We start from the raw sequence: 144,179 nt of genomic DNA on the forward strand, positions 1-144,179 counted from the left end.
CTTAGTTATAGCATCAGTTCAATTCAGTTCAGTCACTCAGTAGTGTTCAACTCTTTGCAACCCCATGGACTGCAGCATGCCAGGCTTCCCAGTCCATGACCAACTCCCAGAGTTTACACAAACACAGGTCCATTGAGTCAGTATGCCATCCAACCATCTCATCCTCTGTCGTCCCCTTCTCCTCCTGCCTTCAATCTTTCCTAGAATCAGGGTCTTTTCAAATGAGTCAGTTCTTTGCATCAGGTGGCCAAAGTATTGGAGTTTCAGCTTCAGCATTAGTCCTTTAAATGAATATTCAGGACTGATTTCCTTTAGGATGGACTGGCTGGATCTCCTTGGAGTCCAAGGGACTCTTAAGAGTCTTCTCCAACATCACAGTTCAAAGGCACCAATTCTTCAGTGCTCAACTTTTTTTATATTCCAACTCTCACATCCATACATGACTGCTGGAAAAACCGCAGCTTTGACTACATGGACCATTGTTGGCGAAGTAATGTCTCTGTTTTTTAATATGCTGTCTACATTGGTCATAACTTTTATTCTGAAGAGCAAGCGTCTTTTAGCTTCATGGCTGCAGTCACCATCTGCAGTGATTTTAGAGCCCCTAAAAATAAAGTCTGTCACTCTTTCCATTGTTTCCCCATCTATTTGCCATGAAATGATGGGACCAGATGCCATGATCTTAGTTATTTGAATGTTGAGTTTTAAGCCAATGTTTTCACTCCCTGCTTTCACTTTCATCAAGAGGTTCTTTAGTTCTTCTTCACTTTCTGCCATAAGTGTGGTGTCATCTGCATATCTGACATTATTGATATTTCTCCCGGCAATCTTGATTCCAGCTTGTGCTTCATCCAGCCCAGCATTTCTCATGATGTACTCTTCATATAAGTTAAATAAGCAAGGTGACAATATACAACCTTGACGTACTCCTTTCCCGATTTGGAACCAGTGTGTTGTTCCATGTCCAGTTCTAACTGTTGCTTCTTGACCTGCATACAGATTCCTCAGGAGACAGGTCAGGTGGTATGACATTCCCATCTGTTTAAGAATTTTCAACAGTTTGTTGTGATCCACACAGTCATATGCTTTGGCTATTCAATATGTTGCAGCATATGTTATCCTTAATTGTGGCATGCAAGCTCTTAGTTGATGTGAGATCTAGTTCCCTGGGCAAGGATCAAACCCTGCATTGGGAGAATGGAATTTTAACCATGAACCACCAGGGAAGTTCCCTGTAGATGTTTTAGACTGTGGAAATTATAGTTCCATGTTTACTGTTACTACTGGAACAGAGTTATAAGACTAAATAAGGGAGAAAATAACCAGAGGTTTAAAAAAAATCTTGTGGAATATCTTAATTCTTAGACATTGGTAGCACATTTCAGAGTCCTTACCTTTAATTCCTGTAATTGATTTTATTATTTCTTATAGAGAAGATGGGGGGAGGTAGGAGCTCAGGAGACGGACTGTTTATGGAATCTCATCGAACGTTTTCTTTTCCTTTTGATTTCCTTCTAATTGAGAAGGTCATGCTCTGCCTTTCCCATTGAATAATTGGTTCAGACAGAATAGCAGGGGTATCATTGTCTCTAGTTAGCAGTTAAAATTTAAGATGAAAAAAACATTGGCAAATGTTTTTCACTTTCTACTTCAACTTTATTTTGTTGTTAATGGCTGTCCAGAGGACTCCATCGAAAGGTTAAGCACGGGCTCATGGGAAAGAGCATTGAAATTGATTTGTGATGTCTGCCACTAAGCTCAGTGTGAAAAAGCGTTGAGATTGATTAGTGATGTCTGTCACTGGTGAAAGAGTGGTGCACTTTGACTGCTGTTGTCACTTCATCTGAGCCCTCCAACCCGGATGACAGCTTTTCTCTAGAGTCCCAGGAATCATGTCCCTTTGGAGAACATCCTTTCAAGAAGCATTCAAAAGGTAATGATCATTCATTTTCTGAGAGCACTGCAAGGTTTAAATGCAGATGCAATTTGAGGGGCACCTTGGAGGAAAGCACATCCTAATGTTAGGCAGGTGTGACATTAGTTTGATGTCTTGTGCTCCCTTTCACTGCTGGAGATATTTTTACTTCTCTCTCATGTGCCACAAGAGCAACAACGGTATTTGGTTCAAACAGAACCTTTTTATTCAAAGGCCTCACACTGTAATGGGTAAAAACTTGGAAAATGCCTGTGGGAAATTAGCAGTGCAAGTAGCGTACTCACTTTCAGCCTATTAAAATCATCGCGAACCTTATAAACTGAAGGATGTTTTGCTCCCAAGGGTCTTCCTCTTTGTTGCTTCAGTTTTTAGAAGTAACCCAAGAAAAGTCAACACAGAACCTGGAAAGATTCCAGAAAAGTTTCATCCAACAGATAAAATTCAGTTACCTTCTTTTATTATTTTGTTTCCTTCCAAAGCCCATGGATCATACCTCACTGTTCTTTGTGCAAAACAGTTGAGAATTACCAGTAATTGGAACTATTTACATTCAATGCCATTGTGACAGAAGCAGCTTTATTATATTACAAGGGAATGATTAATATGTGACAGAGATTAAAGATTGCATCACAGTGGGTAGGCCTCTTGTCTGATCTGTCATTTTGCTGATTACAAAGGCATGCAAATTATATAAAGAGAAAAATTATTTTCTTTTATGCTAATTTTAGTTCAGCCCACCTGCACATTAACTCATTTTCAATTAACTGGTGGAAGGTGGCTTATAATAGTTTCTCTAAGGTAGATTTCTACCCCCCTGACATCAAATATAGTTGTATCATATCCTTATTTCAACCTTAGTTTCAGTTCCTTCCTTATTTTTTTTAATACCTGTTCATTTTTAACTGCTGAAAGGAGAAAATTCAACCAGCTTACATGAGCTATGGAGATTTAAAGGGTGTTGTGACATGATATGGATAAGGTAGAAGGCTTGTCTTCCCTGAGAAACTTAAGCGAGTGAAAGCAACCTTCTTGGCTGCTTGACTGTTGTAGTATTTCTGTTTCCTAGGCTTGTGTCTATTTTCAGAGAATTTTGAATCCCTAATGTTGTGAATTGCACATAATATTAGTACCCTGTTTTGCCTCTATCATAGGCCAGGTCTAGATGCAGTAAAGATAAATAGTTTTAAATTTATTTCCACTGGAGAAAGACTGGAAGATCACATCCAATGTCAAATTCAAGCAATTGGTGGTTGGTTTCTATGTGACTAAGTGCTATATGACCAAGTCAAGATTCAATGGAAGACTAGGATCAATTAATGATGTCTGCTGTGGGAAAGTAGAAAGCAGTGGTGACTTGTGGTAGGGGTTACCATCCTGGCATTAGTAGTCTTCTGTTAGGTCACAAACCTCTGAGGGCAAAAACTATCTGTAATTCTTTTTCATAGACTCATTTCCAAGCACACAGTAGCTCCCCCATCAGATTGCTAAAGACATTGGGCCTGGAGTTAGGTGGTGGCTGTCTGTCACCTAGTATCTCAGTGAGTGGGCAAGATATCAACTTACATGTAGTTCAGTTTCTTCTGCCATAGAATGGCTGTAATATGAGTTTTTAATTCATAGGATTATAATGAGTGTTAAAGGAAATAATGAAATAATGATGCATACACAAAGCTTAGTGTGGCACCTGGGACATAAGAAGTGCTCAAGTAATGGGTGCTTGAAATAATACAGGAAAGAAAAATGTTGCAGCATCTCTAGTTCAGTGTTGATTTTTTTGTTCAAAGCAAGGAAACTAAAAGAAAGATCAAAAACAGGCATGCTGTTTATAATTCAAAACTCATCAACCATTAAGATTTGGGTTTGAACCTTACTATTCCAGGTTTTAGTAAATGTGAGGAAATTTCAAAGTTGTGAGAGCAATAAAGGGATGGGACAAGAGAGCTGCAAATAAATGTTGGCTTCTGTGGGAAAGGTGTTTTCTGTGATCATGCCTATCTTTCATCCATTTAGGCATATTCACAAATATGATATCAGTGTGAAACAATTATTTGTGTTTCCTTCTTTGACAGTCTTAAGACAGGACAGTCAGGCAGGATAGTTTTAACTAGAGTTTCGGGACATATTAATACTGCCAACCCTCCTAGCTTCCTGACTGCCTTTCACCCATAGAACACTGCCTCGTGCCACTCCCTGAGGTTGGATTTTACAGGCATCATCTTGATCCTCTCTGTAGACCTGTGAAGTGAGCACCACCAGCCTCCTTTTACAGATAGGGGAACCAAAGCGCAGTATGAGAAACCACTTCCCTTACTCGAGGCTCTGTTATTGCCAAGTTCCAAATGGCTGCTGATTCTGCTGTAGACATCCCAAACCAATCAGCTGGTTTTGGGAATACAGAGCAAACACAGATCACCTGACCATGCCGGCCTCCACTTCCAAGACAGACAACTATTTACCTGTTTAAGTTTTCTGTGTGTTATCATCATCATCATTATCATCTAGAGATAGGGATTCAGTGGGTCAGGTGACACCTTAAATCAAGTTTTGGACATTTTTGTGCAGAACAGTTTTCATAAGCTTGGTTCTGTGGTTCAGTGTTGGTCTTAGGTCAGTGTTTCGCAAACCATTATGTAGATGAGGATCACCTGGGCATCGTACTAACTGGCATCAATTCCTAGGAGGCGGAGCCTAGGATCTGTGCAGAGTAGGAAGCTTCCAGACAGTGTTGGTCCTGGTGAGCGAGCATTGCACCGTGAATGTCAGGGGCTTAAGCGAGGCTTCCTCTAAATGCTTCCCACTGGAAACTTATGTCAGAATATGCAGACGGGAAGAGAGTCTGTGTCACTGAGTTTGAGAAGCAACCCAGGGATCAGCCTGTTTAACAACCATCCAGGTGATCTGACTCAAACTTTGCTGTGGACAAAGTAGCTTTTGCCTCACTCACACCACCATTAGAATCACCTGGTGACTAATATCCTCAGCCTGTGAGGACCCTCCTTCTAAGGTTCAGATCTTGAAGAACATTCAGTTCTGTGGCTCGGGGAGGGAATGCGTCTTGTTCGGAACCAAACACAGTGGAGAAGAGTTTTGAGCATATTTGGAGACTTCTGGAGAAGAGATGGGGAGAAGAAACAGACAGTGAGTGAAAGGATGGAAGAGGAACCTGAGCATCATCACCAGGAGGGACCCGTGAGCTGCCCAGTACACTGGGCCTGCTGTGGACAGCTTGATCCCCTGAGAGGAGTGCAGAGGCCTCTCCACTGGGTGTCCTGGATTCAGGAAGACAAACGGCCCCTCTCGTGCTCAGACAGGTAAGGTGTAAGCTCCAGTGGGACAGTGGTGTGGACTGCTAACTGGCTGGCGAACTTCACTGAGGGCTCACAGACTTCTAGTTTCTAGTGTTCCCCACACTGGGACCGCCTGCCTTGGGTTCTTCTTGGCCACAAACTAATTGACAACATGCACAAACATAATTGGAAATTGTGTTCTGAAAACGGAACTATCATAACAATCCCCTGCACTTGTGTGTCAACCTTTTTTAGTCACTTATTTTCTTTTTCCCAGCTTTTACACACATGCCACGTGTTTTTTTCTAACTTTGGTTAAGACATTTCAGGGAAGAGTTAGACTTACTAAGCGCAGTTTAAAGTTTCAGTAGATTAAAAAAATAATGGAAGAGAGATTTGTGTGGACAGATTTAAAGGATAATGGTTTAAAATAACAGCATGAGAATTAATTAGATGAGAGATAGTAAAAACACTTCATCTTTTCTGCTAATCCCGAGTCAGTTACTGGTTTGCATGGAGAACTGTGGGGAGGATTCTGAGCTGACATCTGCACTTAAAGGAAAAAGTGCTGTGATTGTTTTGTGACATCTGTCCTGGAATTCTGAAGCCTGGTGACATGTTTGCTGTGTCTAACTCACTGCATTTAGCATCCAGCATCGCATTAACAGATAACACGCACTACCTATTTGTGCATTGGGAGGGCAGCAGGTAGAATGAAAATGCAAAACTGTTCTGAGGAACATCTAGTTCTCTACAGCCTGTGAGTGTAAGGCAGGGTGGAAAAACTTACTTCTGGAGGCATCCTGATAGTGGATCTTTTAGGCAGATGGGGCCAATGGTCTCTACTGCAGCAACTTAACTAACTTTGTAGAAGGAAAAGTTACCATAGGCAATGTGACATAGAGAGTGGTGGTCATAGCTGTGCTCCAATAACAACTGATGTCCAAAAAACTCGTGGTGGCCCAGATATGACTCATGGGTCATAGTTTGCTGACCCCTGGTACAAAGAGTTCTTAGGGAATTGCTGTATTATGGACCATTTAGTTGCTGGGATTAGGGTAATAAGGCACAGCTGATTAAGGAGGTTTTAAATGCCAGGGGAGCCTCCTCAGTCTCACCCATCCTGCCTACAGTGCATGGTGCATATGTTGCCCAAGATTTATATTTCATTATGAGAATTGCTGTGTAGTTTCTGGATCAGGTATATTGTAAAAAGGCAGCAATAGTCAAGAGTGTTCCGGCCTTTGGCTGTACTGATGGAGTTTCTGCAGCAGACAACGTCAGCGGTATCTGATGGGCACGGAGTGAAAATAGCAAATGGTTTAGCTGACTGTTATCTCATGCACTGTTAAAATATTCAGCTTGTCAGTCAACTTCGCTTTTGAGATTGCCTTATTATGGATTTTTTTCTCTCCATAGCATTCTTGCTTGAGTCTGAATATTTGCAAATACCCAAAACAGAATGGAATTCCTATTAATTTTTTATTCTTTTTGGCTTTGTTTCCTAAGGCAGTTTAGAACTGCTGGGCTTTCAAGTGTTTTGGGGCTTTTGGAAGGTGGAGGTGTGATTGACTGTGGTGGCTATTTTTATTGCTTTTAAGTTCTTCAAACTGACATTAAATGAAGAATGTTTAAATATTATAATAATGCGTACTAAGAATTGTTTCAGATTTGTTTTCTAATCGCAGTCTGAGTGAATATGCAGTAGATTCTGTGTCAGTGTGCTTTAGTATGCCTGGGGATTGGGTGAGGAGGGGCCAGTCTTCCCCACTTTGTAATTAATACCCTAAATAAACCCTGGGGTTATGTTTAGGGCCTGGCTCTAGTGAGGTGATGTTATGGAGTTTAAGAACTAGAACAGAGAACAGGATTCTAGCATAGATACTCTTCTAGAGGGAGAAGGGATGCTCAAGGTCAAGGTCATGCTTCTTGGCTAGTCTTATCCTTCATTCTCCATAGAACCCAAGGTATGCCTGTAAAATGCAGATATCATTGAAAGCTCTATATGTTGTCTTCTGGAAACCAGAGCACCTCAGTATCTGGAAGAAGGCAGTTGTCAGCTAATATCCATGCCCTTCATTATCCTTATTTTCTTGCCGTTTAACCTCCTGCCTCCTCTCTCCCTGAAGGAAATGGCAACCCACTCCAGTATTCTTGCATGGGAAGTCCCAAGGACAGAGAAGCCTGGCAGGTTACAGTCCATGGGGTTGCAAAGAGTCAGATATGGTTTAGTGACTAGACAACAGCAACTCCTCTCTCCCTACACCCCCACAGGCTCACCTTCCGATGGTCCTCCCTACTGCATCTGTCTATTGAACTAGCTTACCCCCAAGGACGATTCAGTTCTTGGTGCAAATCAACCCCCCTAATTCCCATTCTTCCCCTTCTCTTTCACCTTCAACTCCATCCATGAGATTCTGGAACCCATTGTATTCTTAAATTTGACATGTTCCTATATTCTTATTTTCATGAAATCTAATGTTAATCAAAAATCTTTATTTCATTCTTGGGCAATGTAGAGACCTTAAAATGTTTAAATCCTACTCACTTCTGCTTGGCTTATGAACTTCTGTTGTTCAGTATTTGCATTTTACCTTATCTTTTTAACTCCAAAGCAGTTTTTACTAACTTACAGAGTGAAAGCTTGTTTGAATTCACCCACATGTTCACTGACTTCCCTTGCTCACCATTCATCATTTGCATTTCACATATTTCTGATTTATTTGTTCTTCCCCAAGTATGCGTTTTAGAAATTCCTTTAAGGAAGGTGTGTTGTGGTGAACTCTGTATTGGTTTATCTGAAAATAACATTGTATTTTTTTCTTGAGAGAGATTTTCGCTGGAGATACAGTTCTGGTTGCAAGCTATTTTCTCTCATACCTTTGAACAAGATATTTTAGTGTACTCTGGCTTCCATTCTTGTAAAAGAGTCTTCTGTCAGTCTAATTATTAATCCTTTATAGGCTGTTTTTTTTTTTAAGCAAAAGTGAGTAGGATTTAAACATTCTAAGGTCTCTACTTTTATTAGTACCTTTTTTCCTTCAGTATTCTGTAGTTTTATTACAAAATGTCTAGCTGCGAGTTTGTGATTCATTTTCTCAGATGCCTTGTCCTTTAATCTGCAGATCCATGCTTAATTGTGAAAAATTGTTAGCCGTTATCAATCTATCATGGGGAATGGTCCATGTGCATTTAGATAATGTTCTCCAGAATGTGTGGTATTTTATATATGTCAGTCGGGTGAAGTTGGTTATAGTTCTGGTCAGTTCTTTTTCTCTCTCTTATTACTTACAAAGCTTTACAGAAAGAACACATCTGGGTATCATTCTGTTGGTGATGACAGTTGATCAGTACTCATAAAGCATAACTGTTCTTGAGTAGCTAATAATTATCAAAGATGATTGTAATTGTATAATACTGAGAAGTATAGAACAAAATATGGTTCCTGGAGGACAATTGCTATACAGTATTGTGTTGGTCTCTGCCACATATCAACACGAATCAGCTACAGGTAGACATGTGTCCCCTCCCTCCTGAACCCCCTTCCACCCCCTCCCTATTTCACCCCTCTAGGTTGTCACTTAACACTGGGTTGAAGTCCCGTTTCACATAGCAAATTCTCACTTGCTAACTATTTTACATGTTGTATTTGTTTCCTTGCTATTCTCTCAATCCTGTTCAGTTTTTTTGATGCATGTTTTACGTTACTTTGATTTTTGATTTTATATTGGAGTAGAGTTGACTCACAGTGTTGTGTTAGTTTCAGGTGTATGGCAAAATGATTTATTTATACATATTCATATATCATTTTTCACATTCTTTTCCCAAATAGGTTATTATAGAGCTTGGAGTATAATCCTGAGAAAGACAAATATCATATGATATCACTTAGGTTGATACGTGGAATCTGAAAAAATGATACAGGTGAACTTCTATGTTACCACTGCTTTTTCTGTCTGCTTTGTCTATCATTCATTGAGAGAGAAGTGTTAGCCGCCAACTGTAATTGTATCTTTTTCTCCTTTTAGTTCTGTCAGTTTTTCATATATTTTGAAATTCTGTAATGTGCATACACATCTATTTATGTCCTTTTTATGTACTGATCCTTTTTATCGTTATGAAATACCTTTTTATCCAGAAATCTACCTTAATCCAATGTCTAATATGTTTATCTCTCGTATAGGTAATCCAGTTGTCTCATCTTTAGTGCTTGCATGCTTAATCTTTTTCCATCTGTTTACTTTTAACCTCTTTGTATCTTTATACTTCAGCTACATTTCTGGTAGACAGCATTTGTTGTAGTTGTGATTTAATACTAATTGAGACAATTTATCTACTACTGACTGTTGGCCCAAAAGGTATAACCAGCCTGATATAATCTCTTTATCTTGGAGATAAGAAAAAGTGTCTCACTTGGAGAAAAAAGTGACCTGGTCAGGATCATATACCTAGTAGCTGTATATATGAGCATAGAATTTAGGTACCCAATGCTTAAGGCAACACTTATCTCATGGATAAGCAGACCTTGTTTCATCATTTGTACTGGAATTAGGGGTTCCTCAGATATCCTACTTTTGGTTTTATTTCCAAGGATTATTTTCAAGTAAAGGTCAGTAGGATAAGAGCCGTTGTTCTAGATTAGTTGAAAACCTTTGGCTTTGGGTGCTTTTGTGGCTTACTCACAGGGTCCAGTTTTTCATGCCAAGAAACCCCTCTCACCACTTCAAAGATTTTAGATAACTCCAAAACCTTTGAGATTGAAACTAGGCAGTTCCAAAGCCAAATGTTTTTCTAAAGAAAGGGAGAAAAGTCAGCTCATGTGCACACTCAGTCTTTGACCCCTTTTGATGTTTCCTCTTTGAGAATGCAGATATTCTTGCATTTCAACCTCTCAGTACCCATAGGGTACAGCAATTTCCCATGAAGCCTCCATCTCTCATCACATTTATTTAAAACAGTAAAACACTTTACAAATTCTTCCCACACATGAAGGGTCTGCTCTTTGGCTTGTTAGAAAAATAGGGATGGAAATTAAAAAAAAAAAATCCTGAAATGGCGTCCGAATTAATGAAGTATTCAGAATCAAGGAAGTTCACTTAATATTTTACTTAAGTCTGCATTACTACAACTGAGTTACAAATGAATATCATCCCTTATGCATATATTTAGGTTTCAGTTGATGTACCATAAATTCTTAGAAAAAGCTCAATCATAGAATAAAAGACACCTGATTTTTGCTTTTCTTCCTTAACTACTAAATGGTCATTTGATCTCAGGTAGGAAACTTAACCTCTCTGGGTCTCAGTGTCCATATTTGTTAAACATGATGTTTGGAATTTTCAGCCTCTGATATTTCTTCTATTAACACTATTTCAAGACTGTTTAAACAAGACCAGTGGTACTTTGTTTTTGTATAATAATTTCTGTACAACATATAGAAATAACTACATTTTGTCCCAAACTGAGATTATGATTCCTAGAATTTCCTCTAATTTTTTTTCCTTTCGGTGTAGCAGGTTTTTCTCTCCTAAATTCAATGCATTGCTTTCATGATTTTATACTACTGCTCAACTCTCTTTACTTGCAGATTTTTGTTTTCTGTGATATGATATACATATTAGTCTGAATCATGTTCAGAAAAAAATATTTTCTACTAATTTCCTTGGTCCTGTCATTGACTTTTCCTAATCAAGTTGACAAGTTAGGCAATTATCTGTGCATCACATGGGGCAGAGGATGGTGAGTGCCACAGATAAAGTCTATTGATGGAACATTGCCCAATGATGTGTGATGTGCTGAGGGAAAAAAAAAAGAAAAAAATATATATATACACATATATATGTGTGTGTATATATATATATATATATATATATATATATGTATATATATATATATCATGTAGTTTGAAATAATGATCTCACATTATTTTGAAGGCAAATCATGGTGATCAATGTGGACTTTAGAAGTAAGCTTTGGTTTCAAACTTCACTGCTACAAATTAGTTTGAAATCCAAGCCATAGAGAACTGGTTAACCTTGCTGTGCTATTGCTTCTCTATGCAAACAGAAATAACAAATCTAATTTTGCATGGTGTTCTTGTTCTTGTTCAGTTGCTCAGTCATGTCTGACTCTTTGCGACCCCATGGATTGCAGCACACCAGGCTTCCCTGTCCTTCACCATCTCCCAGAGCTTTATCAGACTCACATACATTGAGGACATGATGCCATCCAGCCATCTTGTACTCTGTCATCCCCTTCTCCTCCTGCCTTCAGTCTTTCCCAGCATCAGGGTCTTTTCTAATGAGTCAGCTCTTTGCATCAGGTGGCCAAAGTATTGAAGCTTCAGCTCCAGAACTAGTCCTTCCAATGAGTAGTCTGAATTGATTTCCTTTAGGGTAGACTGGTTTGATCTCCTTGCAGTCCGAGGGACTCTCAAGAGTCTTCTCTAACACCACAGTTCCAAAGCACCAGTCCTATTTGTCACTTCCAGTGTATAATCATAAGGGATTTGATTTAGGTCATGCCTGAATGGTCTAGTGGTTTTCCCTCCTTTCTTTAATTTAAGTCTGAATTTGGCAATAAGGAGTTCATGATCTGTGCCACAGTCAGCTCCCAGTCTTGTTTTTGCTGACTGTATAGAGTTTCTCCATCTTTGGCTACAAAGAATATAATTAATCTGATTTCAGTATTGACCATCTGGTGATGTACATGTGTAGAGTCATCTCTTGTGTTGTTGAAAGAGGGTGATTGCTATGACCAGTGTGTTTTCTTGTCAAAACTCTGTTAGCCTTTGCCCTGCTTAATTTTGTACTCCAAGACCAAACTTGTCTGTTACTCCAGGTATCTCTTGACTTCCTACTTTTGCATTCCAGTCCCCTATAATGAAAATGATGTCATTTTTCAATGTTAATTCTAGAAGGTATTGTAGGTCTTCACAGAACCGTTCAGCTTCTTTGGCATTAGTGGTTGGGTCATAGACACTCACACTGAATCATTTGCCTTGGAAATGAACAGAGCTCATTCGTTTTTGAGATTACACCCAAGTACTGAATGTTCACATGTACTAAATTCTTTGGTGTGGCCCCTTTTATTCTTGAACACACAGCTTTCCTAGAAGGTTCAATCTTGTGCTCTGTGCTTTGCCTGTCAAATTGTTCTCTGCAACTTCCAGTTCCTGAGGTCTTGACCAATTTGTCCAGCCTCCTACTTGATGCTGTGTACTTGAAAGTTGAACAGGTCCCTCAGATCTCACATGGATAAAATAAAAATCTTGGTCCCTCAAACCTGTTTCTCTGTGGAGGTATTTCAGAGAATCTAGCTTCTCAAGTCACATTTCTAGGGATCATCCTTATATTTCCTTCCCTTCACCATTCACATGTAACTCATGAGCAACTCCTGTTTTGCTGTAATAATGTAATCTGAAGCCTTCTCTTCCTTTGTATCTAGGCTTTAGTCACTTATCTGGACAAAATTAGCATTACCTGTAACTTAGACTTCTCTGTGACCTGCCATTTTTTCTCCACTTCTATTCTTGTCCTCTTAGCAGTCCAGTCTTCTTATTCTATTTATCAGAGTGATAGTTTAAGAATGAAAACCTTATCCTATCACTTCAGTGCTTAGAACTCTTCAGTTACCTCCTATTGCACTGAGGATAATAACTAAGTTTCTTCTTCTAGCACACAAGACCCCACTTGATAAGATTTCTGCTGACGACTGCTACCTGAAATAAATGCTTTCTCTCCTTTCTGCACTCTCATACTCTGGCTGTACTGTGGGCTTTCCCTTTGCTCTTTTTTCCTTTTTCAGTAAGCCATGCTCTTTAAGGCATCAGAGCATTTGTACTTTACAGTATCTTAGCCTTAAATGCCATCTCCAGGATCTTTGCAGAGCTGTCTTCTTCTATAAAAGTATTCCAGAAAATTCTGAACACTGAAAGAATCCATCAGAAACTGATAAAATAGTTATCCAAAGGAGTGGCTGGAGAATAAAAGGGCCTAAATGTAACTGCTCTGAATTTATTTTTTAATATTTTTATTTGGAAACATGTAAATTTAAAACCAAAGTTTTGTCGGTGACAAATGTCATACCTAAAATTGAAAACAAGCAGACACTCACAATAAACATTTAGAAAATGAGGAGGTAAGCAATTGTACCCAAGACCAGGGAGCGAGCCACTGGTGAGCAGGAGGCTAGGTGACTGACTCTCAAAGCTCCTTACAAGCTAAGAATATTTTCTATTCTAGTAACTAGTTTGGAAAGCTGCCTAACGTATGGGGCCTTGATTTTTGAGTCCTCAGGATGGTATAGCCTTTTAATAGGCTGAATCAGTGAGATAAAGCAGGCCTACACCAAGGCTTTCTGGGACTTGCCCTAATAAAACTTTAAAGCAAGCCATAAGCTGTTTCAAGGTAACCTGAGTGCTTGAAAGTAATTCATTACTATTTGAAGGAATAAAACTAAGTCCAGCAACTAATGACATGAAATATCCAATGCTAAGCATTCAATCAAAAATTACCAGGCATCCAAAGTAACAGGAAAATATAACCCATAGCCATGACAAAAACCACTTAACACAAACATAACCAGGAGTAATAGGGGTGATAAAATACCTACCAGATGTTAAAATAGCTGCCAGAAAATGAGTTCCATATATTCAAGAAAGTCGGAAGAAAAAAAAATGAAAATGATGAGAGAAATGGAAGATATAAGTAGTTCATTAAGCTAAATACATAATCATCACATGACCTACTCATTATCCAAGAGAAATGAAAACTTCTGTTCATTTGAAAATCAGTACTCAAGTGTTTATAGTGGCTTCATTCCAATATCCAAAAACTGGAGACAGTGCAAATATCCATCTACTGTAAATGAATAGATAAAGTCCGGCACATCTATACAGTGACATACTATTCAAAAATAATACAGAATGGAATACGGACACATGCAACAACATGGATAGACTTCACATTGACAATTCCAAAAGCCATTTCAAAAGGCTGCATATTCTGTGATTTGATTTGGGGAAAATCAAGAGCTATAGGGATGTAAAAGAAAAAAAAAAAGGAGTTACCAGGAGCTGGGAGTGGGGGAGGGCTTGATCACAAAGAAGCACAGAGCAGTTTATTATGGTGATAGAACTGCTTGTATATTGATTTTGATGATGTTTTTAGGAATATGCATTGTCAAATCGAAATGAGATGCAAAAAGGTGAATTATAAGTTATGTAAATTATATATCCCTAAAGCTGATTTTAGAAAATAAACATATAAAGTTTGGGGGAAAAATGGGGAGCAAATGGAACTCTCACTCATTCTTGTTGAGAATGCGTTAGCTATACAGCCGCTTCAGAGAAAAGGGAGTTTCTTATAAAGCTTCACATAAATTTGCCTGGCAACCCAGTAATCTCACACCTATATATTCACCCAATTAAATAAAATCATAGACACACAAAAACTTATATGTAAGGACTTATCATCACTTTATACTATACAGCAAAATAAACACAAAAAAAGCAAGCAAAAACCCTGGAAAACCCCAGATGACCACTAACTGGTGAATAGATAAATTCTGTGTATGTAATATGTGCGTGCACACACACACAAATACACACACAATGAAATGCCATTCATTAATAAAGATAGACCATGTTGTGTAATTTTCATTATATAAATTTCCAAAAAAAAGAAAGCCATCTAAAATAAACCTTTGGAACTTGACAGCAAATCAGAAGACAAGGATGACAGTGGTATGCATGTTGCTTAAAAGAGCTAGCATATGAAAGCAATCCAGATGTCTGTCGGTAGACAAATGGATAAGAAAGTTGTGGTATATATGCACAATGGAATATTACACAGCTAATAAAAAGAACACATTTGAGTCAGTTCTAATGAGATGGATGAAGTTGGAGCCTATTATACAGCGTGAAGTAAATCAGAAAGAAAAACACCAATACAGTATATTAATGCATATATGTTCTTGCCTAGAGAATCCCATGGACAGAGGGGCCTGGTGGGCTGCTGTCCATGGAGTCGCACAGAGTTGGACGCTACTGAAGCGACTTAGCATGCAGGCATGCACTGGAGAAGGAAATGGCAACCCACTCCAGTGTTCTTGCCTGGAGAATCCCTGGAACAGAGGAGCCTGGTGGGCTGCCATCTATGGGGTCGCACAGAGACAGACACGACTGAAGCGACTTAGCAGCATGGAATTTAGAAAGATGGCAATGACAACACTATATGTCAGACAGCAAATGAGACACAGATATAAAGAACAGACTTTTGGACTCTGTGGGAGAAGGCAAGGGTGGGATGATTTGAGAGAATAGCATTGAGACATGTATATTACCATATGTGGAATAGATCACCAGTCCAAGTTCAATGCATGAAACAGGGCACTCAAAGCTGGTGCACTGGGACGACCCAGAGGGATGGGATGGGGAGGGAGGTGGGGGGGGTTAGGGCCCAGGGGACACATGTGCACCCGTGACTGATTCATGTCAATGTCTGGCAGAAACCACCACAACATGGTGAAGTAATTAGCCTCCAATTAAAATAAATAAATTAATTTAAAAAAAGAAAGTGGTATGCATGTTAAGTGAGCATGTACAACCTTGGGATAATGGAATTATTCTGTGATTTAATTGTGATGGTTTCTGAAGAATTTGAATGTTAAAATCCTGTCAAATGGATAAACTTCAAGTGGTTTGTTTTATTGTTTTTTAGTCGCTTCATTAATGTTGATTAGAAAATAGGAACAATAACAGCTAACTGTATAAAAGCCACACAGATTCAATGATTTCATGTAGATGACTTTTAAATAAATTAATTTGACTACACATTATTGGGTTTCCCAGGTGGCACTAGTGGTAAAGAACCCGCCTGCCAGTGCAGGAGACATAAGAGATGAGGCTTCAACCCCTGGATCAGGAAGATTCCCCCTGGAGGAGGGCATGGCAACCCACTCCAGTATTCTTGCCTGGAGAATCCCATGGACAGAGGAGCCTGACAGGCTATAGTCCATAGGTCGGAAAGAGTTGAACACAGCTGAAGTGACTGAGCATGCATGCACTCACACATTATTAATAAGAGAAGTTTTACTGTCTCTGAACTTGAAAACAAACTAGAATGTACAAGCCAATGAAACTAAGTGAATATAAATTGTTAACATATCCACAAAAATAGAACTGTTTCAAGTGATTTTTGAAAGACTAGTGACTGTATTATTTGTGAAATGTATTATTTTTATTTTTTACTTAGTTATTTTAATTGAGTCATTGATATATAACATTGTATTAGTTTCAGATATACAGCAATATAATTGGATAATTGGATATTTGTATATATTGTGAAATGATCACTGCAATAAGACTAGTTAATATCCATCATTACACGGAGTTACAGTTTTTTTTTTCTTGTGGTGATAACTTTCAGTGTTTACTCTGTAAGCAATTTTCAAATATGCAATACAGTATAACAAATTCTGGTCACCTTGCTATACCTTACATCCCCATGACTTACTTATAACTGGAATTTTGTATCTTTTGGTCATCTTAACCAATTTTTTAATCTACCTGGTCTGTATCTGTGAACTTGTGTTTCTTTGTTTTTTAATTTGTTTTCTGCTTCCATGTACAAGTGAGATCATGATAACAGACTTATTTCACTTAGCATAGTGCCCTCCAAGTCCACCCATGTTTTCTCAAATGGCAAAATTTCCTTTCTTTTATTGCTGAAAAGTATTCCATTGCATGATATGTATGTGTGTGTGTGTGTGTGTATATATATATATATATATATCTCACATCTTCCTTATCCATTTATCAAAGGATGTAGGTTGCATCCACATCTTGGCTACTATAAATAAAGATGCACTAAACATGGGGGTGTGTATATCTTTTTGATTTAGTGCCTCTGTGAGATATATGTCAAAACAGGGACACAATTTTCAACAGCACAGAATAATTTTGTTTTAGGAATTACGTTGGTTTTGCCATCTTGAAACCATAATATTTAAATTACAGGCTAAAGTAAGTAAACAGTTATGCAATTATAATTGGAAACAAATGGATTTCCAATGCAAGACAAAAGTACAATTATAAAATTTAAGAAAATATTAAGTAAATCTTTTAGGGCCTAATTTGAATTTGATGTCTCAGTATTAACTCATAACTTTTAAAAGATGATTTTGTCATTGTTACTTTGGAAAAGCTTGGAGGTGCTAACTTCTCAGGGCCAGTGATCATTCCTAGCATTTCTATTTTATTCCATAATAGCATATCTGATTCAAGGAATTTAGGTTTCTTTGGAGAAATGACTGATTTCACCTCTGGTGCAGAGAATGCTCTGGGTGTTCCTGGGATATCGTAGATGTACTTTCCAGTCCAGATGTACTGGAAAGCTGAGAATATTTAAAGACAAATGTGGTCACTAAAAAAGACATAGAGCCAGTTTAAGATGCTCCTATAGTCCACAGTTGATTTAACTCAAGTAACAGTAAGAATAATTTTAATTAATTGTACTGTAGCATTATTAACATATAAAATAAGTCCATAATCATTCTCAAAAAAGAAAAATCCAAAGTAAAGCCAAATAGTGACAGCAGTTTAAAAATAGGTTTTAAAATTATTATTTTATATTGGAATAATTAGTTCCACATGCAAATATCTATTCTGTTTTAGAGTTTTAAATAAAGAGATACTTATTCTGCCTCTCTTCTGTCAGCTTCATGTCAGGGTGATTGGATGAAAGCTCTATTTCTTCCTTTTTTTCTTTTATTTAATAGATGACTTCTTGAATAATACAAATAAAACCAAAGAGAAACAAAACAGACAGATGACGTTTTGAATTACCTAGTGAAATGTTAAGGTCATCAGGGAGCGTCACCTAAATCATTTTATCAGTGAATAATTGATAAGGACTCACGTGTGTGTGCTGTGTCGTGGGCTTCCCTAGTAACTCAGGTGTGCTGTCTCTGTGTACTCTGCCAGTAGCGCGTCAGGAAACGTCATTCTTCAAAGGCAAGGTCAGGCTGTCACTACCTTAACCTGGAAGGTTTGGGGCTGGGGGAGATCCAGATGTTATGTTCTTTTTGACATTATGTAATAGGAAAGTGAAGTTGCTCAGTCTTATCTGACTCTTTGTGACCCCATGGACTCTAGTCTTCCAAGTTCCTCCATCCATGGGATTTTCCAATCAAAAATACTGGGGCAGGTTGCCATTCCCTTCTCCAGGGAATCTTCCTGACCCAGGGATCGAACCCAGGTCTCCCACACTGTAGGCAGACTCTTCACTGTCTGAACCGCCAGGGAAGCCCATGTAATAAGAAGAGCACAGCGTTACCAGTCAAATACTTTTCCCAAAAATATCTAACTTGAATCCAGTCTGGGCTTTACCCCTTACCTCTGGTTTATATGAAATGCAGGAGAAAGGACACACAGACACACACACACCTTGAGGCAAATCCAGAACCTGCCCAGTATCTTTAACTAATTAATACAATATGGGGGGCAAAGAGGAAGAATGGGGTGGCAGGATCCTTATAAGATTAAAAATGATATAACCTATTGTAAAGATTGAACCTTATTTGAACAAAGCAGTTATAAAAGACTTTTGAGGGACAGCTAGGGCTTCCTGGTGGCTCAGATGGTAAAGAATCCACCTGTAATTCAAGAGACTTGGGTTCTATCCCTGGTTTGGGAATGTTCCCTGGAGAGGAGAATGGCAACCCACTCCAGTATTCTTGCTTGGAGAATCCCACAGACAGAGGAGCCTAGCGGGCTACAGTGCATGGAGTCGCAAAGAGTTGGATGTAAATGAGTGACTACACTTTTTCTTCTTCTTAGATTAATATGATGCAGGAATTTGATATTTAGAAAATGTCTCTTGTGTTCAGTATGTTTATAGTGTTGTGTTAGGTAAGAAAATGCCCTTGTTTTTCCAAGATTACTGAAGTATTTGAAAAATGAAGTATGTTTATAAATTACTTTAAAATATTTAGTCAGAAACATTTTGGAAGCATGTGTGGTAAATACTTTCTATACTTTGCTGAACCTTGAAAATTTTCTTAATAAAAATTTGTAAAAAGCCATTTATAATTTTCCATGGTCACCATATCCAATTACTTCACCCCATCACCTCATTATCTCCATGGCATTAACCAAAATTGCCCTATATTTTATTTTCTGAGGATTCTGACTTCCCCCCACCCCCACCATCAGAATGTTCATTTGGTTGGGATTGGGGGCCTCTTTGTTACTACTAACCAATATAGTTCTGAGAATGGTGCCTGAGACATAGCAGGGCAGATATTTTTTTTTAAAGTCAATTAAAATAGAACACATTATGAATGGATAGTTTGAGGAAGATTAGGAAATATAAAGAAGAGTGAGATATAAGAATTCAGCTGTAGTAATTAGGCAGTGAGATACCCCCTAAAGACTTTACAGGGGGGCAGTGATGTAACCCAAATTATATTATTTCTGCACACAGAGTGTTTGTGATCCTTGTGGATTCCTGATTCGCAGAGGAAGCAGGGAAGGAGGGCAGCAGGGCAGCAGGTCTCCTTGAATTCCCACCAAGGTTTCGTGACTTACAGGTAAAATTTTATGGGATGGCTTAGAGTGGTGTAATGATTCCTGTACCTATAACCTGTGTAAATGTTAAATTGAAAGAGACTTCTGAATTTTTCATGAAAAGTTGATGCAAGAAACTGATTTCATCCCAACTTAACCCAAGTAGAGTTTCTGATTATTGACATTTAATAATAGTCCCTTGAGACACACTGTTAATTTTCTATAGTTGTAACGTGTCGTATTTCATATCTCCCCAAAGATACCTTCCGTTCTCTTTCAATGTTTCTTGAGAGCATCTGTAACTAATTAGTTCTGCTTTATTCTTTTGATTCCTCCTCACACAATGAAGAATAGTATAAAAATGTGTTGTTTTAATGTCCCAGCTAACAAACTTTTCTAATTGTGTTTTATACATATAAATACCACAAATTCTGTAAAATCAGTGAGTTAAAGGATTACTGGGTCATTCATATAATGATCAACGGATAACGGTTCCTCCTAGCTCCAGTATTCCGTATCTCTAGACCCACTTTCTTTAGGACACATGTCCTAGTTAATTATATCAGACCATACAAGCTGGCACTTGTGTTATACATGGTCCAATCATGATAACTTCTGGGCCATTGGCCTCGAGAAGCCTGGACAGCAAGCAGGAACTTTTCAAATTGTACCGAGAGTTCGGCCTAGTAAATTAATTATTGAAGAGTCACTACCAAATGCTGTTGACTTGCGTGCAGTTTGACAGGCTTCTGTAACATCTAGTCCTTTCAGGAAAGTAATTCTGTAAGGAAATTGCTTGCAATAGAGGTTGTGGGACTCAGCTGGGTGACAGACATGTCATGACAATCAATATGGGGACAAAAAAATAAAATGTTAATGAAAGATAGATTTGTTCATGCACAGGATTGGTATTTTTTTTTTTTTTGTAAATGCTATTTTACTTCCATCAAGCACTTTCCAGCCAAAAGCTGGGTATAAGCTCACTGAAACTAAACTCAAGGTGACATTTCTCATTTCAATTATTTCCTAAAGTGTCTCCCTCCTCTTTTTCCCCCACCTCTTGTCGAGAACTGCAGGCAACATAATGAAATACTCTGTCAGCTACAGAGTCTAGGATCTGGAGAGGCAGGAAAGAATTTTGTTGAGTTTTCTGAATATAGAATCCATCCTACTTTGAAAGTCAGTGTGAGGCTTTGAGGAGGAGCTTGACCTCAGAAAAAGCCATTATCAAGATAATTTAAAAGAAGTCCAAAATATCATTTAGCAAATTAGCTGCTGGTGAATGGACATTTTCAAGTTAAGAATCATAATCAAGTTAAGAATTATTCCTAGAATAATTATCATAATATCTAATGCTTACTGATACTTTGCTAAATATTGTTAAAGAACACAACTTCTGAAGAATTGGTGCCCATTTGTAATCAATCGTGTTTATAGATCTAATACACTTTTTATTTTTTAATGCTTCTTTTGCATAATGTGAAAAATTATTTTCATAATATGAAAATAAAAATTCATAAGGGGGCAATAAGAATAATTACTTGGTGCTTCTCCAACCTGTTGAACTGTTTCTGAATTGGCCATTTTGACTGAGTTGAACAATTAATAAGAACTATCTTGAAGAGCTGTCTAAGGGAATTAAGCTGGTCACGTTCATTGAAACAGATAGATGGCACTTCTCTTCAGAAACATGAAATACTTGCCAGTTATTGCCACTTTGATCTATTTCCCAGAGACTCTTAACATTCTGATTTTTATCTTGGTTTTAAATGGATGAGAATTGCTCATTTTGCTGTGGAATGCACCAAACAGAATCCATTATTCATAGTCTTTAACAACTAAAGATGGCATATTTGATTAATAAGAATAAATACAGCTTTGGACTGATCATGGTATTTTGTTAACCTCAGTCTGAGCTCACAAAAACTCAGATGAGTGACCAGGAGGTGTGAGAGTAGAGAGTATTCCAATGGAAAGTTTCTTTGGGGACTCAGGTTCTAGGTGGTGGCCTGGGATAAGAGGAGTGAGAGATTAGGAGAGAATTTTCCCTCCTTTCCTGCCCTACCTCTCTTTCTCTCATTGCTCTTTCCTCCTCTTGGGTAGACAGAATAATGACCCATCAAAAATGTCCACATTCTAGCCCCAGACCTATGGATAAATAACCTTATGTGGCAAAAGGGATGTAGCAGGTGCAATTAAATTAAGGCTGTTGAAATGCTCTAGAGTTGCCTGGATCATCCAGGTAGGCCCAGTGTAATCCCAAAGCTCTTTATAAGTGGGTCCAAGTTGGAGGAGAGGTTGAAGTGATATCATCGCTGGAGAGAGGCCCCAAGTCAAGGAATGAGGGCAACTTCTAGAGGCTGGTAGAAGCAAGGACAGATTCTCCCCTGGAGTCTCCAGAAGGAACTTGGCCCTGCCACCATCTTGATTTTAGCTGTGGAAGACTGGTGTTTAGGCTTCTGACTTCTAGCTCATGCCATGTGGGATACATGTGAGGGGCCCGAGAGATGGGGCACAGACAGAAAACATTCACTACTTATGCAGTTGCTTCGAAGGGTATAAGCAGGGGTCAGAGGAAGTGGAGACTGTATTACCAGGCTGGTTTGTGAAGGTCTTATGCAGGAGGTGACATACACATGGAGATGCCAAGACTGGAAAGCGGCTCCATGCAGAGGAGCTGTGCATGGGTTGGGGTGAGTAGGGGGTGGTGACCATCTGTCTGGATGGAAGGGCCAGCAGGAGGCAGGAAAGAGTAGGAAAAGATGGTACAGGCTGCTTTCTAAGAATAAGACTTGTCCAACCATAATCATCCTTTTAACCTCTTCCAGTGAAACAAACAAACAAACAAAAAAGCAACTCTCATACACAAGATTTAAAGCTCTCCTCTAAAATTTAGCTTAAGCTGCCAAAATTCTCATTCTTCAAGAAATGGAGGTCTGATAATTGGCTTGGTTCCAAGTTCTGTTCTGTGTTGGGTAACACTACTGTCTGATGATATAAAGGGCTGAGAACCACAGAGGGCTGCCCGGGCTGGCTTGGCCTTAAACCCAGTAGTTAGAGTATAGCCGCTGTGCATAGCCTGTTATCTCACGTTGGCTGCATAATTAGAACCTCAGTGGATGATGCAGGTGCTTATTTTCTGTCCTCTTTCCACCTTTATATCTTAGCTCTCATTTGTATGTGAAGCCTGAAATAACAACACGGTCTCCAGAGACTTTACCTTCTCTTGATAAAAGTCTTTGACCCAATTATGGTACCAGGGAAGGGTACTGAGACCATGTCTTACCCTCTTCTCTCCCTCTGCTCTTAACCCCATGCTTCGCTAATAGAAAGTTGAAGATAGAGGGAGAATCTTAGATAATCCAAGTCACTGAATGCTCCCCTTTGTCTCATCCAGGTCTCTATGGCCAGTGGGTACTTTTTGACTTCATTGACCTGGAAAATAGCTTTTTTTTTTTTTTTTTTAAATACTGTTTTTGAGGTTTTGACTTATAATTACAACAGATAGTGAGGCAATGCATTCGTAGTAATAGGAAGAACTGGGATAACACTTGAGAGTGAATAAGATAAAATAATGAGTAATTGCTTTGTTTCTCGTATCACTACAATCTTAAAATTATCCTCTGATTTTTTTTTTTTAATTTTTATTTTTTTTTTTCCAGTGGGTTTTGTCATACATTGATATGAATCAGCCATGTATTTACATGTATTCCCAATCCCGATCCCCCCCCCCCCCCTCCCTCTCCACCCGATTCCTCTGGGTCTTCCCAGTGCACCAGGCCGGAGCACTTGTCTCATGCATCCCACCTGGGCTGGTGATCTGTTTCACCATAGATAGTATACATGCTGTTCTTTTGAAATATCCCACCCTCACATTCTCCCACAAAGTTCAAAAGTCTGTTCTGTATTTCTGTGTCTCTTTTTCTGTTTTGCATATAGGGTTATCGTTATCACCTTTCTGAATTCCATATATATGTGTTAGTATGCTGTAATGTTCTTTATCTTTCTGGCTTACTTCACTCTGTATAATGGGCTCCAGCTTCATCCATCTCATTAGGACTGGTTCAAATGAATTCTTTTTAATGGCTGAGTAATATTCCATGGTGTATATGTACCACAGCTTCCTTATCCATTCATCTGCTGATGGGCATCTAGGTTGTTTCCATGTCCTGGCTATTATAAACAGTGCTGCGATGAACATTGGGGTGCACGTGTCTCTTTCAGATCTGGTTTCCTCAGTGTGTATGCCCAGAAGTGGGATTGCTGGGTCATATGGCAGTTCTATTTCCAGTTTTTTAAGAAATCTCCACACTGTTTTCCATAGCGGCTGTACTAGTTTGCATTCCCACCAACAGTGTAAGAGGGTTCCCTTTTCTCCACACCCTCTCCAGCATTTATTGCTTGTAGACTTTTCGATAGCAGCCATCCTGACTGGCATGTAATGGTACCTCAAAGACCAGAAACTATAAAACTCCTAGAGGAGAACATAGGCAAAACACTCTCCGACATAAATCACAGCAAGATCCTCTATGACCCACCTCCCAGAATATTGGAAATAAAAGCAAAACTAAACAAATGGGACCTAATGAAACTTAAAAGCTTTTGCACTACAAAGGAAACTATAAGCAAGGTGAAAAGACAGCCCTCAGATTGGGAGAAAATAATAGCAAATGAAGCAACAGACAAAGGATTAATCTCAAAAATATACAAGCAACTCCTGCAGCTCAATTCCAGAAAAATAAATGACCCAATCAAAAAATGGGCCAAAGAACTAAACAGACATTTCTCCAAAGAAGACATACAGATGGCTAACAAACACATGAAAAGATGCTCAACATCACTCATTATTAGAGAAATGCAAATCCTCTGATTTTTTGATTGTCTGTCTCACCACCTATTTACTCCTTGACTTGTCCCGTTTATTCTACCTGCTTTCTCAAAGGTCCCTGATAACCCTCCTGGTAATTAAATTCAGTAACTTTCTGCTCCTCACTATTTTTCATGTGGACATCACTTCCTTCTTAAATTATATTTCACCAGTAGCGTCTCTGATATTTTATTGTTTTTTTTTTTTTTTTTGCTTATTTTTCTGGATTTCCTTCTTCCTTTCTAAATATTCCTCCTCTGGCTCTTATTTTACCCTTAAATGCAAGGATTCTATTAATACTGAGATCTTCTCTTGATAACAGTTTCTTTTTTTTTTTTTTTAATACTTTTGACCTGACTATGTCATATAACTGTCATGTCTTTGTTTACTTTCTTCTCTCTAAAGCTAAACTCTGTTGAGCTGAATTTCTAGCTGCCTATAATAGACATTTGCATCCAGCTCTCCTTCTGATACCTGTTAGTGTGTTGCAAAAACTCTCGGTAGATACAGCCTCTAAACCATTCTCTTCCATGACTCAGGCATTTAATTTCCTGTGTGTACATCAAGAGTGTCACATATCTTAAGTTCTAGGACTCCGAACAGTGGTCAGAGTCCTAGACCAGTGTTATGTGAGCCTAGTAGGTCAGAGTCCAGTGACCTAGTAGTCCACTGCAAGCTGCTAACACAACAGTCCTCTCTAGATTGATTTCTGGCAGGAGTTATATACAGTGTGAGTCACATAGAGACATATATTTGTTATAACACTGTGTCCACTCACAATGGATACATCATTGTACTTTCAAAAGAAGGGTCAACCCCACCGTGTCCATCCTTACTGGAGCGTGTCTTATTCATTCCTTTCCCTGCCTTCCCTTCCTCTGCTACTGCTGGCCAAAGGCTATCTAAGTAGACATGCAAGAAGTCATGAAGGCTTCCCCCACCTTTTATTGCCTTGTCTCTTGCAAATGAAGGTCATTGGAATTTGCAGAAAATGGAACACAGTAACTTGGACTTTGTAGACATGGTCAGATGAGGATTGTGGGGGTCAACCATCCAGGGGACCTGCAGCTATGCACTGCTTCTGTACCTCCCAGACAAGCTGGCCTTTTTCTTTCCCTAGGCTCTCTCAGTATGTTCTTTATTTTTGCCAATGGAATCACTGACCATCCAGTTACCCACACTTTGTACTCTGGAGCTGCCTTTGCTTCTGGTTAGGATGCTATTGAAATACTATAGCCACATGGTAATAAGGATCTGTCTAAACGGCACTGAAGTCATGGCTGTGGAAATGGAGAGGGAGGGACAAGTACAGAAAAGAAATTAAGTGATGAATTTAATGAGACTTGAGAGTTCATTATGAAGTCAGGGTGAAAGAGAAGGTGGAGTCAGATAGCAATAATAGTTAACATCCATGGAAACCTTACTTATGTGCTGGGCGTTATTCCAAGTTCTACACATATCATCTCCATTAAGCAGTTGTAAATAGGTTAATGTTGAAGTTTGATCTGAACCAGCTGGCGGTATAAGTCAATGCCACCCCAAAGAAAATCCATGGACCAGTGTCGGTCCACAAACTGTTGCTATTGATCCATGTTGCCCTGAGCATAAAAACTAAAAGTAAAGATTAGAAACTTTGATTACAAGATGATAGAGCAAGTTTATGTAATAGTACAATCCTGATTTATATGTTTTGTGCCTTTCCTATGTCATGCAATTCTTTTTTTTTTTTTTTTTTAATTTAGGAAGGGATCATCTAGAGGGTGTCTTGAGCCTTAATCACCAACCCCCACTAAATTCATTGTTTTGTTTGTTTACTCTAAGTAGTAGTTACTACTCTTAGTAATACTGTTGATTGGGTCTCATCTAAACAGTTTTTGTCTTTAAACCTTTTTTCATTGGTACTAAATGGTCCCACAGTTTTTAAGATAAATAATCCAAAGAGGTTTTATGGACACTCATAGTTGAGCTGGGTAAATGGGAAGAAAATATTGGAAGTTGGTTCAGTTTGTCTTTGAGGACAGGCTTAGTCTGGTCTATCCAGAACTGGGAAAGAGGGTGTTTTTTGTAAAGGTGGTGTGGGGTGTCTTATTACCACATTTGAGTCTGTTCATCTGAATTCAGTACAATTGAGTCCCCGCATGAGGATACAAATCCTGTTCCCTGATGACCTATAGATCTAACTCTTCTTGACTTTGTCCTGGATCAGCTGGAAGGGGCCAGGATGACCTTTATGAGAAAGAAGAGAGCCTTGGAGATGAAACTCATGGTCTGTCTGATGATAACAGATACTTTCTGTTGAGCACTTGGTATATGTGGGCTTGTGTCCATAGATGGAATTAGCTACATAATCCCCAACTCTCTCTCACTGGCCTTGAACCTGAATAGCAACTGTGAGCATCACTCTCTTTGTTTCCTCTGGCTGGCTTTAATTATTTACATGATTTGCCTGGCCCCTATAATGTCTAATATTTTTATAAGTTTTATTTTAGAAACAAATTTTGTATCTTAAAAACAAAAAAACAAACACAAAAACAGTGCTACTTCTTAACACAAAATTTGATCCAGCAGGGGGTATAAAGAGCTAACTTTCAGATCTCAGCTCAGTCATGTACTAGCTGTGGCAGAGAGGCGGCTGGTCTCTATTGCTGATGGCCTCTGCTCACAATGGTGTGTTCCTGCTGGGAAGTGGTTATCCAGCCAGACATTATTACATTTTTTAGTTCCTCTGCATCTAGGTGGAACCATGTGATTTGTGCCAAGAAATAAAATGTGAGAGGCAATGATGCGTGTCACATCCCGACCTAAGAAGTTTCTAAGAATAGGGTATGCTTTCTTCACACTTTGTTACCTCTGTGATGCTCTCCTCAGCCATGTGTTGAAGGCTTTTGTTTCCTAAGATGCTCTTAACCTGGATTCCTGAGTAATTGCATGAAAATGAGCCTTGCCTGACCGGAAGTATTTGAATTGGACTTTAATTGGAGGAAGAAATGCCCTTTTAACAAGTGGGTCACTGAGATTTTAGGACAGCCTGATACAGCTGTTAGCCTCTTGACTAAGATGTTGGCTGTGTGACCTTGGGTGGGTTACTTTGCATTTTCATGCCTCAGTTTCCTGATCTGTGTAGAATGGAGAGAAAAGTATAGTCTGCCTCATAGAGCTGTGAGATTTAAATGGGGGTTATTTGTATAAAAGAGCATCTGCCTGCCACATTGTAGGCATTCAGGAAATCTTAGCTGTTGTCCTTTGCTTCATGGTTATTTCATTAATGGAGCCAAGACTGGTCTTTGTGGAAATGGGACTCAGCCTATTTCATCCTCAAATATGGTCAGACCACAGAGCCAATGTGGTGAAATGTAATATCTCCCTCCTCAAATCCAAGTAACAGTAGAAAATTCACCAGAAAAGTAGAAAATTTTATTGATTGTATTTTAATTTGCTACAGTTAGTTAGATAATTGAATCGGACTTTCTTGAAATGGTTATCAGCTCAGTTGTATCCAGCTCTTTGTGACTCCATAGACTGTAGCCTGCCAGGCTCCTCTGTCCATGGGATTTTCCAGGTAAGAATGCTGGAGTGGCTTTCCATGCCCTTCTCTAGAGAATCTTCTCAACCCAGGAATCGAACCCGCGTCTCCCATACTGCAAGCAGATTTTTACTGTCTGAGCCATTAGGGAAGCCTGGGATAACTGAATAAGACTTCCTTGAAATAGCTGTCCTGTCAGTTTCTTATTTTTCTTGGGCTGAGCCTATCAGCCATCAAATGGATGGCTAATGAGGAAAAATATGTCAAATTCCACTGAAAACAGATACATCATATTATTCTTTTCACTGTTGAGCAGGCACAGTGCCGTGGTGGGGAGTAGCCTTCGATTGTGTTAACTGTCTCTGGCATCTGACCCTCCTGTGACTGCATTTTTGTGGCACAGAACCTCAGTACAGAGAATTTTCCATTGTGCAGCTTATCTAAGTGGTTGGAGCTCCTAGCTTCTGGGTCTCTTCACATTCCACCCTGCCCCCTCCTCTGTAGCTTCTTCGGTCCCCTCCGTGTTAGCTAGGTAGAGCCAGGAAGAAGCACTTGGGAAAGCATAGCCTGGCTGTTGTGATGGTGAAGACACAGGAAGAGGAGAGAGGAGGAAGTTTGGAGCAGTCAAACCCAGGAAACTCCAGCCATTTATAGCAATCTGTCCTATAGGGCAATGTGTACCAGTTTCTCCCTGTTGACACTGTGTGAAAACTGTGTCATCATTTCCGCTCAGACCCACCCAACCCCCCTTTGCCTGACTCACTCTTGCTTTTTTCCCTATTAAGTTGATTGGAGTCCATATGCCTTCTTCACTGAATATAGTTCTTGTCTTGACTTAATTTAGTTAAAAAATCAACTCTGGCTTTACGTAAACTCACACGACCCCCCAATCCATGAAGTATCTTTTAATTAAAGGACCACTGGGAGACCTGGGCCCTTCGTCAGGACCTAGGGCATATCCCTCGTGTCCCTTCCATCCACATGCTGATTTCTCCCCACATTCAGAAGGCAGCTCTGGAAGGAGCCTGTCAGCTTGGGGAAGGAAGCCAAGCAGATAATCAGGAAATCAAGTATTCCCCGGGAATGGGTATTTGGAGTGCAGCAAGTTCAATTTGCCAGATAATTTGCTTCCCACACTCAGCTTTACCTACAGCACAATGAAACACATTTCAATCTAAAATTGCCTCCTAACTCCAATCAGCATTAATTTAATAATACATATTCAACAGATATAAACACTTCCAATGACTGGAAAATGAGTACAGACCCACATATGTTTATGCTGATACTGGAGTTGAAATACAATTCCTTTCAGTGACAGCAATGGAAATGTTTCTCTGCTTTTCTCCCCCCTGCCAAAGGTGAAAATGCAATTTGCAAATTGCCGAGGGATTTACTTATTGGCAGGGTTGAGAGCCCTGGGATGCTTAGTTTTTTTGTTTGTTCACTAGGACTTTCTCTGCTGGACCTCACTGTGGTCCAACGACTTTCTTCTCTAGTTAGAAAGCAGTCTACCTCTTTTAGTTGGTCTCAGGAGGCTCAGCTTAATCATCAGTGGTGATTTTATTTTCTTCTTTATTGAAGAAGATGGGAAACTGAGAAAGCATTAGCATATTCTTGCCACCTTAGGCAAGCGGGCTATGCAAAAGCCTTTAGAACCAAGAGAACATCCAGAAATGGGGAGACTCCAAGGAGTCCTGCCTAAAAGATACACTGCCCCCCCACCCCCCCACAGGCCTCAGGACATCCCCAAGTGGAGCTTCCACTCTGGGAAAAATGTGAAAGACCTAAAACTCCCCAGCAACTCAGATGGCTTTTTGTTGTTGTTAAAAGAAAGAATTTAACAGTTGAAAAAATAATGAAAAAAAAAATGAGGCTTTAATACAAAAGCAAATGGTAATGATTGCAGCAGCAGGAGTTTTATACCTTTAACTCTTGTCATAGTTTCATTTTCACAGGTTAAACATGTGACCTTGATAGACATATAACGTGAACATGTGACAGTTTTACTTAACTCGTTCCTAAGGACATAGATGAGATGTTCAAGCTGATTATAAGAACAGTTGAGAAATTGGACATCTATATGAACTTAGAAATGTTAGCATGAGTTTGCCAGGTTTGAAACAAAAGCTGATTAATGTATATAGAATAATAAAAACCTTAATGTATGGGGATATCTTTTGTACTGGGCATAAATTAACAAATTAACACATAACTTTACAGTGTCTTGAGCTCCAATCAGATAGTAAACAGTTCTGTCCAACGCAACGACAGTCTTCCAGAGAGCTAAATAGTTCCTTGCAAGCTTGTTAAGAGTGCCTTGGGGTGTCAGTGATGCAAAATGCCACTGTTCCCTGTGCCTGCCCTCGTTACCAACTGTTGGGTAATGATCAAAGCGGATTCCCAAGCATTGGTCCATAGTCGCAATAGAACTTCGTAATCACTGTCTACATTTCTCTGACTACTTCTCATGCCAGAAGCTCCCCATCCCCCACATCACTGCATGTCCCCAGGTCTCTGGACTTGAAGGCTGCATGGACTTTTCTCCCGCCACTCCTCTCAGAGTCTTTTCTCTTCCTTCTTCCAACCTGGTGGTTCTTTCCATTTCCAATGTCAGTCTCACTAGATCTTCAGGCCTTTACGATTTTTTCTATCACAGACATCAGTCTTGTCTTTAAACCTACAAATGGTCTTAGTGAACAAAATTCCATGGCAAAGACAGACAGATGGGTCAGGCCTAGAAGGCAAAGACTGAATTTTCCTTGGAGAAGGAAAGAGTCAGAAAAAAATAAGAATCCTCAAGCATTAGAGGTCGTTACTCCTGCCACTGACACAGTTCCCATCCAGCAGCAGGTATCTCAGAGATTCATGGCTCTGGAGATGTGACAAGGATTTGACTTTCTTGGGCCATTGGACCCATTCTGGTAGCACCAATGTTTTCCCCTTTCCTGTCTACCAGACATGGACCTTCTTGATCAATCCTTGAACTTAAAACTGCTTTGAAAAGTCCCAGTTCTCAGTCAGAAACTTGGTTAGATGCATTGCTTTTTCTTTTCCCATCCTTTGTTTTTGTGGATATATAATTATTATTAACCATTTTGCCTATTTATACAGGCACATCCTTCCGTTGTAATACCAGGTTCTGATCAGTTAAGAAAAAAAAAAAAGATTTGAAGCTGACATTTCGTTGGGTTTCTCACAGGATCTAAGATGGAATGTGTTTGCTGGGTGTAAATAATTAAAGACATTCCCCGCCTTCAGTTGGAATCAGTAAGTGCAGAATTTGTTTACTTTTAAAATAGATCAGAAACATGGAAAGTGTGTGGGGCTCTAGGTTGGAAGTCCTGAGCTGTCCTCTGAGGATTCTTACAGGTTTCTGTACACCTTGGGTGAGTTCTGCAGACCCAGAGTGGGGAAGTCACCCTTAACCTTGAACCTTGAGTCATGCCAGGAGCTGGTGCTGGGAGGGGTGTGTGTGTGTGTGTGTGTGTGTGAGGGGTGAGGGTTGATGGATGATTGGGGCAGCATGAAAACTTATTCTCCTATTTCTTAGTACATGGCTTGTTTGACTAATTGCACCTTATACCTAGAATAGGACAATTGAGAGTCATCCTAAACATTATTTTTGTGCAATGCCTGAGGGATATAGTAGTGTTCATCACTGAGAAAGCTGCCTTTTTACAGATTTGCAAAGGTTCCTGGAGGGGGCTGTGAATGTTCCCTCTTAGCATGTGAACACTTGCTTCATTGTGGACAAGCTGCTGGAGGGAACTAGCCCACGCCCCTCCCCCATGAGTAGGGGGGTTGGGAAGAGGCCCATGGGCTCATTTCAAGAGTCCCTGAGGGTCCTGGACTAGATGCTTATTTACGTCTTTTATCAAGAGCTCTGACACTTGAGATTCCCAGCTTCCATACTGGATTCATTTCCCTTTAGAGAAGCTGTGAGCAAGGGATGTTAATGTGCTCACAGGATCACCCACTGTCTTTGTAACTCACATTTGCTGTCCTACGTAGCACTCACCACATGTGGCCTCTGGGTGCAGGTGTTACAAGCCAGGAGGCTTCTCCCTTTGAGTGCACTTTCATATATTTCATCAGAGGGCCTAGTTCATCCACCAGGTCGTGGATCCTAGCTCTTGCTGAGCTCAGGGACATGCAGCTCACATCTGGATTCTGTGACATTAGCCTCAGCCACCTCTGCCCTGCGTTTCCTGCTTTTTGATCACTTCTTTCATCCTGGAGATCCTGAGTTATGGCTCTTGACTAAATTTTGGCACACATAGCATGAGGTAACCTGCCATTTCTCTGCCATTTCTCTTACATGGTGTGTGGCATGCCCATATCCTGTACATGGAATGCATAAGCTTTTAGAATTTGTACAGATGGGCTCGTTACGCCTTAGGAATTCTATCATTTCTGACATTTCTCATGAGAAGTAAGTGCAAGCTGCCATGCAGAGCAATGCTTCTCAAATGATCTGTGATGAAGGACCAGTGTTGTTCTTAAAATTTCTAAGCCATTGCAGGTGAGACTAACTAAAACCTATTGTAATTTTTGTTTATAATAAAAATTAATGAAATTAAAAACATAAAAAATATGAGTTCACTTTTTAAATTCAAGATATAGTTGATGTAAAATATTATAGAATTTACTCATGTACAACATACTCCATTTATAGTTATTATAATATATTGGCTGTATGCCCTGTGTTGTACAATATATCCTTGTAGCTTATTTGTTATACCTAGCAGTCCGCACCTCTTAATTCCCTACCCCTGTCATGCCCTTCCCCCTCCCTCTACACACTGGTAACCACTAATTGTTCTCTGTATCTGTGATTTGGTTTCCTTTTTGTTAACATTCACTAGTTGGTTTTATTTTTTTAAGATTCCACATATAAATGATATCATGCAGTATTTGCCTTTCTCTACCTGATGTATTTCAGTTAACATGAATAACACCCTCAGTTCAGTTCAGTTCAGTCGCTCAGTGGTGTCCGACTCTTTGCGACCCCATGAACCGCAGCACGCCAGGCCTCCCTGTCTATCACCAACTCCCGGAGTCCACCCAAACTCATGTCCATTGAGTCAGTGATGCCATCCAGCCATCTCATCCTCTGTCGTCCCCTTCTCCTCCTGACCCCAATCCCTCCCAGCATTAGGGTCTTTTCCAATGAGTCAACTCTTCACACGAGGTGGCCAAAGTATTGAAGTTTCAGCTTCAGCGTCAGTCCTTCCAATGAACACTCAGGACTGATCTCCTTTAGGATGGACTGGTTGGATCTCCTTGCAGTCCAAGGGACTCTCAAGAGTCTTCTCCAACACCACAGTTCAAAGCATCAATTCTTTGGCACTCAGCTTTCTTTATAGTCCAACTCTCACATCCATACATGACTACTGGAAAAACCATAGCCTTAACTAAACAGACCTTTGTTGACAAAGTAATGTCTCTGCTTTTTAATATGCTGTCTAGGTTAGTCATATCTTTCCTTCCAAGGAGTAACCGTCTTTTAATTTCATGGCTGCAATCACCATCTGCAGTGATTTTGGAGCCCAGAAAAATAAAGTCAGTCCTATTAATAGCATAATACCCTCCAAGTCCATCCATGTTGTTGCATATGGCAAAATTTTATTCTTTTCTAATGGCTAAGTAAATAGGGGCTTCCCAGGTGACTCAGTGGTAAAGAATCCACCTGCTAAGCATGACACATGGATTTGATCCCTGGGTTGGGAAGATCCTCTAAAGAAGGAAGTGGTAACCCAGTCCAATATTCTTGCCTGGAGAATCCCGTGGATAGAGGAGCCTGATGGGCTACAGTCCATGGGGTTCCAAAGTCGCATACGAGCGGCTGACACTTCTGCACATAATGCATCTTCTTTATCTGTTCATTGGTTGATGAACACTAGGGCTTCCGTATCTTAGCAATTGTAAATAATGCTGTGATGAGCATTGGGGTACATGTATCTTTTAAAATTTTATTAATTTTTAATTGAAAGATACTTGCTTTAAATATTGTGTTGCTTTCTTCCATACATCAGTATGAGTCAGCCATAGATATGTGTATGTCCCCTCCCTGTTGAACCTGCATCCCACCTCTCTAGTTGGTTATAGAGTCCCGGGTTGAGTTAGGGGTATGTGTGTCTTTTTGAATTAGTGTTTTCATTTGGGGGGATATATACCCAGGAATTGCTGGAACATATGGTAGGTATTTCTATTTTTAGATTTTTGAGAAACCTTCATACTTTCCACGGTAGCTGCACCAATTTATTGTACATTTCCACCAGCAGTATATGAGAGTTTCCTTTTCTGCACATTCTCATCAGCACTTGTTATTTGTGGTCTTTTAGATGATAGCTATTCTGACAGGTATGAGATGATATCTCATTGTAGTTTTAATTTGCATATCTCTGATGTTGAACAACTTTTCATGTTCCTATTGACTATGTTTTCTATGGAAAACAAAAAAAATGTTCAGTTCTCCTGCACATTTTTTAATTGGATTTTTTTTTTTTTTAAGAAACGTTGAGTTCTATGAGTTCTATATATTTTGGATATTAACTCCTTATATTGGTCATATTATTAGTGTTTATTTTCTCCCATTCAGTAGGTTGTCTTTTTCTTTTGATGATGGTTTCATTTGCTGTGCAAAAGCTTTTTTTTTTTTTTTTTTTTTGCTGTGCAAAAGCTTTTAAGTCTAATCAGTTTACTTTTGTTTATTTTTACTTTTGTTTCCTTTGCTTTAGGAGACAAAAAGTACTATAGTGATTTATATCAAAGAGTCTTTTGCCTATGTTTTCTTCTAGGAGTTTTGTGTTTTCTGGTTTTACATTTAGGTCTTTAATCCATTTTGAGTTTTTTCTGTATATGATGTGAGAAAATGTTCTAATTTTATTCTTTTACATGTCACTGAACAGTTTTCCCAGCACTACTTACTGAAGAGACTGTTTTTTTTTTTTTTTTTTTTTTTGCAATTTTATATTCTTGCCTTTTTGTTCATAGATTAATTGACTAAAAGTATGTGGATATATTTCTGGGTTCTCTATTCTTTTCCACTGATCTGTGTGTCTGTTTTTGTACCAGTATCTTAATGTTTTGATTACTGTTGTTGTTCAGTTGCTAAGTTGTGTCTGACTTTTTGCAATCCCATGGACAGTACCCTGCCTGGCTCCTCTGTCCATGGGGTTCTCCAGGCAAGAATACTGGGGTGGGTTGCCATTTCCTTACCAAGGGATCTTCCTAGACCAAGGATCAAACCCACATCTCCTGCATTGGTAGGTGGATTCCTTACCCCTGAGCCATCTGGGAAACCCTTTGATTACTGAAGCTTTGCCATATAGTCTGAAGTTAGGGAGCTTGATTTCTCCAGCTCTGTTCTTCTTTCTCAAGGTTGTTTTGGCTACTTGTGGTCTTTTGTGGTTCCACACACATTTTAAAATTATTTGTTTTAGTTCTGTGAAGAATGCCTTTGATATTTTGGTAGGGATTGCATTGAATCTGTAGATTGACTTGGATAGCACTCATTTTAGCAGTATAAATTCTTTGCATCCTAGAACATAGTATATCTTTATATCTTTTTGTTTCATCTTCAGCCTCCTTCATCAGTTTCTCATAGTTTTCTGAGTACATGTCTTTTATCTCTGTTGGTTGGTTTATTCATAGGTATTTTATTCTTTTTGATGCAGTACTAAATGGGAATTTCTCTTTCTGGCAATTTGTTATTAGTGTGTAAAAGTGCAAGGTTTCTGTGTATTAGTTTTGTATCCTGCAACTTTACTGAATTTTTTGAGAATCTGTCCATTTCTTCTGGGTTGTCCATTTTATTGGCATATCGTTGTTCATAGTAGTCTCTTATAAGCTTTTATATTTCTGTGGTGTTGGTTGTAATTTCTCCATTTCTAATTTGATTGATTTGAGCTCTCCATTTTTCTTGATGAGTGTGGCTAAAGGTTTATCAGTTTTGTTTGTCTTTTCAAAAAACTACCTCTTAGTTTCCTTTATCTTTTCTTTTTAGTCTTGCTCATTCATTTCTACTCGGATCTTTATGATTTCTTCCCTTCCACTAACATTTTGGGGTTTGTTTGTCTTTTTTATAGTTCCTTTAAGTATAAGATTAGGTTGTTTGTTTGAGACTTTTCTTGTTCCCTGATGGTACAAGCTCCCTTTTTATATTATTAGATCCAGTAAGCATAAAGTTGTTCTGTCATTTCTCTATGAAGTTTCACAATGCTTTATTCTCAATTTTAGTGCTTGCTGTAGAGTAGGAACAAATAAGTCACAGACCAGCACTGTTGGTGGCCCGCGGTGTGAGTAGCTGTGACTGAAGACCTACGTGGGAACATTCCCAGCCCAGTGTGTGTATGTCCTGTTTATCCTGGAGGGTGAAGATGATCTGTAGCTTTGACCATGTTGTTAAAGTTGTACGTGCTTCTATCCTACTCATTCTTTCCCAAGTGGTTAGGACCCATGTTCAGAGAGTCCGTTTTGTGCAGTTAGCATATGGGAAGATATTCATGTATATAAAGATGAATCAAAACTTGAGGACTCTTGGGTTCCCTTGGAATGTTTTTGTAATATTAAAAATTAGAGACCTTCACCATCCAAGACAGTCTTGATTTTAAGCTGCCCATTATAACATTTTTGGTGAAACTGAGATTTTCCTAGCCTCATTGAAGTGACCCTAAATTACCTTACTTATAGCAAATGACTTCAACCTGTGCATTGAGGCGTCAGTTTAAGGGCCCCTAAAATGAAGGAGGCAGAAATGGAGATTCAGTAGATGATCTAAGTCATCCTGTATTTTCTCAACATGCCAGTTTGAGAAGCTTTGAAAAGTATAGATATTTAAATGTAAAGATAACTGTGTAAGGGCTGATTACCTTAAAAAGAAGGAAACTGGTGACCTCTGCCAAGCATCTCAGATAATAATCCAAATATGGCATTAAAGGGAGGGAAAAAAGGGAGGAGTGGGAGGGAAGGAGAGAAAAAAGGTGAAGCAGGAATCTGAAACTTTGCAACAGTGTATGTCCTTTGAAGGAGATATGTTTTATCAGTCAGTGCTAATGTTTAGGTTCAGAAGCATTTGCATTTTTAACTACATCAAAATGAATTAAATCCAGTTTTACTCTGAGGAGTACTTCTATAATGTTTAAAAAGTAATACATCATAGCATTAACTATGTTAAATGTATTTGCTCGTTGCCTGAAATTACCGCATCAGTCACAAAAATTGCAACTGGTTTGGTGTATAGACCAATTAAATGGAAGGATAATACCATTATCTGAAAAACTCACACAAAAGGAGCTACTACAAAGATTAAGTTGTTAAGTTGTACAGGGAATTTGGGAGTATCATTAGAGAGAATTACCTAGTTTGACACGTTGCAGAAGAGGTGATTTTCTCTAACTAGCCTTACCACTCAGTAATACTTAATACAGGAGTATGCAGTGCCTGCATGGTTAGTGCCCTTACTCAAATAATTGCCCATTTCTCACTTAGAAACATGTTATGATAGAACTAGGGTAATAGATTGAGATCATGGAATAAAAGGAGTTATGCATTGAAGTTGGCAGTTTTTACTGGGTATCAGAATTGCCTGGAGTGCTTGTTAATAATGTAGATTCCAGGGTCACAGACTCAGATCTGATTCATCAGATTCTGGACAATGTAACCTGACATTGCAAGCATACCAGTTGAGTCTAACACAGGTGGCTCTTAGAACACATTTTCAAAATTACTATGGCTTCTTATTGTGTGAATGTGGAAATGAAGATACCTTAGCTGTGTGACCTTCATGAGGTCATTTAAATTCAAACATGTTGAAACAAGGCTGAAAGCACAGGGGTCTGGTTCGATATACACATTGAGAACTGCCTGGGTCTCTGGCCGACTCATATCCTTGTACATATCTTGGAAGCAAGCACATCTTTGTCATAACATAGCTGGTAGGATTTTCTCAATGCCAGGGATGACTGTAATAAGAAAAGTTCCTAGTAGACCAATCAAGGTTGCTTCTAAGGTTCTATTGGACTGAAATAGAATCTTAACATCTTTTCCATAGCATCTTATGGAAAAACCTGAGTGAACATTTTGGGCAACCCAACAGTTTAGTTTCACCATATCCAGCGACTGCCTTGGATTTCCGTAACCACAAACATAGCCTGAGAAGCTCGGGGCAGACAGCCTCTCCTGCCACTCTAGAGAATGAACCTAGAAATCACAAGAGGAGATAGAAAAGTTAGAGCTCGTACCCAGTCCAGTTATCAATATGTGAAAGACTCAAGACCAAAGACATTCCCTTTTGCATCATCCCAACAACAATTCTCTGACACCAGCCAGGGGTCTAACATCTCTATTCAATTGTGACACTAACTACTCAGAGTTAGCACAGATCCTACAGGTTAAGGGTTCAGGCCTACAAGCCTGACCCTATTTCACATGGTAGCCCTAAGGCCTCAGTGCCCCCCAAGCCACCTACACTTTTACTAGGCCAGCTATAAATTCAAAAGTTTCCATGACCCCCCTCTGTTACGACAACTGACAGAACCCAGGAATGAGCTGTACTTATGATTAAGTTTTATTATAAAGGCTGTAAGTCAGGAACAGTCAAATAGAAGAGACACAGAGGATGATGTGTGGAGGTTCAGAGTTTCCATGCCCTTTCCAGGTACACCACCCACCTGGCATATCAATATGTTCATCATCCTCTAAGTTCTCTGAGCCTCAGTGTTGCCGAGTTTTCATTGAGGTTTCATTACAGAGGCATGGTTGAGAAATCACTGGTCACGTGATTGAACTCCACCTCCAGCCCTATCCTTTCCCCAGAGATTGAGGGGTGGGGTTAAAATTTCCCATTCATTAATCCTATTTGGTGTTTCTGTTGCCAGCCCCAAATCTGAGGCTACCTAGGGGCCTGGCTGTGAGTTATCTCATTAGCGTATGAGCTAAGAGGACTTTTACAAATAACTGAAGACATGCCTACCACTTAAGAAATCCCAAAGATTTTAGGTGCTCTGTATCAGGAACTCCAGACAAAGACCACAGATGTTTTTTCTTAGATCATATCTTTCAATTGTGTTTTGCATAAATTGTCAGAGAGGGCTGTTTGACTGATCTGGAGTGTTGTGAAAGTAGGCAGTTACTCTCTGGGTCTGGACTCTGGTATGGAAGAATATTAAAAATGATTATGTGTGCAGTTTACATTTATGACTATTAAAGAAGATGAGAAGCAAGATGATTTTATAGATTCTTTTGCAACTCCCTAAGTGCTGTTATGACGTATAAGGAAGAAAAGATTTATATACAATGGTACATTTCCCTGTTAGAAAAAAATAAGCTGTAATAACATCCAGTGGTACTTAACGGTTTATAATGTATTTTCAGAGACATCATAATAAGCTGATAACAATTATTCAACACAGCCTTGGATTGGGCTCCATGCTAATGTGCATGCTAACTCTGGCCTCTTTTCTGTCATCATAACTCTACTAGGTGGGCACTGTTATTAGCCCCATTGTGCTAATGAGGAAATCAAGGTGTATACAAATAGGTCAAGGTCACAAATCAGCATTAGCATCAGAACTTAAAACCTAGTTCATCTGAGTCCTGAGTCCTGCACTCTTCTTATAAGCCTTGCACTATAACCAGAAAGTAGAAGACAGTATCCTGATCTAATAACAAGGATGACCTGAATGTTTGTGCTTGTCCAGAAGGCTTGCTCTTTGACCTTGGGCAGTTGACTTTTTAACCACCATTTCTCTTTTTACCTTGTTTGGTGGGCGCTGAGTTAGGGTAGACGCTCTCTGACATGTTGAGTTTTGCCACTTGTGGTGTGATGCCCAAGTTTGGCTTCTGCTCTTATTTAATTCCTTGCATTCTGGGAGGTGTCATTTGTAAATCTGGAAGCTTGGAGGGTGAGGGGCATTTCCTTGAGAAATTTCCTCGAGAAATTCTAAGGCTAGTGCCTTCATATCCTTTAATGCTGTAATTTCTAGTTCCAGCATACTTAATGCCAGCCTATTTATTTTCTCTGCTTTTCTCTGAATATAAATGGGGACCATTTCACAGAGCCATATGCACAGTGTAAATGCGGATATCAAAATAAACAGCATCCTGAGAAAACACCTTAAAAATCCATAGACTTAATATTGCTTATACTTTTTCATGAATGATTGAAATCTAGGAGTATCTGGCTGGTGGTCGTTTTTTTTCCCCCTCCATTGCTTGTAGAGCATAAACTTGTTCACATAGGCCTGAGGTTTTGCTTTCTGGGTCTTACTTCCTAACAGGGCTCTTCTTAGTTAAGTGGTTTAAAAACTCTGCACCTCAGTTTCTTTATGTGTCCAATTACGTAACATCTGCCTTTTGGGATTACAGAAGAATACAATGAGAGCTTGCGGACTACTTGCTAAATGTTATTGACTTAAATCCGGTTTGAAGCTGCGTCTCCCTTTTTGCCCTTCCTCCTCCTCAGCCCTGCAGGCAGCCAGTGTGCAGGGAGGTCTTGGGTGGCCTGCTGGGCTTCCCTGGTGTCTCAGACAGTAAAGAGTTAGCCTGCAATGCAAGAGACCCAGGTTTGATCCCTGGGTCAGGAAGATCCCCTGGAGAAGGGCATGTCTACCCGCTCCAGTATTCTTGCCTGAGAAATCCCATGGACTGAGGAGCCTAGCAGGCTACAGTCCGTTGGGTCACAAATCGTCAGACACGACTGAGCGACTTAACACGTTTTGGGTAGTCTGTTGGATAGGAAGGTACCTCGCACTTGCTCTTGCTTGTTTCAGATCTTCCCCAATATGTCTCCTGTTTAGAGAGAAAATGAAACAGTCTTAAGGCTAGGTAGATAATTCCCCCCCCCTTAGTGTATATATAGACTTTATCTCCTTCTCAAAAGTTTTCCCTATAGACTTGCAATGGCTTCAGGAATATTACTGAGTTCTCAAGAGCTCTGATTAAAGATGACCCTACATCTTATGCCCTTAGGGTTAGAGTATCTTGAGGAGAGCCCTTATTATGGGACCAGAGACTGCAAGGACCTCCAGGCCCTCAGCTTCCTCGTAGTGTGTCTGTTAACCGTGGCAGGTATGAGACAGCCAGGAATATTCTTGGTGATGCTTTGTCGTGAGGGAGCGTGGTCTAGTAAGTATTTGGATTTTGAAGGTAGATTTCCTGGATTAAAGTGCTAGCTTTGCCACGACTGGCTTGATAATCTTTGGCCACTTACTTAATTTACCTCTGTCCCAGTTTCTTCATCTGTGCCTTGGAGTCAATAGTAGCTGTCTCATAGACAGCTAGAATGTCTATAGACAGGCCAGAATGTCTGACATATTTAAGACAACATGTATTTTGTATTACTCTTAATATTTGCACAGATATAATAAAGGAAATACATTTCCCTGTAACACTTTATACTTGATAATGAAGGAAACATCATTATCAGAAATCAGGAAGCTGTAATAACATTAAAGTTTGTAAAATGCTGTATTTAGACCAGAATTTCTCCAAGGGAGAGGGTTAAAAGAGATGTTCTTGGATTATATGAGGCCAAAGTTTATTTTTCTTGCTAATTTTGAATTTGTTTTTAACATAGTTGAGAAATAGAAATGACATATTGAATCTGCCAGTCTGTGGATTTGCTTGGGATGAGACCAAAGCCTGGGATAGCACAAGACTCACTCAATGTATGTGAGGGACCAGACAAGTCTCCTGTGGAGAATCTCAGAGTGTGAGATGTTCTTAATCTAATTATGCGGCTCTCTGAGTGTTTTGAGTAATACAGGAGCAAAGGAGCTATGAATTTTCATTGACTTGTAATGAGACGAGATTGTAGGCAAGACTTTTGGACTCTGTGGGAGAAGGCGAGGGTGGGATGTTCTGAGAGAACAGCATCAAAACATATATATTATCTAGGGTGAAACAGATCACCAGCCCAGGTTGGATGCATGAGACAAGTGCTCAGGCCTGGTACACTGGGAAGACCCAGAGGGATCGGGTAGAGAGGGAGGTGGGAGGGGGGATCGGGATGGGGAATACGTGTAAATCCATGGCTGATTCATGTCAGTGTATGACAGAAACCACTACAATATTGTAAAGTAATTAGGCTCCAACTAATAAAAATAAATGGAAAAAAAGTAATTTTGAAAAACACTTTGAGAAGAAAAATGCCGTATGACATAAATACTAATAAACTTAGGTTTTTTTTTAATTTTTTGCCTTGTGTCATGCTTCAGTGATGATTCTTCTCCCAAGCGTGGTTCTTGATTCACTTAATGGTGAACACGCTAAGAAGAATCACCTTTATTGATGCTAACAGCCTGCTCGAGGGTAGAACTTGCTATTTCTAAGGAGTTAATAGTGCATCCCTGACTGACTGATGGATAGAGAAGGGTTACAGTGCAAAGTGTTGTCTACATTTACTACTTGTCTTCAGTTTATTCCCCAGATTATGGCTCAGTTCTTGGCTTGCCATTATGTCCTAGAGGAACAGCGAACAAGAAAGCCTCATCCATTGTCTCTTTGAGGGCTGTGGCATAAACAGAGAGAGGGTGAGGGATGCTGGGTTCTATTTTAAAGCCTGTCTCTTTCTAAATGTCTGATTTTGAGTGAGTTATATGTTTTGCCTAAGCTTCAATGCTTAAGTAGGGTGACCTTGACCTAAAATAGACTGCCAGTTATTTCTCCAGCACAAGTGGGTTTATTCAAGGTCATCAAAGAGTTGTGGCTCAGGGTCTACAATGATAGTGACCCCTAGCAATTCCTTAGCAAAAATGGAGAAGGAGCACAGAGAGGGAGAACCCTTTTGTAGAGGGGAGACAGATGTTGGGAGAGTCATAGTAAACAAAAAGTGGGCGCCTTTTCATTGGCTGAACTGTGACAGTCTCTCACTGGCTGAGCCCTTGCCAGGAAAGAAAGGAAAGTCCTTCTCTTTCATGTTGGACTCTGCTCTCCTCGTAGGGCATGAGAAGTCAGTCTGGCCTCCTGGCTCTGTTTTAATTAAGGTTTCTGTTTATTTTTACAATAGTAGAAAGTAGCCAGGAGTTGGGCCACTTGTTGTTTTATCTTGGCTCCAGTTTGGATGTGGCGATGTTTTTTTTTTTTTTCCCTGTACCTTGCGATATTTTAAATATGAGGAAATTCCACACGGAACGTCTGGAAGTCCTTCTTATGTTTGAAACTTGGAAGAGGCTGTGACCTGGACCCCACACTCCTACGAGGCAGAAATCCACTGGAGCTGGGTAGCCGCTGCCCTCTTTAGATGCAGCATCCTCATGGTCCCCACCGGTCCTCCCTGGTCCAGCATCTGCCTCACCTCTGTAGGCAAGTGTGCTTGTGACTTACAGTGGACTCTTTCGGTTGCTCAAAACTTTTCATTTCTATCTTCTTCTTTACTTCAAGAATAGACTGTGTTTGCCAGGTAAGCTGTTGCTGCTTTAAGTGCTTAGAACTTTTTAGAATTTTCCATATGTATTGTATTGATTTTCATAATTAAGACCAGGAACTTTTAAGTTCAGTTAGATTTTGTGTTTACCATTTTATATCTGAAATTATTTCCCAAATATTAAAATTGATGTGCCATCTTACAAAGATTGGTTTGCTGTAACTTTGAAATAAGTGCAGGTGTTCTTTTTTCTCTTAAATTATCAAGGGAATCAGAGAAAACATAAAGAAAATGAGGAAAAAAGTCCTGGCACTCACTGTTATTTGCTATTGTGCTATCTACTACCTCTCCATTTTTAGGGAGTCAAGGAAATTGTAACTGATGGGGAAAAAGGCATCAGGTAGGAGAGGAACCTAACATAAGAGAAATAATATAAAAAAAACTGATTAATAATGGGGCATTATTATTGCATATAATAATGTAGAGAGACTTTAAAAAACTGCTATGAAGTAGATGTGGCACCCACCATACTCTCAATGTTAATTTCAAGATTCCCAAATTTAAGCAGTATGCCATAGTTTTAAGTATCTTTTTCCCTAGAAATTATTTAACTCTTTTAGGATTCACATAGGAAGAGTTTACTATCTGCCAAACCTCCTGTGAGATAACACGGTTTTCCTCATCTGAATATACGACTGCCCTAATCTGACTTTCTTAGGGAGTCTGTAGAGCTTGTGGGGAAATAATCATCAGATTGGATGTCAGGTAGAACCTAGCCCAAGTCCTTGCTCTGGTACTTGCTAGGATCACACACACAGAAGTCAGTTCCTGAGATGCTCAGAGGTTGTGTCTCTTCCTCTGTGAAAAGAGACAGTAATAGGACTTACTCATGAAGACCAAATAAAATAGTCTTTCTAAATCACATAGCACAGTGCTTCGCATAAGATAAACACACCATAAACATTTTGTGTTTTGTTTATGGCACAGAACACAATTAGTAGGATGTGAATATTCCTTCACTCCTGATAACTCTTGAGAAGTCATCATGTCTTACTGAAATGTTTTGACTATTGTTTGTTTTTAAAGAGTAGCCTGTCATATCTAATAAAAATGGGTTGATGCTGTGTTTCCTCATCCCTGGGACATAGTCAGAATTTAGGAGAAGATGTGTATTATGTTTATCCTTGCATCTGAACTATATTCTATCATGCAACAGTCCAGCCTATTCTAGAGTGAAATATTTAGCAGACACTCACTGCTCATACTTGCTTATTTTCTGTTTACAAGATGAGGTGTTGACTCCCCTGATCCCACACCACCCCTGGAGTATTGTGTGAGGTGCTTGTTTCGTTGAGGATGATGGGGAGGGTTCCCGTGATACCAGAAGTTCTTACGAACTTGTCTCATGTCATCATATAGGCAAAAGAGTTGCTTGGGTCTTCCACCTTTCACATGGTGGTTTTGGGGTCTGATAATTTTATCCCAATCTTTTGGGTTGCTACAAGACTTGAATACTTGGTAAATCACTATGCTGTAAGTTATTATGTAAGCTCTTAACATCTTAAACCCAAAGAGTCAGAAGTCCTTTAAGAAATGAAAATCAAGCATGTTGTTCCCTTTGAGACTCAGATCCAGGACTTTGGAGAAAAGGATACAGAGAAAGGAAACCCCCAACTCCACAGAGAAATACACCAAAGCCCATGAAATCTGCTTCAGTGCAAATCAACACTTTTAACTTCAGCCTTTTAAGTTGCTGCTTAGTAACTTACTCAGCTTGATTCCTAACTTGACTTAAGGAAGGAGGGAGGAAAGTGATTGAAACATCCAAAAAGGCAAAATCAAACCATTCCCTCTTGGCTTGGATTCAAAGGAAGGCTGCATATTTAAATAATTTCTGTTTTTGTAGAATTATTGAAGAGATTTCTTTTTACTTTCTTTGCTTCTTCCTTTACTGTTTAAAACTTTTCCCTCCCCTTTGCATTGCTGGTATTTATTATAGGTATCACATAGGTGGATATTTGTCTTTAGTAAAAGGTGCAGCCATCTATTGTGATATGTTGTCTTATTTCCTCCGTGTTTTTATGTTTGTTATCTATTAGTCTTTTTTATATTTTCTTTACTTACCTTGTCTTTTCACTTATAAGATGAATACTTTTTGTTCTGTGCTAATTTAAGATTTCGTCTGTGTATTTTTATTTTACTATTGGTTGCCTTCGTATTGTCACTGTCATGTTTAAACCTGTTTCAAACCTCCTACTTGAATTAACATTTTGTCTTGAAAATTTTGAGGCATATCTACTATGTGTATGTGTTAGTCATAGTCACTTGGCCGCATCCTGCTCTGTGACCCCATGGATTGTAGCCTGTAGTCTGGCAGGCTCCCCGAGTCCATGGAATTCCCCAGGCAAGAGCACTGGAGTGGGTCACCATTCCCTTCTCCAGGAGATCTTCCCAACCCAGGGATCGAACCCAGGTCTCCTGCATTGCAGGCAGATTCTTTACCACCTGAGCTGCCAGGGGACATAGACATATACTATAATGGAAATAATTATATGGTGCACATCTATATACGCTACCTAGATTCTACCATTCACTTTTTATTCAACCAAGTGCACAGTTAAGACATTTCCTTTTTGAAAATTTATTTGCTGTTTGCAGTAGTGCTTGAACATACCCATTAACTGAAAAAGTACTTTCAGGCTTTTTCAAGCCCTAACAAAAAGAGGTAGTTGAACTGTAGTGTGCCACAGTTACTAAATTTATGGGGGGAAACTTCCAAGGACCGTGAGATCCAGCCTCTCTATACAGCAACGTCACAGGTAATTCACTATCACAGTGCTGGGCCTTCTGAATCAATGTTGTGCTGCCTAGTGGAGAATTTTCAGTGTCTGGTGTGTGTCTTGAATTTTCAGTGTCTGATACTAAATTTGCTTATCATATGCAATTTGGATGTCATCTGTTACCATTTCCAGAAGAAAATGTAATTGATCTAGCTGTTTACTTTGATAAATTTCCCCAAAGTTGTTAATTTCTAAGTAAACTTCCAGATGGTTAAGTCTCAACCTATTTTTGTTGCTGCTGCTGTTGTTTGTTGCTTAGAAATCTCCCTTTTCTACTATGTTTGTACTGAGTTTAGTTCATTTAAGCTCTCTTAACAGCATCAACATTGGTGTAATAAATCAGTGAAACATATTTTAAATTATATTATTATTACATCCAAATTATTATTCCCCAAACCTGGAATTCATCACATTGTAAAATGAAAGCATCTGGTTTCAAGATTTTGAAACATACACATACAGGTACACAAATAGTAAAACAAAGTTCAAATATGAGAATCATGGAGAAAAATAATTCACTTATCAAATGTTATAAAAAGTGTCAAAATTAAATTATTTTATAATCAGGTACTATGGTATCCTATTGTCAAAAAGGTGACGAAAATATAAAAGGAATGTCAACTGAGGAAAGTTGTAGATGGCTGTCCTAATAAATCATCTGCACTAAAATAAATAAATGCTTCAGGAGCTTAAACATACTTCAGGATATACATAAATCTAAAACTCTTGGATCTTCAAGATTATGATGTTTTCCAGGTTATCATTCTGGGTCAAAGGTAGACTTGTTTTTTCTATGTGGCCTTCATACTGTGTTTTAATATAGCTTGTATAGCATCTTTGAATGATGGCTGGACTTAGCAGAAGTATATTCTTCATTGAAGTGAAAGAAACAGTTGTCAGAGAAAGGGTCCTAAAGCAAGTCTCTTCTATACTTCTTCCTTCAGATCCATCCTTCAACTACTCTAATATTACATCTTTCATATTCTTTAAAGGTAGAATGCTTAAAATTATTGTTTGTATTGTTTTTCTTACTTCCTTATCTTGCCTGTATTCCTCCTCAACCTGTTACTAGTCTGGCTTTTGCATCCTAAGACCACAGAAACTGGTTCTCATCACTGAAGTCAGTCTTCTAATTGGGCACCACTTTGTCAGTTGACAGTTTCCATTTATAACCTTGCTTGAACTTTTTACAGTGTTCTATGATGTTGATGACACTTCTTGCTGCAATTCCTCCTTTTTGGAGTCCATGTTGCTGCTTTTTCTTGGCTTGCTCCTAATTCCCTGCCTGCTCCCTTCCGTTCTTTCTCATAGCCTTTGACCAGACCCTTAAGTGATAGTTTTTCTTTCTGGATTCCATTCTAGGATATCTTCTCAGTCAACACATCATTCTTCAATGATGTCTTCAGTTCACTGCCACTGGCATTCATTTCTAAATCAGCAACTCAGACTTCTGTCCCTGAGCCCCACAGAAGCCTACTGGAATTACCTATCTAGGTATCCCCCGTGGCATCTGAAAGTCAATTTGCCCCCAGATAATTTACCTTCCCTCTTCCCTCACCCTGAATCTACTACTTCCTCTGGTTTCATATTCCATTAAAGGACACCACTTTCTATCTTATGGTCTGTGGGGGAAGCTGGGGTCTCATTTGATATTTCTCCCTTTCCTGTGCTTTTCTTACCTTGAATAGATTTCCAAGTTTTCTTTACTCTGCTCCTACATATGTATCTTAAGCACCTATCACTTCCCATCACCCAAATCCCCAGTACCCAGCCCCCCACCATGTCAGCTCCATTTGACATGGAAACACGGGTCTAAATGCTCTCCCCATGGGCTTCCAGTGTTTTCTTCAGACTGTGTCCATTGTATGTTGCCGATCACAACTCTCCTCTGCTCAAAGCTCTTCAGTGGATGCCCACTGGTCTTTAACATGAGTCGTCATGCTTCAGCTGCTGCTTACCTCTCCAGCTCCCATCACTCAGCATTCCCTCTCCCTTCCCCACCGCTCTGCTTGCCAAATGGCTTTTAACCATCCTGAATGTGGTTCATTTCTCTTAACCTCCTGTGCCCCCTTGATTCTCTGACCCTTTAGACATCCTGGTTCCTCCAGCTTTGCCCATTCCCACTCACACTCGATGGTTCCCGGACTCCCTTCAGGTCTTAGCTTAGGCATTACTTGTTTTGGATGGCTTGTCTAGGTTTTTCTTTTCAATGTGCATCTTTTTGGCATGCACTTTTCTGCATATCCTTGTTTACAACATTTTTCAAATGTATTATCTTTATCTGTTGCCTCTTCTGTATCTAAATTTCGTCAAATGCTACTACTGATAAAATTCAGAAAAGAAGTCACTCCAAACATATCAGATGCATCATTCATATGAGGGACTGTTCCACAAGTGTTGCAGTTTGAGGATGAAATAAATTAACAAAATAACTGTATGGGGTACTGCACTATCCGTATTTAATAAAGCCACTGAATGTGGTGGATGCTGTTAATACTACCATCCTGATGAGACTGGCATGGAGAGGTGAAGTCAACTGCCTAGGATCTCATAGCTGGAAGTGATAATACCAGTATTGCTGTGCAGGCAGCTGGATCTCAGGACCCACATTTCTGACCTGTGAGGGCTGGAGACTTTTGCATCTTACTGTCACATCTTTGGAATCTAGCATAGCTCCTGGCACACAGTAGGTACTAAATTAATAGTTGTGGGTGGAAGAATAAGTGAGTGATGTATCTGGACATTGTGTCAACGTCATCAGAGCTCATGAGTTGAAAATGCCACTGCCTCCATGTCTCATTCCTTCTCCGGTACCGGGCTGCTAGGGGAAGCTTTCCCAAGCACCTAACACAGTGGTTTTTCTTGCTTCCTCTCCAAGCATATAATACCTTATAGGAAACCGGGCAACTCTAATTGCCTACTGGCAGTATTTCCCCGAATGGAAGTTTATTCTTGTTTGCAAATGAATGAAACCAACTTTGGTTGACCCTGAAAAGGGGCTTCTTAGAAGGCTGTTGCATAGAATCAACAAGAGGAAGGGAGGTTTGCAAAACAGGCCAGAACCAAGATAACCTTAGAAAACAGATATGCGTATGATCCCTCTGCCTGAACAGTCTTCATTAATTCACTTTAAATACTGTTGCTGGGCATCTTCTCCACTGATCTTTGCCTCTCAGTAAATAGAAATGGCTGCGTCCTCACAAGACTTTCTTCCCTACTGTGAGCTGCCATCTTGGAAATATGTTTGTTGTCACTGGGTAATTTTTGTTGCTCTTTTAAGTCCTTTTCTTGAATCTCTAACTGGCTTCTCTAATTCTTGGGTCTTTACTGTGAGCTGGCTCATTCCTCTCATGTCCCACTTTCCACTATTTGAGGATTCTCTGAATATAACAATAATGCAATCTGGGTACCATGTAGTCACCTTTGTTCCCAGCAGAAGTACACAGGTAGGAACAGTGCATTCTCTAAAGTTGCAAGGAGAGAATGATGAGTTGAAAGAAATCTTAGTGCTGTTATCAATCATTACTCATTCTCTTTTTTAAGTTAATTTTTATTAGAGTATAGTTGCTTTACATTTTTTTTTACTTTATTTTTTCATTTATTTTTATTAGTTGGAGGCTAATTACTTTACAATATTGTAGTGGTTTTTGCCATACATTGACATGAATCAGCCATGGATTTACATGTGTTCCCCATTGTGTTAGTTTCTAGTGTAGAGTTAAGTAAATCAGCTATATATATATATCCCCTCTAACCCTCTTTTTAGATTTCCTCCCCATTTAGGTCACCACAGAGTGCTGAGTGGAGTTCCCTGTGCTGTACTGCACGTTTTCATAAGTTATATATTTTATACATAGTAGTGTATATATATATATATATATGTCAATCCCAATCTCCTGATTCATTCACCTGCTTTCCTCCTTGGTGTCCATATGTTTGATCACTACATCAATGTCTTTATTTCTGCTTCGCAAATAAGATCACCTATAACATCTTCCCAGGATTCCACATATGAATGTTAATGTATGGTATTGTTTTTCTCTTTCTGACTTACTTCACCCTGTATGTGTCTCAAGGTCCACATCCATATCTCTACAAATGACCCAATTTCTTTCCTTTTTATGGTCAAGTAATATTCCATTGTATATGTACCACATCTTCTTTATTCATTCCTCCATTTAAGGAATTCATTCCTCTGGTCATTTAGGTTGCTTCCATGTCTTGACTATTGTAAACAGTGCTGCAGTGAACATTGGGGTGCATGTGTCTTTTTGAAGTATGTTCTTTTTTCAAGTTAAGGACTTGAGTCTGAAGTATTGATGATTCAATGACATCAACTTTTGCTGTATTAAGGAATCATATTCTATATATTCACCTATCATAGTGTGTATCAAGTAGCTGCTGTGTGCTAAACACTACCCTGGGCACTTGATCAGTAGGAAAGATGGTGCCTCAGCTTTCACAGAGTTTATAGAGCACATTAACTCACTGTTGTTAGTTGTTCAGTCACTAAGTCATGTCTGACTCTTTGTGACCCTTTGGGCTGCAGCATGCCAGGCTTTCCTGTCCTTCACTATCTCTTGGAGTTTGCTCAAACTCATGTCTATTGAGTCGATAATGCCATCCAGCCATCTCATCCTCCGTTGTCCCCTTCTCCTCCTGCCCTCAATCTTTCCCAGCATCAGGGTCTTTTCCCATGAGTCGGCTGTTTGTATCAGGTGGCCAAAGTATTGGAGCTTCATCCTCAGTCCTTCCAATGAATATTCAGGGTTGATTTCCCTTAGGACTGACTGGTGTGATTCCTTGCTGTCCACGGAACTCTCGAGAGTCTTCTCCAGCACCATAGTTAACTCACTAGCAATCAGAAGTCAAGTGGGCTGATCAGAGAAAAACTCTCCGCAGAGGTTTCTAAAATCCAGAAGATTGATGTAGCAAAACATATTTCATTATTCTTTGTTTCAGAAGTTTGGGGGGAAAGTCACTGGATTCAGTTTGACAAAGACTTCACGAGCTCATTTTTAGTTTCTTTGCCTTGAGGGAACCCCCTCACTCTCTCCTCTGCAGGCCATCTCAGCAGATGGTCTGGAGCCACAAGTACAAGCCACAGGTATTTGCCAGGCGTGCTTACACAGAGAGTGGGTCTGTCCAGGCAGCTGGCCATCCGGACAATGCTCTCCGGTCCTCTCCGATGGAGGATGGGGAGGGAGGAGGAGGCCACCAGGAAAGATCCGGAAGTGGCTTTCTGTCTTTCTTTCATTTACGATCCTTTGCAAGCAAGCTCTGACCACTTGTCAGGGTCCAGAGGCAGAACCAAGGGACCAGCAGAATTCCTAGATGCTCAGAACAGTAGCTACCGGGCAGATCCACTGTCGGCCAAGTTTCTGGAGGTCCTTATTTCTCTAATACATCATTTCTCTTCCAGCAGAAGACACGCTGAATGTTTAAATCCAGAAACACTGGTCAGTCACTGCGTAGCTTCAGTTCCCATTTGCATCTCTTGCCTATTTCGATAGAAGGTAACTTCCTGACTGTGGTCATAGATTAAACTGCTGTTTTCCCCTACATAATGGGGGGTTTCAGTCATGACTATTACTATGTTCAGTAATAGTCTATTACTATGTGATTTGAGCTCTTCCTTTAACTACTCTGAACTTCAATGTCTACATCTCTGAAATTGGGAGGAAAAAACATCTCCCTCTTTAGCTGTTGATAAGATGGAAATTTAGTGTGCTTGAAAGCATTTGTAAACTACAGATTGCTTTTCAAATATTCATGCTGTAGCCACTCTTATGGTAATTAATCATATAATGAAGATGATAGTTAGAAACCTCAGGTATTACTAAAGGGAAAAAAAGATTAAAGGGTTGAAAGGAACACGACTTTAAATCAGGCATGAATTTAAACTATTTTTCTTATCTATAATATGAGGGCAGTGATATCTAGGTTACAAGGTATTATACCTGAGGATTAATGAGGTTAAATATAAGACAAAAAATAGATCTCTACTCCCATTTCAAGTCTGTGTAGCTCTGATTAAGTCACTTAACCTCTCTCAGCCCTCATTCCTTTATTTTTAAGAAGAGGATAATACCTATTTTTCATCACTGCCAAAAGTACACAATAAGATGATGTACAGAATGCATCTAGCCCAAAGTAGACTTTTTACAATGTAAGTGTGAGTTTTGTTTGTCTTCCCGTGTTATTTGAACAGGGATAGCATTTCTGGAATCTTGTGATTGTTTATGGGGAAGGGGTGGCCCCACAATCCCATCTTTATTCTTCTTCAATTTTATGGGGATGATCTGCCCCTAGGAAGTTGATTACGGAAAGAAGGAATAGTTCTCAACATTATTGATAGATTCTCTTTAGGTAAACACTATGAAGAGATAACAATTAGTTGTGAAAATATCAGTCAGTGGTCCATTTTGCTATTACTGTCCAAGTCTCCTATTTAACTCTTCCCAATTAACTAATAAATAATCTTGGTGTCTTTGACTATTAGTCTAAAAAGCTTGTGACTACAAGATCCCTCAGCAAGCATATTCAGTCCTCAGTTTTGACTTTTTCTGTAAGTTGCTATTGATATTTTTATTGTTTTATATAAACAAATTCAAGGCAGTTCAATGACCACTTCTCCCTATCACCTTAAAACAAGATAGAAGACACCAGGCTTCCAATGAAAATTTCCTTCTTATACCTAAGCTTCATTTACTTTCATGTTGCTCTTTTATGAAGAAGCTTCCCTAATAACTCACTTATTTTTCCCCTGTGTGTCTGTGTTATAACCATCTTCTTAAACACCCAGTATCATAATTTTGTTTCTTAATCATTTCCCCTTTCAAGTTGTATGTAATTTGTTTCTACAAGAATAATAGGGTTTGTGAATTTCATCATTTAAAGTACTTTTAGTTTAAGAAACAGAAAGAAAATGACAATTTTTTTTTTCTTTTGAACCATCTGAGAATACACAGGTAGTGTGCCTGAATACTTCAACACAGATTTCCTCCAAACAAAAACATTTTCCTTGTTTATAGAATAATCATAGAGTAGTCAATAAAATCAGGAAATTGATGTTGCTTCATTAGTAACATCCAATCCAAAGGTTCCATGCAAGTATTGTCAAATAACTCAATAACATCCTTGATAGCCAAAGGGTCAAATACAGGGTCACACATTTGTCCTATTCTTGTAGTCTCCATCAATCTGAAACAGTTCCTGAGTCTTTCCTTAAAACTTTTCAAGAGTTTAAGACAGTTATTTTGAAGAAAGTCTTGAAAATTAGGACTTGAAGCCTTTTGTTATAGATAGAACTAAGAAATAAATATATGTGTATGAATTTACATTTACAACTCTGTTTCACTCTCTCAAACCATGAGTTATTATGCTTCAATTCCAGTCTAACACCAGAGTGTCTTTTAAGTGTCTTCTTTTTTCTGGATATGTAACTCATTTCCCCAACAGTAAGAAACCTGGCTGCCCATATCTTCTCCTTTATTGGAATCCATCCTTTAAACCATCTAGGACACCATCTTTCTTGCTTTGCCCACCTTTCTTGCACAGGCTTTGGTCCTAATGGCTTCTAAGAAAAGAAAAGGGGCAGACAGGTGGACTCGCTTGCTTCTAACTTCTTTGTTCGTTGGCCTCTAACACACTATACTACCGTGGGTTCAATTACATGTGTATATCTGTCTCTTTCAGTCTCTTTTCACTTCCATGCTGTGATCAGCCTGGAGGTACCTGAAAATATCTTTTTCCTCTTCCCTTCCTGTGATTGATTTCTGGATTCATACCATGTGTGAGTCATCCCTTTGCAGTCGAGTGCTGTCCTCTTTGAACTGTGAGCATCACTGAGTATCACCTCCTCGATACACTGTGTAATTTTTCATGTCACAGATCTCATACCCTCCCTTTTAAAACACTCACTGACTTCTCACTTACAACAGTGTTTTCAAACTTTTCATTTTATGTTTTATATTTTATGTTGGAAGCAGATGTTCTTTTTAAATGACATCATAGGTGGTGGATCCATTTAAAACATATAAAAGGCCTCTTTCTCATAGCAATGCAGCCTTTGAAGACATTCTGTGAGAATCAGTAGTCCACAGCAGGGAATTTTCTGCTCTGAAGCTGGTCCTCAATTGCATGGAATCATTTTAACCTTCATCTTGGATTCATGATGTGCTCTTATCGTTAATCTAAGGATTGCCTGGTGTTTGTTTGTTTATTAGTTTAGTGATCTTTAATAATGTACTGAGTACAAACCCATAACCCCAAGCATATGTAGCACCTTAACTTACATTAACTGCATGACTTTCTACAATACCATGCCCCCACGGTATTTCCCAGCTGAAAAGCCATTATCCCGAATCTCATGTTTATCAATCCTTTTGCTTTATTTTTTAATAATTTCAATGGCTCTCTATATCTCTATAAAGTATATGTTTATATGTTTATAAAAGTAAGAAGCATGATTTTAACTGGCTTTAACTTGCTAAAGTACATTGGTTTTTTTTTTTCACTTAATAATGTATTGCTAAGATTCATCCAGCTTGTTTTATACCATTTTAGTTAATTCATTTTGACTGATGTCTAATATTCCTTTGGGTGAATATACCACAATGTATTCTACCAAAGATGTGCATTTAACCTAGTTCTAGCTTTTTTCTCCTGTGAGCAGTGCTGCTACAGTTTGCAATATCTCTTCTTGTTAAGTGTGGGTTGGTTATTTAATCTATGTATAAGACACGTACGATATATATGATACAGAGTTCACTCTAGTACAGAGTTTCTCATATGTGGTAATCTTGGCATTTTGGTCATGTTAATTCTTGTTTTGGAGGCTATCCTGCACACAGTAGGATGTTTAGCAGTATCCCTGGCCTCTCTCCACTAGATGCTGGAAAGCATGTGCAACCCAGTTGTGACAACTGAGAATAACCCCAGACATTGCCAGATATCCTTTCAGGGTTGAGGGGCAGCAAAATCACCCTGGCTGAGAAACACTGATTTTGCAGCTAAAGCCAAGGGAGTTTTTCAAAGAAGTTGTACTAATTGGTATGATCATCAGGAATGTTAGAGATCCTATGTATCTATATCCTCTGTGATGCTTGCTTTTGTTAGCCTTCTGAATTTTTGCTAATTTTTTTTGACATGGCAGCTTAGTTCAGTGACTCAGCCATGTCCAACTCTTTGACCCCATGGACTACAGCATGCCAGGCTTCCCTGTCCATCACCAACTACTGGAGCTTTTTCAAGCTCATGTCCATCGAGTTGGTGATGCCATCCAACCATCTCATCCTCTGTCGTCCCCTTCTCCTCCTGCCTTCAATCTTTCCCAGCATCAGGGTCTTTCCCAATGAGTCAGTTCTTCGCATCAGGCAACTTAACTGTAGCTATATCTCCAGCTACTCCCCTAGTCCTATGCTCTGATGACCAAGCTAGTCTCCATTGGTTAAGTTGGACCAATATACTCCTTTGTTTATTCATCCTGCAAATATTTGGACAGCAATTGCATGCCAAGATATGAAAATAGCATACTAGGCAAAAGCTACAGTGGTAGTAGAAATCGGTATGGTTCCCTCTCTCATGAAGCCTTCACACTGGTGGAGGAAACCAACGGTAATCAAATTGCCACCCTGTTTAATGAGACAGGATAGGAATGCAGTTCTGAAGACTCAAAATTGGATGATTTGGGTCAGTCAGAGACACAGAGAGGAACAGGAAGGACTGATATTTCTGGAGGGGAGAGAAGGAGAGGATTGTGGCATGAGGTGATGCAGGAGATACAGATGAGTGTCTGACCAGGCAGGGCCTCCTTCACCATGTACAGGAGTTTGGCTGGTAGCAAAAGAAATGTGAGAGGCTGACATAACAGAATGTCCCAGACTAGGTAACTTAAATGACGGTAGTTCATTTTCTCACAGTTCTGGAGACCAGAAGTCCAAGATCAGGAGGTTGTTAGGGCTGGTTTCCCTGGAGATCTTTCTTCTTGGTTTTCAGGTGGCGGCCTTCTGACTGTGTCCTTTCCTCTGGGCATGCACACTTCTGGTATCAATTCCTCCTTTTATATCTACACTGGTCATATTGGATTAGGACTTCACCTTTATGACCTCATTTAACCCTAACTAACATGATGAGCAACTGAACTGAACTGCTTAAAAACTGTCTCCAGACGTGGTCACATTCAAGCTTAATGTGAATTTGCCTCTGACTTTCTATGAATTTGAGAGGGACTCAATTCAGTCCATAATGCCATCGAATTATTTGAAATAGGGGAATACCTTGATCAGTTGGTTATTAAATAAAAACAAACAAAAAAACATATCACTGCTGGATGAAGGAAAATAGTAAATGAACAAACACTGTGGAAAGCCGCTTGAGGGGTTAGGGTAACAAGGATCGGGGTGGTGACAGAGATGGACAAAGAGAATGTGATGAGAGATTCATTTAGAGGCTAAAGTGGACCTGACATCATGGTGGAGAGAGACTGGCCAAGAAAGAGGTGACACTGACAGATAACTGACCTGGCTTTGGGCAGCTGACTGCATCACGGAGCCAGCTGATGAGACTGGAGGTGGTTGGGAGGAAGCGGCAGGGCTCCAGGTCAGGGACAGATATGTGCAGCATGTGTCTGGGCTTGGTTCAGGTGGCTTCCTCTGCCTAGAATGCCACCCCCCACCCCTACCTTATTTCTCTCTTGTTCATCTTTAAGACCCACACTCAATATTGCTTCTTCCCTCTGACCCTTTGATTTTGTCCTCTCTCCCCTCGCCTGCCTCATATCCTGCATTTATGGCTATCTGTGTTGATTCCTTGTTTATCCTAAACGGACTGAAGACGTAGTATTTCTTCCATCAGAATACAGATACTCTGTTTCTAGATCTCATCTGCTTTCCAAATGGGAACTTCCTCTAGACCAGGAAAATGTTTGGATTACCCTTTTATTGATATTTCTAGAATTTATCAGTATCTTATAAGGAAGTGAATAGAATGAGTTTTTCAGATTGTTTTCACTGCCAAGGGAGAACACTGTTCATCAGAAGGGAAGTGGGTTTGCCATTTGGGGAAATCAGTCCCCAGTCACGATCTACTCTGCTGATTTCTGGTCAGCCCTGGTCTGGCCACTGGCCATCTCCCTTCTATTGGCGGTGGGCAGGCTTGGCTTCCTTTGTGAATTTTTTTGCTCCTATCCTAGACTGTCTGCCTCTGCTTCATTAATTCACTCATCCATTTACTCCTTGATTTATTCATTCATTCAATAATTCAGTCCTTCATTCAGTATTTAAGTCATAGGCCCACATCTAGGTTCTGAGAATATAGCAGAGGGGAAAAAATGATTACAATATCGGCCTTATTGGGGAAAATTATACCCAAAGCCTGAGCAGAGTTTTGTCAGTGATTCCCAGTCCCGTGAAGAGTGGGGTCACTGGCTTTGTCATTCTCCTTAGCAGAATTATGGAATATATAAAGATACAAAGAGTTGATGGTGGAAGCTCTGAAAGGAAAAGAGCCTTTCCATCTCCATTTCTGGGGTGGAGCAGTGGGGAAAGCTGCATGTTTATCTTTAGGAGTCATTATCCAGCACCCAGGACATGTTCCCTGCCAGTCATGTGACTTCAGTTAGGCAATATTTCCCACTTCTCTGGTATCTGAGATGCTAATCTGTGCAAAGTGCAGGTCAGTCAAGGTCATCTCTAAGGTGCTTCATCTTTTATAACTGCTCATATCACACCTATGGACACATTGCGAAGTGAAAAAGAGGATGAGCTTTCTGTGTGTATAAATCCATACATTCAGACATCCCCAGATATTCATCATTTACATTAACTTCCATATTCCCTTCCAAATAGCTTAACAGCCACCTTGGTTTCTTGATCAGTCCTCATTCCTACTTCTTCTCATTGAGAGTAAAAGTCTGGTGAAAAGTAATCAAATATCTAATGATAAAACCGTTAAGCTTTTTTTAAAAAAATAAATTCTGCAGCAGTGATGCAATAAAAAGTAAGAGAGGATGTGTTTGCAATTCATTGAAGCATAAAACTGAATTAAATATCACAGGGTCTATTTTTTTTTTAAATTTTACACAATGGAAAGACTGTTTAAGGCATTAATCCTTAAACAAAGGGGTACTGTCATGGTCCTGAAATAAAATCATGTATGTTCAAAGGTAAAAGGAAGCTCCAAATTAGAAAAAAATTTAAATTATCTGGAATCCTTAAAGAAGATATACATATACATTTGCCCGGATTCTCTGAGAAGTAAGATGAATGCCTCTGAGCTCTGAATCCACAGTGTTGCCATTTTCTATCCATTCCTGTTAATTCAGATGGAAGTTAATACTTTGCTCCTCATAGTATAAATCTCCCCATCTGTTGATTTTTGAAATCAACATTACTGAGTAAAAGAATTTCCTCCAAAAACAAATAGAGCATGAAGCATACTTGATAATAATATAGTGGGAAAAAACCTTTCAGTTAGGAAAATATAACAGAAATAATACAACCTATAAATCTTTTTCTTGGTGGTATATAACTTGTGATGGGACCCTTTACCCTCACACCTCATTACAATAGTCTTTTTCCTCACATGACTTAATGTGTCTTGGTACAAATAGCTGACAAAAGAAGAGAAGCAATAAACAAAGGAGAAAAGGAAAGATATACCCATATGAATGCAGAGTTCCAAAAAATAGCAAGGAAAGATAAGACAGCCTTCCTAAGTGATCATTGCAAAGAAATAGATGAAAATAAGAATGGAAAAGACTAGAGATCTCTTCAAGAAAATCAGAGATACCAAGGGAACATTTCATGCAAAAATCAGCACAAGAAAGGACAGAAATGGTATGGACCTGACAAAGCAGTAGATATTAAGAAGACATGGCAAGAATACACAGAAGATCTATACCAAAAATATCTTAATGATCTGGATAACCATGATGGCGAGATCACTAACCTAGAGCCAGACATCCTGGAATGTGAAGTGAAGTAGGCTTTAGGAAGCATCACTGCAAACAAAGCTAGTGGAGCTGATGGAATTCCAGTTAAGCTATTTCAAATCCTAAAAGATGATGCTGTAAAAGTGCTGCACTCAAAATGTCAACAAATTTGGAAACCTCACCAGTGGCCACAGGACTGGAAAAGGTCAATTTTCATCCCAGTCCCAAAAAGGCAATGCCACAGAATGTTCATACTACCACACAATTGTACTCATTTCACATGCTAGCAAGGTCATGCTCAAAATCCTCCAAGCTAGGCTTCAAGAGTACATGGACCAAGAACTTCTAGATGTACAAGCTGGATTTAGAAATGTCAGAGGAACCAGAGATCAAGTTACCAACATATGTTGGATCATAGGAAAAACAGAAAATTCCAGAGAAACATCTATTTTTGCTTCATTGACTATTTTAAACCCTTTGACTATGTGGATCACAACAAACTGGAACAATGTTCAAAAGATGAGGATTCCAGACCACCTTACATGCCTCCCGAGAAAGCTGTATGCAGGTCAAGAGGCAACAGTTAGAACTGGACATGGAACAACAAACTGATTCCAAATTGGAAAAGGAGTATGTCAAGGCTGTATATTGTCACCCTGCTTATTTAACTTATATGCAGAGTACATTATGCAAAATGCCAGGTTGGATAAATCACAAGCTGGAATCAAGATTGCCAGGAGAAATATCAATAACCTCAGATGTACAGGTGACACCACCCTATGGTAGAAATCCAAGAGGAACTGATGAGCCTCTTGATGAAGGTGAAAGAGGAGAGTGAAGAAGCTGGCTTAAAGTCCAACATTCAGAAAATGAAGATCCTGGCATCCGGTCCCATCGCTTCATGGCAAGTAGATGGGGAAACAGTGGAAATAGTGAGAGACTTTATTTTCTTGGCCTCCAAAATCACTGCAGATGGTGACCTCAGCCATGAAATTAAAAGATGTTTCCTCCTTCGAAGAAAAGCTATGACACACCTAGACAGCATACTAAAAAGCAAAGACATTCCTTTGTCAACAACGTTTTGTAGAGTCAAAGCTATGTGTTTTCTAGTAGTCATGTACGGATGTAAGAGTTGGACCATAGATAATGTTGATTGCCAAAGAATTGATGCTTTAGAACTGTGGTGCTGGAGAAGACTCTTGAGAGTCCCTTGGACTGGAAGGAGATCAAACCAGTCACTCCTAAAGGAAATCAGTCCTGAATATTCATTGGTAGGACTGATGCTAAAGCTGAAGCTCTAATACTTTGGCCACCTGATGTGAAGAGCTGACTCATTAGAAAAGACCCAGATGCTGGAGGCAGGAGGAGAAGGGGATGGCAGAGGATGAGATGGTGGGATGGCAGAGGATGAGATGGTTGGATGGCATCATGGACTCATTGGATATGAGTTTGAGCAAGCTCCAGGAGTTGGTGAAGGACAGGGAAGCCTGGCATGCTACAGTCCATGGGGTCACAAAGAGGTTGGCATGACTGAGGGACTAAACAACAACAACGGTTCCCCAAACCCTGATTTTCTCATCTCTAGAAGCACTATTCAATGCAGATTATATTACCTCACAGATGAACTGTGTGGGTAGTGAGGTTAAGGCTATTTCATGAGAAGTGATGAGGACGATCAAGGTTATTGCAGATTTTGGAGTTTACTCCTGCTGGCTGAGCAGGAAGAAAGTAATCACAGAGCATTAGGTAACTTACAGAATTTCCAGGAGGACTAGAACCTTAACTTAGACCTACATGATCAAGATCATGTGGCTGGGAGAGATGCCCTACCACAGCATGGACTGTTCTCAGTGAAACCCTACTCTTGTCCTTCATGTCACTTGGTAACAGCAATTTTGGGGACTCAGAAGAACGGTACACTTTCCCCATCATGCTTGGCAAAAGACCCACCCTCTCTGCATTCTGCCACCTCCCCGTACTGGTCATAATTAGATTCCAGTATAATGGAACTGTGCAGTCTGACTGAACCTAGATCACCTACACGGCTTACTGCAAGTGCATCTCGGAATGTAGTTCTCCATTGACAGGATGTCCTCCCAACAGGGGGCTAGAGTGGGACCTGCAGGAGCCTACCTGCTGTAGGCGACTACCTTTATCATGATATTTACCTATTTTCCAAACTCCCCCCAAATTCAGGTCCCTTTTAAAAATTAAAGAAAAAATGGCCCATTGGAAAGAATGCCATTCAGCAATGTTAAACTTTACTTAATATACTTTGCAGGTATCTGTAAATATATTGATATGAAGAAGTGTTGGGGAAAGTATTTGCTTCTTAGAACTCATGGGTTCTAGATCCAGATACATATTTTTCCCTATCTAGTGATATTGGAAATTCATGTATTAAGCAAATATTTGAGGTCTTTTTTCAGGCACCATTATTAGATAAATACAGATGGGCATACCACAGCCTTGTTTATTGGCTGTGAAGTAATGCATAAGTACAGATCAGTGTGATAGGTGCTAATATCTGGGGTAAGGATGATAGCATGGGAGCTTGCAGGAAGAAAAGCTCGTGCAGTCTTGGGTGTCAGGGCTGACTTCCTGGTCCTGTTGGAAGTTCAATCTAAGCTGAAACCCAAATGCCAAGGTTGGATAAAAGTTAGGCAAAGATAGCTTTTGTCTGCTATTTCTTCTCTCCAGAACATTCTCCCAAGGAACAGAAGTATCTCAAAGGATAGGAAGTGTATATATAAATGTCCAGTGTTGAGACGAAGTAGAAAGTGTTTGGGAAAAAGCCAGCACTTCTACTGGGTGGTATGAAGTGGGCTAGAAGTCAGAAGATTAGTCTGAGAAGGCAGTAGGACCAGTTCAAGATGGACATTGTATGTCAGCTCATAAAGCATGTACTATACTAGCGATGAAAGAGTGGGAATACCAGACCACCTGACCTGCCTCTTGAGAAAACTGTATGCAGGTCAGGAAGCAACAGTTAGAACTGGACATGGAACAACAGACTGGTTCCAAATAGGAAAAGGAGTACGTCAAGGCTGTGTATTGTCACCCTGCTTATTTAATTTATATGCAGAGTACATAATGATAAATGCTGGGCTGGAAGAAACACAGGCTGGAATTAAGATTGCCAGGAGAAATATCAATAACCTCAGATATGCAGATGACACCACCCTTATGGCAGAAAGTGAAGAGGAACTAAAGAGACTCTTGATGAAAGTGAAAGAGGAGAGTGAAAAAGTTGGCTTAAAGCTTAACATTCAGAAAACTAAGATCATGGCATCTGGTCCCATCACTTCATGGCAAATAGATGGGGAAACAGTGGCTGACTTTGTTTTTGGGGGCTCCAAAATCACTGCAGATGGTGACTGCAGCCATGAAATTAAAAGACACTTACTCCTTGGAAGGAAAGTTATGACCAACCTAGACAGCACATTAAAAAGCAGAGACATTATTTTGTCAACAAAGGTCTGTCTAGTCAAAGCTATGGTTTTTCCTGTGGTCATGTATGGATGTGAGAGTTGGACTATAAAGAAAGCTGAGTGCAGGTGAATTGATGCTTTTGAACTGTGGTGTTGGAAAAGACTCTTGAGAGTCCCTTGGACTGCATGGAGATCCAACCAGTCCATCCTAAAGGAGATCAGTCCTGGGTGTTCATTGGAAGGACTGATGTTGAAGCTGAAATTCCAATACTTGTGGCCACCTGATGCAAAGAGCTGACTCATTAGAAAAGACCCTGATGCTGGGAAAGATTGAGGAGAAGGGGACAACAGAGAATGACATGGTTGGATGGCATCACCGACTCAATGGACATGAGTTTGGGTAAACTCCGGGAGTTGGTGATGGACAGGGAGGCCTGGTGAGCTGCGGTTCATGGGGTCGCAAAGAGTCGGACATGACTGAGTGACTGAACTGAACTGAACTGATACTAGCTTTTAACCTCTCCCAGACCAAATATTTTATATTAGCTGTAGCTCTCTCAAATTAACCAGGAAACTACTCCCACTTTCACCACCACCGCCCCACCCCCCAAAAAACAAACAAACAAACAAACAAAAAAAACCAAAATGGAGAATAAGAATTTATTAACTTGGGAAAGATAACTCACCAGATCCCAGGAGAATATTTAGTAAACAGTTGTAAGCAAGCCCAGGAAACTGCAACTGGGATATGGATTCATTACTGTTTGTCTCTGCCTGTCTCTCTATTCCTCTTTATGTTTCACTTTTATTTGTTCCTATTTGGCTTCACTCTAATGACAGACCTTCCTGATATGACAGATTAGGGGGCATCCAACATCCTGAAAATCACATCTTCTAGCCAATAAATCCTGTAGGAAAGGAATCTGGTTCTGTTATCTGTTAGTCAGTCTTAGGGAAGGACTCTAGTTGTCCCTACTTGTTCTATGACTTTCCATTTGGATTACTGTTAACAAAGGGGATGGCCAGCCCTGATTGGCTATAGCTAGGTCACGTGTTTTCCCTGGGGATAGGTGGATGTTTTGTGATTACTCCATTAAAATCTTACTTGATAGTTTCTTTTCCAGTGGGCCACATGGCTTCTAATAACATTCTTGTAGCTTATTTTTCCCAACAGACATTAATAAAATACACCCAAGATACATTAATATTCAGTGTATTTGTTGTGGGAGTAATATACATTCCTGACCCATTGATAACAATTTTGGCAAAATGATTTTGTAGTACTTCTCTCTGTGGGAAATGTATACCTCTTTACTGTGTTGGTATCATATCTGGAGCAAGAAAGAAACCTTGGTTGTTGAAAACTATTGAAATTTAGGAGTTTGTTACAGCAGCACTGCTGAACTTAAGCCAACCAATGAAACAAAATTCTTCCCTCAAAATATTTGCATATTAAACCTATGGAAGGATGCTACTCGCTGTGTGGTCCAGACTTGGAGCCAGTTACCATCATTGGAGGGGTCAGGAATATGATTGGCCAGCTTATGAGGTCACATGAGTAATTCTTGGACCAGTTAGGGACAGTTTAGTGATGGTGGGTCGGATGTGGGAAGTGCTCTTTTGACACCATCAGAACTTTATTGTATAGCAGTGGGGAAGGTAGAAGGTGGAGGGAGCAGAAAGTTTGGGGAAATACAAGAAGAAAGGAAGAATAAGTTGCTAAACACAGTGTATTCACTAGGATTTCCTCCTTCCTCCTCATTAAATGTCCAAGAAAAATCCCTACTTACCTCTCAGAGTTGCTAGTTCCTTTCCCCGTATGTATAGAAATTTGTGGATAGGTGTCACTGAAAAGGTTCCTGGGAATAGATGATTTCATTTGGCCATTGGTCTTTCCTGAGTTAAGAGGCAGAAGTTAATTTCATACTTCTCTTCCTGGAGGCTGGGGCCACTGTGTGCTTTATTTTTTTTTATTTTTATCAAAGACTAAGTGAGCGTTTCATCTTCTTTTATAAACATCATTCAACCATTTTAGTTCCCAGAAGACTTGATAAAAGCAAAATCTGAACCTGAAAGAGAAGAAAGTCGTAGGTCCATCCTTTCACCTGCATAAATATACCCCTGCCCTGTTTCCTGTCCCAGACCTGCCTTTACCTCCAGACTGGACACACCTGGGATAGGGTGTGTCATCCACACATTTATGGCCATCTTACCTTGATGGCAAGCATTTCCTTTAACAATTGTGCCTTTCAGAAATCTGCTGGACTGACTGAGGGCCAGCCACTGGTTTGTGCTGACATTTGTAATCAGGAAGAAATTGTACACTAATCTTATTGAAAACACCATTTAAAAAAAATTAAAATCTGGGCCTTTGTATTGTTCAGTCGCTCAGTTGTGTCCAACTCTTTGCGACTCCATAGACTGCAGCACACCTGGCTTTCCTGTCCTTCACTATCTCCGGGAGCTTGCCCAAACTCATGTCCGTTGAGTCTGCGATGTCATCCAAACATCTCATCCTCTGTCATCCCCATCTCCTCAGTTCAGTTCAGTTCAGTCGCTCAGTCATGTCCGACTCTTTGCACCCCATGAACCACAGCACACCAGGCCTCCCTGTCCATCACCAACCCCTGGAGTTTACCCAAACCCATGTCCATTGAGTTGGTGATGCCATACAACCATCTCATCCTCTGTCGTTCCCTTCTCCTCCTGCACCCAATCTTTCCCAGCTTCAGGGTCTTTTCCTCCTACCCTCAATTTTTCCTTTGTGACAGAGGACTAGATGAACATCTTCCATTGTCTTGTGTTATTGAGATTTAGTGTCTAGCAAATGCATTTCCTTAGAATTGCCTTTGGGATTTAAAACATGAATTGAATTATTAATGTTAAAGTATAATTGAAGGCCTCTCTCCCCCATACACAGATCAGTGACTGTAATAAGCTAAGTCATCCTTATTCTTGAGCACAGGTGATCTGATGATGCAGAGTCCTCACTGCCATCTTATATCTAGTGTTGGGTTGTTCCTTTTTGAAGTCTAGTGGGTCCACTACTGCTTACTGGGACAGAGCAACTAGAGTAGAATGGCATTGTATCTTCTATTGTTAATGATGTTCCTGTTGAACCCATGTGAGAACTAAAATTTGGAAGACTCTGTTGTATTTCTACTTGTTTTATCTACCCTGGAGAACTGAAACATGGTGAATACAATGTGTTTTTCCTTGTGCCTAGTGGGAAACAATATAGTAACTCCACATCCTTTGTTACAAATGGACAACTGAGCTCTAGAGGAAGAGAACATTCCTCCAGGAGGTGGAACTGAGAATGAGTAATGGTGGAGCTGGGCTAAAGGTCTCATTTCTCTGCCTCTTCTTTGTGCTGCACCATCATTTCCCAGATTGCAGGGGCTTCTGTTGGTGATCTTTGAGATGAGTTCAGAGGGCCCCATACTGAAACAGTATCTCCCTCTTCAATCCTCTTTCAGACCCCAAGTAGATCGTTTTAGTTCATTGTCAGACCATAACTCTGAGAATTCTTGCTAATCTTTGTGTAGCAGAGACAGTGAGCCTCATTAAATTCTGCTAGATTTAATAGCATAGCTTTGTTTCCAATGAATTTATTTTTGCAAGTTACCTTCTCTGTTTGAGAAAAGATACTGTTTTTATGTTTGCAATAGCTATATAAAGTTACTTTTCTAAAATAGAAATTTAATAGAAAGTGAGTTGATTCAAAGAAAAGCATTAAGAAATAGAGGTGGCATGGGGATATGGTAAGAACTTATATTTTCTCCAGGGCTGTCATTTAGGAAATATGGAGTTGCATTACATTTCTTTTCAAACAGGGTTTGGAAACAACTGGCTACCAGTCTTTATCACTTTTGTATCTTCTTCTCTTCCTCTCTCTTTCTGTTCTTCCCTCCCCTCCTCCCTCCCTTCCTTCGTCCCTTTCCAGTTTCTTAGGCCATGGACTAACTCCTTTCCTGATTGGCTGAATTCTATTCAGTCTTTGGGTACTTTATATGATCCTCTTAAGGCAACTCCTATCGTTGTAGAAGTGTTAAATAAACAAATACACAAGCAAGCAAATAAACCAACCAAAAGTCTAACAACCTTGATACATGGTGATTTTGCTTTGCTTTTAAAAATATGCATGTTGACTGGAACTTAGAGAAAAGGAAATGTGTGAGAACGTTGTTTCTCAGGATCTGCATTTCTATACCTTTCAGGCGTAGGTTCTCTTAGCAGCCTCTTGGATGGATGGTTCTATTGTGAAGGATCACTGGACAGAATGGTGCTTCTGCCGGCTCTTTCTAAAGCTTTCAGACTGCATGCCCAGGCTTCCAGGAATAGAGGTTGCTCATCTGCATTTATTAGGAAAGGCATGTTAGGTTGGCCCCTGCCATGGTGGCAGCACCAAAGTGCAAGTTCTCATTAACCCCAGGTCACTGCTGCTTCCGGAATGCTCACTGTTTGGCATGCTTAGTGGTGAGCCTGGTGCATGTGATATCTTGTGCAATCCTCTTGACATCTCTAGAGGTTTCTATTCTTATTTTATAGCAGTGGAAACAGAGGGCCCACTTGCTCATATTTGCTCTTGTTTTCAGAGTACTTCATCCTTATGCATAAAGCGTGGCTACAGTTCCTAGATTCTGTGCTAGGAATTCACTTATCACCCCCATCTAGGCTTTCAATAGTTAAGCAGTTTAGTGAGTACTTACATGTGCAAGAAAGCTGAGTCACAGAAATAAGTCATGCACCAAACTCTAAGTGACTCTGCAGCTGGTCCAGGACACATGCATGTAAACAGATCCATCATGATACTGTTTCCAGGAGCAGTTAGACAGGAAGACAGATTGAACTTGACCTTGAAGAGAGAAGAATGTAGGCCAGATAAAGAATACTTGGCCACCATTGTGTGTAGACTTTTCATGTCCAACGGCTTTAGCTGTAATAATGAGGACAATGACTATTTTTTGAATGTCTACTATGTGATTTGCATGGTGTTGAAGACATCACATCTTTTAACTCATTGAAGACTATAACAGCTATGGGGTAGCTATTAGAATACCAAAGTTTTATAAGAAACTAAGGGTTGGATCTGCTAGTCAAAGCTGTTGTTTCAGAAGGAAGGCACATAGAAGCAGGGAACTAAAATTTCCATTACTAGGTAGTTGCTGCTACAATTGAATGAGACTAGCTTTCGGAGTCTTCTGAGGAGATGTGTGCTGAGGGCACACCCCAGCCTTCTGGAAAGGAATGATTGGCATGGGTTTGAAGAGTGGAGGGCAGCAGTATGAATGATGTGTGATCTCAGAGCAAAGGGACAGTGTGAGTGGTGCATGCAGGAACTGTGACCAACAAATGGCTCCCTGAGAAATTAGACTACATACTGCTGCTGCTGCTAAGTCGCTTCAGTCATGTCCAACTCTGTGTGACCCCATGGACAGGCTCCCCCATCCCTGGGATTCTCCAGGCAAGAATACTGGAGTGGGTTGCCATTTCCTTCTCCAATGCATGAAAGTGAAAAGTGAAAGTGAAGTCACTCAGTCATGTCCAACTCTTGGTGACCCCATGGACTGCAGCCTACCAGGTTTCTCCATCCTTGGGATTTTCCAGGCAAGAGTGCTGGAGTGGGTTGCCATTGCCTTCTTCATTAGACTAAATGAACCTTCCTCAAGTCCTCACCCCCATTTCAAAGCTGACCATTTCATGTCCTCTTTATTCTTCGTCCACTGACAAATCTGCTTGTCATCCATATACCCCTCTGACACAGCACTTTGCAATATATACCAGCCTTTTCCTTCAAAAGTATGATGTTGACCATTTCAGTTTCCGTAACCTGTAGCCTAAGCTCATGATTCGAATCCTTGGCCCTTTTTCCTGTCACTATGATGTGTAGTTCTCTAATACATCCTCAAGAAATTGGTTACTTCTAAACATCACCCCCTAATCACCATAGAAACATAAGAATTAAACAAACTTTAAAAAAATCATCATTTAATTGTCTCTTGTTTATAAAGACAGCCTTTTGAATGTACTTGGCCTTGATTTGACAGGCATCATAACCTGTGATTGCATGTCTACTCATTTCATACTTGCAACTTCCCAAAGATGATTCCTGTGATCTTGGCAAAGATAGTGAATTAATTTGCATGTGTTAAAAAGGAACATATAAACCACATCCTTCTGACTAATATATGCACCATCAACAAAACGGATATGCACTCTGAGTGTTGGCCTTTGGCTATCCACTTCTGCCCAGTACAGGGGAGGTAAATCTCTCTGATTCAGGGTTAATAATAGGGACACACTTGCCTAAAGATTAAAGCCATATTCTCCTAAGAGCTTTCTCAGTAATACATTAAACATTCCAATTTCCATCTGTCAGTGCCTTTTATCTTAATTCTCATTTGGTTCCTATTCTGCTCATTTGCTTATTTTTCCTCAAATTCTTTTCTTGCTCATTGCCCTCTCTTGATGACAGGGTCCTGACCCGTTAAACTACATTTCCAGCTTTGTTGCTGATGCCTTCTGGCTGATTCAGCAAGGACAAGCACTAGTAGGGTATTAGAGGACAAGAGAAAGGAGGAGGCCAGGAGGAAGGGGAAAGCTAGGGTATTTTCCCCTCACTGCTTGAGATGTAGCTTCCAGCCATGGTTGCTGCAGGCAGACCTTAATTTCAGCTCCTACCAGCTAGCTTCTCTCTGTGTGGGTAGGTATCTTCCAGAAATCTCCAGTGTGATATTTGTTTACACGGGAGATACCGACTCCTGGGCTTCCTTGTCACCGTCTCTTACTCTGTCACTCAGCCCTAAAGGAGGCAGTGGCTTCTTCCATGTGCTGATCTCTGTATTGCTAACACTTTTTGTGTTTGCTTCTTTAGTTCCTCTAACATTATTATAACAATTCCTCATATGTAGTCTTCTCTGGGGAGCTATCTGGTGTGAGTTTTCGTTTCCTGCCTGGACTCTGATGGACATAGTTCCTGATTGAGAAGAGGGGAACGGAACTCAACATTGTACTGATTACTTGAAGTGCCATCCATATCCACGATGAAATCCAGACCTTCCTGGTTTGATATGACATCATTGACTAAATAAATGCAATACACTTCTCATGCCCCAATAGTGGTCTAGGAAAAATGGATAAGATGAATGATCTGAACACAAAAGTGTAAATACAGATACTGTTGGAGGATATTTATATAATCTTGGTGGAAAGACCTGCAAGTCTTCACCTCATTTTACAACTGAGGACACTGATGTTCAGTGGGGCTTCATAACACATATAAGAATAGAGACACCTAGAAATTTCAATCCTGAAAAAACAAGGACCTTGCTTGTCTCTCCTATTACTGTGTCTTCAGAAACTAGAAATATTTGTCTCATGGTGAGGTATTCTACATTACAGTGCCAACAAATGGTAGGATGAGAATGTATGTATAGTGCACCTAGCCTGTTGGCTTACTGTTTATCATTTGTGACTTCACAAGGATCTCAAGTGACTGATGCTGAAGACACGTGGAGTTATAGGGGACATCTGAGGGATGGAGAATCAGGACATCACACCACCAGTGGTGAAGTCAAGCAGGACTGTTTAGGCCATGGTAGGCTGTGGTTACCTTGGCGATTAGATACAGATGCTCCCTGGGTTACAAAGTACTCCACTTAGGCAAATGTGACTTTATTAAAAACATATATATATGTATATGCCCATAAGAGTGTAGAAGGGATGAAGAGACATGAAAAAAAAAGTTTGTCCCACCCCAAATACAAAGCAGATCAGAAAACAGAAGAGTATCTCTAAATTAAAAGATAACATTGAAGCCTACTAACACAAGGTTTAGCATTGTGTTGTTTTTTTTTTTTTTGTCTCATACTGTTTCTGTTGTATCTATTTGATAATTATTTCAGGGTTATTTATATAGTTTGTTTTTTGTTGTTGCATTCTAATCATGGAAGAAAAATGGCATAAAGAAAGCAAAAGTACTGTAGCAGCTACAGAATACTATATATGTGTGTGTGTGTGTGTGTATATATATGTATGTATGTATGTACACACACACAATCAAAGAAGTGTGATGTGATCAATCAACCTGATTATAATTTGATTATTTTATAAGTTATTTTTTTTGTCAGTGAGAACATTAAAAAAAGGAAAGATTCCATTTTTAAAGAAATTATGATAAGCATTTTCCACTTAAGCAATATTTAAAGTTGTGCAAGACCCTATGGACCTGAGGAGACCCACAGATATTTAGTATATTGAAATATTTCTATGTTATTACCGCAAGCCACCCAAGACCCTCCTCCCATTGCTCCTGCCTTTGCTCCAGGTTCCAGAACTACCAGGGCCTCCAAAACCCTGCTTCAGCAACCTGGTTAAGACTCAGGTTGCATTGCTTGTTAAGTCTTTTAAATGTTAGCTCTGTAAGCATTTTTTTATAGATAGCAGAACTAAAGAATAATTGTGTGAGGGGAGAACAAGATGGTGGAGCGGAAGGTGGATGTGGAGTACATCTCTCCGCATGGATACGTCAGGAGTACACCTTCAGACACAGAAGTGCACGCAGAGCATCTGCTGAGAGTGGACAAGAGTCCCTGACCAGAAGTATAGAATATATAGAACCATGCAAAACTCAGTAGGATGAAGGAACTAAGGGAAAAAACAGGAGTGTTAGTAGGTCTGGACCTGCCCTTGGCCACTGGGGGAACTGATGCAGGGGTCTGATCCCCACATTGGGGCAGTTATCTGAGTCAGAGGAGAAAGATTTAAGGCTGAGGGTGAAACAGCTGATCTGTGGCAGCCTAAATGGAATGAGAATCAGACAGTCCTTGTCGCAGCCATACATCCCTGGACAGGGTCACGGGTCCCCTGGAAGATGCAGCGGCTAGGAGCTGGAGTTTAGGGATTGTGGAGCAATCCCAGGTTGAGGGCTGCTGTTGACTGCAGAGAGATAGATTGAGGGGATGTGAGGGAGGAGATTGTGGTGGGAAATGCCTGTGGAGGAAAGTCAAGCAGCCATGGAAGTAAGGCAGTACTGCTGAGTCATTCACTGGGGGTGAAGCCATCACCATAGCCTCTCTTTCTCCACTCGCCAGCATCGGCAGCTGAACAACAGAGAGATTGGCCCATCAAATGCCTGACGTGCTGAACTGCAGAGTAGGTCCCCACCCAGGGTGCTCCTTTAAGTGACTGATGCCCAAACTACAGAGTAGGACCCCAGCCAGGGGGGCCCCCTCTATATGCCTGACGTGCCTAATAACAGACAAGGATCCCAGGCAAGGGAACCCTCTAAGTTCCTGAACGGGCGGAGCTACAGAGAAAGACGGGCCAAAGAGGCCTCCTGAAGGCCAGCTACAAGAGGCTTGAATAAAGACTCTGATAGGGCGTAACTCCTGAACTGGAAGAAGTCTGTGTCCCTGCACAGTTGGCACCGCCAGGGTCCCCGCGAGCCAAGCAGCTGCGCCACCTTCACGGTCAGCTATCACTGGGGCAGAGCTGCCACAGGCAAAGGAGTCTTGCATCTATGCACACAGGGTCACTTCGGTCGTGTCCGACTCTGCAACCCTGTGGACTGTGGCCTGCCAGGCTTCTCTGTCAGGGAGGGGGTTTCTCCAGGCAAGAATACTGGCGCATATGGGCCAATACTGGTTTCCATATCCATCTAGAGCACTATATTTCCTGCTGCCCTGGCCGCCAGCTCCCCTGAGTTTCTGGTGCTGCCAGAACCCCTGCGACCCAAGCAGCTGCACCACCTCCACACCTGGCCCTCGCAGGGGAAACCCAAGTCCTCCAGGGCAGCCTCAGGAGCAAAGCCCAGTAGATGACCCACATGCAGAGGTGGAAATAAAAATACAATTGAAACCCAGGGGCAGTGTGGATAAGGAAGAAGACCCAAAACCTTTCCACCCAGCTGTACAAGCTGCAGATTAAATCCACATGATCAACTAAGCAGACTGTGTCTATGGAATATATAAAACGCCATTGAGAGTTCCCACAAAAGAAAACACACTAGTTCTGATAGCTGTGGACACTGGAAGCAAGAACACACAGGAGTAGGACCTGTAGGATTAGAATCTGAGCTGCCCCCACAGCAGGTCCAGAGACCAGCACAGTGTTGGAGGGCATCTAGGGGGGTGAGGTGGACTGCGACTCCCAGCGAGGGAAAGGACTCTGACAGCAGTGACTCAAGAAAAACATTTATTATTCTTATGTTTTGGCTTTTTCTGTAGATTCTTTTGAATATTTTTTTCTCTTTTCTTTTTATTCATTTTTTCCCCCCGTCTGTTGAGGTTGTCAATTTTGTTGGCACTATGAAATCTAATTAGCCTTTTGAGGTTTTTTTTTTTCCTTAGTCACATTTTTTATTGTTGTTGTAAACCTCTGTCTCTAAGTTGGGCTTTTGCAGTTCTGTGGAGTTTACCTTTTTTTTTTTCCTCTTTTTTTAATTTTAACTTAAAAAATTTTTTTTTGTTCTTTTATTTTCCATTTATTTTTATTAGTTGGAGGCTAATTACTTTACAATATTGTAGTGGTTTTTGCCATACATTGACATGAATCAGCCATGATTGCTATTTTTTCTACATCTATTCCTCTGTTTGCTTTTTCTACTGTTCTTTTCCTCTTGCAGTTAATCTTTAATGTATATAAATTATCTTTACCTCTATTTAACTTTGTATATCTATTCTTTCTTTCTTTCCTTTCCTCTTAATGTATTTGTTAGTTTTATTTCCATTGCTTTATTCTCCAGTTGGCACCTTGCTTTAGTTCTGTTTTCCAGTTTGCACTTCAGTTAGTTTTGTTCTGGTAGATATCATTTTTGGTTTCCTTTGTTCGCCAGGTCAATCTATTGTACTTAATTTTTGTTGGACTGTTTTGATTTTGCTTATGGGTGTATTTGTATATGTGTATATTCAGTTACACTTTTAGTGTTGTTATAAACCTCTGCCTCTACATTGCTCTTCTGTAGTTTTGTGGAGTTTTCCTTTTTTTTCCTTTCTTCTGTTTTTTTTCCCCTTCTTTTTTTGTAATTTTAATTTCTTTAAACCTACTATACTTTTTCTACGTTTATTCCTTTGTTTGCCTTTCCTACTGTTCTTTTCCCATGCACTTAATCTTTAATGTATATAAATCTTCTTCACCTACCTCTATTTAACTTTGCATATCTAGTCTTTCTTTCTTTCCTTTCTTATCAACATATTTGTTAGATTTGTTTTCATGTTTTATTCCCCACTTGGCACCTTGCTTTAGTTTTGTTTTCTAGTTTGTGCTTTAGTTAGTTTTGTTCTTAACTGGTAAATATAATTTTTGATTCCTTTGTTCTCTGGGCAAATCTACTGTACTTTATTTTTGTTGGACTGTTTTCACTTTGCTTATGGGTTTATATATATATGTCTGTGTGTGTGTGTGTGTGTGTGTGTGTGTGTGTATTCCAACATTTTAATTATTATTTGCCTGATTTTGTAACTGCCATTTTCTGGGGTTCATCTTTGATTTCTCATTTTTGGATATTTGTTTTAATCTCATTAATGCCATAACAAACCACTTGTGGAATCTTCATTCCTGACCAGAGATCAAGCCCTGAGCCTTGGAGTGAGAGCTTTGACTCCAAGACCCTAGACTACCAGAGAACTAACCCTATGGAGTATCAAATTGTGAGAATTCACACAAAGAAAACCACTTCAGTGCAGGACCCAGCATCACCCAACCACCAGTAACACCCTATGCAGGCCACCTCATCTAAACAACAAACAAAACAAAAATACAAACCCAATCATCAGTAGACAGGATTACCACCTCACTCAGCCTTGCCCATCAGAGGAAAAACAAAGAAACAAACAGAAACTCAGCACAAGTCTCACCCTATATGAAGCTTACACAAACCACTGGACCGACCTTAGGAGGGTAGAAAACAAAAGGCAGAAAGAATTCAGCCATGAAGGCTGGGGAAAGGATACCTCAAACATAAGTTAAAAAAATAATGAAAAGTCAGAGAAATATTACAGAAATGAAGGGACAGACTGGAAACACAGAAGCCCAAATAAGTGAACAGGGAATAGGCAAACTACCTGAAAAAGAATTCAGAATAATGATAGTAAAGATGATCAGAAACCTTGAAAACAAGATGAAGAAAATGCAAGACTCAATTAACAAAGACCTAGAAGAATTAAAGAATAAACATACAGAGACAAACAACACAATTACTGAAATTGAAAATACTCTAAAAGAAATCAATAGCAGAATAAGTGAAGCAGAAGAACAAATCAGTGAGCTGGAAGGTAAAATGGTGTAAATAACTTCTGAAGAGCAGAATAAAGTAAAAAGGATGAAGAGACCTGAGGACAGTCTCAGAGACGTTTGAAACCATATCAAACATTTGAATTATAGGGGTCCAAGAAGAAGAAGAGAAAAAGAAAGGGTATGAGAAAAATTTTGAAAAGATTGTAGTTGACAATTTCCGCAACATGGAAACGGAAATAGTGAAGTCCAAGAGGCACAAAGAGTCCCGTACAGGATAAACCCAAGGAGAATCATGAAAAGACACACACTAATCAAACTAACAAAGACTAAACACAAAGAAAGAATATTAAAAGCATCAAGGAAGAAACAACAAGTAACACATACAAGGGAAACCCCATATGCTTAGCAGCTGATCTTTCAGCACTATCTCTGGAGGCCAGAAGGGAATGGCAGGATATATTTAAAGTACTGAAAAGGAAAAATCTACAACCAATAGTACTGTACCCATCAAGGATCTCATTCAAAATTGATGGAGAAATAAAAAGCTTTTCTGACAAGCAAAAGTTAAGAGAATTCAGTACCATGAAACCAGCTTTACAACAAGTGTTAAAGGAACTTATGTAGTCAAGAAATACATGATAAGAAAAAAAGATCTACAAAACCAACCCCAAACAATTAAGAAAATGGCAATATGAACATATACATCAATAATTAAATGTAAATGGATTAAATGCTTCAACCAAAAGACACAGACTGGCCAAATGGATACAAAAGAGACACATATATATGCTATCTACAGGAAAACCACTTCAGATGAAAAGACACATATAGACTGAGAGAGGATGGAAAATGTATTCCATGCAAATGGGAAACAAAAGAAAGCTGGAGTAGCAATCCTCACATCAGACAAAATAGACCTTAAAATGAAGAAGATTGCAAGAGATAAGGAAGGACACTACATAATGATCAAGGGATCAATCCAGGAGGAAGACACAGCAATTGTAAACATCTATGCACCCAACATAGGAGCACCTCAATGCATAAGGCGAACACTAACAGACATAAAAAGAGAAATCAGCAGTAACACAATAATGGGAGACTTGAACACCCCACTGTCACCAATTGACACATCATCAAAACAGAAAATTAATAAGGAAGCACAAGTCTTAAATGATACATTAGATGATATGTATCTCATTGATATTTTCAGGATATTCTATCCAAATGCAGAAGAATACACCTTCTTCTCAAGTGCACATGGAACATTCTCTAGGATAGACCACATCTTGGGTCACAAATCAAACCTCAGTAAATTTAACAAAATTGAAGTTGTATCAAGCATCTTCTCCAGCCACAACGCTAGGAGACTAGACATCAACTGCAGGAAAAAAACTGTTAAGAAACACAAAAACATGGAGATTAAGCAACACGTTTCTAAATAACCAATGGGTTACTGAAGAAATAAAAAGGAAAATAAAAAAAAACTTCTATAGACAAATGTAATGAAAACATTACAACTCAAGACCTATGGGATGCAGAAAAAGCAGTTTTAAGAGGGAAGTTTATAGCAGTACTATCCTACCTCAATAAACAAGAAAACATTAAATAGAAAACCTAACTTTATAAATATAGCAACTGGAAAAAGAAGAACAAGAAAACCCCCAAAATTAGTAGAAGGAAGAAATTATAAAGATCTAAGCAGAAATAAGTGAATAAAGAAATGAAAGTAACCATCAGTTCAGTTCAGTTGCTCAGTCATGTCTAACTTTTTGCAACCCCATGGACTGCAGCATGCCAGGCTTCCCTATCCCATCACCAACTACTGGAGCTTGCTCAAATTCATGTCCGTCATGTCGGTGATGCCATTCAACCAGCTCATCCTCTGTCATCCCCTTCTCCTGCCATCGATCTTTCCAGCATCAGGGTCTTTTCCAGTGAATGAGTTCTTCGCATCAGGTGGCCAAAGTATTGGAGTTTCAGCTTCAGCATCAGACCTTCCAATGAATATTCAGGACTGATGTCCTTTAGGATGGACTGCTTGGATCTCCTTGCAGTTCAAGGGAATCTCAAGTGTCTCTTCCAACATCACAGTTCAAAAGCATCAAACCTTTGGCACTCAACTTTCTTTATAGTCAAACTCTCACATCCATACATGACTACTGCTTTGACTAAAACCATAGCTGTGACTACACAGAACTTTTTTGGCCAAGTAATGTCTCTGCTTTTTAATATGCTGTTTAGGTTGCTGTCTATGCTTTCTTCCAAGGAGCAAGCGTCTTTTCATTTCATGGCTGCAGTCACCATCTGCAGTGATTTTGGAGCCCCAAAACATGAAGTCTGTCAGTGTTTCTGTTGTTTCCCCATCTATTTGCCATGAAGTGGTGGGATCAGATGCCATGATCTTTGTTTTCTGAATGTTGAGTTTTAAGTCAGTTTTTTCACTCTCTTCTTTCACTTTCATCAAAAGGCTCTTTAGTTCTTCTTCATCTGCACACCTTAGGTTATTGATATTTCTCCTGGAAATTTTGATTCCAGCTTGTGCTTCATCCAGCCTGGCATTTTGCATGATGTGCTCTGCATATAAATTAAATAAGCAGGGTGACAATATAAAGCCGTGACACTCCTTTCCTGATTTGGAACCAGTCTGTTGTTCCATGTCCAGTTCTAACTGTTGCTTCTTGATCTGCATACAGATTCCTCAGGAGGCAGGTCAGGTGGTCTGCTATTCCCATCTCTTAAAAAATTTAACATAATTTGTTGTGATCCACACAGTCAAAGACTTTGGTGTAGTCAAATAAAGAAGAAGTAGATGTTTTTCTGGAACTCTCTTGCTATTTTGATGATCCAATGTATGTTGGCAATTTTATCTCTTGTTCCTCTGCCTTTTCTAAATCCAGCTTGAACATCTGGAAGTTCACAGTTCACATACTGTTGAACCCTAGCTTGGGGAATTTTGAGGATTACTTTGCTAGAATGTGAGAAGAGTGCAATTGTGTGGTAGTTTGAGCATTCTTTGGCGTTGCCTTTCTTTGGGATTGGAATGAAAACTGACCTTTTCCAGTCCTGTGGCCACTGCTGAGTTTTCCAAATTGGTGGCCTATTGAGTGCAGTACTTTCACAGCATCATCTTTTAGGATTTGAAATAGCTCAACTGGAATTCTGTCACCTCTACTAGCTTTGTTATAGTGTTGCTTCCTAAGGCCCACTTGACTTCACATTCCAGGATGTCTAGCTCTAGGTGAGTGATCACACCATAGTGATTATCTGGGTCATGAAGATCTTTTTGGTATAGTTCTTCCGTGTATTCTTTCCATCTCTCTTTAATTTCTTCTGCTTCTGTTAGAGCCATTCCATTTCTGCCCTTTATTGTGCCCATCTTTGCATGAAATGTTCCCTTGCTATCTCTAATTTTCTTGAAGAGATCTCTAGTCTTTCCCCTTCTATTGTTTTTCTCTATTTCTTTACACTGATCACTGAAAGAACCAATAGTAAAGATTAATAAAACTAAAAGCTGGTTCTTTGAGAAGATAAACAAAATTGACAAAACTTTAACCAGACTCATCAAGAAAAAATGAGGAAAGAATCAGATCAACAAAATTAGAAATGAAAAAGCTCTGAGAGGTTACAACAGACTATGCAGAAACACAAAGGATTAAAAGAGACTACTATGAACAACTATATCTCAATAAAATGGATAACCTGGAATAAATGTCAGGATTCTTAGAAATGTTCAGTTTCCAAGACTGAACCAGGAAGAAATAGAAATTATGAACAACCTAATTACAAGCACTGAAATTGAAGTTGTGATAAAAAATCTCCCAAAAAACAAAAGCCCAGGACCAGATGGCTTCATAGGAGAATTCTATCAAACATTTAGCGAAGCGCTAATGCCTATCCTTCTAAAACTCTTTCAAAAAATTGTAGAGGAAGGAACAATTCCAAACTCATTCTACAAGGCCACCATCACCCTGATACCAAAATCAGACAAAGACCACACACAAAAAGAAAACTACAGACCAGTATCACTGATGAACATAGATGCAAAAATCCTCAACAAAATTTTAGCAAACAGAATTCCACAACACATCAAAAAGTTCATATGCTATAATCAAGTGGGTGTATTCCAGGAATGCAAGGATTCTTCAATATACACAAATCAATCAGTCTGATATACTATATTAACAAATTGAAAGATAAAAACCATATGATAATCTCAACAGATGCATAAAAAACCTTTGACAAAATTCAGCACCCATTTATGATTAAAACTCTTCGAAAAATGGGCATAGAAGGAACCTACCTCAACATAGTAATGGCCATATTAGATAAGCCTACAGCAAACATTATTCTCAATGGTGAAAAACTGAAAGCATTCCCCATAAGATCAGGAGCAAGACAAGGGTGTCCACTTTCACCACTATTATTCAACATAATTTTGGAAGTCCTAGCTACAGCAATCAGAAAAGAAATGGAAATAAAAGGAATCCAAATTGGAAAAGAAGTAAAGCTCTTACTGTTTGCAGATGACATGATAATGTACATAGAAAACTCTAAAGATGGTACCAGATAATTACTAGAGCTAATCAGTGAATTTAGCAAAGTTGCAGAATACAAAATCAATACACACAAATCACTTGCATTTCTATACACTAACAATGAAATATCAGAAATAGGAATTAAGGAATCAATCCCATTCACCATTGCAACAAAAGGGATTAAATATCTAGGAATAAATTTACCTAAGGAGACAAAAGAACTGTACACAGAGAATTATAAGAAACTAATGAAAGACAACATAAACAGATGGAGAGATATTCCATGTTCCTGGGTAGGATGAATCAATATTGTGAAAATGACTGTACTATCAAATGTAATCCACAGATTCGTGCAATGGCTATCAAATTACCAATGACATTTTTCACAGAACTAGAACAAAAAATTTCACAACTCACATGGAAACACACAAGACCCCAAAGAGCCAAAGCAGTCTTGAGAAAGAAGAATGGAGCTGAAGGAATCAACCTTCCTGACTTCAGATTATACTGCAAAGCTACAGTCATCAAGACAGTATGGTACTGGCACAAAAGCAGAACTAGAGACCAATGGAACAAGATAAAAGCCCAGAAGTAAACCCATGCACCTATGGGTACCTTATTTTTGACAAAGGAGGCAAGAATATACAGTGGGGCAAAGATAGCCTCTTCAGTAAATGGTGGTGGGAAAACTGGACAGCTATATGCAAAATAATGAAATTAGAACACTTCCTAATACCGTATGGAAAGATAAACTCAAAATGGATTAAAGACCTAAATGTAAGACCAGAAACTATAAAATTCCTAGAAGAAAACATAGGCAGAACAGTCAATGACATAAATCAAGACAAGATCCTCTATGATCCACCTTCTAATGTAACAGAAGTAAGTCTTTACAAGTGGGACCTGATTAAACTTAAACACTTTTTGCACAGCAAAGGAAACTATAAGCAAAGTGAAAAGACAACCCTCAGAATGGGAGACAATAATAGCAAATTAAACAACTGACAAAATGTTAATTTCCGAAATATACAAGCAGCTCATACAACTCAGTGCCAGAAAAACAAACAGCCCAATCAAAACGTGGGAAAAAGACCTACACAGACCCTTCTCCAAAGAAGACATGCAGATGGTTAACAAACACATGAAGAGATGCTCACCATCGCTCTTTATTAGAGAAATGCAAATCAAAGCCACAATGAAATATCACCTCACACCAGTCAAAATGACCATCATCAAAAAGTTTACAAACAATAAATGCTGGAGAGGGTATGGAAAAAAGGTACACTCTTGCATTGTTGGTTGGAATGTAAATTGATACAGCCAATCTGGAAGATGGTATGGAGATTCCTTAAAAAACTAGGAATAAAACCACCACATGACCCAGCAGTCCTACTCCTAGGCATATACCCTGAGGAAACCAAAACGGAAAAAGACGCATGTATCCCACTGTTCATTGCAGCACTATTTACAACAGCTAGAACATGGAAGCAACCTAGATGTCCATTGACAGATGAATGGATAAAGAAATTGTGGTACATATACACAATGGAATATTTCTCAGTCATAAAAAGGAACACATTTGAGTCAGATCTGATGAGGTGGATGAACCTAGAACCTATTATACAGAGTGAAGTGAGTCAGAATGAGAAAGATAAATATCGTATTTTAACGCATATATATGGAATCTAGAAGAATGATACTTAAGAACTTATTTACAGGGCAGCAACTGAGAAACAGACTTATGGACTTGGGGAGAGGGGAGGAAAGGAGGAGATGGATGGAAAGGGTAACATGGAGACTTACATCACCATATGTAAAATGGATAGCCAACGGGAATTTGCTGTGTGGCTCAGGAAACTCGCACAGGGGCTCTGTATCAACCTAGAGGGGTGGGATGGGAAGGGAGATGGGAGGCAGGGTCAAAAAGGAAGAGGTTATATGCATACTTATGGCTGATTCATATTGAGGTTTGACAGAAAACAGCAAAATTCTGTAAAGCAATTATCCTTCAATAAAGGAATTAAAAAAAAAAGAATACTTGTGTGATAGAAACCTTACCTCTGTGGTCTCTTGATGTTAGTAGTTTTGCACTATGTGAAGTGTCAGGGATTGAATTGGTCCCCCTAAAATTTCAGTGTTGAAGCCCTAACCATCATTAAGACAGGATCTTTAAAGTTTAATGAGATCATATAGGTGAGGTCCTAATCCAGTACAACTAGAGTCCTTCTCCAGAAGAGGAGGAAATGCCAAGAGTGGGTGCACATAGAGAAAAAGGCCATGTGAGGGCGTAGCAAGAAGTTGGCCTACCAGCCAGAGAGGCCTCACAAGAAACTAGCCCTGCAAGCACCTTGAACATGAACTTGCAGCCTCCACGACTGTGAGAATATCTATTTTTGTTGTTGAAGCCACCCAATCTGTGATATCCCATAACGGCAGACTGAGCAAAGTAACACAAGTAGTGATAATCTAAGAGGGAAAATAAGTTTTCTTTTCATAATGTGAAGGAGAGCAAGCACCTAGAAACAGTGATAGGTCTGTACTATTTGCCATATTGTACGAAGATCCTGCAGAAGCACTGCTGGGCCAAGCAACATCCGGTGGTAGAAATTAGCATGATGCCACACACCAGGTCACTGAGTAGGTGACATAGCTCTGCATCTCCTTATTACCTTCTGCTTGCGTCCATCAAGTGTCCCATTAATGGAAGTTCAGTGATGGCTCCGAGACAGAAAGATAGCGGACATATTCCACTTGAGAAGAAAGAGTCATCCTTGGTTTAACAGTAGCCTTTCAACCTACACTTTATGATTCTTACTATGCCAACATGTCTTTTAATTTTTTAAATACTGATTTGGCTTATGTATGCCAGCTGACATGAATTATGCAATATTAACTAGCATCTTCCTTGGGGCAGTTGCTCAGTTTTATTCCTCCCTTGTGTATGAAATGTAAGTTGTGTGTATAAGCATTTATTCATTCTGATATACAGTGAGCATTCACAGTTTGCAAGCCTCTGTACTCATTTTGAAATGAATCAGATTCTTGCTCTTTAGTGGGCAGTATGCATTCCAGATATTTAAGACTTGTAAAGAATTGTGCTATCCAAAGATTAATTCCCTGTAGAGCAGTACACTCTGCCTGTATTGGCACTTTGCTAAGGAATCTGTTGGTGAGAGGTATAAATTACTTTCCCAGTGGAGGCAGCCACTGGGAGACCAAACCATTGATCAGACCACTGATTCCAGAGGTCAAATTTTAGGTTTATCAACTTAACCCTTGGATTTTTATAAAGATACTAAAAGGGCTAGTTGAAAATGGCTGGATTTTATGTATAATTCAGTATGCAATATAATAATCCTTGCGACTAAGGACACACATTTACAGTTTCCTGTTCATTAAGAGATGGTGACAAGCTTTGGTGTGGACTGGTCAGTAGATTTCTCTTCGTTTCCTGTTGTTGACATTATGCTCTCTCCACTGTTACATCACTCCGTTCTTGTCCTTTCCTGTGTTCATGCAGATGCCATATTCTTGATGTGTATAACCCTTTCTTAAGCTCGTTTTTTGTTTGCTTGTTTGTTTAATTTGCTCAAAGCTCATCTGAAGCACATACTCTCATAATTATATTGCTAGGAAGAGTTTTCTTTTTTCCAGTTGTATGCTGTGAAATGCCCACTGCTAGATCCATGTTTCACAGAAATGGCTTTTACTGTGGTGGAAAGAGTAAGCTGAGATTGGATCTGAGTTACAGATGTGTTCCTCCCTCACTGGGCAAACTTGTGATCACCAGAAAACCTGTGATAGACTGATTTTCATCCTGTCTGATAGTGTAATTTACTGCAACCATTTCATGCCTGTCTCAAATCTACACCTAATACCATGATCATGGCGCCACCGGAATTTTGCTGTGCTGCAGCTCTGATGTCCACTGTCTTAGCCCACATATGTAAATGTGGTTCAATATGTATTAATAGAGATCTTTTCTGATAGTTATTGAATATCTACTGTGATGGTTACAGGCAGTTGTGCAGTCCACGGGTATTCATTGCGTTTATTAAGCATCAGCCATGTGCTGGGCATTGTTACAGGTGCTATAATTAGTGTATGGAACCAACAGCCAATCCCTCTTCTCATGGAGCTTGTATCAGTGTGGATGTGGATCAGCCTTGCCCTGATGGGGTACTCTTTTTTTTTTTTTGATGGGGTACTCTTGACTGCACTTTTACTAGAGTCAAATGTGGTACAGCGCCAGGTAAAGCTGTAAAGAATAGTTGTGCAGATTAGGACTAAAATGGTTAGAAGCAGACTTCAGAGAGTCTTGAACTGTGTGAGAGTCATTGGTGCTTCTTTAGTTTTAATTTACTAGTATTCATATCAGTATTTTTCATATAATGAAGTAATAAAGATGGTGACATTCAGGACATTTTCTTTGGCCTTCGCTGGGGTTGAAATTAGCAGGTCAATCTGACACATGTCAATAGTAACTGATTTTTATGTTCAAGCAATAGCATACATCTACATACACATCAGTCTAGGCATATCTGCATAAAATGAACATTTGTGATTTCATATTTCAAGTATATGCTCAAGTAGAAAGCAAAACTCTGCATCAACTTGATACTGGCAAAACAGTTTGTTTTGTAGTTGATCTTTCTGGAAATAACTGCTTTTGAATTAATTTATGTTTAAGTGAGACTCACAGGAGAACAAAAAAGTTGACATGAATCCGATAGAAAAATAAATCTACCCATTCTTGTGAAAGGACATAACTAAGTATGAGCTAAGTATGCTCCTTTTTCAGGATTATAGGCTAAAGAGGCAGTCAAGGAAGAGGATTGAAATTGAACACAAGCTGTCAGTAACAGAATGAAAAGGAATCTAGGTACTTTCCCCTACCAGGTCTGTGCATCAAAGCCTCACGAGTAGGAAAGAGACTTTCTAGGCACCCTCTTCTATAGGAGAGTACTTCAAGTATTTGGAAATGACTGTCATGTCCCCTCAAAGCTGTATGTCATGTCAAAGTGAAACCACACACACATACATACACACAATTCACAAGTTGAATGGCTGCTTCTTTGACTAACCTTTACAGGATACCACATCATCAACATAGGTCACTGAATATTATCTATGAAGAGTCTGGCCTTTAATCACTGTGTCCCGTAGATACCTATTGATACACATTTCTCGAACTCTCTAATACCCCCAAATCTCAGTCTTATTTCAGGCCTTCAGCTTGTTCATAGGTTTCTTATGGATGAAGTACATTGATTTTGCTTTTGAGTGCAAATGATTTGTAGCAAGAACGTGACATTCCTACAGTAGATTAAAAATATGTTGAGAGCTCTGAGACTCTGGTCGCTAACTGGGAAGAATGGAGAGGTAGTTAGACAAATGTAGACTTTTGAAAAAGGAGAAATGGATGCTAATTAAGGAGTGCAAACAGCAGCTCGTTTAGGAAAGGGCCTGACATTGATTTCTCTTTAGTGGCGTGGAGGCGACTGGGCTGCAATTTTCACACTGTACTTGGCCTGAGTTGTTGGGGAGAAATAAAGTTGTTTGTTGATTAGCATCTGAAAAACCAATTAGTACTGAGTTTACTTGAAAGAAAAAAACAAGAGCACAATGTCAGAACCCTATGTAAGTGTTTCCAAGACTAACAAGCACCCTAGGACTAATAAGCTGGCCCTGAAATTCTGAAGAGTCTGAATGGGAACTTGATTTCTGCTCAAACTCCAAGGTCTCAGTCCACAGTTTGGGGCCAATGATTGCCTCTTTCTGATCACATGACTGTATAGTTGTTATTCTATGCATGTTTCTTTGGTAAACAGTATTTTTTTGTGTTTATTTTTTATTATGTGCTTCTTTGTACCAACTTATTTCTCCAAATCTCTTCCTGGTAGCATAATGGAGAGAAAGAGGCCATGAATAGGGAAGAAAAGAAATCAGCAATTTCTAAAACATACCACGTGAATGACATTTCAAAGGGATTAATGTAAGGTCATATGAGGGATGATGTGTAAGGAAAAGTGAGTTTGAGAAAGGTTGGTTTACCCTTAGTTTATAGAGAGCCCTCAGTGTGTTAATGGACATGGGGGTTATCCAAGACAAGAGGGCTTGGGAGAATGGGCTGCCTCCTTAATTTCTTTTTCTTTGTCCCCCGTCCTGTTTGTCTGTCTATCCACGTCCATCCATCCATCCAACAGATTTCTTTCATTCAATAAACGGCTGTGCAAGACCCTTGGCAGGGAGCTGGAATGACTTATTGTTGAGATTGAGAAGAGAATCTAAGGTTCTAAGCGAAAGAACCTTGGCCTGATCTTGGAGATTTTTTTGGACTTCCAGTTTGGATAGTTTGTCTGCTCAAGTGAGACTTTAGTTTCCTGAGAATAAGAAGAGCTGTTTTTCTTTCCTATTTGGCTTGGACATGCCTTCCTCTTGGAAGTACTAAGTGAAATGGAACACAGAGGCGGTTGAGTGGGCCCAGAGGAGAGGAGACTCAGATGGGCGCTGCAGTCTCAGTGGTGTTGCAGTCAGCATTTTGAGGGCCAGGTCCTGGGATGTGGGGGTGAGTAAGACACAGTCCTTGGACTGAACTCACGGAGCCCAGAGGCTGTCTGTTGCCCAACCAGCTGAGCTCAACGGGGATGTGAATTTGTGAACCAGAGAGAGACTCAGTGCAAAAGTTCTCACCATCCATCATTGTCTGAGCTTGTCAGGTGGAGGCATGAAGATGGGGGACCCCTTGCCTTGTCCAGGTGAGCAAGGGGTGCACGTAAGGGTGATACAGCCATGGATTCTCAAATCCAGCCGAAAACTCAGCTCCCAGCCAGCAAACCCTGGCAAAAGACATGCACATTGACTCTTGAAATGAAATGTTTTCAAGCTGAGAGTTTAGTAGCAATAAAACCAAAAGTGAGTACTAGGGGCTTGCAAATTACAAAACACATGCAACTTCATTGTTATAAGCTTAAATAAATCAGTTACAGGAGGTGCTTCCAACTGGTCAAAACCGAAATAAAGACAGGAATATCTGTTGTCCATTCTGAGGGCTAAAGCAGAACTCCCCCATGTTCATCATGAGCCAGGCTACCCAGGGACACTGCCTCTGCCTCAGGAGGGAGAGGAGCGGGATCCATCACGGGCACGCGTTGTCTTCTCCTGTGAAAATAATATATTACCTCTGGAATCCAGTGCCTGTTTTATTACAGTTTTTTATTAGGTTATTACGGAATGAGCTATTGTATATTAATCAAATTATTTCTCTTGGAAGAGTTTGGTTCTTGATGGATGGTTAATACCTCTGTAGGTCTTGCTGAAATACAGCAGAAATGCTATTTTCTGGGGCACTATGAGTGGCTGGGAAGAGGGCGACTGTAAAGGTCTCCAAATCAGAAGATATCTCTAATTCCAGGATTTGGAGGTTGTAGACAGCCCTGTGACTGACATCGCTGGGGTTTTAATGTGTTTTGGCCCCCAAGGCTCCATAAATCATCTTGGAATGGGCTGTTGTCTGCTCAGTGTTTTTGTAGGGTTTTCTAGAAAACTCCCCTTGCCCCTCCATGAATCTCTGCTGGCTCAATCTGTAATTCTACCCTCTCATCTTCAGTCTCGTAGCTGGAGGCTTTGGTGCCCGTGAAAATGCATATGTGTCTTGGATTTGGGTAGAAGACTGTTCACTGGTTCTTTATCCTATAGTATAAATGTGCTTCAGAGAAGTTCTCCACCTCAGTACACCTCAATTTTAAAAGTACACTGTGAGTTGTTAGGTGCTTGGGGAAATGTAAACAATCAGAGATGACCTCTGACCTCATAGAATCTTTCCATTTCAGTGGCTTTCACAGTCCTTTTAAATGGATTTAGAAACTAGAGGCCCTGGTCAAATCCAGAGTGCTGTTTTTTGTAAACAAAGTTTTATTGGAACATAGCCGTAACCCTTCATTTGTATGTATTTCTATGGTTACTTTTGCATTACAACAACAGAGTTGAGTTGTGGCAGAAGTCATAAAGCCTGAGAAGCCTGAAATGCTTACTGATATTTGACCCATTATAGGAAAAGCTTGGCAACTCCTGCTTTAAAATTCCCCAAACTGGAGCCTCATCCCAAAATATTTTAAATCAGTAGATCTGTGGACAGTCAGATAGACTTATATGCATAGACCTCTGCTGCAGCCTTATATGCACTCTTTCCATGAAGGGGTTCTGTCAGTTTTCCCTTTGATTTCTTTTTTCTTTCTTTTTTTTGAGCTATTTCTCCTCTCCTTCCCTCCCCTTTTCAAGTTGGGGCATGATCCTGCCGCCACAGTTGCCTGTCCTTTGTAGTTCTCCTTGGGCAGTTCATCTCCCCACTTCCTCCACCCTCCTGGTATTAACTGTTCTTTGAAGATGCCCCAGAAATCTACATATCTGACCCTCACTCTTCTCCTAGATTCCCTCCCTATGATCCTGTTGCCTGAACCGGAGGGCTCTCTTTGTTCAAATTTATGTCTGAAATAAAATTCATCATCATTTCCTCCAAGCCAGCTCACCCTCCAGACTTTCTAATTTTCTGTTATTGGTAACATCAATCTCCCTCTCTGAGATCTTAGTCATTAATAATAATGATCATATTTGCTTCAAATTTTACCTCTTGGTCCTGAAAAACAAATCTAGTTGAAATCAAGACCTAAGGACAAATAATGAAGGGTGAAGCTTTGTTAATAGTTTGCAAACTTTACCTGATGTATAGGCCTTCTTAATTTTCCTATGGAAGAAACGAGCAGAGAAGGAAATTAACCATGATCAGGTACCCATAGCAAGCCAGGAACTGTGTAGGCTACTTTTTCTACCTATATAATGCTCTTAATAATGCTATGAAGAAATATTTTTATCCTCATTTTATAGATGGAAAAGCTGAGTCACACAGACTAAGCAACCTTACCAAATGTCACACATCTAGTGGATTATGGTATTGGTAACTAGATCAAAGTTTTAAATGTTATTTCCCATCCTTTTGTCATATAGAAAAGCCAGCTTCTACTTATGAAGGATGTTTTGGGACTTTATTGAACTGATGTTTGCTGAATTTTCTTTTTAAATATAATATTATTCAAAAACCAACTAAAGTACATTGAGTGAATACTGACTCTAGTTTTGAGTCTGTTCCTGTCATGCTGAAAAGTACTAATAACAATAACACCAATAGCAGTTGATATTTACTGAAGAAGGTATGTTTTGGGCATCCTGCCAACCACACAGCATGGATATTTGATTTTTGTTTTTACTTTAACACTGTAGTGCTGATTCTTTGAATATGTCCACTTGATAAATAAGGACACTGGAACTTAGAGATATTTAATAACCTGTGTACAGTCAAATAGCTGGTAGGCATTCAGACTGCGAAGTTCTTAAACTTGTCATCTGCAAATGATGATATGTTGTTGTATGTTTAACAACCAGCACTATTTTTTTGAGGGCAGGATGATTTGGAGCACTCTCTGATTTCTGTGGTATAACTGTTCCCAAGCTGGTTCGTTTCAAGCTATCAAGGTGACATCATTGCTTTCCAGTATACTTGAAAATCTTACAGTGGGCTCTGTGATCTTGTATTGACCAGGTTTGCCCAGAATCAGATACAGGTACTTTGATATATTGGGGAAGTTTATTAATGTGCTTATTTATTCACCATGCCAGAAAGGCTGGAATACTGGTGAGACAGAATACACTCCAGTGCCAAGAGGCTGGAGAGGATAATGGTGGCAGGGTTGAAGGATGGTAAGTCTTGGAGTAAAAGTGAGATGTAAGCCTAGGGTCTTGAACAAGGGGAGACATTCAGGAGGTAGAGAGGGCCCTCTCAGTGCAGAATCATGAGCAAACAGGGACTGTTTGGGATGCAGCGAGGTCACACTGACCCACTGAGCATAGAGAGTAACTTGGGAAGAAGAGTCTAGAGGAGCCCACTCAAAAGAGAGACATGCCATCCCAGTTCTATAGGAGTGAGTGTCTAAGATCATCTGCCTCCCTGGCAATCTGCAGTTTAGACTTTGAAGGAGGTAGGGACCACCCCTATCCCCTCCAATTACACACACACCAAAGGCAGCCAGGGGCAGTGGTGTTTTATGTTTTTCAGTAGATCATTCCAAATACTTGGATTTATAAAATGGCTTTCAACCCAAATTCTCACCACAGTGGGATTGCTATTCATGAAGATTTGAATGATACATACTCAAAATTAGCTTAATTCCGGATATTTACAAAGACTTTCTATGCCCCAAATTTGAAATGAGATATATCCCTAATTTTTAAAAACATAATCCCCAACTTTCAAAGCTATCAAAGCACAGAAAGTTAAACCATGCTGATGTTCTCATCTAGTGTGTGCACCACTTGTGCCATTGAAATGGAAAGAATGTATTCTTCTGTTGGAATTCTTCATACCCTGGTGGCTTACGCACACCAACTATTCTGCAAGTGATATGATACTTAAGTTATAACATCAGTGACTATTAAAGTACAGTGCTCTATATTATATGAAATAACTATGTCATCTATGCAGTAGCATTAATTTTAGCACTAGAAGAGACCTGCATAGAGTTAGTAAGCCTGGCTTGGAATTTGAATTTGATAAGCAGGTAATGGTGTGCCATGATATCACCAGAGAAGCAAACATATTGCATAATACAAGAGATAATTCTAAAATGAAACAAAACAGCAGCAACAGATTTAGGAGAATAAACCAGTGATATGGTTTCAGATTTATGCTCAGAGAAAAATAAACATATTCCTTTCCTATATATTCTTCTTATTATTATTATGAAATTACTATTTAATAACAAAAGTTACTTTTGAATTAGCAGAGTTCTGGCTCATGTGAAGTCTTGGTGAATGGCATACCTCCCATGGGTGCATGCAAGCATGCATGCTAAGTTGCTTCAGTCATATCTGGCTCTTTGTGACCCCATGGACTGTAGCCCACCAGGCTCCTCTATTCATGGGATTCTCCAGGCAAGAATACTGGAATGTGTTGCCATGTCTTCCTCCAAGGGACCTTCTCAACCAAGGGATTGAACTTGTATCTCTTGCGTCTACCTGCATTGGCAGGCGGGTTCTTTACCACTAGTGCCACCTGGGAAGCCCATGCTTACCATATACATTTGATTATCAAGTCACAGAGCTCCCCATAAAAGGCACCACTCTGTGGCTTAGTCAACATTTTAGCAGTTTTGCCCCAAGTTGCCTTTCTGTAGGCTGAGGGTTAGGGTTATCATTACAGCTCGTGATGAACCTGTAGCTCTGTACCTCTGGCAAAGACAACTCACATGTTTACAAGGAAAGCCTCAGTAGATCAAGCCTGTCCATTCCTCACCTGAAATATCTTTATTGCAAAGATCATGTGATAAGCAGTGTCTATAAAGGGCCAGGGTAGAGCTGGGTTTCACTCACACAGTTTGCAAGCCCTGCTTTTTAATCTGCTGTTTGTTCACCCCATAGTGCTTCATTCTGGGAAGAGGCCAGTAGACAGCAGGCCTTGGGAGGGACATTCTCTCCCTCTTGGCAACTCTTGGCACTTTAATTATTAAAGATCATCATCTTGGCTTGTTAAGAACCATCAAAACCAAACTGTGTGATGACATCTCTGAGAGCAAGGAGCCCATTACCTGTGCATCTTTGCCTTTGTCCTGGCGTGTGTCATGATGCCTACTCTCACCCTGACTACTGGATCCTTTTTCTGTTAAATGTTATTCCCAAGAAAGGAATGCTCAACTGGCGCTTTTACTCCTTTATTTAAAAATTCTATTTCTGTACTAAAGATCTCAAGGAAAGGGTTCTGGCTCACTCACTCACTAGCCATGGGGAGTATGAAATAGACATCTTAACTCTGTAGATCTATTTATTCATTTGTAAAATAAGGTGTTGAGACTTGGTGCTGCACCAGAGAAAAGTGGGTCTCTAGGGATGTCCTGCGGCGCTCCATCTGCCCCTCATTTCCATCAGCCCCGAAGGCATTTTCATCAGCAAGGCTGAGGATGTGGTGCTGAAAGGCACAGTGAGTATCTGAATGACAAAAGCAGAATAAAAAGACTGCAGCAGGGGAAGCCTGTCTCTGAATATAAAGCTTCTCTAATGGTATAAAACAGTGTGAATGAGACAGGAAGGCTACTGCTTCAAAGCTGTATCTTTCAGTAAGATGCAGGAGAAATAGGATGTAAAGTTACAGCATGATATGACTTCAATAAAGAAACTTACATGGTATAAGCACATATGATCAAGGACATGGGATATGTACGGATCAAATCAGTTCATCTCTCTGGACAAAACTATAATTTGCAAAGGTACCTGTACTCCTCTGTTCACACCAGCACTGTTCACAGTGGCCAGGTCGTGGAAACAACCGAAATGTCCACTGAGACATGAATGGATAGAGAGGATGTGGTGTATATACTCAGAATGGAATACCACCCGATCATCAAAAAGGATGAAATATTGCCATTTGCAGCAACATAGATGGACCTAGGGATTATCATACTAAGTGAAGTAAGTGAGAGAAAGACAGATACCATATGCCATTTACATATGGAATTTAAACTATGACACAATGAACCTATCTGTGAAACAGAAGTGAACTCACAGGTATAAAGTTGGATCATCAGAAAAGCAAGAGAGTTCCAGAAAAACGTCTATTTCTGCTTTATTGACTATGCCAAAGCCTTTGACTGTGTAGACCACAACAAACTCTGGAAAATTCTTCAAGAGATGGGAATACCAGGCCACCTGACCTGCCTCCTGAGAAATCTGTATGCAGGTCAGGAAGCAACAGTTAGAACGATGTGGAACAAGAGACTGGTTCCAAATAAGAAAAGGAGTACGTCAAAGCTGTATATTGTCACCCTGCTTACTTAACTTATATGCCGAGTACATCATGAGAAACATTGGGCTGGAGGAAGCACAAGCTGGAATCAAGATTGCTGGGAGAAATATCAATAACCTGAGATATGCAGATGACACCACCCTTATGGCAGAAAGTGAAGAAGAACTAAAGAGCCTCTTGATGAAAATGAAAGAGGAGAGTGAAAAAGTTGGCTTAAAGCTGAACATTCAGAAAACTAAGATCATGGCCTCTGGTTCATCACTTCATGGCAAATAATGGGGAAACAATGGAGACAGTGACAGACTTTATTTTTTTGGGTTCCAAAATCACTGCAGATGGTGACTGTAACCATGAAATTAAAAGATTCTTGCTCCTTGGAAGAAAAGTTATGGCGAACCTAGACAGCATATTAAAAAGCAGAGACATTATTTTGCCAACAATGGTCCATCTAGTAAAAGCTATGGTTTTTCCAGTAGTCTTGTATGGATGTGAGATTTGGACCATAAAGAAAACTGAGCACCGAAGAGTTGATGCTTTTGAACTATGGTGTTGGAGAAGACTCTTGAGAGTCCCTTGGACTGCAAGGAGATCCAACTAGTTCATCCTAAAGGAAACCAGTACTGAATATTTATTGGAAGGACTGATGCTGAAACTGGAACTCCAATACTTTGGCCACCTTATGTGAAGAAGTGACTCATTGGAAAAGCCTCTGATACTGGGAAAGGTTAAAGGTGGGAAGTGAAGGGGATGACAGAGGATGAGATGGCTGGATGGCATCACCGACTCAATGGACATGAGTTTGAGTAAACTGCGAGTTGGTGATCGACTGGGAAGCCTGGAGTGCTGCAGTCCATGGGGTGACAAAGAATCAGACACGACTGAATGTGAGATGTTATATAAATGTGAGATGATATCTCGCTGTGGTTTTGATTTGTAATTCCTCAATGATGAATCATGTTGAGCATCTCTTCATGTGCCTGTTGGACATCTGTATGTCTTCTTTAGAAAAAAATGTCTCTTTAGATCCTCTGCTCATATTTTAATTGAGCTTCTTTTTGATGTTGAGTCATATGAATTCCATTGGAGGAGGAAATGGCAACCCACTCCAATGTTCTTGCTTGGAGAATCCCAGGGATGGGGGAGCCTGGTGGGCTGCCGTCTATGGGGTTGCACAGAGTTGGACACAACTGAAGTGACTTAGCAGCAGCAGCAGCAGCAGCAGCATATGAATTTCTTTGCTTTTTTGAGTATTAATCTGTTATCAAATGCATCTTTTGCAAATATATTATCCCATTCAGTAAGCTGCCTTTTCACTTTGTTGATACAGTTACCATTATCATGTAAAAGCTTTTTAGTTTGATGCAGTGCCATTTGTTTCCTTTTGCTTTTGTTACTAAATCATGAAAGTTTTTTAAGGAAGGAGACTAGCAGACTTTCAAGGATGGATGCTAAAATTTATTTCACAATATCTCTAGTTTGGATGAGTGTATAGAATTGTTGAGATGGTGCTGCTATTGTAAAGGAGTGTTTAACAAGCATGCATTAAGCCTCTCTGGTTATCTGCTGTGATACTCAGCCCTTGGGTTACAGAGAATAAAGACCTTTCTTATGGCTTCTCACAATGGCCTTGAAAAGTCAAACAAACATGGAGAAATGACATGAAAATATGGTATTTGCTGTGTGGCAGGGATGTACAAGAAGGGAACATGGAATCAAATCCAGCACTTAGCAGGTCAAAGAGAGCAGTAACCTCTTGTCTCTCTTTTGTTATCTCAATGTGATTAACTAATGAATTTACATCCCAGAGGAGCTTCCTATGGGCCAGACGCTGTTCTAATTTTACTGTGTATTATTCACCTGATGCCATGAGCAAACTCATTGGAAAAGACCCTGATGCTGGGAAAGATTGAGGGCAGGAGGAGAAGTGGACAACAGCGAATGAGATAGTTGGATGGCATCATCAAGCCAGTGGACATGAGTTTGAGCAAACTCCAGGAGATAGGGAAGGACAGAGAAGCCTGATGTGACGCAGTCACAAAGAGTTGGACACAACACAGCAGATAAAAAACAACAGCAAAAAATTTACTCATTACTCTCATCCCAAATAAAAGCATGGGTGGCTAGTACTATTTCTATCCTTATTTGAAAGCAGACATGATGCATAAGGATTACAGGTTGTAAATTCCTGACATTTGTTATTTTTAATTTTATTATATTTCATAAATACACCAAACAGTAGAAATATGGAAAGCAAGAAGGAAAATCCAACCTTTTCTTTATTTTATTTTTGGCTCTTGATTCTAAGTGACAGTAGGTCTTGCCATCGGCAGCTGATTGAACACCTCCCAAGCTGTCTCTTGATGCACAGATGGGGAATCAGTATTCTGATGGTCTTGCTCATGAGCTATTAAGTTGCCTGTTGGAAGGCCCCAGCATACAAGCACTCAGAAAGTGGCACTTGCCTTCCTATTGCCTGTTGTGCGATCTTCACTCTTCTTTGCACGGCATTTATGCAGTCTGCCCCCAGATCCTTTTCCCACCTCATGCCTTGTACCTTTCAGTCTCTCTGGTTTTGTTCATGCCCTTTGCAGAGATGTCCCGTTGTCAGGTATTAGCTGGCTTTCAAGGCCCTGATTAGGGTACTAGCCTAGGGTACCTGATTGTGGGTACTAGCCTCTACCCATACCCTACCCCTCGCCATGAAGCTTTCCCTGAGAAGTTTTCTTTTAAGTGTTGTTTGATCACCTCCTTTTGAGAGATGTGGAAAGATAAGTAGCAGGGTTCAGAAGTAGATGTATAGGGATATATTGACAAAAGGATCCCACCTCTGAATCAGGAAGGTATTGCTGATTGTTTAGGGTGAGTGTTTAAAATAAAACTGAACTATGGATCATCTCTAATTAGTATGATTTGGCCTTAAGAATTTTGGATATGTAAATATTTCTCAGCTATTTTTCCATAGGGAAGATTAAATATTTGATTTAACAATGATAAATCTTTAATAAAAAATTAAAAAACTAAGAGAAATAAAAATTCTCAGAAAATATAGAAAAAAAAATCCTGTACTTATATTGCAAAAATTATCTTGGAGAAGAGGGATCAATGTCTCATCTATCTGGAAGAGTGATCTGGGATTTTTCTTTTTCCATTTAGTTTTATGGGGCATTATCTTGAATGCACAGTGTGATTTGTACCTATGGATGTGATGAAAATAATTTAACAATGTTACCCTTTTGTTGTTATTCATTCGCTAAATCATGTCTGACTCTGCAACCTCATGGACTGCAGCACCCCAGCCTTCCCTATCCTTCACTATCTCTTGGAGTTTGCTCAAACTCATGTCCATTTAGTTGGTGATGTCATCCAACCATCTCATCCTCTGTTGTCCCCTTCTCCTCCTGTCCTCCATCTTCCCCTGCATCAGAGTCTTTACCAATGAGTTGACTCTCTGCGCCAGGTGGCCAAAGCATTGGACCTTCAGCTTCAACATCCATCATTCTAATGAATACTCAGAGTTGATTTCCTTTATGATGGACTGGTTGGATCTCCTTTCAGTCCAAGGAACTCTCAAGAGTCTTCTCCAACACCACAGTTCGAAAGCATCAATTCTTTGGTGTTGAGCCTTCTTTATGGTCCAGTTCTCAGATCCATACATGACTACTGGAAAAACCATAGCTTTGACTATATGGACCTTTGTCGGCAAAGTGATGTCTCTGCTTTTTAATATGCTGTCTAGGTTTGGTATAGCCTTTCTTCCAAAGAGCAAGTGTCTTTTAATTTCATGGCTGCAGTCACCATCCTCAGTGATTCTGGAGCCCAAGAAAATAAAATATGCCACTGTTTCCAATTTTTCCCATCTGTTTGCCATGAATTATGGGACAGATGCCAGAATCTTAGTTTTTTGAATGTTGAGTTTTAAGCCAGATTTTTCACTCTCCTCTTTCATCTTTGTCAAGAGGCTTTTTTTTTGTTCTTCTCTTTCTGCCGTTAGGATGGTATCATCTTCATATCTGAGATTGCTGATATTTCTCCTGGTAATCTTGATTCCAGCTTATGATTCATTCAGCCTAGCATGTCGCATGATGTACTCTGCATATAAATTAAATAAGCGGGGTGATGGTATACAGCCTTGATGTATTCTTTTTCCAATTTGGAAATCAGTCTGTTGTTCCATATCTGGTTTTAACTATTGCTTCTTGACCTGCATACGGGTTTCTCAGGAGGTAGGTATGGTGGTCTGGTATCCCCATCTCTTTAAGAATTTTCCACAGTTTGCTGTGGTTCATATAGTCAAGGGCTTTATCATACATAGTCAAAGACATAGAGGTAGATGGTTTTTTGGAATTCTCTTGGTTTTTCTGTGATCCAGTGGATATTGACAGTTTGATCTCTGGTTTCTATGCCTTTTCTAAAATCCACTTCGTACATCTGGAAGTTCTAGCTTCATGTATTTTTGAAGCCTATCTTGTAGAAATTTGAGCATTGCTATGGATGATACTACTTTATTTGTAGAAACAAATGTATAATGCTGTATCACTTTGTGATATCCTTGTTTTTCCATTTCTCTTTCACTATTTCTAATTGCTTCAATAGATCAAGTTCTGACCAATGCTAGTATGTCTTAAACACCTCTGACACTGGTGAATCCCTCCTCCTCATCAAAAGAACATAGCTCAAGTTCCAACTCCTCAGTAGACAGAAGCATTTAACAAGGCATTGATCAAGTTAGTTTATTTTCATTTTGTTTGCATTTATAATTATCTATTTGTGGTCCATTGATTCTGGTTGTAAAGTTTTCTTTTGGAAAAATTTCTGGCGATTAGTGAAGTGATTTAAAGAAAACTATTGATTGAATGATAAAGTTGCTTAATAATCACGAATGAATGAATTTTGCAAGATGGGTCTGGTAAATGTCATGACCTTCTCCCTAGTCATGCCTCAATGCCCCTTAATGCCATGCCCTTAAGCCATCCTGAACTTAGATGAGAAGAACGTGGAAAGTGTTCAGAGTTTTGAGGTCCGTACAGATTGGGGTTCTAAATCTACAGAGCCCAGGGCAATGCGAAATGAAAGTGAAGTCGCTCAGTGATATCTGACTCTTTGCGACCCCATGGTATGTAGCCTACCAGGCTCCTCCATCCATGGGATTTTCTAGGCAAGAATACTGGAGTTGGTTGTCATATCCTTCTCCAGGGGATCTTCCTGACCCAGGGATCAAACCTGGGTCTCCCGCATTACAGGCAGACTCTACTATCTGAGCTACCAGGGGACCAGGAAAATGCAAAGGAGAACCCAGTTATCATTTTGCCTTAGAATGAAGGCAGAAGCAGAGATGAGAGATAGTCTTTGGATTGTATTCATTGACTGTCTAGATTCTGTTGTTCCTGAGGTTGGTATACTTGTGAACTCTTGAAAAATTCAAGTCTGTATTTTGAGTTAACTGTCGATCAGCTTGTAGTTAATCCCTTGCAGTGAAGGGAAACACACTTTCCCCCAATGGTCACATCCTATAAAACTCTAAGACTATCACAGCCAGGATAAGTGATACGGTTACATTGTGGAACACCTTCATCAACACAGGGATCCTTGCATTGTCCTTAATTAGCTGCATCCACCTCTCCATTCTGTTTCCCCACCCATCACTGACCCTGCCACTCATTTACCTGTTCATTTCTCTAAATTTTGTCATTTCAAAGTGTTGCATAAGTGGAATCATATCATATGTCATATGTAACTTTTTTGAGATCAGTTCTTGAGATCTCTTTGAAATCCCCTTAACGTAATTTCTTGAAAATTCATCTGATTTATTGTGTATATCTATAGCTTATTCCTTTTTATTGCTAAATAGTATTCCCTCGTGTTGACGTACTGTGGTTTATTTAACCAGCCACCCACTGAAGGACATCCAGGTTCTTTCCAGTTTGGGGCTATTGTGAGTAAAGCTGCTAGATTAATTTGTGTATGGATTTTGGTGTAAACATAAGTTTTCTTTCTTCTGGATAAATGCAAGGAGTTCAATTTCTAGATTATATAGTAGTTGCATATTTAATCTTTTGAGAAAACTTCTAAGCTCTTTTCCAGAGTGTGTGTACCCGTTTTATGTTTCTGACAGCAATGTCTGGGCCTGTGTGCTTTAAACTTTTGCCTAATCTGGTTAGAGTATGATGTCTTGCCTTCTCGCATCGCTCATTATCACTTAGCTCTTATCACAGTAATGCTGTATAACATATCATCCCTAGGCGTAGGTGACTGTAACTGTCTAATCGAGGCTGCATTCAATGGGGCAGGTTCTGATGGTTGGCTCCTTACTGTGGGTTGGGCTCGGAATTGCTCCATGATTTTTTTTTTTTTTTGGTTTGTGTGCATACATAAACTACTGTACATTCCTTGTACAAGGCTGCTCATCAAAGCAATGTTTGTGATACACAGGAGGTAGAAAGACTTTAATCATCTCTCACCATCATACAGTGGTGCATCATATACCAATTAAATTGAATGATTCTATACACACATACACACATACACACATTCGTTGGCGGCGGTAAACATTCGGAGCAGTTTATTTGGTTTTAGACTTGCTCAGGGAGCAAGCAAGTGAGCAGAGATGAGGTTTACATATTTAAGCAGTCCAAAGAGTCTGGAAAGCAAGTGTAATTTCCAAGATGCAAAGATTTGTTTGCAGAAAGCTTTGGAAGGTTGGCATGTTATTTTCATTCATTTTTAAAAATTTGCCCTCAAGCTACATTTCTGTAGCTAATTTTAAGGTTCTAATTAATTTTCAGGACCCATGGAATCTACTAGGAAAATTTAGTTTCCAAACAGCATGCAGTCCTAGAGAAGGATCCTTTTCTAAAATATTTGGATTATTCTTTTTGTTTGTTTCAAATGAGGTGTGTGTTTTTGGTTTTGTTTGAATCAGTCTGAAGGGTCATTTGCTACCTGTTGAAAGATCATCTCGAGTCCTCCTGGGTTTCTGCTATTACACAGCTTCACTGCACATAGCAAACCTCTGCTTAAATCTCATCTTCTGATACCTTTTGGCTGAAGCAAGTCATGAAGCCAAGTTGAAAGTCAAGGGGTAGGGGAATTCATTCCCTCTCTTGTGAGATGAAAGTCCAGTCACATGGCAAAGGGTGTGGAAAAAAGGCAAAAAAAAAAAAAAAGAAGAAGAAGAAACAAATTCCTTTTTCTATTGTCTACTCACTCCAAGACATTTCTTTTAGTCTCACATAATTTCTAATGCCCACATCAGTATTGCTCTTTGGTTCCTACCTACTAAATGTATCTTCTAGGGCTGTAGTAAATTATTAGTAAGAATTTGTGCTCCTTTTTTCTTACAATATGTTTGAACCAACCACAAATGTGAGAGACTAGGCAGATCCCAGAGTTCCAGAAATACTCTTACTTATATAAGCATATTCTGTATTATGAACCTTTGTTTTTCTGACTCCAGTCCCTCCATCACAATAACTAAATCATTATGGTTTACAAGTTTTATTCTGATGAATTGCTTCTGAGATTTTCTAGTATTAGAGTATATGTCATAGTAGCAAGTACTCTCAATTTGGGATGAGATTTCTAAGCTCAAATCCTTGATAAGTAGTTATTATCTATGAACACCAGTTTTCTCTTCTGTAAAACATAAATGATAATCTTTCATAGCATATGTGTGAAGATCAAATGGATTTTAAAAATATGTAAAGCAGATTTTAAAGATGTCACACCAGTTAAAAAGTGAAAGTTGCTTAGTCGTGTCTGACTCTTTGCTACCCCATAGACTATACAGTCCATGGAATTCTCCAGGCAAGAATACTGGAGTGGGTAGCCTTTCCCTTCTCCAGGGGATCTTCCCAACCCAGGGTTTAAACCCAGGTCTCCTGCATTGCAGGCAAGTTCTTTACTAGCTGAACCACAAGGGAAGCCCTAGAGTACTGGAGTAGGTTAAATACATTTGCTATTAATGTTGATAGTTTACACTTTAGAGAATGCCTTCTATCAGAAATGTAGCTTTGTTAGGCTTGGTTTCATGGTTCCCTTGGTCAATCTTCTAACTGCAAACACAGGAAAGAGATAGGACCCATAGTTGATCAAAGAAATAATCTGAGTCCCTGTGGGTAAAGATCTTTTCAACTCATGTTGAATTTTATAAGACAAGATGATTTAGTTGGATGGACCTAAAGTAGATTTAGCCATCCTCGTTCATCAGCTTGAATACATCTTTACTCAGTATTTACATTTAACTTGATGATAGGAAGTCCGTGTGGATGAGGGTTGGTGTTATTTTCCCCAGTTGCTGGGACAGTCCCCTAAGATTTGATGGTTCTTCTAAGTATGATTCTGTGTCCTTGTGACAACTGAAAATTTTGTTTCCTGTGCGGCAAATGGAGCTGCCTACTTTGTAAAACTTTCTTCAAGCTGCAAGTCTATTAATGTCTTAGGAAACTGATATCCTAATGTCAGCAGGCCACTGGTCATCTTGGGGTTAGTTTCCCAACCACACAGTGTTTTTCTCTCTGCTGTTTTTTGTTTTTTAAGATAAATCTTTCTGTCTTCTGGGATGCCCTCCAGCTTTATTACTTTAGGAATCTATGAATAGGCTCTGATTTCTCTGTAGTTGTGCAAACAGATGGTTTGTGTGTCCCAGGGATTGTTGCAGCATGGTAACTCGTTTTCCCACAGTGGGAGCTCAGAGCATCCATGACTCCATGTTGGTATGTCACATCTCGGGATCATGGGTAAATTGTCAGGGCCCAAATCCAAGTCTGGTCAGTAAACACTGGGTTTAGGTTTCCTTGCAATCCACTAGGACCTCTGAATCTTTCTCTACACTGACCCAGTTATTTGAAACTGGTCTAGTTTTTTTCCAACTTTGCTCCTCTTGATTTGCAACATTCTGTCTATTTTGGTATATCTAGGAGATGTCTTTTTGCCCAATAATGCAGGATTGTAGTATACTTTTAATTTTTTTCTTTAAGCCAATACTCAAGAAATAGTGAGGGACCAGTTTTCTGTTTGTTTTATTTTAATATCCAATCTATTACGGACTCATGAAATCATGAATTTGGATGTTGTGGCAGTTCTGGATTGCTGTAATTCTTTTAAAATGCTTGCACTCAATTTTGCACATTATTTGTTTACATGCATGGATCTATTTCTGGGTTCTCTAATTCTGTTCTGCTGGTCTATTAGTCTATCCCTTTGCTGATTCTACACTGTCTAAATTACTATGGTTTTATAATGAGTCTTAATAGAAGCTAAAATGAGCCTCTTATCTTCTGAACCAACGTTCTTTTTCAGAAATAACATGCCTGTTTTGGACCTTTGCTCTTCCATGTAAACTATAGAATCAGTAGGTCAAGTTTTACAAAGAATGTTAATAAAATTTTCACTATAATTTAATTTACTTATCACTTATCAGGAATAGTTTTGAAATTTTAAGTAATGTGTCTTCTGATATCAGCATGGTTTACTTAACTAGTTATTTAAGTTTTGAGTAAAGATTTATAATTTTCTCAAAATATTTTCTTATATATATATTATATTCCTAAGTGGTTTATAAATTTATTGCTATTACAAATGGTATCATTTTAAAAGATGTTAGAAAATATACCTTCTAATATTTTGTGGCTGTTTTATAAATACATTGGGTTGGCCAAAAAGTTTGTTTGGGTGTTTCCGTAAGATGTTACAGAAAAACCTGAACAAACATTTTGGCCATCCCAATATAATTGATTTTGGTATATTAATTTTATCTCCAGCAATGCTACCAAACTCATTAAATAAAATAATTTCCCCATACTTTTCTGTTTTCCATGCAGTCATGATTTGTGAATAATAATGATCTCTTTCTTGATTATTTATTTTCTTGTCTTATTGCAATTGTATTAAAGGATTGGATTAGTTTCCTGCATGGGCCATAACAAATAGCACAATCTGAGTGGCTTAAAACAACAGAAATTTATTTTCTTACTGTCTGGAAGCTAGAAGTGCATAAGTATGTGTAGAGTCTTGATCTCTCTGAAAACTCTAGAGAAGAATGATCCCTTGGTTTGCCGGCATCTGATGGTGTTAACACACTTGGGTGGCAGAATATCTCTAGGCTTTGCTTCTGCCTTCCCTTGGTTTTTTCCTCTCTGTTCAGTTTTTGGAATTAGGGGACATTCTAAATCCAGAATGATTTCTTCTCAGAATCCATAGCTAATTATACATACAAAGACTCTATTTCCAAGTAGGGTCATATTCTGAGGTCCCAGGTGGAAATGAAATTTTTTTAAATGAATGAATGAATTATTATTACTATTTTTTGCTGTGCTGCATGGCTTGTGGCAGGATCTTAGCTCTCTGACTGGGTATTGAACCTCTGCCCTCAGCAGTGAAAGCATGTAGTCCTAACCACTGGACTGCTTCAACCCAATACCAAGACCTTTACTGGGAAGAGAATAGAAATAGTAGTATTAAGAATACTTGTCATAGTTCTAATGTTTAAGAGACAGCTTTGAATATTCCACAGTTAACCATAGTGTGAATTCTCAAGTGTGTGATTTTTCACATTTCCACTATTCTTAGTGGCATAAGCCTAAAAATCAGTGATTACCATAGTTTCATTGGTAACATTTTTTTCTTTGTGGTGCATCTTATAATAAATGATACCTCACATTTAGTAGAATGAAACAAATATAAGTTTGCTATGGGTTTGTCTTTGATGTCATTAACTTTCAGAGGATTAAGAAATCCCTTCCTGTTTTTACCTTAATGAGAGGATTTTCATTTTGTTTTTCCTTTTAATCATGAGTAAATGTTGTTTCACTAAATTATTTCTTTCTTCTCTTGAGATAATTATATGACTCTTCTTCTTCACTTTTGCTAATAGGTTAAATTTCCTTAAAAGATAATTTAAGTTTAGACTCACTTTCCATTCCTTTGCTAAGTCCCAGTGAGTTATATTATATTTTATAGGCACTGTTGGCTTCATTTCTACAAATTAAAAAAAAATCTGCAACATGTTCATGAATGAGATTGGCCTGTAATATCTTTCTTCATCTTGTCATTCAGGACTGGCTTTATAATCAAGATTATCCTTGGTCATGATGTATCATTCTTTTAATCTACTATTGAATTTAGTTTGATACTTTGTTGAGGATTTTTATGTCCATGTTCCTCTGCAATTTTCTTGTGATGTTTTTGTCTAACTTTGGAATGAGGGTGGTTCTGAACTCATAAATTGAGTTTGGAAGTGTTCCCTCTTCTTGTTTTTAAAAAGACACTTTAAGAAAGATTTGTATTAATTCTTCTTTAAATGTTTGGCAGAATTTACCTGTGAAGCCATCTGGCCCTTGGCTTTTCTTTTTCGGGTGGGGGGTATTTTAAAATTTTTTTTTCTTTTTACCAATTCACCCTTATTTCTTACTGGTCTTCTTTCAGGCCTTCTACTTCTTCTTGATTCAGTCTTGGTAGGTTGTTTGTTTCTCTAAATTTATCCATTTCTTCTAGGCTTTCCAATTTGCTGGGGTATATTAATTCAAACAGCCCCTTGTGATCTGTATTATTTCCATGGCACTGGTTATAATGTCTCTTCCATGACTGATTGCAGATCAAAACCATAATGAGGTATCATCTCATACCTGTTAGGATGGCTGTTATTAAGAAAAAAGAGAGAGTGAGAGAGAAAGGTTGTCATTATTGGTTAGGACATGGGAGAAAATAGTAACCTTTGAACATTGTTAGTAGGGATGCAAATTAGTCTAGGGAGTAAGAAAACATGCTGTTTCCTCAAAAAGTAAAAACAGAACGACCAGTGGCCCAGAAATTCTACTGCATATATATCTTAAGGAATTAAATCAAGATTCTGAAGAGAATTCTCATTCATTGGAAAATGGAAACAGCCTAAATGTCCATCCTTGGATGAATGAATAAAGAGAAGGTGGTGTATACATACTATTTGGCCCTAAAACAGAAGGAAATCCTGCCACTTGAGATGACATGGAGGAACGTGGAGGGCATTATGCTAAATGGAATAGCCAGGCACGGAGGGACAAATACTACATGACCGCATTTATGTGAGGAATCTAAAATAGACGGGGGAAGCCTGGCGACCATGGGGTCACAGAGTCGGACATGACTGAGCACTGAACTGAACTGAAAATAGTCGAAACTCAAAGAAGCAGAGAATAGAATTATGGTTGCCAGGACCTGAGGCAATGGAAAAATGAGGAGGTATTTGTTACAGGCTTCAGAGTGTCAGTTGTGCAAGATGAATAAATCACAGAGGTCTGCTTTCTCTACTTACTGTATTGTCTGCTATACACAGAGCAATAGAGCCTGTCGTTAACAATCCTGCATTGTATATTTCGGAAATAGCTAAAGGGGGAGACTTTACATTAAGTGTTCTTATCACAAAATAATGATAATAATAATGATAAAAGAGGGTGGGAGGAAACTTTTGGTTGGTGATGGATATGTTAATAGCATGGGTGCTGGTTTCACATGTGTCTATTTATCTCAAAACTCATTAAGTTGTATATATTAAATATGTATAACTTTTTCCATGGCAGTTATACCTCAGTAATGTTTTAATATAAGACCATACTAACAAAAATCATTGATAATGTTCTCTTTTTTATTCTCTGAAAAAAACTTTATATAGATGGAAATTATCAGTCAGACTTTCATTAAAACTTGCCTCTGAATATATTTGGGCTTGTTTGTTTGTTTTCTTTTGGTGAGAATGTTTAAATATTTGTTCAGTTTCTGTAACAGATACAGAAGTTGAGGTCATCCTTTCCTTCCTGATTCAGATTTATTAAATTAGATTTTTTTTAGGCACATGTCCATTTTGTGTTTTCAAATTAGCTAGTATAGAGTAAGAATTGTTCCTTAGAATTCCTGCTGCATTGTGTACAGAACAGACTTTGGGACTCTGTGGGAGAAGGCGAGGGTATGATGTTCAGAGAGAACAGCACTGAAACAAGTATACTATCAAGGGTGAAGCAGGTCACCAGCCCAGGCTGGATGCATGAGACAAGTGCTCAGGGCTGGTGCATTGGGAAGACCCAGAGGGATCGGGTGGAGAGGGAGGCGGGAGGGGGGATCGGGATGGGGAAGACATGTAAATCCATGGCTGATTCATGTCAATGTATGGCAAAAACCACTACAATATTGTAAAGTAATTAGCTTCCAACTAATAAAAATAAATGGAAAAAAAAAGTAGAAAAAAAAAAAAGAATTCCTGCTGCATTCCTAATGATACTTCTTTGATGGTTCCTAATACAGGTTTTTCTTCCATTCATTAATTTTTTCAGGCAGTTTAACTATGGATTTTCTACTACTTCATATCTTATCTGCCTCAGGTTTTAGCTTATTTTGTGCTATCTCCACTTGTATCTTTCTTTCAGGTCTGGTAGTTAAATCTATATAAATTGTCATTCTTTTTAGGTATTTTAATGGCTGGCTATATATTTGTGATATAAATATGCGATGCAGATATTTTACTTTTTGTTTCTCTCAAATTGTTACTTTAGAGGGAGGTTAATTGAAATAAAGGCTCTTCCTTATATTCTTCAAGTAGCTACTTATTGGTTGCTGGGTCTGTCAATCAACATAAATAATTACCCCTGAATAACAGTCTGTTCCCCTCCTCCCCATGTCTCCTTTAAAAGTGGTCCAGTTACCATTCAGATGCAATCAAAGTTTCCACTTATTCAGCAGCAGACTTCAACTTGAGTATCATTTTAACAACTCACTAGATCAGTTTCTTAGATCAGGAGTTTGACCTCTGTAGTCCCTGTTTTATTACTTGTAAATTGAAAATAGAGCAAATCTCACATGGTCATTGGAAGAGTAAAATTAAGTGATAATTGTTAGTTTGCCTAAGACTAGTCCTTCATATAGTAGATGCTCGGGATATGGTACTACTCTACCCCTGTGACAAATATCCTGTTATTACAGTATCCTGTTTTGTTTGAAAACAGTACATATGACCACATATCCGTTATCTAGAGTTTGCCAGTAACTTAGTACATCATCTAGGTTTATAGGGATGAGTAGGCAGGGGTCATTTCTCTGCCTGTGCATATACTGATACATTGTAAAAAGTAGAAGAAAAATTATTTGACAGTGGCATTGTGAGATTCATAATCTTCCTTTTCCTTTAAGGATAGTGCTTTAGAGAGAGTTGAGCTCTGGTTTCCAGGGGCTGGGGTGGGGGAAATGGGAAGATGTTGGATAGGATGCCAGCTTTCAGTTGTAAGATGAATAAGTTCTGGGATCTAATATGCAGCGTAATGATTATAGCTAATAATTCTGTAATATATGCTTGAAAGTTCCTAAGTGAGCATGCCTTAAATATTCTTATCACAACATAGGATTGATAACTGTAGGATATGATGAAGACTTTAGCTAAGGCTATACTGGTAATCATTTGCTACACACACACACACACACACACATATCTCTATCTCAAATCGACACTGTGCACCTTAAACTTACCCAGTGTTCAGTTCTGTTCAGTTCAGTCACTCAGTCATGCCTGACTCTTTTTGACCCCATAGACTGCAGCACGCCAGGCCTCCCTGTCCATCACCAACTCCTGGAGTTCCCCCAAACTCATGTCCATTGAGTCGGTGATGCCATCCAACCATCTCACCCTCTGTCGTCCCTTTCTCCTCCCACCTTCAATCTTTCCCAGCATCAGGGTCTTTTCCAATGAGTCAGCTCTTTGCATCAGGTGGTCAAAGTATTGGAGTTTCAGCTTCAATATCATTTCTTCCAATGAATATTCAGGACTGATCTCCTTTAGGATGGACTGGTTGGATCTCTCTGCAGTCCAAAGGACTCTCAAAAGTCTTCTCCAACACCACAGTTCAAAAGCATCATTTCTTCAGCTCAGCTTTCTTTATAGTCCAACTCTCACATCCATACATGACTACTGGAAAAACCATAGCCTTGACTAGATGTACCTTTGTTGACAAAGTAATGTCTCTGCTTTTTAATATGCTGTGTAGGTTGGTCATAACTTTCCTGCCAAGGAGTAAGTGTCTTTTAATTTCATGGCTGCAGTTACCATCTGCAGTGATTTTGGAGCCCAAAAGATAAAGCCTGACACTGTTTCCACTATTTCCCCATCTATTTTCTATGAAGTGATGGGACCAGATGCCATAATCTTAGTTTTCTGAATGTTCAGCTTTAAGCCAACTTTTTCACTCTCCTCTTTCACTTTCATCAAGAGGCTCTTTAGTTCTTCTTCACTTTCTGCCATAAGGGTGGTGTCATCTGCATATCTGAGGTTATTGATATTTCTCCCAGCAATCTGGATTAATACACAGTGTTAAATGTCAATTATATCTCAGTGAAGCTTGGGAAGAGAAACAGAATAGTGATTTATAATCTCGTTTGTATCACAGACCCTCTTAGAATCATGTGAAATTCCTGGAGAGTAGGTTCCCCCAAAGGCACATTTGCACATTCTTATCATCAGAACTCCATATCTTTCGAAGGCTATCAATGAATGGAGGGGTAAGACTGCCTTGGTTAGAAAGTAACAGTTTTCTGTAAGGTTAGCTGCATGTCATGTATTTGACAGCACTGATGTTCTGATTCCATACAGACCAACAAATCCTGAGTTAGAATATGAGTTTGAAATGGACAGATAGATTTTTTGACAGTTATTCCTTTTGTTATCAGTCATAATGACCCTGAATGGAAACCAGAAACAGCTTATGTTTTCAGAAACAGAATATGAACACATTCTTCAACTGTCAGCTGCTCTGAGGCATGCATCCCCTGTGAAGTCCCAGTGAACCTTACTTTGGATGCATTTAAAATGCTCAGAACTGTGCTCCTACCTCCCCTTTGCTCTGTGTTCCAGATTACTGTGGGACGACTCTGCGTAAAAGTGTGAGAATATACTCAGATGCCAAAAAATACTTAGTATGTCCATAAGAGCAGATTGCCCTTTATCTTTGCTTCAGAAACAAATAGGGCTTTTTTAGGCTAAAGGAAAAATAGTGTGCACGTCCGCATACACACACACGCACCGCCCCCCCCGCCCCGAGGTAGAGAATTATGACACATATTTTGGCCTCAGGCTCAAAAGTAGAAAAATATTAGAATCCAAATTGTTCTCAAATATCTAGAACAATGGGATACATACAAGAAGGTACATTTTGAAGTAAATGTGAAGACTTGAATAAGAAAACAAAATCCATAGTGAATAAATATGTTAAAAGCTCCTGTTAAGAGGGATGTGAAAGTGAAGTCGCTCAGTTGTGTCTGACTCTTTGCGACCCCATGAACTGTAGCCTACCTGTCTCCTCCGTCCATGGGATTTTCCAGGCAAGAGTACTGGAGTGGGCTGCCATTTGCTTCTCCAGGGGATCTTCCCAACCCAGGGACTGAACCCGGGTCTCTGCATTGCAGACAGACACTTTACCGTCTGAGCCAGCAGGGAAGCCTGAGAAGGGTGTAGTGAGGATTAAATGAGAGGATACAGGCAAGGATCTTTAACAAGTACCTGCAGGGTGAAGGGCACAAGCTTGTTATTAGTTCCCTTCTCTTATTTTTTTAATTTAGAAGGCACTGGGGTCTAGCTTCTTTTGCTCTTTCTCAAAATACATTTTACAAAGTAAATTAACAGTGGAAATAATTTTGCTGGGAGGGAGTGGTGATCTTATCAAGTGAACTATGTCCTAGGATTTGCTAGAACTATCTGCTTGTGACAAAAGTATTTGCCAGCTAAGAAAGACCAAATAAATGGAGTAGTTTTGATAGGAGCACAAATCATAGCCTTCTTAAGTCTTCTGGTATGACTGGAGATAGGATCCAAGCTCAGAGAACATGCAAAGGCAAAACCGAGCTTACCGGTGGAAGCCCTAAATATACAAGCAAAATGCTTCGTCAGAAGGGATTGCAAGGGATCAGAAAAGATGAAAACAGGAAATAAAGAATCTCTAATTTACAAATATCCTCCAGGAAATTTATAAGATTAAAGAATGACAAAAAAAAGTCTCATTTGTGAAGAACTTAGATAAATGGTGGATAAAGGATCTCATGGTAATAATTGCCAAGTTCATCCCCAGCTACTATTAACAGATAGTTCTCTTGTGCAAATTCATGTCCTATAACACTGTTAGACATTTGTGGTTTTAATCTATTTAAGCAAGTCCCTAAAGACTTTGGCTCAAGGACTCTCTTAAAAGAATCAAAAGGCATTATTTTGTCAGAGATAAGAACACAAACTGATTGAAAAACCCAAATCTAATCCTTGAACATCTATTTGCTAGGTCCATGCCTAAGTCCTTGAACACCAAGTCTGTTTCCTCTTATGCTAATCGGCTTTAGAAGAGCCTGTGTTGCATCCATGGGGTTGCAAAGAGTCGCATACGACTTAGTGACTAAACAAAAACAACCTTATAGGGTGATGACGAGCTTTAAATGAGGCTCTACATATTTAAAGCACTGAGCACAGCATGTAGTATATATAAAGCTGTCCATATTAGCTGCTATTGTTTTTGAAAGCATTATTAATTATTTGACTAAGGCATCCTCAGCTGCTGCTGCTAAGTCACTTTAGTCGTGTCTGACTCTGTGCGACCCCAAAGACGTCAGCCCACCAGGCTCCCCAATCCCTGGGATTCTCCAGGCAAGAACACTGGAGTGGGTTGCCATTTCCTTCTCCAATGCATGGAAGTGAAAAGTGAAAGTGAAGTCGCTGAGTCGTGTCCGACTCTTAGCGACCCCATGGACCGCAGCCTACCAGGTTCCTCCATCCATGGGATTTTCCAGGCAAGAGTACTGGAGTGGGGTGCCATTGCCTTCTCCGAAGGCATCCTCAGACCAACATGTAGAAAAACCATGTTGAAGGGAAGACAGAAGTCATGCAGTAAACAGGCTTATTTGTTGAAGCCTGAAAAAGTAAACAGTAACAGGATATAAATGAAGCATAAGATGCAGAAGGAAAGGGTAATGTTCCAGAAATGCTAAAGTGAGAAAATTCATGGTCATTTCCAGAGGTGAATGGGATGAGGTGAGGGGTACTCAGAAGTGGGTACCAGAAGACACTTTCAGAGGCAGTGTCAGCATGGGAGGTTCAGAACATTTTGCCATCTGTTAGTTTTTATCAGAAATATTTGAAGTCATATTGCATAATTAAGATTGCTGTGACAAACAATTTTTAATGCTTTCATGTACAGTGGTATTTTTTCCCGAAGATCATTTCTGTTGTCTTAAAGGGCAAAACTAGGAAGATCCATTGGAAAATATAAATGATTCACCAACTCTCTATGGAGAACTGAAATAAATATTTATGTTGGTCATTTATCATTCATTTAATACTCAGGGGCTTATTATATCTACACTTACTATGTTATCTCTTTTAAGTATCCCCATGTGAGTGATTTTTCATAGCAGCCTTAGAGAGGGGCCCTAACAGATGAGACATTTCTGCATCTTAATACCACTTTTGCTGAGCAACTACCTTCTATGTTTCGAGAATATGTATACTCTATTGATTTATGCACAGTGGACTTCTATGTTGTTGTACTGATTGATATGCCTGCTAGACCCAGAATCTTATAAAAGACAGCTTGACCTTAAAAATGGCACTTTATGAAAGTGAGAAATTAATAAAATAAGAATCATAGGCAATAGTTTTGGAGTAAGGACTTCCATCATTTTGCCTTGATTGAATCAACAGCATCATTTTTTGCACTAAAACCCTAAGTCAGTGCTTTGTTTATGATTCTCTATACTCATTCCATGTCTGAGCTCCAAATCCCTGCTTACCTCATCTTCCTGGCCTGGAATGCCCTGTTTACTTCACTTTTTAACCTGGCTAAATCCTCCTTAGATGCTTTAAGACTTAGTTGACTTAATTCAATACATAATATTTAAATTATTTAAAGATTTGTGCCATGGACTAAGGTGAACCACCATGGATGTGTCAGTGAACAGGTAAAACTAATAATGTGCCGTGAGTAAAATTCAGAATCTTTTCACATATTTATTTACCATTTGAATATCTACTTTTATGAAGTATCTGTTCAAGTCTCCTGCCCAATATTTTATCAGACTTGATATTTTTTTATTATTCATAAAATTTTTGTACATATTCTGGATATACATTCTTTATCAGTTATGCCTTACAAGTATATTTTCCTATACGTTTCTGTCTTTCTGTTTACATGGATAATATTTGTTCTATTCAAATTGAGAATGAGTTGCATACATAGTGAGCATTTACCCCTAAATATTGGGTTGGCCAAAATATTCATTCTGGTTTTTCTATAACACTGTACATAAAAACCTGAATGAATATTTTGACCTTATACTTCAGTGTGTATTTCCTAAGAATAGGAACTGTTATCTTACATAAACACAATGTAATTATTAATTTTAACATTTGTTTTTTAGTCTGCACCATAATAAAATACCACTGACTGGGAAGCTTAGACAAAACAGCTTTATTTTATTACAATCCTGAAGACTGAAGTCTAAGATCAAGGTGCCAGTAAGGTTGTATTTGATGAAAACTCTCCTTTTGTTGTAGATAACTGCTTTATCACTGCATCTTCACATGTCTTTTCTTCGGTAGATGCCTCTTCTTCAAAAGCCACCAATACTATGAGATTAGTATCCTAACCTTATGACTTCATTTCAAATCAGTTACCACTTAAAAGCCGTATCTCCAAGTATAGTCACATTAGAGGTTGGGGTTTTAGTATATGAATTTTGTGGGCACAGTACAGTCCGTATCAGTTGTTTAGTGCAAAATATCATTTTCATACTTTTATTGTCAACCTTTCCACATCCTTATGTATATCATGTGTCTATTTTTAAGGCATAGAGTTCTGTTTAATTTTTCAAATAAAGATTATTTGCAGTCTGGCAATATTTGTATTTTCAGGTCAGTTCAGTTGCTCAGTCGTGTCCAACTCTTTGCAACACCATGGACTGCAACACGACAGGCCTCCCTGTCCATCACCAACTCCCACAATTTACTCAAACTCATGTCCATTGAATCAGTGATGCCATTCAACCATCTCGTCCTTTGTCATTTGCTTCTCCTCCACCTTCAGTCTTTCCCAGCATGAGGGTCTTTTTAAATCAGTCAGCTCTTCACATCAGGTAGCCAAAGTATTGGAGTTTCAGCTTCAACATCAGCCCTTCCAATGAATATTCAGGACTGATCTTCTTTAGAATTGACTGGTTGGATCTCCTTGCAGTCCAAGGGACTCTCAAGAGTCTTCTCCAACACCATAGTTCAAAAGCACCAATTCTTCGGTGCTCATCAATTCTTCAGCTTTCTTTATAGTCCAATTCTCATATCCATACATGACTACTGGAAAAACCATAGCCTTAACTAGATGGACCTTTGTTGGCAAAAGAACATTTCTACTTTTTAATATGCTAAGTTGGTCATAACTTTTCTCCCTAGGAGTAAGCGTCTTTTTATATCATGGCTGCAGTCACCATCTGCAGTGTTTTGGAGCCCCCAAAAATAAAGTCAGCCACTGTTTCCACTGTTTCTCCATCTATTTGCCATGAAGTGATGGAACAAGATGCCATGATCTTAGTTTTCTGAATGTTGAGCTTTAAGCTCAAGATTGCTGGGAGAAATATCAATAACCTCAGATATGCAGATGACACCACCCTTATGGCAGAGAGTGAAGAGGAACTAAAGAGCCTTTTGACGAAAGTGAAAGAGGAGAGTGAAAAAGTTGGCTTAAAGCTCAACATTCAGAAAACTAAGATCATGGCATCTTGTCCCATCACTTCATGGCAAATAGATGGAGAAACAGTGGAAACAGTGGCTGACTTTATTTTGGGGGGCTCCAAAATCACTGCAGATGGTGATTGCAGCCATGAAATTAAAAGACGCTTATTCCTTGGAAGGAAAGTTACAATCAACATAGACAGTATATTAAAAAGCAGAGATGTTACTTTGTCAACAAACGTCCATCTAGTCAAAGCTATGGTTTTTCCAGTGGTCATGTATGGATGTGAGAGTTGGACTATAAAGAAAGCTTAGCGCCGAAGAATTGATGCTTTTATATTGTGGTGTTGGAGAAGACTCTTGAGAGTCCCTTGGACTACAAGGAGATCCAACCAGTCCATCTTAAAGGAGGTCAATCCTGGGTGTTCATTGGAAGGACTGATGTTGAAGCTGAAACTCCAATACTGTGGCTACCTAATGCAAACAGCTGACTCATTAGAAAAGACCCTGATGCTGGGAAAGATTGAGGGCAGGAGGAGAAGGGGATGACAGAGGATGAGATGGTTGGATGGCATCACCGATTCAATGGACATGTGTTTGGGTCGACTCTGGGAGTTGGTGATGGACAGGGAGGCCTGGCATGTTGCAGTTCATGGGGTTGCAAAGAGTCGGATACAACTGAGCAACTGAACTGAATTGAACTGAACTGCATTTTGGACTCTTTTGTTGACTATGGTGGCTACTTCATTTCTTCCAAGGGATTCTTGCCCACAGTAGTAGATATAATGATCATCTGAGTTAAATTCTCCCATTCCAGTTCATTTTAATTTGCTGATTCCTAAATTGTCAACATTTACTCTTGATGTCTCCTGTTGGACCACTTTCAATTTGCCTGATTCATGGACCTAACATTCCAGGTTCGTATACAATATTGCTCTTTACATCGGATGTTGCTTCCATCACCAGTCACATCCACAACTGGTTGGTGTTTTTCCTTTGGCTCCATCTCTTTATTCTTTCTGGAGTTATTTCTCCACTGACCTCCAGTAGCATATTGGGTACTTACTGACCTGGGGCATTCCTCTTTCAGTGTCCTATCTTTTTGCCTTTTCATACTGTTCATGGGGTTCTCAAGGCAAGAATACTGAAGTGGTTTGCCATTCCCTTCTCCAGTGGACCACATTCTGTCAGACCTCTCCACCATGACCCAACCGTCTTGGGTGGCCCTACATGGAATGACTCATAGTTTCATTGAGTTAGACAAGGCTGTGGTCCATGTGATTAGATTGGTTAGTTTTCTGTGATTGTGGTTTTCAGTCTGTCTGCCCTCTGATGTAGAATGATAAGAGGTTTACGGAAGCTTCCTGGTGAGAGAGCCTGACTGAGCGGGAAATTGAGTCTTATTCTGATTGCTGGGGCCATGCTTAGTAAATCTTTAATCCAATTTTTTGTTGATGGGGAGCTGTGTTCCCTCCCTACTGTTTACCTGGGGCCAAACTATGGTGAAGGTAATGAAGATAATGGTGACCTCCCTCAAAAGGTCCCATGCATATATTGCTACACTCGGTGCCCCCAACCCTGCAGCAGGTCACCGCCGACCCACGCCTCTCCAGAGACTCCCGGACACCCACAGGCAAGTCCGGGGCAGTCTCCGGGGGCGTCCTTTCTTCTGGGTCCTGGTGCACAGGGTTCTGTTGTGCCCTGCAAGTGTCTGTTTCCCAGCCCTGTGTAAGTTCTGGCAGCTCTGTGATGGGGTTAATGGCAACCTCCTCCAAGAGGGCTTATGCCATATCCGATACTGCCGCACCCAGAGCCTCTGTCCCTGAGGCTGACCCCCGCTGAGGCGTACCTCCACAGGAGACACCCAAACACAGGTCTGTCTCAGTCTCTGTGGGGTCCCCGGGTCCTGGTGCACACAGGTTTGTTTGAGCCTTCTGAGCGTCTCTGGCAGGAATGGGGCTTGATGCTAAACGTGAATTGGCCCCTCCTACCATCTTGCTCGGGCTTCTCCTTTACCCCTGGATGTGAGGTATCTCCTCACAGCCGCTCCAGTGCCTACGGTTTTACTGGGATTTCTCTGACCTCAGACTTGAGGTATCTCCATACGGCCAGTCTAGTGAAGTGCAGCCGCTGCTCCTGACGTTGGAGGTGGGCTATCTCTTCCTGGCTGCTCACTGCTCCAGGGCTTCACAGCCGCTGCTCACACTGACGTATTTAGCACTTAATTTAAGTACCGACTCACTTAGTGTAAACCAGTAATTTCATCATTTTCAATGTTAGCCGTTGTTGTTTAGTTGTTGAGTCGTGTTTAACTCTGTGACCCCATGGACTGTAGCCCACCAGACTCCTCTGTCCATAGCATTTCTCAGGCAACTATATTGGAGTGGGTTGCCATTTCCTTCTCCAGGGGATCTTCCCAACACAGGGATCGAACCCACATCTGCATTGGCAGATGATTCTTTGCCATTGAGCCACCAGGGAAGCCTATCAATGTCATACACCTATTCTATATTCCTTTTTCCTCTTTAAAAAAAGATACTTAAATATATTTCTATTATTTTACCTCTTTCCCTTGCTATCGTATTGTTCATTTGTTGTTATTCTTTTAGTAATAATTCTAGAGAGTGTAATCTGTATGGGGTTCCCAGGTGGCGCAGTGGTGAAGAATTTACCTTCCGATGCAGGAGATCCAAGAGATGTGTGTTTGATCCCTAGATCAGGAAGATCTCCTGAAGTAGGAAATAGCAACGTGCTCCAGTATTCTTGCCTGGAAAATCCCGTGGACAGAGGAGCCTGGCATGCTGAAATCCATGGGGTTGCAAAGAGCCGCACATGACTGAGCAGCTAAGCGCACACACACATAGTATATGTACTTGTCTCATTAAAGTGTCAATTGATATGTTTATTTACCATTTCCTAGAAAATGTAATAAAGTCACTTAATCCCCCTTGCTTTTTACTTTATTCATTTTAATTTGTATATGTTGTGAACATCGTGTACTATAGTAGTTTTATACAGTTGATGTTTATTTAGATTTTTACAGAGTTTTTGGATTTTACTTCCCTTCCTATTAGTAAAATTCCTGGGTTTTTCTCTTTGTGTGGGTTTGCTGGCGAGTAATCCTCTCCTTTTAGTTGTTTGAGAGTATCTTTATCCCCTCTATTTTTGAAGGATGTTTTTGTGGAGTATGTATTCTAGTTGGGCAGTTCTTTTCTTTCACCACTTTGCACATATTCCCTTGTCTCTGACTTCTGTTACTTCAGTTGAGAATTCAGCTATCTTTTTTGTTGTTCCTTTGACGAGAATGCGTTGGGAGAAATGTTAAGATTTGTTTCTTTTTCTTCTGTTTTCTACATTTACTGTGAGGACTCAAGGTTAGTTTTCTGCATGTTTGTCTGGCTTGGTGATCATAGCAATTCTTGAATTTGTGACTTGATACCTTTGTGTTATTAAAAAAGATTCTTGTCTACATCTCTTCAAATACTGCTTATACAGCATTTTCTCTTTTCAGTATTTCTGATAATTCTAATAACATACATATTATAGCTTTTTCCTGAATCCCATATATCTTTTTTTTAAATCCAGGCTAATACTTGTATTTCTTTTTCCACCTTATTAGAGTAAGGCATCCTATTTTAAATATAGAAGTGTATATTTGTCAACCCCAAACTCCCTAGCTGCCCTTCCTTACCACCTTTCCCCTTGCTAACCATGTTTGTTCTCTGTCTGTGAGTCTGTTTCTGTTTTGTAAATAAGTTCATTTGTGTACTTTTTAGATTCCACATATAAGCAGTATCACATATTTGCCTTTCTCTATCTGACTCACTTCACTTCGTATGATAATCTCCAAGTCAATCCATGTTGTTGCAAATGTCATTTAATCCTTTTTCATGGCTGAATAATATTCCATTGTGTATCACAACATCTTTATCCATTCATCTATCAATGGACATTTAGGTTGCTTCCATGTATTGGCTATTGTACGCAGTGCTGTAGTGAACATTGGAGTGCCTACATCTTTTCATACCGTGTGTTTTCCTCTTGATATATGCCCAAGAACGGGATTGCCGAGTCATATGGTAGCTCTGTTTTCAGTGTTTTTAAGGAACATCCTTACTGTTTTATGTAGTGGCTATAATGATGAGTCCTGGGTGTTCATTAGAAGGACTGATGCTGAAGCTGAAACTCCAATACTTTGGCCACCTCATGCGAAGAGTTGACTCACTGGAAAAGACCCTGATGCTGGGAGGGATTGGGGGCAGGAGGAGAAGGGGACGACAGAGGATGAGATGGCTGGATGGCATCACTGACTCGATGGACATGAGTTTGAGTAAACTCCGGGAGTTGGTGATGGACAGGGAGGCCTGGAGTGCTGCAATTCATGGGGTCGCAAAGAGTCGGACACGACTGAGCGACTGAACTGAACTGTTACCAATTTACTTTTCTTCCAACTGTGTAGGATGGTTTCTTTTTCTCCATACCTTCTCCATTATTTTTTATTCTTAGATTTTTTTGGTGATGACCATCCTGACTGGTATGAGATGATGATCTCATTGTAGTTTTGATTTTCATTTCTTTAATAATTAGCATAATTGAGTATCTTTTCATGTGCCTCTTGACCATCTGTATGTCTTCTTTGGAGAAATGTGTATTTAGGTCTTCTGATTTTTTAAATTTTTATTAATTTTTTTATATTGAGCTACATGTTATTGTTGATCAGTCAGTCAGTTGTGTCCATCTCTTTGTGACCCCATGGACTGCAGCACTCAGGCTTCCCTGTCCTGTCCTTCACCATCTCCTGGAGTTTACTCAAACTCATATCCATTGAGTTCATGATGCCATCCAACCATCTTGTCCTCTGTCATCCTCTTCTTCTACTGCCCTCAATCTTTCCCAGCAATAGGGTCTTTTCCAGTGAGTCGATTCTTTGCTTCTTTACATCTGGGGGCCAAAGTATTGGAGTTTAAGCTTCAGCATCAGTCCTTTCAGTGAGTATTCATGGTTGATTTCCTTTAGGATTGATTGGTTTGATCTCCTTGCTGTCCAGGGGATTCTCAAGAGTCCTGTCCAGCTTTTTGTAAATTTTGGAGATTAACCCCTTGTCAGTCACATTGTTTGCAATTTTTTTTTTGTCTTTTCAAAATATCTCTGCATTTGTTTTTGTATTTTCGACTGACCAAATTCTCAACTTAAAAATTCTCTCTTCAGCTTTACTATTTTTTTCTAATTCCATTTATTGGTATTTTTCAGTTTCATGATTTCGTTTTTATTCTTTTTAATAAATTACTATTACCTTCTGAAATCCTTTTTATCATCTAATGTTATGGGCTAACAGTTATTTTAAAGTCTCTGAAGCTCCAATACTTCAGCCACCTGATGCGAGGAACTGACTCATTGGCAAAGGTCCTGATGCTGGGAAAGACCGAGGGCAAGAGGAGAAGAGAGCGACAGAGGATGAAATGTTTGGATGTCCTCACTGACTCAATGGACATGGGTTTGAGCAAACTCAGGGACATAGTAAAGGACAGGGAAGCCCGGTATGCTATAGTTCAGGGGTTCATAAGGAGTCAGGCACCTGAACAACAAAAACAGTAGCTCCAATATATGAATCTCTTGTGAATATTTTATTTTACTGTATTTTATTGTTTACATTTTTAGCCATGTGTTGTTTTTCTCTTGTTTTTTAGCCATTTAGTCATGACTCCTGATCTGTTGAGAGATTTTAGAAATCTTTTCAAGTAATTATAGAGAGCCTTGTGCTTAAAAATATCCACAAAGGCCTCTATGAAGATTTTGGAGAACCACATGACTTTCTTTTTTTAAGCCAACTGTTCCAGGAAATATCCAGTTTTAAAGGAGGATTCGCTGACACTTCAAATCTTGAATGCAAGTTGCTGATTCATGCAGTTTGAAGTTCAGAGAAATGTTTAAAGTTACAGCTTCCCAGGAAATAATCATGTTGATGTCAGAGGAAGTTTGTAGAGCTATGAAGAATTGTAATTACTTAGTCTGCTGCTATAAACTGTAGTCTGATAGATAAGGGACAGATTGAACAATGGGGCTGACAGCTGAGCTGGTATCGATCTTTTGTTTATAAAGCTAGCAGTGATGTATCTCATGCTATAACTTCAATCCAAACCCACATAAATATGAAATTGCTAAAGTGAAAGTAGGATGTGGGGCCAGCAAGTTAGCAAATGTGAGTGTGTGCAACTGTTTTTGTTGTCGTTATTGTTGTTGTTTTAAAGTAATTTTATTTATTTATTTTTTTGGCTGTGCTGGGTCTTCATTTCCGCATGAAATTTCCTCTAGTTGCAGCAAGCAGGGGCTTACTCTCTGGTTGCAGTGCATGGGCTTTTCACGACAGAAGGTTCTCCTGTTGCAGAGCATGGGCTTTAGGACACATGGGCTCAGTAATTTCGATTCCCAGGCTCTAGAGCACAGGCTCAGTTGTGGTACACAGCATGTGGCGCTCCATGGCAAATCTTCCAGGGTCAGAGATCGAACCTCTGTCTCCTGCACTGGCAGGTGGATTCTTTACCACTGAGCCAACAAGGAAGCCTGAAATTATATTTTGATTTTACAGAAAACCAAGTACATTCTTCAGATCATTTACTGAGTTGTGTCTGACTTTTTATGACCCCATGGACTGCAGCACACCAGGCCTCCCTGTCCATCACCAACTCCCAGAGCTTGCTCAACCTCATGTCCATCGAGTCAGTGATGCCATCCAACCATCTCATCCTCTGTCATCCCCTTCTCCTCCTACCTTCAATCTTTCCCCACATTAGGGTCTTTTCCAATGTGTCAGCCAAAGTATTGGAGCTTCAGCTTCAGCCTCAGTCCTTCCAATGAATATTCAGGACTGAGTTCCTTTAGGATTGCCTGGTTTGATATCCTGTCCAAGGGACTCTCAAGAGTCTTGTCCAACACCACAGTTCATTCTTTTTTTTTTCTCCCAATTATTTTTATTAGTTGGAGGCTAATTACTTTACAATATTGTAGTGGTTTTTGCCATACATTGACATGAATCAGCCATGGATTTACATGTGTTCCCCATCCTGAACCCCCCTCCCACCTTGTACAACTGTTAAAAAAAAAAGAAGTGTATCACCGATAGAATGTATACATTCTTCAGGACATCTTGTATTAGGTATTTATATGAAACTGCCTGAAAAATCTCATGGATAGAAGATCTTGGAAAGCTGCAGTCCTTGAGGTCATAAGGAGTCAGACGCGACTGAGCATACACATACGTTACAGCATACTAGGACATAAACAAAAACACCAGCCAGTACACAATGTCATTATATTATTAAGTCGTATATTGCATCAATCAAAAAATAATATTGGGACAATTTCTAAATAGTTTCTTACACCTAATAACTATTTAAAATGCTGTATTTATACTGTCAAATTTACCATATATCATCTAAGTTGTATTTTTTTTCATTTAATTATCTCTTAAATCAGTACTCAGGTTGTGTGTCCCTTACAGTTCTTTGTAAATAAATGCTCTTAAATAACTTCTCTGTTTATCCATAATACATAGTTCATCTGGGAATATATCTTGTCAGTGCTTCCCCAAACTTGTAGTGTAGGACAATAGTCAAAGAAATGTGTCTTGAAAAACAAATTCCATTTGGGAAATGATACGTGCTATATTCCACTTCTGAAATTTAACAGAGTTTCTGATCAGTTCCACAGTGAGAAAGCCTGTCTCATTTTAACCCAGCTTTGCCCAAATTTACAAAAAAAAAAAAATCTGACAAACTCTGCTAATAGGAGCACACTAGAGAATTCTAATCCAACCCCCTTCAAGCCAGTATTAGCACCAAATTGAATATTCAAAACCTGGGTTGAAACCCAGACTTTACCATTGATTTGTTGTATAAGCTTAGGCATAATATTGACTATTCATAAGTCTTAATTTTCTCATCCATAAAATGAACATCAAATCTTCTTTACAGGTTATGAGACCTAATAAAATGGTTTATACAGAGCACCCAGCATGGCCTGGCACGTAATGGGAGTTTAGTATATGCAGGATTAGCCCTGTGTTTTCACTGCTGGGGGAAGCATCATGCGCTTTATTCTCCACGGTGCAAAAATGACCCCATCATACATGTATAGACCATCTGCTCTCCGTATACAAGGATTTAGAAAATCTTAATTGTTCGTAATTGTATAAACCTCAGTCACAGAGCCTTAATCTTTCCCGCTTGTCCTCAAAGGACAGACTTCCTGACTTCAACTTAGCTTCTGAAGTTTTCCCTTCACTTCTTTATAAGTTGCTTGACATAGAGCATTGAGGGATGCATGAAATATTTGATAGTTAGTCATACTGTATTTTTTCAGAGGCTCACTGAACCATCAGGCTAGAAGATTCCTACACTGATCCTTTGCACTCCCATAATGTTATCAGTCAAGTCAGTCAGTTCAATCGCTCAGTTGTGTCCGACTCTTTGCAACCCCATGAATTGCAGCACGCCAGGCTTCTCTGTCCATCACCAACTCCCGGAGTTTACTCAAACTCATGTCCATGGAGTCGGTGATGCCATCCAGCCATCTCATCCTCTGTCATCCCCTTCTCCTCCTGCCCCCAATCCCTCCCAGCATCAGGGTCTTTTCCAATGAGTCAACTCTTTGCATGAGGTGGCCAAAGTATTGGAGTTTCAGCTTCAGCATCAGTCCTTCTAGTGAACACCCAGGACTGATCTCCTTTAGGATGGACTGGTTGGATCTCCTTGCAGTCCAAGGGACTCTCAAGAGTCTTCTCCAACACCACAGTTCAAAAGCATCAATTTTTTGGCACTCAGCTTTCTTCACAGTCCAGCTCTCACATCCATACATAACCACTGGAGAAACCATAGCCTTGACTAGACAGACCTTTGTTGGCAAAGTAATGTCTCTGCTTTTTAATATGCTGTCTAGGTTGGTCCTAACTTTCCTTCCAAGGAGTAAGCATCTTTTAATTTAATAACATAATGTTATAGAAGAAATTGTTCAAACAAGTTAAATGTGAACAATTAGGCAAGGAAAGGAAAAGGTGGGACAACAGTTCCACCTGCCATGGAGCTTATAGCTTCATCTTTGGGGTTCATACATTGCACCTTTTTTAATGTGTTTGTATGATTTTTTGGTGTAGACCATTTCACAAGTCTTTATTGAGTTTGTTACAGTATTGCTTCTGTTTTATGTTTTGGTTTCTTGGTCCTGAGGCATGTGTGATATTAGCTCCCTGACCAGGGATCAGACCTGTGTCCCCTGAATTAGAAGGTGAAATCTTAACCATTGGATGACCAGGGAGGTCCCCATTGCCCCTTTAAATTGACTCTAAATAGATTACTTAAACCCTCAGAGTCCCAATTTCCTTATCTGTGAAATAAATAGGTTGTATTATCTAATTCATTTTGTAGGGGTAGAAATGGATAAGGCCATACAGCCCCCAACATGAGTAGGATGCTTACTGTGGAGTGTCTCCCCCTGCTCCAGAAGTCTATTGAAATACTTTTATCCTGACCGCCCCCCCACCATCCTTCCTGAGTTCAAGTTCAATATATAAATGCTAATTGAAAGAGCAGCTCTGGTAAGTGTCCTAGATAGAACTGATGATGCTGCATTTAGGTGAAAAGCATGTTATAGTAATTATCATAAAATTTATCCTCATCTCAGTGAGGTTCATTCTCAGAGAAAGCAGGACGAGGGGAAAGGCAACTTTCGATGTTCAGATGAATCCTCAGAGGACTCTATTCTCTTTGTAAGAGAGCTACAATTTATTGAGCAGCCTCTGTGTGCCAGGCACTGTGGTAAGAACTTTATTAGATTATAATTATTGCTCCCAGTGGTTTTTATAGAAATTACTATAGACAAGAAAAGAACTTACTCCAACTCTGCATGGTGATAGTGTGGGAGGGAGAGGTTATTAATTCCAGAATTACCACAGCCTAATATTTACTGAGTGCTTGCTATGTGACACATCTTATGATCAGAACCTACAACCTGGGCATTTACTGTTCCCTATTCTTTATTCATGAGGAAGCCAAGGCTAGAAAGGTTATATAGTTGTTTGGTGTCAGTTCAGTTCAGTCGCTCAATCGTGTCCAACTCTTTGCAACCCCATGGACTGCAGCGTGCCAGGCTTCTCTGTCCATCACCAACTCCCAGAGTTTGCTCAAACTCATGTCCATTGAGTCGGTGATGCCATCCAACCATCTCATCCTCTGTCATCCCTTTCTTTCCCACCTTCAATCTTTCCCAGCATCAGGGTCTTTTCTAATGAGTCAGCTCTTCGCATCAGGTGGCCAAAGTATTGGAGTTTCAGCTTCAGCATGAGTCCTTCCAGTGAATATTCAGGACTGATCTCCTTTAGGATGGACTGGTTGGATCTCCTTGCAGTCCATGGGACTCTCAAGAGTCTTCTCCAACACCACAGTTCAAAAGCATCAATTCTTCAGTGCTCAGTTTTCTTTATAGTGCAACTCTCACATCCATACATGACCACTGGAAAAAACATAGCTTTGACTAGATGGACTTTGGTTGGCAAAGTAATGTCTCTGCTTTTTAATACTCTACACATGGACATCACCAGAAATCAGATTGATTATATTCTTTGCAGACAAAGATGGAGAAGCTCTATACAGTCAGCAAAAACAAGACTGGGAGCTGACTGTGGCTCATATCATGAACTCCTGGTTGCCAAGTATTATTAGATCTCATCAATTCTTTCCCTTCCCACATTTAACTTGTCCAAAATTAGTGTGTATTTCACTCTCATGTTTTTTCCTGTTGATATATAAAATAACAGTGTCTCAAATATATTAAATTCACAGAAATTTGGTGACTCATTTAATCCTCATATGAACTATTGGAAAAGTATTATTAGCCTTACTTTTAAGGTATGGAAACTCAGGCATAGAGGTTTCAATGAACTTGATCAAGGGCAAAGAGCTAATAAGTGGTAAGGTCGGTATTCCCACAGAGATTGTCTAATTAGAGAGTTCCTGCTCTAACCAGTGTAACTGTGGTGCCTGAAACAGACATACTTTTAATAATGTACAAATTAAAATTTGCCAGCAGTTATTACCAAATCGTTACAGTTTAGCAAATTGCATATTAAATTGGCTTGATTTCTGATTAATATTCCTTAATATTCTTACCAAAGACTGCCACTGTGTCATCTCAAGAGTGAAGAAGATTGACAAGTGCATGAAGCGCTGTGAATCTCAGAAAATACAACTGGGAATTGAGTTCCTCTGAATCTATAATGTGATGGAAAGTGTTCTGTCCCCACCAGCAATTAATTTAGAATAACTGGGTCCATTTTCATTCCCTCATTTTGATCTTTCAGGTTGGGAACTAATGGAGTGAGTGTTACATACAAAAGAGATTTAGAATAGCCTTCAGAAGGGTGGAAACACAGATCTGGAAGACCCACCAGAGAATTTTCAAGGGTGATAGATGACAGAACTCAGCCTGTGTTAATGAGGACAAAGGGGACGGTTAGCATTTATTTTAATGTCTTTGATGCTTCTTTTGTGTTAGGGACTTTCTCGACTTTAAACAACTGACCAGGACAGGAGGGCAGAGTAAGCATAAGGCAGAATTCCATGCCTTGGTGTCAGTAAATACTAGAAAAGGGGCCACTTGGATGAACCTGCTTAAGTATAAGAATTATACTAACTGGAATGATTGATTGAGATAATGGTTTGGTCCATGGCAGTACTTCCTTGGTGGCTCACATGGTGAAGAATCTGCCTACAATGCAGGAGACCCGGGTTTGATCCCTGGGTTGGAAAGACCCCCTGGGTCAGGGCGTGGCAACCCACTCCAGTATTCTTGCCTGGAGAATCCCATGGACGGAGGATCCTGGTGGACTACAGTTCTTGGGCGTCACAAAGAGATACGACTGAGCAACTAACACTTTCTTTTTGGTCCATGACTACTTGGGAGGTCTTTAAGGAAAAATAAATTCTCCCTCTTGGCCCATGCGGCCTGTTGTCACCATCGTCTTAGATATTTGCTAACAAATGTAATAATACTAGTCATATTTTTTACGTTGCTTTTTAAAAAAGATGTTTGCAATGTTGTTTTCCAATTGTACTGCTTTGTGTTTTATTGTTTATAGGTAGATACTGCATATATTAATAGTTCCTTAAGGGTATTATGCATTAGCTACAGATATGGTGTTGTCATTGAGCTTTTACTGTGAAACAAACAACCCTAAAACTTTTTTTTTTCCAATTTACTTTATCTTAAACTTTTCATTTTGTACTGGAGTATAACCCATTAACAACATATGTATGTGTGCATGCATTCTCCCCCAAACTCCCTTCCCATCCAGGCTACCACATAAGATTGAGCACAGGTCCATGATCACTTTAAAAACAACATCTGCTTGTTTAATCCATGCCTGTGCAGGTTAGCAATATGGGTTAGCTTTAGCTGAGTGTTTATTTTGGTCTCGTTGGTCTTACTCAGGTGCTTGTGATCAACTGTTGGGTTGCCTGGGGGCTGCCTCATCTCAGAGAAGTTCATTCCTGACAGCTCACCTCTATTCAATGTAGTCTCTTGTGTCCTAGCTGGCAGTTTTCACATGGCAGCTGGTCAGCTTTCAAAGAGATTGAGTGAAAGCTTGCAGGTTTCTTCAGGCTCAGCCTCAGAACTGGTACAGTGTCATTTCCCTCCTGTTGTTTTGACTGAAACTGATGACGGTATCAGCCCATCTTCAAGGAGAAGGTAATTAGACTCTACCTTTTCATTGGAAGAACTGCAGATACACTTTGCAAAGAACAGGGAAGAGATGGAGAGCAAGGGCTGTTTTTTTCCAGACTGCCACACTTAATTCTTCACCTGTCCTGTGAGTTGATAGTCTTTGCTTCCTCTTCCTTCTTGGTACCACTCATGGGTTTGTTTTACCAGAGCATCTACTATCTGAGTTGTTATTGTTGTTGGAAGAAGAATGAAGAACACAAAGGCTGTGTTTTCCCAAATGAGGAATCATAATGCTTTGCCCCTGATGGTGTCTATGACTACATGATACCTACAAGTAACCCAATCATAAATTCACCCTCTTCTTCCAACACACCAGGTTATATTAAAGGACTGATTCCAATATAATGGGAACTCTGTAGAAGATGAATTCTTGACAACACAAAGGGATGGGAACCTCTAAGATTTAAAAAGCAGTGGGAGGGTGCTAGGATCTGTTAACTCAGGGAAGAGAGGTGTTTCAGAGGCAGCACAATTGTACCCAGACATAAGTTAGGCAAGGAGTTAAATTGGTTTTATTTGGACCAAAAGTTCTAAGCTGGTACCAAAAATAGAAATTAAGAGAGTCAGATTATGCTTTATTATATGGAAAAAAAATTTTAACCATTAGGACTTTTTAGAACTGAAAAGGGTAGTATAAGCTAGTGGGTAATAGCATGATAAATCTGAAGTTAGATTGGACTGAGTTCAAGTCCTATTTGTCGCGCTTCCTATCTGTGATCTTAGACATGTTCATTAATTTCCCTTATCTGTAAAATGGGACTAGTAACAGTTTGTATGTTCTAGTATTATTTTGAGGATTCAGTGATAACATATATGGAAGTTCTTATTGTGACAACTATCAAGGTAAGCACTCAGAATAATTCAGAGTTAATAATAAAATTACATTTATGCCTGAATCTGACTAAAGACCTGTGAACAACACGTCAATGGAACACCAGGCAGTTAAGAATACTAGTCTCCTGGGTAATGAAGCCTGTCTATACTATTGGAGATTTTCTTCCACTCCTAGCAATTCAGGTAAAAAAAGCTACTTTGCCTTCTGTCTATAAAACAGATTATTACTATTTTGGTCTAGGCCTAATTACCTTGGATTGTAACCTTATTTTCTCTTGTTGGAATAATCAATAATTCCCAGTGTACAAAGATACCCACTTAAAACCATGACTTTATCTGAAAAAAATCACTATTTTAATGATCATAACAGCTCATTTTCTTCTTTCTGGCCAGCATTATTCTTCACTAGAGCATTGCTTTAGGTGACTGAGAAAAAAATCAATCCAAGGGAGAAAATTTGGTGTCCACAGGAAGTCAGAGTAATGGCAGATGGTACCCGAAGGGCTGGCTTCTGATTACTACTAGTCCACTGGAATGCGGCCTGAGATTGGAAACAAATCGTGCTGCCAACAGCTGCCTTAACAGTTTGTTTGTAAATTGGGGCTGTTTGAGTTGCAGGGCATTTCAGAGCTTTTGCTGTGCTCCTAATATGCTTGGGAGACTTGGATGAAAGATGCTAACAGCATTACTGGGAAGCTAGGTGATTTGCGTGATCACCTGCTCACTTGGCCCAATGTAAGCTAGGGATCAGGAGAATTAAGTTAGAGGGGAAAAAAATCCATTTCTTGTGTCCAGCTACCCTGCTTAGCTGGGTACCTACTCTGTACCAATAAGGAACTAATGTAACAATTCTTTGAATAACAGCTGCTGTTCTCAGGTGTCTATATCTATGTATCAATCTCTAATGCTGTGTCTACACCTACACCTTCATCTGTATCTATGTCTTAAGCTATATATATATAATACATGTATGTAATATATATGTGATATATATGCATATATCATATGTATAATTAAGTCCTCCTCATACAAATGAGTTCCATTCCAAGAGTCTGTCCATAAGTCTAATTTGTTCATATGTTCAACAAAGTTAGCCTAGGTACCCAACTAATACAATCAGCTATAGAGTACTGTGTTGTGATAGGTTTATAATACTTTTTACCCAAGTGCTAGGTATATAAAAAACAAATAAAAATGTTGTTAATCTTACAGTCCAGTACCTTGAAAAGTACAGTATGACAGGGCAACAGCTGGTGTACAGATGCTGGCACTCACATCCACATCTTTGAAAGTTAACAACTTGAAGGTTCCTATGTAAGGGACTTACTGTATATGTCATTATATATATATTCACACATGTCACATATATAATTCATATCTATATATGTATAATAGTCATACCTGTGAATAAATAATGTGGGAATCAATTTACAAAGGAGGCTAAAAAATAGCACAGTTGTTACCCAGTTCTAAAAGTTGCTTGTAAGAAGTAAAATGCTGAAATCGAATTACTTCAACAACAACAAAGGTTTGTATTTTGTGAGTGCAATGCTTTAGCTCTCAGATTCCTCACTAGCTAGAGCTGTACTCCTGTCCCTGCATTGACTAGTGTGGTAAGACAGCCCATCAGAGCTACTGCAAATTGAGAGACACTAAATGTAAAAGGCACACTGGATTTTGCAGACTTAGTGCAAATATGAGATTGAAAATACCTCAGTATCATTTTTCTATTGATTTTAAAGTGATAGTATTTTGAATATACTAGGTTAAAATGTTTGTATTTCAAAAGATTCTTATTAGGTTTTTTTTTTTTTTTTTTTTTAATGTAGCTACCAGAAAATGTAAAATTACATATTTGGCTTGCATTTGTGACTCCCTTTTCCTTTCTGTTGGATAGCGCTGAGCTAGAATTTCATACTCTAAACGAGACCCTCAGACCCATGATATCAACAACCCCCTGGGAGCTTATTAGAAATGCAGACTCTTCTCTTGTCCCAGACCTACAGAATCAGAATCTTCATTTTGACAAGATTCCCAGTTAATTCCTTTTCACAGTAAAGTTTGGGAATCCCTGGGTCAGAGTGCATTAGAGCTTGTGTCAGCTGATTAAGAGCAAAGGGGTTCTTGACAGCTGTCAGGACCCTGGTTTCATCTCTGTGTCATTCTGACTTAAGGTTTCTTGGGTGTGTACAGACTGTCACTGTCACGGAACTTCTGTGACGCCCTGTCCGTGATTTTATGAAGGCAATCAATGGGGAAAGTGTAACTCAAGTAGCGGAAGATTTACTTCACGGTCAGTATTCTACACGGAGCTCTTTGGGGAAGCAGAATCTGTCAGTAGCTGATTTTGACTTGCTTTTTTCCCCCTGGATTGTCCTGCTTGATGATAATCAAACAAGGGCAAGGTCAGGTCTTCATCCTCCAGAATTTTTCCTTCTTCTTTGAATCTCCACTCTGAGGTGAGAAAGGCCTGCCCTGACACGCTTGCCTCCTTCCTCCAGCCTCTCTCCCCTTGCATTAACCCCCCTAACTTTTAGGGCATGTCTCCCTGGATGAAATCCTGATTACTGCTCTCTGTGCCTTCTTTGTCCAGGAGGATACACGGCCCATGGAGATAAGGGCTTTTTCTTGTTCACTTCTTCAGTGACTCACCTGCCCTGAGTTAGGCCACACCTCACAGGTTAAGGGTACAGTCCCCTCAAATGGTGCCCCCCCCGGCTTTAGACATCAGCTGCAAGTTTGGGGTCCCTAGGGCACTCTCACTTCTGACCTACTAGCTACAAAATTTGGGAACTCCTTCTGTATCCTCAGGTTTGAAAATTATCTGAATTATTCATAGAATTCAGGAAAGTGCCATATTCCCTATTGCAGTTTTTTTTTTTTTTTTAAATAGTAAAAGGATAGAAATTGGGAGGAGCTAAAAGAAGAGACGCAGGGTGAGATATGAGAGGGTTGTGATTGCTAAATCACTGTGTTAGCTTAAACTATCCAGGGGCCACCTCATGTCATCTTGCTAGCTTAAAGTCAGGGTGGTCCAAGGGACTGCCCACAAGTAACAAAGACATTCCTCTCACTTGGGAAAATCAAAGGGTTTAGAGGTTCCCTCTTGGAAACTAGGGACAAAAGCTGGTCAAGTTCTTTAGGACAGTCCCTCCCTCCCCATCCCTAAGGCCTGTCATAGGAGTTCCTTGCAGATACTTCACACCGTTTAAATATTGAGGTAATGAGCTCCCAGTGTCTGGTATAGACCCTGACACTAAGTGAGGACTTTATAGAGAATAGTAGAATCATCATGCTCTGAACTCTTCAGGTAGATGAAACATCTCAGAACTTGGCCAGAGATTCAACCTTCTTAGCAAGTGACCTTCTAATGCCTCGTAGAAGTGCAGCATTGTTCAACAGAGTTATTTACAGTAATGGAGATGAAGTCCATAAATCTTTACTATGTCTTCTAATGCCAGTGCCCTGTTAGTGGAGGGAAATCAGCTCCATAAAATGACTGCAAAATGGTATTTGAGCCTTTTTCTTTTACAGTTAACTATTGACACTTAATGCTCATTATACATTTTCAAGGAGAAAGAAAAAATACTAATTACCAAGATGTCAAACAAACTCCCATAAATTAACTTTCTTTTAATGATTACTTTGGTCTCATCAAAAATCGCTTTGTCAAAAAATGGTGGTTATAGAGTTTTTTGATTCCCAAATTATTGGTTGGAATAACTCAAATGCTTCCTCTGTCAGTGGAAGCAGTGAAGGGAAAACAAAAAACAGGAATGAAAAACCCAGAATTTTTCAATTTAAATAAGATTAAACTAGGCATGAGATACAATCAGTGGCCTAATGTCAGTTCCAAACCATCAACTATTTCTGTGAAAATGAAAGGCATGTAGGTGGATATAGAGAGTGGATTTGGAATCAAGTGGAGAGTTGACTAAATAGAATTTTTAAGTATATGGTTTGGGGGACAACTTCCCATTGCTTGTGAGTCTAGGTCAAACCTCTTACAAACTTTAGGACATAGAAATGAGCTGGTGCTTCCGTGTTCATAAATCTGCAACCTTCTCTAGAACCTATTAGCTAAGTGATTTGGGGGTGAGGTGCCTACCCTCTGATGTCAGTTTCCTCATCTGTGAAATGGGAAAATAATTCCTTTCTGAAAATAGCATCTCTCAAACAGGATTGTTGAGAGGGTTCAGTAGGGCTGTACATGTGAAGCCCATCATATGTGACTCTAAAGTTTCTAAAGTCATGTTCTCTATGCTTGAGGGTGAGTGAGTTTCTAGAAAATTTGTGCTTTCAGAGTTTTCTTGGAAGGTCCTGTTTTTGTTTTTGGTGGTCTTTTGCTAAGTTTGACAATTCTGAACAGCCTGCTTTACTTCTGTGGTTAGAGCATTTGTAGTATGTGTTTGTTTCTTCTTATCATTATTCACACATGGCAGATTCTTAACTTTGTACGCATGGTCAGTAGTTCAGGATGAAATGAAGAGCAAACATAGGAACCAGAGTCCTCTAAGGATTGTTTGCTGTGAAATAAAGTAACATGTCTTGTCCTCTTCTTTTCAGAAATGACATTCCTTCTTCCCTGCTCATTTCCTTACAGAACCTCAGTTGTACCAGGACTTCTGAGCAAGAAAGCACTTGGCTTACTGGTGCCTGTAGATACTAGGCAAGTTTCTTAACCTCTCTGAGTCAAAATTTCCCTGCACATGGTGGGGATGAGAGTTCTTGCTTTACCCTGTATGGGGAATGACATGAGTCTTCTCTGCAGTGTCCAGCTGGCAGGGAGAAATGCCTCTTCCTTCTTAGCTTTCCTGTCAAAGGAGCACAGGTGCTGGCTTGGCCACTGGTGACTTTCCATGTCCTCTTGACTCCCATCTAGATATGGTCAAATGAATCAATGGCAAGAGAAGCCATGGGTACCCTGGTACTTCTTACAGGATCTGTGATTCCTCAAAAATACTTCAGAGATACCCTGATACACGCTGTATGTATGTTAGTAGAGGTAGCTATAATTTTGATCAGAGATTTACACTGTGATCAACTAGCAATATGATTAGAAAAGCTCTACTCTGAAGGTGCCTCCTGCAGAGGCTTAAACTATTCTTATTTCTGAGTAACTAGCCCACTAGCCTAGTAAGTGAGTTTATTGGAGAGACTAGTTGCTTACTAACATAATGGCTGATAGAAATGAGCTCTCATTTGTGAAAGCAGTGAAATTTGAATTATGTAGTTTGGCTGAAATACCATATGTGTCATATATAATATGTATATTATATATCATATATGATATATTTATGACATGTATATCATATTTTCTGGTATTTGAGCCAAGCCACATAATATGCATACGCATGTGAATACACACACACACACACACACACACACACCTTTGCGGCATTTGAAGTAACTGAATGTCAACTGGGCTTTAGATGATATTAAAAAAATATTTCTTTAATTCCTTATCTGTTAGAGATATGTATTCTAATATTTACAAATGGAATAATATTGTATCTTATATCTGGGATTTGTTTTTTAAAACTATAACCACATTTTCTACCACAAACAAAAACAGATGACAAAAATCAAAAAGCAAAACGAAAAATACTTGGGAGTATAGATAAAATGAAATTGGCAAAATAGATAGTTGGTGGCAAGGGGCATATAGGGAGTGGCTAAACTTTTCTCTATATATTTGTATGTGCTATAAAATTCCCATTAAATATAATCTAATGAGGTCTCTAAGGTGAATCCTTAGGGAAGGTGTGAAGATGGTTCTGAGTCCAGTTTCAGGTGATTTCTGGGTGTTGATGCTGACATTAGGCTGACACATAATATCTCTAGGATATCGTTGTATCTCTTTCCAGTAGATCTTTCTGGAAATCTGGTGGTCAGAACCTCTATAAGTACAGTGAGCTGAAACTGAAATAATTTATAGAATAGCTATACAAACTGGTTTGGCTCATTTGCTGATAGATGTTTGTTTTAAATGTGTGGATATGACAAAATTTGACCTGAGACTCATTTTTGCTGCAACTTAGTAATGAGGTGAGAGCCAGGCTTCCCTCGTGGCTCAGATGGTTAAGAATGTTTCTGCAATGCAGGAGACTGGGGTTCAATCCCTGGGTCAGGAAGATCCCATGGAGAAGAGAATGGCAACCCACTCCAGTATTCCTGCCTAGAGAATCCCATGAACAAAGGAGGCTGGCGGGCTACAGTCCATGGGGTTACAAAGAGTGGGATGTGACTGAGTGACTAAGCATACTCAGTAGTGAGGATATAGGTGGGTAGCTAACCTCTACTTCAGAGTCCCTTTGGTGGCATCAACCAGCAAGATAGAACCTCAGAATTGTGCTCACATTGGGTTATGTCCGTTCTCTGCAGCATTGCTGAGACTGGAGGGAGCTGGCCTGGGGAGGCCTGCCCCATGACAGGGTAGGAAGGGCAGGAGTGGGGAACAGCATGGGCCCACACAGGCCTTGGTAGAGAACACCACCTTGCAATTGGGTAGGACGGGCAGGAGTGGGGAGCAGCATGGGCCCACACAGGCCTTGGTAGAGACCACCACCTTGCAATTGGGCTTGGCTGTCAGGTGGAGCTGACTGGGGAAACCTGGCCTGGTGTCCGGAGTGGGACTCTGCAGAAGGGCTGGGAGCCTTTGGAGTCCAACAGGGGATGGATACCTCAGCTTCGCTGGGAGAGTTAAATCACACAAGGCTGCAACAGGACCCAGAACCCATCAGGAGAAGGTGCTTTATATGGAGAGGAATCCTAGCAAGAGTAAGGCAAGCATCCTTCCACTCCTACTCAGTAATGACATTTGATGACTGAAGCAATTTCTAGGGTGTGAGATGGGAAATGAAGAGCTGGGGCTTATCAGCAGAGCAGAGGTTCAAGGTAAGCCCTGTGTTTATGAAAATGGCAAAAGCTCAGTTATCCTTGGGTTGTCAGGTCAGCATGAATGTATTATGTTGAGTCATTGAACTGTGTTCTTAAATCTCTCTTGGCTATTGGTCATATCGGTCAATAAGGACCAAGGATACCAAGGGTTAGAGACACTAGATAGATTCCAGTAAGAAACTGCTCCCAGCTGCTTTTCTTCCACAGACATCTCACAGTGTGGCCAGATAATTTATTGGGGAGCTCGTTTGTGTTTTCTCTCCCTGGAGACCCCATTCTTTGAATGCCTTTTATTCACCTCCTTCTGCTTCAAGAGAAGTTATGTTGCTGAAACAATAGTGTAGGTTACATGCTACATGCTGTGCCAGTCTTTTCCCTTTGGGCCTTCTTTTTTTTTTTTTTTTTGCCTTCAGACCAAGTTCTTGAAAAGATTATGCATGACCAAAGAAGGTGCTGCAAAGCTCAGAGAAAAGAGAACAGGGGTCTGCAGACCCTGTGGGCACTGGAGACCTGTGACTTTCTCCTGATGTTACCATGGAGAGATGAACAAGTCACAGGAAGTGAAATGTGGAATAAGCAGAAGAGAGTGCTAGGTGACTCCAGTGGAAAACTATGCATATAACTTTCTGGGTTAAATGATTCTAGCCTTTGAGTTATTTTGCAACTCAGTACATTGTAACTAATAGTAATGCAAAATAATTCATGTCTATATGCATGCAAATGAATTCTGTCCAAATCGGGGGATCAGTTGACTTCTTTCCCCACCCCTTTCATTTATTTGTAAATTCATTTCCATATTTCTTTGCTCCATGTAAATGTATGCTCCTCTGACTTCTTCAAACTGGTTGTAATAATTTTGCCCATCTCCTCATTAATCATGGATTAAGTAAAATCCTTAACATGTCTTCACTTTATATATGATTGAAAAGTAGAGTGGTGATTTTACCTTTTAACAAAATTTACACTTTAACAAGATGAGAACAGGTTAACATCTAGGGCATCTGGATAGTAGTCCATGGGAGCCTGTAGCAAGCTTCCCTAAGCCACCAGGACTACTTGGTTGTCATTTTCTTTTGACAAATGTCTAACTGACGCCAGTAATTAAACGAAGGTATCTAGTCTCCTCCCCTGCAATCTTCCTGTAAGAGAGAGTATGGTTTAGTCACAGGGAGTCCTGGAGAGCATCAGCATCTTATACAATGTTGGTAAACAGACCCAAGAAAGAAGAGCCAGTTCCTGAAGACTTGTTAAAGAATTCACGAGGGCAAGCACTCTGAGGCAGATGCACCAGTATTTTCATGGCTGGATCAGCTGGTCTTCTGGTGGGATTAGGTGATAGGAGTTCTGTGTGAAAGAGGAGGATTTCAGGACTGTTGTTCTGTACCCCACATGCCTAAAAGCCCTGTACTTGCCTGGCTTCGAGGTCTAAGAAAGAGGCCAGAGTCAGCCGCAGAGACATCCATGGTTTGATGGATGGGCAGCTTATATATCTGAAACAAGGTCCTGGAGCCTTTATTTACTCCACTGTGTGTGGTGGATGGCTGGCAGGACAGGGTGGCGATCTTTACTCCTGAGGTGTGGGAGTGTGGAGGTTACAGCATGGGGAATTGACATCAAGTTGGCTCATCAGTTACCAGCTAGCAGGTCACTCCCCTCACCACTGCTTTAAGCTATCATGGCGGAGAGGTTCTAGTCTAAAGTTTAGAACAGCCTCTTGCTGGGGATTAGGGGGTAGGGGGCGGGCAAATATGTAGGAAGGTCAGTCATGTGAGTTGAGGGTAGATGAAGTAGGCACTGGTCCAGGGAATGTACAGAGAGAAAGGGAATCGCCATTTTGGGTAGTCTGATCACACAAGGACCAAAGAGGTCATCCCGACCTAGGATACTGCTCACAAGTATAATAAGCTACTGGACTCCTCAAGGCCTTAAATGTTTTTCATTGTGGGAGGAAGTCCTGGTTCTATTTTTCCGCACTGCCCCCTCTGCCCCTACTTGTGTTCAGACACTACTCATTTCACTATGAAAAGTCCCTACTGTCATCCCTGTGCTACTTAGCAAACCCTTTTGTCCAGTTTACATAAAGATATTTGAAGTACTTTTCATGCATCCCCTGGGTATGACTTTCTGGTTAGGTCTGTCTTGTGTTGGGATCTGTAGGGTGTGAAATAAAGCTCTTTTGCTCACATTATCTGTCACACTTCTTACTGATACCAGTTCAGGGCATTTCAGAAGGAAATTTGAACAGAGGAATGCCATGACCACATGTCTCCTTTAGGAGAGTGTTTGTGCCACATTATTGTCCATGGGAGTCTACTAAGGATTTTTACCAAAGTATGTCATCTGATTCAGCAGTCCTGGGGTGGGGCTGGTAATCTGCAATTTTAACAAATTCTCAGGAGGTGCTAATATCAGTCGTTGATCCCTGGAGAAGGCTTTGTTGATACCTGGAGAAAAGAGTCTAAAACAGAAATCTGCAAATATTTCCATAAAGACCAAAATAGTGATTATTTTCAAGCTCATAAGTCATGCAGTCTTTGTTGCTGTGTAACTCTACCATTACAGACTGGAAGCAGCCATTGACAATATGGAAATTAATTGGCTTTAATAAAATTTTATTTAAAAAAAAAACAAAAAACAGAGTTTGTGTTAGGCCCATAGGCCATAGTCTGTCAGTCTTTGGCTTAGAAGTATCATTCGGACAGTAGGTAGTGTATAGATGGATTTGAAGGATGAGGTGGGAGTTGGAGACAGGTAGACCAGTTCAGTGGAAGAAAATTTGATGAAAGCTTTTGAATGCTTAGACAAAGACAAAGGAAATCGAAAGTGAAAGTAGAATTGATAGGACTTGACAGGGATCAACAAAATGGAAGAGCTGACATCAATATTGGATGGGTTTTCAGGTCCTCAAGTAGTAAAATAAAGCATGACTTTTCATGGACATATTTTGGGAGGATTGGTTTTTGATCTGTTGTTTCCAGGATATGACAGCTTTTGTTACTGACATCCTTCAGTATTTATGAAAACCCAGATGGCATAATGCTCACATTAATATTAAAAATTAGGGGGGAAAATATGAAATTTCAGGGGGAAAAATTCTCATGTCATTTAAATGTCTTTTCTACTGAAATATGGATAGGTTTGTTTTCTGCATTAATTGCAATTCTATGAGTTAAAGAATTATATGCTATTTATTAAATAATTGAGTTTCTCTTCTACTCAGGGACTTCTGGTAGGTGATAAGGTATATTCAATAATAGGAAATATTACATGCCTATGGTAGTTATTTATGACTAAAAAGTGAACTTGATAGCTGCATCTCACACTTGAGAAACTGGGTATCTTTGGAGGGGAATATAAAGCAAATACCTCTAAGTTAAATAGCAGAAAAGTTAAATTATATCACAATGCAGCATTGCACCAATTGAGTTCTACAGAATAGTTAAAAAACAAACAAACAAACAAACTTAGTCCCGCCAGTGGAAATTCAGGAAATATGAACTATCTTCTTTCAGCATTCAGGTTAAAGTCATCATTATCCACAACCCAGTACAATTATGAAACCATGGAAATGAAGAATCCCATAATAATATTTAATTTCCAGTTTATCTTCAGTTTTCCTAAACAGTCCCTGTAAAATCTTTCAGAGTTTGTTTTAAAATCAGGATCTGACCAAATTTTATATCTCACATTTGGTTGTTACCTCTTTTAATCCAGTGTTCTCAAATCCCACTTCTGGTCTCCTAAATCAGAAATTCTGGAGATGTGAATATACGTCTGTGGTGGGGATTCTAATGCATGCTAAAGTGTGAAAACCACTGCTTTTATTAAGTCCTGATTCTGTTTACCTTGAACTGTTCTCCTGCCATTTCATTAAATAACATTGACTTTAATCTTGCTAATTATCTTGTTTAAGCACTCACAGTATATGTTTGTTTGTTTGTATGTCTACTTCTTGCACAGTTACTTGTCCTCCTATTTCAAAAAATATTGAGAGGGATAAATCATATGTCTTTTCCAACACCTTCCAAAAATAGCTTTGGGCTTGAATATTTCTTGCAAGTGCAATGGATCGTATCACAGCCATTTCTTTGGGCTGTACCTTTTTTTCCAACCAAGTAAATCTCCTCTATTCTGTCTTGCTAGACTAGATTATTACCACTCTGGCTTTCTATTCTATTTTTCATTTCCAAGATGATTTTTTGTGGAGTATCTCTTGAGAACATTGCCCTTTTCTCTTTGGGCTTTATCAGCCCTCTGGTTATAGCATGAACTCATCCATTTCACGTACCACATTCTTCTGTTTTAAACTGTGTTTTATTAGAGGATTTGTTTTCAGTATCTCATCTGACCATATCATATCATATGTGGAAATGGAGTCTTTGTTCTCTTTGATGTTTTATTTTTTTTTTTCTCTTGCTAGTCTGTACCAATTCGCTTAGATGCCAGCTCTGAAACCTGTTTCTCTGGCATCTCTCCTGACAGTTACACTGAGTTTCTTTTTGCTTCAATTTGTAGGGTAAAGCCAGTTTACAGTTAATGTGTTTCTGCATTTTCACAGAAATCTGCAAATCTCAGCAGATTGTCCCACATATTTTTTTTTAACCCAGGATGCAACAGCTGTGTGATACTTTAAAATGATGTCACCGCATATGAAAGCAGATCAAGGTGTGTATTCTATCAGTTATCATCCACTAAGATAAAGATAGTTGAACTAGTGCAAACGGAAGTGAAGGCCTTGTGACACACATAAACATACAGAATTAGTAAGCCAAAACAAATGAGATAATTTTTATTCTTTCATAGGAATAATAAGTCATCTTAAAGGATAATTTTTTATGTCCCAAAATGCAAAATTGTGAATCTCCTACAGGTATAAAATGAGCCTGTGTTAAAAAAATTTTATTGAACTTGTTATTAGCAAGTGAACCAGACAGCTATTGTCATAGACTCACAGGAGAAGTCTCAGAAGTACAATTTATATGAAGTAAAGGAAGGTTGAAACGAGTGTGCATGTGGACACCAAAATCTTTATTTTCTGTGGAAAAGAGGTGAAGTCAACTGATCCTTTCCCACAGAATGTAATTGAAAGTCTGTAGATACGATTTGTTAAGCTGTAGTATCAATAACATACATAACTTAGGTAATATAGCTCAAGGACAACGGAAGGGTAGAAGCAGATAACTCTAAAAAATGGGCTTAAAAATACTGCTGTGTTTTGCAGTTAGGGACACCATAATCCTTTTTAATATTTCCAACTGTCCTTATGGTAATAGAATTAAAAAAAAAAACTTGATAGCTTGCAAGATTCTTTAAAATACATGTTTCTGAGCATGACCTCACACTTGTCAGATAGCGTGGTGGTGTTTTCTCATAGTCTGCCTCACAGAGATGCTTAGCACCTAGCATGGAACAGGAAGGTGCCCAAACCATGTTGCTGTCCTTGAGGAAACAGTGTTGGCAGTGGTGAAAAGCAAGGAGCCTAGAATTATATACCATGGGCATCACTTTCCTTATCTGTGCAGTGGAGACAAAATAGTTCCCATCTCATGGAATTCTGATGAAGAGTAAGAGATAATATGTAGCAGGTGCTGAGAACAGGAATTGACCCAGTAAATGCTGCCTCTTGTTGTTACCAACATGGTCCAAAAATAACACCACATCTTTTGCATTCAAAACCCACGTACATCCTCCACCCAGGATGGAGCATTGCATTGGGAAGGTTGATTATATTTTCAAATTTCTAGATTTGACAGCTCTGTTTTTATTTTCCCATGGCGAGGATCACGGTGGTGTATGAAGTGCAAATTTTGTTGCCGAACATAAGTTCATGTGCCAGAATCACAGTAAGGCCAAACTGAAACCTTGGAGTTTGAAACAGAGAAAGGTTTGTTGCAGGGCCATGCCGGGAGATGGGTGGCTCATGTCCCCTAAACCCTGAACTCCTCAAAGGGTTTCAGGAAAGCACTTTGAAAGGCAAGGTGAGGAAGGGGCATGGTTGGTTGTTGAAAACTTCTTATTGGTATCCTTCGTTTTTGCAGCTGCCCATGTAGGTCAGGTCATGATGTTTCTATAAACCTCTGACAAGACAAATATTATGCTCTGTTCTACAGCTCTGTCTCTATATGGATGGACTCTTAAATATCAGACAATGGGCTCTCCTGTATATCTCAGGCTACAAACAAGATTCTTTTAACAAAAGGTGCAGAGGCAGCATGACTAAGCAAAGGCAGGGGACACAAGGGGACGTAAAAGAAACATATCTAACACGCAGTCAGTCTTGTTCTTCTATTTTACAGTTTCACGTTTCTGCCAAAGAAAGCTGAGAGTGGTCCTTGAGTGGATTTTCCCTGGGAATCCTTTCATCCCCATGTCAGAGGAGAACTTGTATTCAGTCAAACCTGAGCTATGCTAATAACCCAGTCCCTAGTACTTGATATCTGCTTCAGTGGAACCTGCAGGTAAATGTTTCTGTTTGCCAGGCTGACATTTCAGCCTTATGAGGACGATGGGAAAGAGTCCAGCAGATGCCAGTGTCTGGTCTTGGTTGTGAGTCATGGTCAGTGCTGTCTGCTTGCTCTCTCTCAGCCATTCTGAGTCCTTATACTGATGAGAATACATATGGACCAAGGAGTTAACTGAGCAGAGCTTGGATTTGAAGCTGGTCTGTCTGACTTTTATTATGGGACTCTCTAAGCTCTGCTGCTTCCTGCTTAGAGGAGTTATGTGGTACAGTAGATCCCAGATAAATTTCAGTTCAGTGCAGTCACTCAGTCGTGTCCAACTCTTTGCGACCCCATGGACTATAGCATGCCAGGCTTCCCTGGAGCCTTCCCTCCCCAACTTCCGGAGCTTGCTCAAACTCATTTCCATCAAGTCGGTGATGCCATCCAACCATCCTTTCCTCTGTTGTCCCCTTCTCCTCCTGCCTTCAATCTTTCCCAGCATCGGGGTCTTTTCAAATGAGTCAGTTTCTTCACGTCAGGTGGCCCAAGTATTGGAGTTTCAGCTTCAGCATCAGTCCTTCCAATGAATATTCAGGACTGATCTCCTTTAGGATGGACTGGTTGGATCTCCTTGCAGACCAAGGGACTCTCAAGAGTCTTCTCCAACACCACAGTTCAAAAGCATCAATTTTTCGGCACTCAGCTTTGTTTATAGTCCAACTCTCACATCCATACATGACCACTGGAAAAACCATAGCCTTGACTAGACGGACCTTTGTTGGCAAAGTAATGTCTCTGCTTTTTAATATGCTGTCTAGGTTGGTCATAGATTTTCTTCCAAGGAGCAAGAGTCTTTTAATTTCATGGCTGCAGTCACCATCTGCAGTGATTTTGGAGCCCCCAAAAATAAAGTCTGTCACTGTTTCCATTGTATCCCCATCTATTTGCCATGAAGTGATGGGACTGGATGCCATGATCTTAGTTTTCTGAATGTTGAGTTTTAAGCCAACTTTTTCAGTCTCTTCTTTCACTTTCATCAAGAGACTCTTTAATTCTTCTTTGCTCTCTGCCATAAGGGTGGTGTCATCTGCATATCTGAGGTTATTGATATTTCTCCCAGCAATCTTGATTCCAGCTTGTGCTTCATCCAGCCCAGCATTTCTCATGATGTACTCTGCATATAAGTTAAATAAACAGGGTGATAAATGTAGAGCCTTGACGTACTCTTTCCCAATTTGGAATCAGTTCTGATGTTCCATGTCCAGTTCTAACCATTGCTTCCTGACCTGCATACAGATTTCTCAGGCAGCAGATCAAGTGGTCTGGTATTCCCATCTCTTTCAGAATTTTCCAGTTTATTGTCATCCACAGAGTCATAGACTTTGTTGTAGTCAATAAAGCAGAATTAGATGTTTTTCTGGAGCTCTCTTGCTGTTTCGATGATCCAACGGATGTTGACAATTTGATCTCTAGTTTCTCTCCCTTTTCTAAATCCAACTTGAACATCTGGAAGTTCATGGTTCACATACTTTTGAAGCCTGGCTTGGAGAATTTTGAGCATTATTTCACTAGTGTGTGAGATGAGTGCAATTATCAACTCGCAGATGGAAACAAAAGAGTACGTTCGAGGTCTAGTGACTGAACTCGCTTCATAGGCTTAGCTTCTGGGAACGGGACCTGAGTTTTGGTGAAAGAGCAGGCTTTGGTGCTCAGTACTTTAAGGGTTGGGACTTCCCTGGTGGCTCATGTGGTAAAGAATCCTTCTATCAATGCAGGAGACACGGGTTTAATCTCTGGATCAGGATGATCCTCTGGAGAAGGAAATGGCAACCCAGTCCAGTATGCTTGCCTGGAGAATCCCATGGACAGAGGATCCTGTTGCGCTACAGTCCATGGGGTCACACAGAGTTGGACATGATTGAGGAACTAACACTTTGACTTTTTGACTTTAAGTGTTGAGTGGAACTCTTAGAACTCCCTGGATCAGGAACTGTGAGGCCTGGGGTGGCCCCAGGAGGCTCTCACACAGCCATGGCAATATCGGCTGGAGCACTGGCAGGCCCAGAGAGCCAGCCCCGTGCTGCATAGACTGGGGTGGCGAGTCTGCCTGAGTACCCACCTCACACAGCCCCAAGGATGGAGGTCCACAGAGGTCATCAAGGTGGCAGAAGGAAAGTCCACTGTTACTGAGAGCTCAGTTGCTTGTTCCCTTGGACTTTTGGAGCAGAGACACAAATGTTTCTTTTTCTAAGAAAGATTGTTACCGTATATATACAGGAGTAGAAGACAGACACCTTGCATTATCACAGCTGGGGCTCAGAGCTGCTGTGTTTGATACCAAACCTGTATGTGTCTCCCTACAACATTTTGGCCATCTCTGTTCCTTTCCTTAGGCTCCAGGAACAAAGTGCCCCAAATAGAGTGGCTTTAAAAAGCAGCAGTGTATTCTCTCACAGCAGTGGAGGCCGGGAGTTCAAAATCAGAGTGCTATGAGCAGGATCATGCTCCTTCAGAAGGCTCAAGGAGAGGTTTGTGGCAGCGTCACTCCGGCCTCTGCCCTTCTCTTTACATGATTGTCTTCCCTCTGTTCCTGTGTCATCCCATGGCATTCTCTTCTCTCTGTCTGCATTCAGATTTTTGTTTTTGTTTTTTTTTCCTTATGAAGATAGTGATCCTATTGGATTAGGGCCCATTCTAATGACCTCATGTGAACTTGATTCCATCTGAGATACCATGCTCTCAGATAAGGTCACTTTCATAGGTAATAGGGTTAAGACCTCAAAATACAATTTGGGGGGAACACAACTGAACTTGAAACAGTGCCCATTCTTTTCTCAGGCTCCCTTTTCTTTTCCAGGCCTCAAGTTTTCACATAGGATAGTTATTTGTTCTTTTTTCTCTACATCCATCCTCCCAATCAAAAACACAGTCAGTGATGGCCTACTGTGCATCAAGCATTGTGGTGAATTAATGTTCCACGCAGATGACAGGGAACCAGGCCTTGTGAACCTTCTCGTTGAAGGAGAGAGAAACAACACAAGTCAATAGATAGATGAAAGAATCTCAGGCTGGACTTAGGAGGAAAGCAAGGGGTTGAAACAGGGCAGGAGGGATGGAGGTGAGAGTCTAGGGTAGGCAGGAAAGATTTCTCTGAAGAGATTACAGCTGAAAGGAGATTTAAAGGATGAGAAGTCATCCATGGTGAGCTACAAAATAGTGGCTCAGGCCAAAGGAAAAGCAAGTGCCAGGCCTGGAGGCAGGGGCCAGCCGGCACGTGCGAGGAGCAGGCTGTTGACTGCTGTGGCCTAGAAGTTGGAGTAAAGCATGAGAAGACTTGGAGGTTTAGGCAGAGGCCAGATCTTGAAGGATCATAGATAAAAAGTTGAATTTGAAGTCAGGCTAACCGCTGACCAGCATCTATCATAAGACCAACATTATAATATGATTAGCATACTTGTTAAAATCATACTTGTTAGAATTTTTTAAGCACCTCCTCTCTGCCAGCCACCCAACCAGGCATTTCTCACACCTCATGACGTTTTATATTGACTACAGCCTCAAAATGGACATACGATAGGAGATCTTAGAGCATTTGTTCACTCATATTTATAGAGCATGTGATGTGTTGCACACAAAAATACACGTCCCTAGGAATGCCATGATGATCTCTGCCCTTGAATTGTACACAGTCTAGGAAAAACGTCTGCTAGCAGATGATCATGCTAATAGCTCAGGGCCGAGGTTGTAGATGCCCAACCACTCTGGGCTTAAGTTTACTACACACATTAAGTGGGGAAGGCATAACTCCTCCTTGCAGGGTGATGGTGAACGTCAGGAGAGTCACCAGGTAAGAAGTGCCCAGGCCAGGGAGATGCTCCATCTCTAGAGGTCATTACAAGCCTTGCTTGTGCTGTGAGTGACACCTGCATGCAGGATACCCAGCCCGTGAGAGATGGCAAGACCTTTCAGGGAAGGGGAGATGGGAAAGGCTTCAAAGAGGAGTGAGCTAACCAGAAGGCACAGTGGGCATCCCTCAGGCAGCCAGGGAGGAAGAGGACAAAGATCCACTTTCCCTCAAGCCCTGCACTAAAATCTTTCTGATTAAAATCAAGTGTGAGAACCAATGTACCTGTGGTTTTGAGGGG

This window comes from Cervus elaphus, chromosome 24, assembly GCF_910594005.1.
Source record: "Cervus elaphus chromosome 24, mCerEla1.1, whole genome shotgun sequence".
NCBI lineage: Eukaryota > Metazoa > Chordata > Mammalia > Artiodactyla > Cervidae > Cervus > Cervus elaphus.